The 137,161-nt window shown below is 45.5% G+C and overlaps 2 protein-coding genes, 3 long non-coding RNA genes and 3 pseudogenes across 14 annotated transcripts, besides 15 other annotated features; 6 read left to right on the top strand and 2 right to left on the bottom strand.

Moving 5' to 3' along the window:
* Positions 17,297-17,346: an enhancer, noted in NCBI's record as "active region_8255". NCBI's record gives its function as "activates an Ori minimal core promoter by ATAC-STARR-seq in GM12878 lymphoblastoid cells {active_cell/tissue: GM12878}" and the evidence as "EXISTENCE:reporter gene assay evidence [ECO:0000049][PMID:35858748]".
* Positions 17,517-17,866: a silencer, noted in NCBI's record as "silent region_5666". NCBI's record gives its function as "represses an Ori minimal core promoter by ATAC-STARR-seq in GM12878 lymphoblastoid cells {active_cell/tissue: GM12878}" and the evidence as "EXISTENCE:reporter gene assay evidence [ECO:0000049][PMID:35858748]".
* On the top strand, positions 17,620-86,675 carry SNX6 (sorting nexin 6). Of its 6 annotated transcripts, NM_152233.4 has the most exons (14): positions 17,620-17,657; positions 17,814-17,861; positions 38,026-38,130; positions 39,628-39,738; positions 42,051-42,172; positions 44,297-44,420; positions 50,123-50,218; positions 54,618-54,723; positions 61,463-61,538; positions 66,168-66,207; positions 71,926-72,012; positions 79,755-79,914; positions 79,997-80,082; positions 84,593-86,675. In NM_152233.4, the coding sequence occupies exons 1-14, from the start codon at positions 17,652-17,654 to the stop codon at positions 84,644-84,646; spliced, it is 1,221 nt and encodes a 406-aa protein (NP_689419.3). In that variant the 5' UTR covers positions 17,620-17,651; the 3' UTR covers positions 84,647-86,675. The 6 variants fall into 6 exon arrangements, 4 of the variants coding, with proteins under 4 accessions (NP_689419.3, NP_001353448.1, NP_067072.3 ...); NR_159357.1 differs by lacking the exon at positions 66,168-66,207; NM_001366519.1 differs by lacking the exon at positions 39,628-39,738.
* Positions 23,911-24,205: a silencer, noted in NCBI's record as "tiled region #6350; HepG2 Repressive non-DNase unmatched - State 17:Gen3', and K562 Repressive non-DNase unmatched - State 16:ElonW". NCBI's record gives its function as "represses a minimal TATA promoter and a strong SV40 promoter by Sharpr-MPRA in HepG2 and K562 cells {active_cell/tissue: HepG2 | K562}" and the evidence as "EXISTENCE:reporter gene assay evidence [ECO:0000049][PMID:27701403]".
* On the top strand, positions 78,599-79,151 carry RPS19P3 (ribosomal protein S19 pseudogene 3; annotated as a pseudogene).
* Positions 86,676-90,515: 3,840 nt separating the features above from the next.
* Positions 90,516-103,679, top strand: LOC105370449 (uncharacterized). 3 transcript variants are annotated; one of them, XR_943742.4, is made up of 3 exons: positions 90,516-90,697; positions 92,856-93,069; positions 95,978-96,331. It is a non-coding gene; the product is annotated as an uncharacterized LOC105370449 (long non-coding RNA). The 3 variants fall into 3 exon arrangements; XR_007064114.1 differs by lacking the exon at positions 90,516-90,697 and adding an exon at positions 102,975-103,679 and having other exon boundaries at positions 91,360-93,069; positions 95,978-96,054; XR_001750946.3 differs by lacking the exon at positions 90,516-90,697 and adding an exon at positions 93,361-93,478 and having other exon boundaries at positions 91,360-93,069.
* Positions 91,110-91,667: an enhancer, noted in NCBI's record as "OCT4-NANOG-H3K27ac-H3K4me1 hESC enhancer chr14:35025307-35025864 (GRCh37/hg19 assembly coordinates)". NCBI's record gives its function as "activates a minimal SCP1, AML or CMV promoter by ChIP-STARR-seq in primed H9 embryonic stem cells {active_cell/tissue: H9 hESC(primed)}" and the evidence as "EXISTENCE:reporter gene assay evidence [ECO:0000049][PMID:30033119]".
* Positions 91,193-91,423: an enhancer, noted in NCBI's record as "nonconserved acetylation island sequence 117b". NCBI's record gives its function as "activates a minimal heat-shock promoter by reporter assays in Jurkat T cells {active_cell/tissue: Jurkat}" and the evidence as "EXISTENCE:reporter gene assay evidence [ECO:0000049][PMID:17135569]".
* RNU1-28P (RNA, U1 small nuclear 28, pseudogene) lies at positions 91,379-91,542 on the top strand (annotated as a pseudogene).
* Positions 91,668-92,225: an enhancer, noted in NCBI's record as "OCT4-NANOG-H3K27ac-H3K4me1 hESC enhancer chr14:35024749-35025306 (GRCh37/hg19 assembly coordinates)". NCBI's record gives its function as "activates a minimal SCP1, AML or CMV promoter by ChIP-STARR-seq in primed H9 embryonic stem cells {active_cell/tissue: H9 hESC(primed)}" and the evidence as "EXISTENCE:reporter gene assay evidence [ECO:0000049][PMID:30033119]".
* Positions 94,282-94,458: a silencer, noted in NCBI's record as "fragment chr14:35022516-35022692 (GRCh37/hg19 assembly coordinates)". NCBI's record gives its function as "represses an EF-1alpha promoter that drives an FKBP-Casp9 reporter gene in an ReSE screen in HepG2 liver carcinoma cells {active_cell/tissue: HepG2}" and the evidence as "EXISTENCE:reporter gene assay evidence [ECO:0000049][PMID:32094911]".
* Positions 100,172-100,743: an enhancer, noted in NCBI's record as "OCT4-NANOG-H3K27ac-H3K4me1 hESC enhancer chr14:35016231-35016802 (GRCh37/hg19 assembly coordinates)". NCBI's record gives its function as "activates a minimal SCP1, AML or CMV promoter by ChIP-STARR-seq in primed H9 embryonic stem cells {active_cell/tissue: H9 hESC(primed)}" and the evidence as "EXISTENCE:reporter gene assay evidence [ECO:0000049][PMID:30033119]".
* Positions 100,744-101,315: an enhancer, noted in NCBI's record as "OCT4-NANOG-H3K27ac-H3K4me1 hESC enhancer chr14:35015659-35016230 (GRCh37/hg19 assembly coordinates)". NCBI's record gives its function as "activates a minimal SCP1, AML or CMV promoter by ChIP-STARR-seq in naive and primed H9 embryonic stem cells {active_cell/tissue: H9 hESC(naive and primed)}" and the evidence as "EXISTENCE:reporter gene assay evidence [ECO:0000049][PMID:30033119]".
* On the bottom strand, positions 100,891-101,054 carry RNU1-27P (RNA, U1 small nuclear 27, pseudogene; annotated as a pseudogene).
* Positions 101,010-101,240: an enhancer, noted in NCBI's record as "nonconserved acetylation island sequence 117a". NCBI's record gives its function as "activates a minimal heat-shock promoter by reporter assays in Jurkat T cells {active_cell/tissue: Jurkat}" and the evidence as "EXISTENCE:reporter gene assay evidence [ECO:0000049][PMID:17135569]".
* Positions 103,680-104,313: 634 nt separating the features above from the next.
* LOC112268123 (uncharacterized) lies at positions 104,314-106,534 on the top strand. Of its 2 annotated transcripts, XR_007064113.1 has the most exons (3): positions 104,358-104,397; positions 104,502-104,819; positions 105,779-106,534. It is a non-coding gene; the product is annotated as an uncharacterized LOC112268123 (long non-coding RNA). The 2 variants fall into 2 exon arrangements; XR_002957583.1 differs by having other exon boundaries at positions 104,314-104,819.
* On the bottom strand, positions 106,062-108,019 carry LOC105370447 (uncharacterized). Its single transcript, XR_943739.1, has 2 exons — positions 107,984-108,019; positions 106,062-107,582 (listed from the first exon to the last, which is right to left on the bottom strand). It is a non-coding gene; the product is annotated as an uncharacterized LOC105370447 (long non-coding RNA).
* Positions 107,890-107,989: a silencer, noted in NCBI's record as "silent region_5665". NCBI's record gives its function as "represses an Ori minimal core promoter by ATAC-STARR-seq in GM12878 lymphoblastoid cells {active_cell/tissue: GM12878}" and the evidence as "EXISTENCE:reporter gene assay evidence [ECO:0000049][PMID:35858748]".
* Positions 107,890-108,864: a biological region, named in NCBI's record as "NANOG-H3K27ac-H3K4me1 hESC enhancer GRCh37_chr14:35008110-35009034".
* Positions 107,940-108,864: an enhancer, noted in NCBI's record as "NANOG-H3K27ac-H3K4me1 hESC enhancer chr14:35008110-35009034 (GRCh37/hg19 assembly coordinates)". NCBI's record gives its function as "activates a minimal SCP1, AML or CMV promoter by ChIP-STARR-seq in primed H9 embryonic stem cells {active_cell/tissue: H9 hESC(primed)}" and the evidence as "EXISTENCE:reporter gene assay evidence [ECO:0000049][PMID:30033119]".
* EAPP (E2F associated phosphoprotein) lies at positions 108,067-131,830 on the top strand. 2 transcript variants are annotated; one of them, NM_018453.4, is made up of 6 exons: positions 108,067-108,213; positions 111,493-111,674; positions 114,229-114,324; positions 118,293-118,410; positions 122,961-123,071; positions 131,182-131,830. In NM_018453.4, exons 1-6 carry the CDS (start codon positions 108,140-108,142, stop codon positions 131,456-131,458), a joined length of 858 nt encoding a protein of 285 aa, NP_060923.2. In that variant the 5' UTR covers positions 108,067-108,139; the 3' UTR covers positions 131,459-131,830. The 2 variants fall into 2 exon arrangements, with proteins under 2 accessions (NP_060923.2, NP_001305845.1); NM_001318916.2 differs by lacking the exon at positions 118,293-118,410.
* Positions 108,130-108,289: an enhancer, noted in NCBI's record as "active region_8254". NCBI's record gives its function as "activates an Ori minimal core promoter by ATAC-STARR-seq in GM12878 lymphoblastoid cells {active_cell/tissue: GM12878}" and the evidence as "EXISTENCE:reporter gene assay evidence [ECO:0000049][PMID:35858748]".
* Positions 109,931-110,225: a silencer, noted in NCBI's record as "tiled region #9667; HepG2 Repressive non-DNase unmatched - State 25:Art". NCBI's record gives its function as "represses a minimal TATA promoter and a strong SV40 promoter by Sharpr-MPRA in HepG2 cells {active_cell/tissue: HepG2}" and the evidence as "EXISTENCE:reporter gene assay evidence [ECO:0000049][PMID:27701403]".
* Positions 131,831-137,161: the final 5,331 nt, after the last annotated feature.

Raw genomic sequence — 137,161 nt, 5'->3', positions numbered from 1 at the left:
TTTGTATTTTTTGTAGAGGAAGGGTCTCACCATGTTGCTCAGACTGATCTCAAACTCCTGGGCTCTAGCAATCTACCCACTTCAGTCTCCCAAAGTGCTGGAATTATAGGCATGAGCCACTGTGACTGGCCAATTCCATTTTACTGCAATTCAATTAAAACTATTGTTGGGGTAGGCTGGGCGTGGTGGCTCACACCTATAATCCCAGCATTTTGGGAGGCCGAGGCGGGCGGATCACGAGGTCAGGAGATCGAGGCCATCCTGGCTAACACGGTGAAGCCCCGTCTCTATTAAAAAATAGAAAAAATTAGCTGGGTGTGGTGGTGGGCACCTGTAGTCCCAGCTCCTTGGGAGGCTGAGTCGGGAGAATGGCGTGAACCTGGGAGGCGAGCTTGCAGTGAGCCGAGATCGCGCCACTGCACTCCAGTCTGGGCGACAGAGCAAGACTCCGTCTCAAAAAAAAAAAAAAAAAACTATTGTTGGGGGTGTTGGGGGTCCATTAAGGACTTCTTACTATACTACTGCTATGGTGGAGTTATTCCTGCCCTTAAGGAGATTTAAATTATTTGGGATTTCTGCTGACCCTGATTTCCTGCATTATCCCTACCTTCAACTTTGAACTTCTTTTCTTTGTAAGTGAACGTCCTTGAATCAGCTTAATTTGTCATCTGTTTAAGCCATGATCGATAGAAAGGATCTCCTTGAACTCATGTGGCAGGTGGCAGGTGGCTAGCTGAGGCATGTGCCCCTTCCAGAGTTCAGGGTTATTGCTGCCCAGATCAGGGGTTACAGTTCCCACACCCACTGCCTCAGGATGGGCCACAGGACCTATCTGGGCAGAAGTGATGTTCCTGCTGCCAGGCTTTGGCCCGCAAGACTGTCCGTTTGATCCTGGTGCTCTCTCTGCCCTCACTCAACAGCATCTGCAGCTCTATGGCAAGCATTCTGAATCCTTTTGTGCTGTAGATGCCTGAATCCCTTCTCAGAATAATGCTTGTTTAAAAATAGGCTTTTTAGGGCAGGCACAGTGGCTCACGCTTGTAATACCTGCACTTTGGCAGGCCGAGGCAGGAGGATCACTTGAGGCCAGGAGTTCGAGACCAGCCTGACCAAAATGGTGAAACTCCGTCTCAACTAAAAATACAAAAATCAGCCAGACGTGGTGGCAGGCACCTGTAATCCCAGCTACTCGGGAGGCCAAGGCAGGAGAATCGCTTGAACCCAGGAGGCGGAGGTTACAGTAAGGCGAGATCGTGCCACTGCACTCCAGCCTGGGTGACAGAGTGAGACCCTGTCTCAAAAAAAATAAAATAAATAAAATAAAAATAAGCTTTTTATTTTGCAATAATTTTAGATTTACAAACAAGTTGCAAAGATAGTAAGTACAGTTTCCACATGCTCCTCACTCAGTTTCAGTTTCCCCTAAAGTGGTCATCTTACAATACTGTGGCACATTTCCTGAAAGTAAGAGACTAACATTGGTACATTATTATTAACTAGATGCCAGACTGCCACTAGTTTTTCCACCAATGTCCTTTTTCTGTTCCGGGATCTAATCCAAGAAACCACATTGTATTTAGTTGTCTCCTCTGGTCTGTGGTAGTGTCTCAATCTTCCCTTTTTTTCATGACTTTGACAGTTTTGAGGAGTATTGGTCAGGTATTTTGCAGGATTCCAGAAAAATGATTAAGTGCATAAACTAGGGTTATAAAAGAAGGAAATCATATGAAAATATAGGTATTAAAGTTCTTTCATACCAGCCTAAGCAACATAGTGAGACCCTGTCTCCACAGACAATTTTAAAAGGCCAGGCACAGTGTCTCACGCCTGTAATCCCAACCCTTTGGGAGGCCAAGGAGGGAGGATTTATTGAGCCCAGAAAATAGAGACCAGCCTGAGCAACACAGGGAGAACCATCTCTACAAAAAATTTAAAAATTAGGCCAGGCACGGTGGCTCACACCTGTAATCGCAGCACTTTGGGAGACTGAGGCGGGTGGATCACAAGGTCAAGAGTTCGAGACCAGCCTGGCCAACATGGTGAAACCCCTTCTCTACTAAAAATACAAAAATTAGCCAGGCACGGCGGCACATACTTATAGTTCCAGCTACTTGGGAGGCTGAGGCAGGAGGATTGCTTGAACCTGGGAGGTGGAGGTTGCAGTGAGCCAAGATTGTGCCACTGCACTCCAACCTGGGCGACAAAGTGAGACTCCACCTCAAAACAAACAAACAAACAAACAAAAAGAAAGTGAAACAGCCTTATTGTTGATATAGAGAAAGTTTTAGTGGTCTGGATAGAAGATCAAACCAGCCATAATATTATCTTTAAGCCAAAGCCTAACCCAGAGTAAGGCCCTAACTCTCTTCAATTCAGTGAAGGTTGAGAGGGGATGAGGAAGCTGCAGAAGAAAATTTTGAAGCTAACACAGGTTGGTTCATAAGGTTTAAGGAAAGAAGTCATCTTCGTAACATAACAGTGCAAGGTGAAGCAGCAAGTTATCCAGTAGATCTAACATAACTGATGAAGGTGGCTACACTAAACAGATTTTCAATATAGACAAAATAGACTTCTATTAGAAAACGATGCTATCTAGGACTTTCACAGCTAGAGAGGAAAACTCAATGCCTAGCTTCAAAAGACAAGCTCTCTTCTTGGGGACTAAACCAGCTGGTAACTTTAAATTGAAGCCAGTGCTCATTTACCATTCCAAAATCCCAGGGCCTTTAAGAATTATGCTAAATCGGCCAGGCACAGTGGCTCACGCCTGTAATGCCAGCACTTTGGGAGGCCGAGGCAGGCGGATCACCTGAGGTTAGGAGTTCAACACCAGCCTGGACAACATGGTGAAACCCCATCTCTACAAAAGTACAAAAATTAGCTGGACATGATGGTGGGTGCCTGTAATCCCAGCTACTCAGGAGGCTGAGGCAGAAGAATCACTTGAACCTGGGAGGAGGAGGTTGCAGTGAGCCGAGATCGTGCCATTGCATTCCAGCCTGGGCGAGAGAACGAGACTCTGTCTCAAAAAAAAAAAAAAACAAAAAAAAAGAATTATGCTAAATCTAGCCTACCTATGCTTTATCAATGGAACGAAACGACAAAGCCTGGCTGACAGCACATCTGTTTACAATATGGTTTACTGAATATTATTTTTTAACTTTTAAAAAATTTTAATCTATCTATTTATTTAGAGACTGGGTTATGAGACTGGCTGACTTTTGTATTTTTGGTAGAGATGGGGTTTCACCATGTTACAAAGGCTGATCTTAAACCCCTAGGCTCAAGTGGTCCACCTGCCTCAACCTCCCAAAGTGCCGAGATTGCAGGCATGAGCCACAGCACCTGGCCAGTTTACTGAATTTTTTATTTATTTATTTATTTTTGGACAGAGTCTCACTCTGTCACCGGGCTGGAGTGCAGTGGCGCTGATCTCGGCTTACTGCAGCCTCTGTCTCCCAGGTTCAAGAGATTCTCCTGCCTCAGCCTCCCGAGTAGCTGGGATTACAGGCACCTGCCACTGTGCCCAGCTAATTTTTTGTATTTTTAGTAGAGACGGGGTTTCATCATGTTGCCCAGGCTGGTCTGAAACTCCTGACCTCATGATTCGCCCACCTCGGCCTCCCGAAGTGCTGGGATTACAGGCGTGAGCCACCGCACCCGGACAGTTTACTGAATTTTTAAAGCCCATTATTGAGACTTACTGCTCAGAAAAAGAGATTTCTTTCAAAATATTACTGCTTATTGAAAATGCCCCTAGTCACTCAAGAGCTCCGTTAGAGATGTTCAAGGAGATTAATATTGTTTTCATGCCTTTGAACACGATAGCCATTCTGAAGCCTGTGGATCAAGGAGTAATCTTGAATTTAAAGTCTTATAATTTTAGAAATACATTTCATAAGGCTATAGCTGTCATATATATGATTCCTCTGATGGACCTGGGCAAAGTAAATTGAAAACCTTCTGGAAGGGATTCACCATTTTAGATACCATTAAGAACATTCAGGATTCATAGAGGAGGTCAAAATATCAACATTAAATGAAAGTTTGAAAGAAGTTGATTCCAATCCTCATGGATTTAAAAGCTTCTTTTTCTTAAAAGTAATCAGAATCTTTTAGCAATTCAAGACTTCAGTAGAGGAAGTAACTGCAGATGTGGAAACAGCAAGAGAACTAAAATTAGAAGTGGAGCCTGCATCAGATGCTCACGCCTGTAATCCCAACACTTTGGGAGGTCACGGCGGGATGATCCCTTGAGCCCAGGAGTTCGAGACCAGCCTACGCAACATGGAGAGACTCATCTCTTAACAAATAAAAATAAAAAGTTATAAATTAGCTAGTTGTGTTGGCAGACTCCTGCGGTCCCAGCTACTTGGGAAGCTGAGGCAGGAGGATCATTTGAGCCTGGGAGGTTGAAGGTCAAGATTGCAGTGAACCATGACGATGCCCTGCACTCCAGCCTGGGTGACAAGAGTGACACCCTGTCTCAAACAAACAAGCCACCTACCTCTAAAAGTTAATATGATATGAATTCATTCTTTTTTTTTTTTTTTGAGACAGAGTCTCGTTCTGTCACCCAGGCTAGAGTGCAGTGGCGCCATCTCGGCTCACTGCAACCTCTGCCTCCCAGGTTCAAGCAATTCTCCTGCCTCAGCCTCCAGCATAGCTGGGATTACATTGCGCCCAGCTAATTTTTGTGTTTTTTTGTGTTATTTTTTTTTTTTTTTTAGAGATGGGGTTTCACCATGTTGGTTAGGCATGTCTCGAACTCCTGACCTCCTAATCTGCCTGCCTTGGCCTCCCAAAGTTCTGGGATTACAGGCGTGAGACACCATGCCCGGCAAAAAATTCCATTTTTGACAGTGATCATAAAGATAATTTTTTAAAAATCTAGATTCCAAAATACAGGAAAAAGTGGAAGTGAAAAGGCTTCACACACACACACACACACACACACACTTCACACATACACACATAGAAGGAAAAGGGGAGGAAACAACTCTAGAGAAGCAGTAGATGTTTTATTTGGGGGAAGTGTATTTTTTATTCTGAAGGCAGGAATTCTTTCTTCTTTCTTTTTAGAAACACAGTCTCACTCTGTTGCCCAGACTGGAGAGCAGTAGCATGATCATGGCTCACTGAAGCCTCGAACTTGGGCTCAAGTGATCCTCCTACCTCAGTCTCCCATGTAGCTAGGAGTACAGGTGCATGTCACTACAACCCAGCTAATTAAAAAAAAATTTTTTTAGAGAAATGGAGTCTTGCTAGGCTGCCCCTAGCTGGCCTAGGCTGGCCTCTATCTCCCGGCCTCAAGTTATCCTCCCACCTAAGCCTCCTGAGTTGCTGTGATTACAGGTCTGAGTCACTGTGCCCAGTTGCTATAATTACAGGTGGGAGCCACTGTGCCCAGTCAAAATTCCTTTTTTTTTTCCTTTTTTTTGAGACAGAGTCTTACTCTGTCACCCAGGCTGGAGTGCAGTGGCGCGATCTTGGCTCACTGCAACTTCTGCCTCCCGGGTTCAAGCGATTCTTCTGCCTCAGCCTCTTGTGTAGCTGGGATTACAGGCATGTGCCACCATGCTCGGCTAATTTTTGTATTTTTAGTAGAGACAGGGTTTCACCATGTTGGTCAGGCTGGTCTTGAACTCCTGACCTCGTGATCTGCCCACCTCAGCCTCCCAAAGTGCTGGGATTACATGCGTGAGCCACTGCGCCCAACTATGTGCCCAGCCGAAATTCTTAAAGAGAAATAGTGGATTACTTGCTGCACAGAGTCCAACAATTTTGTAAAATTTTAAAACCTTCTTTTCCTATGATTGAAAAAAACACAACGAAGTCTCGTATTGCACGGTGGGTGTATTCTTAGCAATATGACTAAAAATAGAATTTTGGGAAATGAAATATTTTAGATGCTTTTGTGACTTAAAAAATAGAGTTATTTCTGGGTATAATTCTTCTGAAAGGTAATTGAGGGGCTTTGGGAATCTTCAATTTGAGCCCCACCTCCTCTTTTTTTCTTGAGATGGAGTTCTCACTCTGTTGCCCAGGCTGGAGTGCAGTGGCCCGATCTCAGCTCACTGCAACCTCCGCCTGAGTAGCTGGGACTGCAGGCATGTGCCACCACACCCAGCTAATTTTTGTATTTTCAGTAGAGACAAGGTTTCACCATGTTGGCCAGGCTGGTCTTGAACTCCTGACCTCACGTGATCCACCCACCTTGGCCTCCCAAAGTGCTGGGATTACAGGCGTGAGCTGCCATGCCTGGCCATGAGCCCTTATATTAATTTTGCTGACCACTTACAAGTGTCATGTTTTAGGCTCTTTCTTTCCCACATTTTCTCCAGGTCTTATCTCTTGTGCCTCCACTGCAGCTGTATGATAGAGGAATGAGGTCATAAAATCATCATATTGAAATGTAATTTAGAAATGATTTAATAGAATGTTGCTGTTGTTCTAGGCACGGAGCAAAATTAAACTGTCCTCTGTGTCTCTCCCTTTAGGAACTTCCATTAAAAATAGGCGAAAGTAAGTGTGTTACAGTTCAACAGTCTTTAGCTTCCAGATAGAATCCTTCCAAATATAATTAGAGGTACTGACATTAATCAATAAATCTACATGTGCCCAGAGATTTGGTTTCTGTAGAGATCATGTCACTTCTCCCCTTGGTCTCCAGGCACCAAGATAAGCTGTTTCACCATTGGCGCTGATTCCTAGGTCTGAATCCCAGGGAAGTGGAAGTTGATTGTTTCTCTAAGAGTGATTTACATCTCTGGAACATTAGCTTTTCTACCCTCAATCTGCTGAGACATGATTTTTACTTTTTTGACCTTCCAGATATAGTGCTTCCTTGCTTATTGATTTACTTAAATAAAATGTGGTTTGCTTTTATTTTTTAATGCCTGAATTATGGGGGAGATCAGGAGTGATAAGGTTGACAAAATTATTTTGTTCATCTGATTTGGTCCATTAATTGAAGTCAGTAATGTTCAATCAAAAAGTTATTAGAAGGCTGGGTGTGGTGGCTCATGCCTGTAATCCCAGCACTTTGGGAAGCCGAGGTGGGTGAATCACCTGAGGTCGGGAGTTCGAGACCAGCCTGACCAACATGGTGAAACTCTATCTCTACTAAAAATACAAAATTAGCCGGGCGTGGTGGCGCATGCCTGTAATTCCAGCTACTCGGGAGGCTGAGGCAGGAGAATTGCTTGAACCCAGGAAGCGGAGGTTGCAGTGAGCTGAGATTGTGCCATTGCACTCCAGCCTGGGCAACAAGAGCAAAACTCCATCTCAAAAAGAGAAAAAAAAGTTACTAGCAAAAAAAACAGCAGATAGTTATGTAATTTTAGAGTAGGCAGGGTCTTTTTAGGCATTATCACTAAAATAAGAAATCTAGGGCTGGGTGCAGTGGCTCACGCCTGTAATCCTAGCACTTTGGGAGGCCAAGGCGGGCAGATCATGAGGTTAGGAGATTGAGACCATCCTGGATAACACAGTGAAACCTATCTCTACTAAAAATACAAAAAAATTAGCTGGGTGTAGTGGCATGCACCTGTAATCCCAGCTACTTGGGAGGCTGAGGCAGGAGAATGGCTTGAACCCAGGAGGCGGAGGTTGCAGTGAGCCGAGATTGTGCCACTGCACTCCAGTCTGGGCAACAGAGCAAAGCTCTATCTCAAAAAAGAAAAAAAAAAAAGAGAAATCTAGGCTGGCTGCCATGGCGCACGTCTGTAATCCTAGCACTTTGGGAGGCTGAGGCAGGAGGACCGCTTAAGCCAGGAGATCAGCCCGGGCGACATAGAGAGACCTTGTCTCTACAGAAAAAAAAAAGTTTAAATTAAAAAAAAAAATCCTAAAGGAGATTCATGGATCTAACTACATTAACTTTAAAAACTTGTGTATGTCAAAAACATCTGTGGTTTTGTGATATATACATCACGCACAATTCCTGATTCATAACTCCTATGGTCCTTGTTATAATGTTGGGGTACATTAGGCCTCAGGAAACAGAATCTCTTTCTGACCTTTTCCAGTCCTTCTTTCACCTGCCCAAGGCAGGACTCTAATCTGATTGTGGGTTAAATGCCCTCGTTCCAGAGAGAATCCCGGCCCATACCCTAGAGGAAGGAATGTTACACAGTGAGTCCAAGAAAAATCTGGACAGGCCTTGTTAGGTTTAGATCATGTGCTTTTTGTCCAGTCACATTTCTTTTGTGTTTTTTTTGAGACGGAGTCTCACTCTGTCTCCCAGGCTGGAGTGCAGTGGCACAATCTTGGCTCACCGCAAGCTCCGCCTCCCGGGTTCAGGCCATTCTCCTGCCTCAGCCTCCCGAGTAGCTGGGACTACAGGCGCCCGCCACCACGCCTGGCTAATTTTTTGTATTTTTAGTACAGACGGGGTTTCGCTGTGTTAGCCAGGATGGTCTCGATCTCCTGACCTCGTGATCCGCCTGCCTCGGCCTCCCAAAGTGCTGGGATTACAGGCGTGAGCCACTGCGCCCAGCCTGTCCAGTCACATTTCTACATGGTTGTCAATCATTTTAGATCATGTGCTTTTTGACCAGTCACATTTCTGCATGGTTGTCAATCATCCCTATGTAATGAAGCCTCCATAAAAACCCACAAGGATAGGGTTTGGAGAGCTTTCAGATAGCTGAGCATGTGGTGGTTCCTAGAAGGTGGTACGCCCAGGGAGGGCATGGAAGCTCTTTGCCCCTTTCCCCATACCTCACCCTACACATCTCTTCATCTCTATCTTTGGCAATATCCTTTATAATAAACCAGTAAACGTAAGTAAGTGTTTCCGTAAGTTTTGTGAACCACTCCAGCAAATTAAACAAACTCAAAGAGGGAACTCCAACTTGAAGCCAGTCAGTCAGAAGTTCCAAAGGTGCAACTGGGGCACCTGGTGTCTTGGGGACTGAGCCCTCAACTTGTGGGATCTGACACTATCTCCAAGTAGATAGTGTCATAATTGAATTGGAGAACATCCAGCTGGCGTCCTCTGCTTGGTGTGTGAGGAAAAACTCAAACAACTTTGGTTATAGAAGTCTTCTATGCTGATTATTGTTGTGGTGGTGTGAGAACAGAGGAAAAACATGGTTTAAAAGAGTTTTCCTGAAATAACATCATGATCTAAAATTAAAAGGCAGGCTGGCTGTGGTGACCCATGCCTGTAATCCCAGCACTTTGGAAGGCCAAGGCAGGATGTTCACTTGAGCTCAGGAGTTCGAGACCAGTCTGGCCAACATAGTGGAACCCTGTCTCTACTAAAAAAAATACAAAAATTAGCCAGGCGTGGTGGCATGTGCCTGTAGTCGCAGCAACTCGGGAGGCTGAGGCAGGAGAATCGCTTGAACCCAGGAGGTGGAGGTTGCAGTGAGCTGAGATCGCTCCATGGCCCTCCATCCTGGGCAACAGAGCAAGACTCCATCTCAAAAAATAAATAAACTAATTAATTAAAATAAAATATAACTTTATCATACCTAACAAAGGGTTTCTTTCTTTTTTTTTTTTTTAAACAAAAGACAAGGTCTTGCCCTGTCACCCAGGTTGGAGTGCAGTGGTGGGTTCTTAGCTCACTGCAGCTTTGACCTTCTGGGCTCAAGTGATCCTCCCACCTCAGCCTCCTGAGTAGCTGGGACTGCAGGTGTGCACCACCACGCCCAGCTAATTTTTTGTTTTTTTGTTTTTTGTTTTTTTTTTTAAGAGATGGTGTCTCATTATGTTGCCCAGGCTGGTCTGGAACTCCTGGGTTCAAGCGATCCTCCCACCTCAGCCTCCTAAGTGCTGGGATTACAGGCATGAGCCACCATCCCCAGCACAAAGGGCCTTTATGTTTAATATATAAAGAGATTTCACAAAGTAACAGTAAAATATATAGGCTAAGAACAGAAATAGTTGCCAGGCACGGAGGTTCACGTTTATATTCCCAGCACTTTGAGAGGCCAAGACGGCGGGATCATGAGGTCAGGAGATCGAGACCATCCTGGCTAACACTGTGAAACCCAGTCTCTACTAAAAATACAAAAAATTAGCCAGGCGTGGTGGCGGGCGCCTGTAGTCCCGGCTACTTGGGAGGCTGAGGCAGGAGAATGTCATGAACCTGGGAGGCGGAGCTTGCAGTGAGCCGAGATTGCGCCACTGCACTCCAGCTTGGGTGACAGAGCAAGACTCCGTGTCAAAAAAAAAAAAAAAAAAAGCAGAAATAGTTAATTTATAAAAGAAGAAATAACAAATATGAAATTAACAAACAAAAGTTCAAAGTCACTGGTCTTTCAAGAAATACGTATTTGGCGCGGTGCAGTGGCTCATGCCTGTAATCCCAGCACTTTGGGTGGCCGAGGCGGGCAGATCACCTGAGGTCAGGCATTCAAGACCAGCCTGGCCAACATGGTGAAACCCTGTTTCTACTAAAAAAATACAAAAATTAGCCAGGCATGATGGCGGGTGCCCGTAATCCCAGCTACTTGGTAGGCTGAGTTGGAAGACTCGCATGAACCCAGGAGGCGGAGGCTGCAATGAGCTGAGATTCTGCCACTGCACTCCAGCCTGGGCGACAGAGCAAGACTCCATCTCAAAAACAAAAAGACAAAAAAACAAACAAAAAAAACCTCATGCTGGGCCGGGCGCGGTGGTTCATGCCTGTAATCCCAGCACTTTGGGAGGCCGAGGCGGGCGGATCATGAGGTCAGGAGATTGAGACCATTCCGGCTAACACGGTGAAACCCCGTCTCAACTAAAAATGCAAAAAACTAGCCGGGCCTGGTGGCGGGCGCCTGTAGTCCCAGCTACTTGGGAGGCTGAGGCAGGAGAATCTCTTGAACCTGGGAGGCAGAGCTTGCAGTGAGCCGAGATCGCGCCACTGCACTCCAGCCTGGGCGACAGAGCCAGACTCTGTCTCAAAAACAAACAAACAAAAAACAAAACCTCATGCTGAAGAATAGAAATATACTTAGTAATATATATGTTGATCTTGATTACGCCAGAAAAATACTATCTGAGGCATAGGCACGGGAAACATTTAAGAGGATATTTGCCAAAACATGAAAAGTGATTTTCTCCAACTAGTGGATTATGAATTATTCATTTTATCAGGCCTATCGCATCTAATAAATTTGGACCATGTCAGATAAAACGTCTTTTTTTTTTTTTAGGCAGAGTCTCACTTTGTCACCAGGCTGGAGTGCAATGGCGCGATCTCAGCTCACTGCAACCTCTTCCTCCTGGGTTCAAGTGATTCTCCTGCCTCAGCTTCCCGAGTAGCTGGGACTACAGGTGTGTGCCACCATGCCCAGCTAATTTTTGTATTTTTAGTAGAGACAGGGTTTCACCATGTTGGCTAGGATGGTCTCCATCTCTTGACCTCATGATCTGCCCACCTTGGTCTCCCAAAGTGCTGGGATTACAGGCGTGAACCACTGTGCCTGGCCAATATGTCTTTTTTGATTGCTATTGTACCACGACCTCTTTTTGGCCTTAAAAATGTTTCTTTGGTATTTATAAGAGATATTGGGGTTTTCTACCCCACATTCCTTTCCCCTCCTTTCCTTTCTCACAACTCCAGTTTTATCCAGGTGCTCACATTCTTCTTTCTTTTTGGAGACGGAGTCTCGCTCTGTCCAGTTTTATCCAGGTGCTCACATTCTTTCTTTTTTTTTTGGAGACGGAGTCTGGCTTTGTCACCCAGGGTGGAGTGCAGTGGCATGATCTCAGCTCACTGCAACCTCCGCCTCCCGGGTGCAAACAATTATCCTGCTTCAGCCTCCCAAGTAGCTGGGACTACAGGTGCACACTGCCACGCCCAGCTAATTTTTTGTATTTTAGTAGAGATGGAGTTTCACTGTGCTGCCCAGGCTGTTCTTGAACTCCTGAACTCAGGCAATCCACCCGCCTCGGCCTCCCAAAGTGCTAGGATTACAAGTGTGAGCCACCACGCCTGGCTGACATTCTTCTTTTGGTTTGGGGAGGCTAACCCCAGTCGCAGGCTCAGAGGTAAATCTTTTTTTTTTTTTTTTTTTTTTAAGGGACAGGTCTCACTCTGTCACCCAGGCTGGAGTGCAGTGGCAGGATCATAGCTCACTATAATCTCAAACTCCTGAGCTCAAGGGATCCTCCTGTCTCATCCTCTTGAGTAGCTGAGACTACCGCTCCTGGTTAATTTTTTCTTTCTTTCTTTTTTTTTTTTTTGAGACGAAGTCTTGCTCTGCCGTCCAGTCTGGAGTGCAGTGGCGCGATCTTGGCTCACTGTAACCTCTGCCTCCCGGGTTCAAGCAATTCTTCTGCCTCAGCCTCCCAAGTAGCTGGGGCTAAAGGCACATGCCACCACGCCCGGCTAATTTTTTGTATTTTTAGTAGAGACGGGGTTTCACCGTGTTGCCCAGGCTGGTCGTGAACTACTGAGCTCAGGCAATCTGCCTGCCTTGGCCTCCCAAAGTGCTGGGATTACAGGCGTGAGCCACCACGCCTGGCCAATTTTTTTATTTAAAAATGTTTATTATTACTTATGTATTTATTTTGAAATAAAAAAACATTTAAAACACAAGTAAAACACTTAAAACACATTTATTTATTTTGAAATAAATAAAAATTTAAAACACTATTAAGTAAAACACTTAAAACGCATTGAAAACGCTATTAAAACACACTATTAACTATTTGCAATCACAAGATTTTACTTTCATGTAGCTAAATCTATTACAAGGTCTCACTCTGTCACCCAGGCAGGAGTGCAGTGGTATGATCGAGGTTCACTGCAGCCTCAACCTCCTGGGCTCAGGTGATCCTCCCACCTTAGGCTCCTGAGTAGCTGGGACTACAGGCGCACACCATTATGCTCAGCTAATTTTTTGTAGAGACACGGTTTCACTTTGTTGCCCAGGCTGATCTTGAACTCCTGGGCTCAAGTGATCCTCCTGCCTCAGCCTCCCAAGCAGCTAGGATTACAGGCGTGAGCCACTGCGTCCAGCCATAGGGGTAAATCTTGACTGGGCGAAGTCTTAGACTCTAAGCCAGTCATGGTTATATCAGTCCCCTTGCCAGGGATTGTTTAAGAGTGAGGATGTGATCCATTTCTAGTCCATGAAATATGAGAAGTATATGAGAGGGAGGGGTCGCTTCTGGGTAGGTTTTTTTTGTGGTTTTGTTTTTTTTTTTTTTTTTGAGACGGAGTCTCTCACTCTATCACCCAGGCTGGAGTGCAGTGGCGCTATCTGGGCTCACCACAACCTCCGCCTCCCAGGTTCAAACCATTCTCCTGCCTCAGACTCTCGAGTAGCTGGGATTGCAGGCATGTGCTACCACGCCCCTTAATTTTTAGTAGAGACAGGATTTCACCATGTTGCCTAGGCTGGTCTTGAACTCCTGACCTCGTGATCCACCCGCCTTGGCCTCGGATTACAGGCATGAGCCACCGCGCCCAGCCTGGGCAGGGTTTTTTTTTTTTTTTTTTTTCTGCTTGTGGATGTTGTTATGTCAAGATGTAAAACCTAGAAATACTGAAGTAATCTTGGATCATGAAGAGAACCAGCCTTGGAATGAGGTTGTTACTGAAGGTGGCAGAGTGGAGAGTTGGAAGAAATCTAGGTTCTTGATGACACCATTACCCACTGGTTGTACTATGCCCAGAAACACCTAGTTTCTTGATTTTGTTGTTGTTGTGGTGGTGGTGGTAAAATAATAAGTTTCCTTACTGCTCAAGTTTATTTGAATTGATGTTATCTGTTACTTGCAGCTAAAGGCATCCTGATTGATACAGCACATCTTGGAAATAACAGAGTTCAGCAATCTTCCTATAGAGAATTTTGCTGTAGCATAACTCCTGTGGAGTAGGAGGAAAAAATTAGGATCCACGGGTTATCTAAAACAAAAAGGGATCTTCTAGAATTTGAGGAAGTGAGAAATTGGCAAAAATATGTTTTGGTGAAATCTTCTTTGATCAGAACATAATAAAAGGAAAGGAATTAAACATTTTTCTTCTATAATTAAATAATTGTCATTTTATATTAAAATTTTTTTCTAGAAAAACCTTGATTTTTGACAAAAATGTTGAAAGCAAATACTATTTTTTATTTTTAAAATTTAAAAATAACATTCATTATTCTCTAAAATTTTACTCTTCTCTAAAATCTTTCAATACATTTGTTTTTGAAGCACACTATTAACTATTCACAATCAACATTTTACTTTAGCTAAATCTATTAAGTAATCAGACAGCAATTCAGCATAATTAGTTCATTACATTTGTATAGAAGTAGATAATTTCATAGAAATCTATCAAAACAAAATGAAAAATTGATTATTTGGTTACAAATATTAGAAGAGTGGTTCACCTTTAATATCTTCTTTATTTTATCAGTAGCAGAAAAATCTGTCATGTAAACTTTTCTTAACTTCTTTTCTTCTGAAATTCCTTAATTTCTATAACTTGGCCTTTTGACAGTTGTTAGAATCAGTTACTGACAATTCCTTTTTATCATTCACAAAATATAGCTGGAGACCTTTGCTCAGAAAGGAAAGCGCTGATATTAATTAACAAGTTTATCGTTTCAAGATTGGGTTCTGTACTCATGTGAGTTTTCAGCTATGAATTATGGCTGCAGTAATTACCATGCCTTTGTTGATAATTTTAGTTGAGTTGCTTATATTTTAGATCCTACCTCTTTTTTTCATAACTAATGATTTTAAAGTTTTGGCATTTGGGAATTACAATGTTTCTGGACTTTGTTTAATATTTTTTTCTTTTTTTTTTTAGATAGGGTCTCACTCTGTTGCCCAGGCTGGAGTGCAGTGGTTCGATATGGCTCACTGCAGCCTCAGCCTCCCTGGGATCAAGTGATCCTCTCACCTCAGCCTCCCAAGTAGCAGGGACCACAGGTGTGTGCCACCATACCCGGCTAATTTTTGTATTTTTTGTAGAGATAGGGTTTTGCCATGTTGCCCAGGCTGGTCTTCAACACCTAGGCTCAAGCAGTCTTCCCACCTCAGCCTCCCAATGTGCTAGGATTACAGGGGTGAGTCACCACGCCCAGGCTGGACTTTATTTAAATGCTGAAATTTAAAACTCTTGGTTAATGATAGGAGGCATTTCAGGTGGTTCTCTGTGGCACTTCTCAACCTTTGTCCACAAGGACGCACTTGGCCTTCCTATCAGTTGTATGTAAATCCCTCTCATTTATTGTGGCTCCACTCCTCTCTCTCCACCTAGGAAGAGCTTTGCAGACATTACCTTTAATCTAAAAACAAACCAATAGGAAATAGTGGCACTTTTAGTAGGTAACAAATTACTGGAACATTCCTCCCGACACTTCATCACACTACAATGACACCACATGATGCCTCATGACTCCCAGTGAAAAAGACTACTTTAGTAGTCACCACAATGCGCTGGGAAACAAGAAACAAAAGACAAAAAATAAAGTCCCTTCCCCGCCCCCCATTTCGTAGAGTAACCTTTGTTGGAGCAGTAACTTAACCTCTCTATACTTCAGTTCTCCTTACATACAAAATGAAAGCTACAAGAAGTTCTTATGAAAATATCAGTTAAGTGGTTTTTTTAAATTTTTAATTTTTATTTATTATTTTCTTTTTGAGACGCAGTCTCTGTCACCCAGGCTGGAGTGTGGTGGCATGATCTTGGCTCACTGCAACCTCTGCCTCCCGAGTTCAAGCAATTCTCCTGCCTTGGCCTCCCGAGTAGCTGGGATTACAGGTGCGCACCACCTCACCCAGCTAATTTTTGTATTTTTAGTAGAGATGAGGTTTCACCATGTTGGCCAGGCTCGTCTTGAACTCCTGACCTCAGATGATCTGCCCCCCTTGGCCTCCCAAAGTGCTGGGATTACAGGTGTGAGCCACTGCGTCCGGCCAAAATATCAGTTAAGTTTAATATTGTTTTGAGAGCTTCACTTCAATAAAATAGGATGGAGGGCCTGGCAGAGTAGAGAGGGATTCAAATGTAGAAGGCTTGAAATCGTAGGCTGAGGAATTGAATCGTTATGTAATGGGGGCTTGTAAAGATTACTGAACAGGGTAGTAGCATAATCATCAATATCTGTGTTTTAGGAGGAAAACTGGCAGCAGTGTGTAAAATAGGATAAAGTGATGGAAAATAGTGGAGTCAGGAGAGTATTGCAAAGGTGTAGACGAGAGTTGATGGTAATTGCTGTGAGAACTGGAAAAATTGGACTAATTAAAGAGGTATGGGCTGGGCGCAGTGGCTCACACCTGTAATCCCAGCACTTTGGGAGGTCGAGGCGGGCGGATCATGAGGTCAGGAGATCAAGACCTTCCTGGCTAACATGGTGAAATCCTGTCCTACTAAAAATACAAAAAAATTAGCCGGGTGTGGTGGCACACACCTGTAGTCCCAGCTACTCGGGAGGCTGAGGCAGGAGAATGGCGTGAACCCTGGAGGTGGAGCTTACAGTGAGCCGAGATCGCACCACTGCACTCCAGCCTGGGCGACAGAGCGAGACTCTGTCTCAAAAAAAAAAAAAAAAGAGGTATGAAGGACAATCAATTGTAGAAGCCATAGGATTTGGTTGGATATGAGGAGTAAGGGAGATAAGGATTTATTTCTTTCTTTTTTTGAGACAGAGTCTTGCTCTGTTGCCCAGGCTGGAGTGCAGTGGTGCAATCTCGGCTCACTGCAACCTCTGCCTTCCAGGTTCAAGCGATTCTTTTGCTTCAGCCTCCCAAGTAGCTGAGATTACAGGCACGCGCCACCACGCCCGGCTAATTTTTGTATTTTTAGTAGAGACGGGGTTTCACCATGTTAGCCAGGATGGTCTCAAACTCCTGACCTCAGGTGATCCGCCCGCCTTGGCCTCCCAAAGTGCTGGAATTAGAGACGTGAGCCACAGCGCCCGGCCCCTAGAGTACGGATTTCAATGGGTTAAGGGTTTCTGGTCTGAACATCTGAAGATGCCTTTCCTTAACTGAATGCAAGCTCAGGAACGTGTAGATTCTAGGATTAAGTATGATTTTCTCCCGTTATTTGAAATGCCTGTGGATCCCGTGTGATGCTAACCACCTGGACAGTTAGAGTAGGTGTGGGGAAATTTCTTCTAACAAAGGAAAGGAATATTTTTGTAATGAAAACAGCTCATTTTTATAGTTCGCAACCATTAGTGCCCCAAACTCTGAGGTAGTTATTACCTCGCCAGCGGTAAAAGCTTGATTATAGTCCCTGATTACCGACTGTGTGAAGGTCCTTGTTTCCAGCAACTTCCATAGGCAAAATGATATTAATTGTGATTAATTATCGTGTGGCATAATACAAAGACCAGATGATGTATTATGGCTTCCGGAGGGCGCCTGCATCGTTTTTCGCTGGAGCCCTCGGGGCAGGGGAACTGGAGAGCTCCCTGGGTGGCCTTTGGCCCTTCCCTGGTCAGAGCCCGCCAGCTGCGAGGTGCCCCCAGCCATGAGGTCTGGGTCTTCAGGCTCTCCCGACTTCGGTGCCTTGACCTTGGGCAGAAGGCCCTGTTAACCTTCCTCGCTCACGGACTCGAGCGACCAGCGCCGGGGACGGGGCGGGCCGTCCTTAGGCCCCGCCCCTTCGCCTCCGCCCCGCCCCGCCCCGCTCCTGGCCGCCGGCTCCCTCCGGCAGCAGGGAGATGCGCGCCTGCGCCGGCCCTCGCCTCGGAGCAGCCATGATGGTGGGTGTTCTCCGCGGCGCCGAGTCCCGGGAGCGCGGTGGGGGCAGCGGGCGCGGGGCGGGCGCGGGGACCGCGCCAGCCTGTCACTAATGTCTCCCTTTGTGTCTCCCCCATCTCATCCTTTTCCCCGGCGCGCCGTGCCCGCCGACCCCACAGGAAGGCCTGGACGACGGCCCGGACTTCCTCTCAGAAGAGGACCGCGGAGTAAGTTCTGCCTTCCTTTCGCTCGCGGGACCCTGGACCCTCCTTCCCCATCCTGGGTCCCCGGGTGTGGTACGGGGATGGGTCCCCAGCCGCGCGGCACTCCCTCCCCGTAGTCCTCCTTTCGGTTTCCTCGCTGCACCGCGCCCCACCCTCCCGCAGCCCTTCCTCCCTAGGGGCCGCTCGGCTCCGATTCCCGGGGACCCGCGGCCGCTTTCTTGTCCCCCGCCGCTGTTCGGGCCTTCTGGTGGACCTCCACTCCCACGCGGGGCGGGGTGCAGGTGGCGAAGTGGAAATGGAGGCGGGAGATGGAACGCCCCCACCCTCCCTCGACACTTTGGGGCCATGAAAACCCATTCTCGGACCTTCCCAGCGGCACCCTCAATTTTCACCCGGTGTGGACATCTCGAACTTGCTCCCGCCCACCCTTCTGTCTCTCTCAAATAGTACAGGTGTAGTCTACATTACCATTTTGCAAGGATTTTTATAGTAGCCGAATCAACTCCTGTCCAGTGCCCTACTAGATTATGCAAAGTGCAGGTAGCCCATGGTATCTTTACTTTTTCTAATATCCAACAAATCCTGTCTTTGGCAGGATTTCCTTGGTGTTTTATTCCCCCTTAGCTTCTTTGAGGTATATTGACAAATACTGTTGATAATTGTATATACTTAAGGTATACATTATATTTTAATACACGAATACATTGTGAAATGAGTACCAAAATCAACCTGACATATCCATCACCTCACCTAGTTACCATTTTTTTTTGTGTGAGAACATTTGAGATCTAAGCAAATTTCAAGTATGTACCCTTTGACCAACATCGACGCTCCACCCACTCACCCCCCACATACACACTCCGCCAGGCCTTTGATAACCTCCATTCTGCCCTTGGTGTTCTGAGGTTAGTTGCATTCTACTTCAGAAAGAGCCTTCCGGGCTCTGATTCCTCCCTCCCACCCCACTCTCCACCCCCTTTTTCCTTGGCTGAAGGGTGGTAATCTTTATAGTCCCTTGTACAAGTGAGCACTTGGAAAATGTTGATATATGATAATTACCATTCAGCAAGGTTCCATGGTTCCTTCACATTTCACAGCCTGCACTTCAGTTTTCCCTTTTGCTTTTTCTTATCCGTTTTAATGTGAGAGAGACATCTGTTAGTGCATATTTGGTAGGTGATAAAATATTGTGGGATGTTATTGCTGTTTGTAATAACAGATGAGGTAGTTAGTATGAACTGATGACTTTTATAAAACTTTTATTTATTTATTTGGTTTTATGAGACAGTATCTCCCTTTGTTGCCCAGGCTGGAGTGCAGTGGCATGGTTATAGCTCACTGCAGCCTTGACCTCCTGGGCTTAAGTGATCCTCCCACCTCAGCCTCCCAAGTAGCTGGGACTACTGGCACGGGCCACCATGCCTAGCTGGGTTTTTGTTTGTTGGCTTTTTGAGACGGAGTCTTGCTCTGTCACCCAGACTGGAGTGCAGTAGCGCTATCTTGGCTCACTGCAAGCTCCGCCTCCCGGGTTCACGCCATTCTCCTGCCTCAGCCTCCCGAGTAGCTGGGACTACAGGCGCCCGCCACCACGCCCGGCTAATTTTTTGTATTTTTAGTAGAGACGGGGTTTCATCATGTTAGCCAGGATGGTCTCGATTTCCAGACCTCGTGATCTACCCACCCCGGCCTCCCAAAGTGCTGGGATTATAGGCGTGAGCCACCACGCCCGGCCTGTTTGTTTTTATAGAGACAGGGTCTCACCATGTTGCCCAGGCCAGTGTCAAACTCCTGGGCCTAAGTGATCCTCCTGCGATTATAGGCGTGAGTCACTGTGCCCAGCCGAGCTTTTAAATAGTAAGAAAGATGGAGAAGGTGCTGCATACTTTTATAAATTAATTTCTCAGTGTAAACAAAGGCATTATTTAGAATTTCAGGTTAGAGCAAAAGCATCATATAGAATTACTAGTTGTTGGTAAGATTTTTAGTTTCGGCCAGGCACAATGGCTCACACCTTTAATCCCAGCATTTTGGGAGGCCGAGGCAAGAGGATTGTTTAAGGCAGGAATTCAAGATCAGCCTGGGCAACATAGCAAGACCTCATCTGTACCTAAAAATTTTAAGACCAGGCACGGTGGCTCACGCCTGTAATCCCAGCACTTTGGGAGGCCGAAGTGAGTGGATCACCTGAGGTCAGGAGTTCGAGACCAGCCTGACCAACATGGTGAAACCCTGTCTCTACTAAAAATACAAAAATTAGCTGGGCATGGTGGCGCATGCCTGTAATTCCAGTTACTTCAGAGGCTGAGGCAGGAGAATCACTGGATTCATTCACTGGAACCTGGGAGGTGGAGGTTGCAGTGAGCTGAGATTGCACCATTGCACTCCAGCCTGGGCAACAAGAGCAAAACTCCATCTCAAAAAAAGAAAAAAAAGAAAAAACAATTTTTTTTTTTTTTGAAACGGAGTCTCGCTCTTTCGCCCAGGCCGAAGGCCCGACTGCAGTGGTGCTATCTTGGCTCACTGCAAGCTCCGCCTCCCGGATTCACGCCATTGTCCTGCCTCAGCCTCCTGAGTAGCTGGGACTACAGGCGCCCGCCACCGCACCTGGCTAATTTTTTTGTATTTTTAGTAGAGACGGGGTTTCACCGTGTTAGCCAGGATGGTCTCGATCTCCTGACCTCGTGATCCGCCCGCCTCTGCCTCCCAAAGTGCTGGGATTACAGGCGTGAGCCACCGCGCCTGGCCAACAATTTTTTTTTAAACTTAGGCAAGCTTGGTGGTATATACCTGTAGTCCTAGCTATTTGAGAGGCTGAGAGCTTGAGAACAATGAGCTATGGCTTGAGAGAGCCAGGGTGACAGAGTGAGGTCCTGTCTCTAAAAAAATTTTTAAAATTGTATTTCGGGTTTTAAAATAGCGGAAACTAGCAGAGTTACTTAATGAAGTATGAGGAGTTGATTATAGCACAATTAAACTAATTATTCTAAATATAAAGCATATGACCTTTAGATAACTTTATGTCCTATTTTTGGTGTCTACTAGCACAAGCAAACAGGATTTGCTTTCTTGGAGGATCTTAATAATGTTCAGTAAAAATACTAATTTTTGAGTATGTTGATGTTGTGAAAAGTATTTTTTGGTGAATATTTGTGTTCATGGCTTTATGCCTTCAGAAAGATTTGCTCATGAAACTGGAAGCCCTTAAGTAATTTGTCCAGAAACTTTCTCTTTTTTTTTTTTTGAAATGGAGTCTCGCTCTGTTGCCCAGGCTGGAGTGCAGTGGCGTGATCTCAGCTCGCTGCAAGCTCTGCCTCCTGGGTTCATGCTATGCCATTCTCCTGCCTTAGCCTCCTGAGTAGCTGGGACTACAGGAGTGCGCGACCGTGCCCGGCTAATTTTTTGCATTTTTTTTTTTTTTTAGTAGAGGCGGGGTTTCACCTTGTTAGCCAGGATGGTCTAGATCTCCTGACGTTGTGATCTGCCTGCCTCGGCCTCCCAAAGTGCTGGAATTACAGGCGTGAGCCACCGTGCCTGGCCCCAGAGACTTTTTCATGTATTACAAAATTAAAGGGAGAGGAAGACAAAAGAGCACTCCTGACTGTGATGTTCTTATAGAATCCTGTAGATGAAAATTTTAATATGGAAATGGAAAAAAACCTGAATTAGAATGCTTTTAGAACATCAGGATGGATATATACACTTACCCAGTTCTTCCTTATTTTTGTCCCGTGGAACTGGGTGAATCATAATAATTATAAAATTATAGGTGGGCACAGCATAATCATTGTTTCATTATATTTATATTTCATTATATTTCATCATCCCTCTAAAGCCTTTAGTATCCCCCTTTTTCTAATGAGAAATCCGAACTTCAGAGAAACTAAGTTAGTAGTCTGAGGTCACACAGCAACAAATGGGAGAGCTGGACTTTAAAACACATTTCTGATATCAGAGCCACTGCACAGGTTTCTCAAAGTGGCCTTGAAATACTTGCATTAGAATTACCTGGTGCATTTGAAAATCAAAATGAAAGTTTCTGGGTGTCACCTCCTCACTAAATCAGAATCTCTTAGGGTAGGGAATACACAGTATTGAAAACTGTTGGTCACACTTTGATCTCTTCAGCCCCACCTCTACATATGGGCAGATAACTGCATTTTTTTTTTAAATTTTTTTTGAGACAGGGTCTCGCTCTGTTGCCCACGCTGGGGTGCAGTGGCAATCTTGGCTCACTGCAACCTCCACCTCCCGGGTTAAGGTGATTCTCCTGTCTCAGCCTCCTGAGTAGCTGGGATTATAGGTGCCCGCCACCAGGCCTGGCTAATTTTTTTGTATTTTTAGTAGAGACAGGGTTACACCATGTTGGCCAGGCTGGTCTCAAACTCCTGACCACAGGGGATCTGCCCGCCTCGGCCTCCCAAAGTGCTGGGATTACAGGTGTGAGCCACCGCGCCCGGCCGATAACTGCTTTTTTGACCAGCACCCAAGGAGTTTCTGTTTGTGCACTGAAATTTGATTACTGCTGCAGAAAGTTATCCTGCTATTTCCTCATTTTAGGAATAGAAATATCTGGCCTGTTTAAATTTCCTTACATTGTGTTTGTCCTGATAGAAATAGATTACCATAATTAGAACTTTTAGGCATTGCATTTTTAGTTTAGATCATCTTGTTGAGCCTTTTAAGAAAGGGAGTCTTGGCTGGTCACAGTGGCTCACTCCTATAATCCCAACACTTTGGGAGGCAGAGGTGGGTGGATCACGAGGTCGGGAGTTCGAGACCAGCCTGACCAACATAGTGAAACCCTGTCCCTGCTAAAAATACAGAAAATTAGCTGGGCATGGTGGCGGGCACCTGTAATCCCACCTACTCGGGAGGCTGAGGCGGGAGAATCACTGGAACCCAGGAGGCGGAGGTTGCAGTGAGCTGAGAGCGTGCCATTGCACTCCAGCCTGGGCAACAGTGCGAGACTCTGTCTCGAAAAGAAAGGGGAATTTTGACAGAAAAAGCATGAAGTACATATTGATACAAGTTGCAAAGGGGACAGCACATTCAAAAATAATAACTAGCATTTCATGTAAAGCAGCAAGTAAGCAAAAAAAATTTTTTTTTTTTTCCTAGACGGAGTCTTGCTCTGTCGCTAGGCTGGAGTGCAGTGGTGCGACCTTGACTCACTGCAACCTCTGGCTCCCAAGTTCAAGCTATTCTCCTGCCTCAGCCTCCTGAGTAGCTGGGACTACAGGTGCACGCCACCACGCCCAGCTAATTTTTGTATTTTTAGTAGAGACGAGGTTTCACCATGTTGGCCAGGATGGTCTTGATCTCTTGACTTCATGATCCACCCTCCTCAGCCTCCCAAAGTGCTGGGATTACAGGTGTGAGCCACAGCGTCCAGCTACAAGTAAGCAAAATTAAAGTCAGTGTTTTAAAATAAATCTTTAAGCAGCTGTACATTTTCATCATGATATTTCGATTAGAACAGAATCTTAGTGCCCTAAGAAAACATTGTTTTGGCCAGGCGCAGTGTCTCATGCATGTAATCCCAGCACTTTGCGAGGCCGAGATGGGCAGATCACCTGAGGTCAGGAGTTAAAGACCTGCCTGGCCCACATGGTGAAACCCCATCTCTACTAAAAATACAAAAATTAGCCGGGCGTGATGGCTGGTGCCTGTAATCCCAGCTACTTGGGAGGCTGAGGCAGGAAAATCACTTGAACCCAGGAGGCAGAGGTTGCAGTGAGCCGAGACTGTGCCATTGCACTCCAGCCTGGGCGACAAGAGCGAAACTGTCTCAAAAAAAAAGGAAAATATTGTTTTGTGAGAAATTTAAAAAGCAGGCTTCAAGAATACATAGTGTTGAAAAATATTGGCCACATTTTCATCTCTTTAGCCCTACCTCTATATAATAGGTTTTTCCTCCCCCAAATAAAGGACAGTAACATATTATTTAGTACACAAATGAGCCCTTTGAATTGGACACATTTTTTTTCTGATGTGCTTGTTAAATAAGAACAGTGCATGCCAGAGTGATGGCATGATTCTCTTTGCACTTGATTTCAGTTCTAAATAATATGTTTATTGTTTTCAAGAATTACTTTAGGTGGAGTAACTACTTGTTCTCCTGTACTCGTAGCCTTGCTCCTACCTTTGTATTCCTTATCTTCATTAATAGCATCACTTTCCAGTTGTGCCGGCAAGAAACCTCTGAGTCATATCCTTCATCTTTATATCAGAACAGTCATTGAGGCCAGTTAATTTCACCTTGGAAATGTTGTTTATCCCATCTTTCATGTGCTTGGTTCCATTTAAGCTCCTTGCTTCTTCCTGCTTGGATAGTAGCAGTACCTCTCCTTAGTCTCTGTCTTTAGTCTTTCTACTTTCCAATTCAGTCGTCAAATTACTTATATTACTAAAATGATTAAACCATATAGCACGTTAGTGAAAAGGACTTCCTTGGACCCCTTTTTTTGGGGGGTAAGGTCCAAACTCCTTAGGCTAACATTCAACTCTGTTCATAACCTTTTCTGACTGGCTTCATTTCTCAATATCCCCTCCCCCATATTCTAGTCTACTCCCCATTGCCCAAGTACGTCTACACTTGACTGTCTGTTTTATGCATGCATTTCAGTGTTTTTTTTCCCCCTCACCTTTTCTTTCGCTTCAAATTCAACTTGAATTTGGCCCAGATGCTTGCATTTTGTTTTGCACCTGCACACTTTTTAGCTTAAACACATGCCACATTTATTGATAGTTACTTCACATAAAAATGTGACATATATTATGTTGGCTGAGGATTAAAAAGATCAATAAGACAAAGTTCCTGCCCTGAGACCATCACAGTGTAGTGAAGGAGATAGAGTTATAATCCCTTGCAATGAAGTGTATGGGAGTACAAAGTAAAAGTGTTCAACTTTAGGGGAAGGGGTAGTAGTAAAGACATAATGATAGTTACACACTTACATGCATTCACTGCATGTCAGGGACTTTCCATATAAACTCAATTCTCAAATCCCTATGAAATACACCTACTGTTATTCCTATTTGGGAAAGGAAAACTGAGTTGCAGAGACATTAAATAACTTGCCCAAGGTCATACAGCCGGTAGGAGCTGTGGTCAAATAGGCAATCTAGCTCTAGGGCCTGGCTCTTAACCACTGTGCTATTGGTCTGCTTTCCAACAGGGAGGATGGCATGTGTTGGTAATTTGGTTCCTCCTAGAGCACTTGTTCTTACTGGAGCAGAGGTTGCAAAGGTACATGCAGCTAGTACAGAGTATGTAGTGCATAGTGAAAGACTCCAGGCAGTGGGAAGTACTGAGGAATCTTTTTTTTTTTTTTTTTTTTGCTCTATTGCCCAGGCTGGAGTGCAGTGGCACGATCTCGGCTCACTGCAAGCTCCGCCTCCCGGATTCACGCCATTCTCCTGCCTCAGCGTCCCGAGTAGCTGGGACTACAGGTGCCCGCCACCACGCCCAGCTAATTTCTTTTTGTATTTTTAGTAGAGATGGGGTTTCACGGTGTTAGCCAGGAAGGTCTCGATCTCCTGACCTCGTGATCCACCCACCTCGGCCTCCCAAAGTGCTGGGATTACATGCATGAGCCACCGTGCCCGGCCAGTACTGAGGAATTTTAAGCTAGGAAAGACATGCCCAGGCCGGGTGCAGTGGCTCATGCCTATAATCCCAGCACTATGGGAGGCCGAGGTGGGCGGATCACCTGAGGTAAGGAGTTCAACACCAGCCTGGCCAACGTGACGAAACCCCAACTGTACTAAAAATACAAAAAAAATTAGCCAGGTGTGACGGTAGGTGCCTGTAATCCCAGCTACTAGGGAAACTGAGGCAGGAGAATCGCTTGAACCCAGGAGGCAGAGGTAGCAGTGAGCCAAGATCACGCCACTGCACTCCAGCCTGGGCGACAAGAGTGAAACTCCATCTCAAAAAAAAAAAAAAAAAAAAAAAAGGAAAGACATGCCCAGGTGAAAAAACATTGTAGATTATTCTAATATTGAGGATAGATTGATGCTTCCTTTCAGAAAACAAAGAAACCAGTTAACAGGCTAATGCAGCAGTCCAGATGAGAAATGACAAAGGTAGAACTAAGGCAGTGGAAGAGGGATGAAGGAAGGGATGTAGTAAAGAGATGTTTAGGAGATAGAATAGACAGGACATAGTGACTGAATAAGTAATACATGGGCTGGGCAAGGGAGAAGGAGAAAACATAGAATGTAGGAAGGAAGAACAGGGTTAGAGGTTAGGTCATAAGTCTGGTTCCACGTATGTTGGATTTAAAGTGCCTGTGAGGCATCTAACCTGCCCCCACCAAACTAGAATGTAAGATCTGTAAGGCTGAGGATTGTGTCTCTTCACTGCTGTCTCCCTAACATGTAGGACAGTGCTTGATACATTGAGGGCACTCAGTTGTTTAATAAGTGAATACATCCAGGTGGCTATGTCTAGTTGGTAACTTGAAATTCAAATTGGGAACTTAGAATAAAAAGTCTAAATTGGGGATATAATTAGGAATTATTAGTTGAGAATGGCTGATATTTCCAATATTAGCTAGCACCCAAGGGAAACCAGCATTTAAGGACCAGAGCAAAGATGATTGGTTAATGGGGCTGAGAGGGGTAGGAGGCGAATCAGAGGAGGCTTCAGAAGTTGAGAGAAGCTGACGCAGTGGCTCATGTCTATAATCCTAGCACTCTGAGAGGCTGAGGCAAGAGGATCACTTGAGCCCAGGAGTTTGAGACCAGTCTGGGGTCTGTAGAGAGATCCTCTCTCTACAAAAACTAAAAATTAACAGGGTGTGGTCACACATGCATTTAGTCCTAGCTACTTGGGAGGCTGAGGCAGGAAGATTGCTTGATCACAGGAGTTTGAGGCTGTAATGAGCTATGATTGTACCACTGCATTCCAGCCTGGGTGACAGAGTGAGACGCCCGTCACCATTTTTTATTTTTTATTTTTTTTTTGAGGGAGTCTCACTTTATCACCCAGGTTGGAGTGCAGTGGCACCATCTCAATTCACTGCAACTTCTCCCTCCCGGATTTAAGCAGTTTCTTGTGTCTCAGCTTCCTGAGTAGCTGGGATTACAGGCATGCACCACCACGCCCAACTAATTTTTGTATTTTTAGTAGACACAGGGTTTCGCTATGTTGCCCAGGCTGGTCTCAAACTCCTGGCCTCAAGTGATCCTCCTGCCTCAGCCTCCCAAAGTGCTGAGATTACAGGCGTGAGCCACCATGCCCGGCCCCATGTCCAGTTTTAAAAATAATGATTTTTTTGTTTTAAAGGTTGAGATAGTTTTAAGAAAGGAGTGGTCAGAATGATACCAAGGCAGAATACTGCATAGAGGCCAAGAAGACTGAAAAATATCATTGGTTTGGAAATTAGGTACTCATGTAAAGAATTTTGTTTTTGTTTTTGTTTTTTGACATAGTCTTGCTCTGTTGCCCAGGCTGGCATGTAGTGGCACCATCACAGCTCACTGCAGCCTCGACCTCCTGGGGCTCAAGTGATCCTCCCACCTCAGCTTCCCAAGTAGCTGGGACTACAGGCGTGTGCCACCATGACCAGCTGTGAGGCAAAATTTATTTGTAAAAAGATGTGTTGGTGGGCCTGAGAGAATAAACAGCTGCTGGCATTTATTTCTCTGGGCTGGAGGAGGCAAGTTCACTTGTTGAGGGTGGGGTGTAATGTGGTAGTAAAAGTTGGAATTGTTGCTGCAGGGAATCAAAAGAGGAGCTGAGCAGAGTTGCACAGGACTGGACTGCTGAGTGGTTTTCAAAGAGCATATGCAATTTGGAGACCATTAATTTGAAATGGAACAGTACAAACAATGGTGACTTTTCTCTAGCCATACTCAGCAGCCCAAATGTAAAAGTTGACGATTATATTGATCTTGAGGTCAGGTGGCTCATGCCTGTAATCCCAGCATTTGAGAGGCTAAGGTGGGAGGATCGCTTGAGCCCAGGAGTTCAAGTCTAGCTTGGGCAGCATAGTGAGACCTCATCTCTATAAAAAAATAAATAAATAAAAGATAAGTAGATCCTGAGTATGGGAATTTGTGAGCCAGGTATGGTAAAAGAGCAGTGAGAGTTGAAGGGACCAGCAGGAAAGGTATTGGAATGGCATTCATGGAGTGAAGCAGAGGGAGTGCCGACAGACTGGAAATAAATGGAAAGGTCACAGGACTGGAGGTGTTGATGAGGTTACATTGTACATGTGGTAAAAGTGGTGGGGAGAAAGCAGGAAGCAGTTAATTTTATATTACATAAGATTGATTGTCTTCCTCATTGCAAACAGATTTCTTGAAGGCAGGGCTTTTTGTTCACTTTAAATCTTTCACAATACCTGGGACAGTGTTTGCGTATAAGTGCTGAAAAAAAAGTTTATTAAATAGCCGCATATTACTGTATTGCCTAGTGTTTATATTTATTCTATCTCTCTCTCTCTCTCTCTCTCTAAATATATATATATATATTTTTTTGAGACAGAGTTGTGTTCTGTTACCGAGGCTGGAGTGCAGTGGTGCGATATCAGCTCACTGCAACCTCCACCTCCTGGGTTCAAGTGATCCTTCTGCCTCAGCCTCCCAAGTAGCAGGGACTACAGGCATGCACCACTGCACCCAGCTAATTTTTGTATTTTTAGTAGAGATGGGGTTTCACCATGTTGGCCAGGCTGGTCTCAGACTCCTGACCTTGTGATCTGCCCACCTTGGCCTCCCAAAGTGTTGGGATTACAGGCATAAGCCACTGCGCCTGGCCAATCAAATTTTACTTCTATCATGGGGTTTTTAATTGATCATACTGTAATTACCTGAAAATAGTTTTGTAGCCCAGTTGTGGTTACCACCTTTCTTTCTTTCCTCTTCCCTCCTTTACATTCCACAAATATTTGTCGAGAACTTCCATTGGGAATGTAGCAATGAATAAAACAGACAAAAACCCATGTCTTCATGGAGCTGAATTACAGTCATGAAGAGACATTTTTAAAAAGTAAAGTATATTAGGTTTTGAATAGGCATTATGAAGAAAAATGAGGGAGGAGTAGGGATTTTTGGGCTGGGAGGGGAGGATGGTTTGAGCTGCACTTTTAGATAGGGTGGCTAGGAAAGGCCTTCCTGAGGAAGACTTAAGGACTTGAAGGAAGTGAGCTGTGCAGATACGTATCTGGGGGCAGAGTGTTCCAGGCAGAGGGAACCAGCGGTTGCAAAGACTCCCTGAGACGGCAGCATGTTTGTGTGTTCAAAAAACGAGGGCCAGGTGCAGTGGCTCATGCCTGTAATCCCAGCACTTGAGAGGCCAAGGTGGGTGGATCACCTGAGGTTGGGAGTTCGAGACCAGCCTGGCCAAGATGGTGAAACCTTGTCTCTACTAAAAATACAAAAATTAGCTGGGCATGGTGTCGCACGTCTGTAATTCCAGCTACTAGGGAGGCTGAGGCAGGAGAATTGCTTGAATCAGAAAGGCAGAGGTTGCAGTGAGCTGAGATCACACCACTGTACTCCAGCCTTGGCGACAGAGCAAGACTCCATCCCCCCCTCCCCAAAAAGGAGGCCACATGGCAGGACTATAGTGAGCCAGAGGAGTGGTAAATTAGATGATATCAGATGGAGATTTTATAGTGCCTGGTAGGCCACTGTAAGGTATTCAGCTTTTCTTCAAGTGGAAACTCCTTAGATTTTAAGCAGAGAAATGATTTCTAGTTTAATGATATCATAGTAGTGGCCCTGTAGGGAATAAATTTATGAGGGGCAAGGGCTGAAGTAAGAGATCAGTTGGGAGACTATTGTAAGAGTCAAAGTTATTTTCTTTCTTCCTTCCTCTTTGCCCCATCCCATCCACTCATCCATCTCTCTACATTTGCTTTGCTGTCAAAATATGAACAACTGACGTCTTAGGGATGTTCTAAGCTAGATACTTCATAGTACACTAGTCAGTATAGTAACTAGTAGTGAATGTCTTCCTAAGTCTTTTTTTTTTTTTTGGAGGCAGTCTTGCTCTGTCCCCCAGGCTGGAGTGCAGTGGTGCAATCTTGGCTCACTGCAAGCTCTGCCTCCTGGGTTCAAGTGATTCTGCTGCCTCAGCCTCCCAAGTAGCTGGGACTACAGGTGCCCGCCACCACGCCCGGCTTATTTTTTGTATTTTTAGTAGAGACGGGGTTTCACCGTGTTAGCCAGGATGGTCTTGATCCCCTGACCTCGTGATCCGCCTGCCTCAGCCTCCCAAAGTGCTGGGATTACAGGCGTGAGCCACCGCGCCTGGTCCAAGTCTTTTTTTTTTTTTTTTTTTTTTTTTTGAGACAGGGTCTCACTCTGTCACCCAGGCTGGAATGCAGTGGCACAATCACAGCCCACGGCAGCCTCAGTCCCCTGAGTAGCTGGGACCACAGATGTGCACCATTACACCCAGCTAATTTTTAAATTTTTTGTGGAGACACGATCTCACTATGTTACCCATGCTGGTCTCGAACTCCTGACCACAAGTGATCCTTCTGCCTTGGCCTCCCAACGTACTGGTATTATAGGCATAAGCTACTGTGCCCAGCCTTTTACTAAGTAATTATATGTGGAACAACAGGTCACAGGTCAGAGTCTTTAAATTGTTCTTCTAATGATAGTACATTTATGTTACTTAATCCATATTTTTTTGTCATAATCTTTCTCTTGACCAGCGACACACATGTTTAACCTAGCCTCTGACAAAAGACAGTCCAATCAATGTGTATTGTTCCAGAAAAAGATTAAGCCATTGAATGTAATCTAATTAGAAATTTCTTCAAACTGAACTCACTAGTTACAGAAAGTTGATTAAATTTTTTTAACCCGAGACAGTCTTGCTCTCTTGACCAGGCTGGAGTGCAGTGGTGCGATCTCGGCTCACTGCAGCCTCCGCCTCCTGGATTCAAGCAATTCTCCTGCCTCAGCCTCCTGAGTAGCTGGGATTACAGGCGCCCACACCACGCCCAGCTAATTTTTTTTTTCTTTTTTATATTTTTAGTAGAAACAAGGTTTCACCATGTTGGCCAGGCTGGTCTCAAATTCCTGACTTTGTGATCCTCCCTCTTCGGCCTCCCAAAGTGCTGGGATGCCAGGCATGAGCCACCACACCCAGCCGATTAAATTTTTATGAAACACAAGTTGTTTGCTTGACTCCGGTCCTTAATAAAACCCTCTAAAATGATTGACTTTTTGCTAAACTGAGAAGAAAATCTGCCTGGACAATTTGTGTACATTTTATGTAATGAACACTAAATCTCACACCTGTAATACCAGTGGTTCGGGAAGCCAAACGGGGTCAGGAGGTGGATCACTTGAACCCACGAGCTCAAGACCAGCCTGGGCAACATGGTGAGATCCCATCTCAAAAATTAGCTGGGCATGGTGATGTGTGCCTGTAGTCCCAGCTACCTGGAAGGCTGAGATGGAATGATCGCTTGATCCCAGGAGTTCAAGGTTAAAATGAGCTATGATTGTGCCACCGCATTCCAACCTGGGTAGCAGTGCAAGACTCTGTCTCTTTAAAATTAAAAAATCTACAATATATTTTATCAGATTTAAGGTGCAGTTGATTGAAAGACTTTTATGTACCACTAAGGAAAAAAAAATGTTGCTAGTTAAATTGTAATTTGTCATCAATTGAAAGACATTCCTGGCTGGGCATGGTGGCTCACACCTGTAATCCCAGCACTTTGGGAGGCTGAAGCAGGTGGATCATGAGGTCAGGGGATCAAGACCATCCTGGCCAACATTGTGAAACCCCCTCTCTACTAAAAATACAAAAATTAGCTGGGTGTGGTGGCACATGCCTGTAATCCCAGCTACTCAGGAGGCTGAGGCAAGAGAATCACTTGAACCCTGGAGGTGGAGATTGCAGTGAGCCAAGATCACGCCACTGCACTCCAGCCTGGTGACAGGGCGGGACTCTGCCTCAAAAAAATAAAAATAAAAAAGGACATTCCTATTTCAGATATGTTATAAAAAATATGCATCTAGAATTGATGAACCATGATAGCATGTTAACTTTTCAGTGATATTTTATACTGATGGTGGGGGGTGATTTTATTTTGGGGACTGGCTTTTCCATTATACATCTTGTTTATTAGAAATAGGACTTAGGCCAGTCATAAGTCCTATTACAGGCTCACGCCTGTAATCCTAACACTTTGGGAGGCCGAGGACGGAGGGGATTGCTTAAGCCAGGAGTTTGACAGTAGAGTGAGCAATGATTGCACCGCTGCACTCCAGCCTGGGCAACACAGCGAGACTCTGTCTCAAGGGGAAAAAAAAAGAAAAGGAGAAGACAAATGGTAGATTGAGTTAATAGCTCTTAAGGCAATATATAAATGGATAACATGCTTTAATAAGGTATACAAGAGAGAATTTAGCCAGGTGCGGTGGCTTACGCCTATAATCCCAGCACTTTGGGAGGCCGAGGTGGGAGAATCACTTAAGCCCAGGAGGTCGAGAACAGCCTGAGCAACATAGGGAGACCCTATCTCTTAAAAAATAATAATAATTAGCCAGATGTGGTGGTGTACACCTGTGGTCCCAATTGCTTAGGAGGCTGAGGCAGGAGGATCACATAAGCCTGTGAGTATGGTAGGTGGCCTATATATTTGTTAAAGCTCTTTATACTGAAAATCTGTATTTTATTGTATGTAAATTATGCCAAAATAAGTAGAATTCAAGACCAAAACCGTTAAGTGGATAGTACAGGGATATTTTATATAGATAAAAGTTACCATTTAAGAAACCAAGTGTTGTGCTATCAAAAAAAAAACTAAACAATAAAGGGAAACAGTATATTTAGTATAGAAGGATAAGGAAATGGAAGAGAAAGAACTGTTTTAATAACTTGGAATAATCTTGAATTGGAAGAATAAATAACATCTTCTCAAATGTAGATATCTCTGAAAGGTATGCTTCCAAACTGATAGATCAGTAGTTAAAAAAAAAAATCTGAAAGCAAAAGTGTACATAGAGATAGGAAATCTGGAAGAAAAATTTTTGAAATAGGGTCTTACGAGACTGGAGTGCAGTGGTGCCATCATAGCTCACTGCAACCTCAAACTCTTGATCTTCCTGCCTCAGCTTCCTGAGTAGCAGAGACTACAAATGTGGGCCACCATGCCCAGCTAATTTTTTTATTTTGTAGAGACAGGTCTTGCTATGTTGCCCAGGCTGGTCTCAAACTCCTGGGCTCAAGCGATCCTCCTGCCTTGGCCTCCCAAGGTGCAGGGATTCCACGCGTGAGCCACCTTGGCTGGCCAAAATATTTCATATAAATATTAAGAACAACATATTAACAGCTGAGAGGAAATTTTGACAGAATATAAAGGCAAGGAAAATCCTGAAAATGTCTGCTGGTGTATTCGGTTACAGATTTTAAGGGCCTTTGCCTGACGTTCCTGTTTTGATAGGCCTGGGATTCTGTTTCTGGTTTTGGAGTTTTTTGGTTTTTTTTTTTTGAGACAGGGTCTCACTTTGTCACCCAGGCTGGAGTGCATTGGCAGTTTCTTGGCTCACTGCAGCCTCGACCTCCTGAGTTCAAGCAATCCTCCTGTCTCAGCTAGCTGGGACTACAGGTGTGTCCCACCAGGCTGGGCTAATTTTTGTTTTGGTTATTGTTTTCGGTTTTTTTTTAGAGATGGGGTTTTGCCATGTTGCCTAGATTGGTCTTGAACTCCTGAGCTCAAGTGTTCCAATCGCCTCAGCCTCCCAAAGTGTTAATATTATAGGTGTGAGCTGCTACACCCAGCCAGATTCTGTTTTTTTGTTTTTGTTTTTGTTTTTGTGTTGAGATGGAGTCTCGCTCTGTCTTCCAGGCTGGAGTGCAGTGGCACCATCTCACCTCACTGCAACTTCCGCCTCCCAGGTTCAAGCAGTTTGCTGCCTCAGCCTCCCGAGTAGCTGGGATTACAGGCACCTGCCACCAGGCCCAGCTAATTTTTGTATTTTTAGTAAGAGACGGGGTTTCACCATCTTGGCCACATTGGTCTTGAACTCCTGACCTCGTGATCCACCCACCTCGGGCTCCCAGAGTGCTGGTATTACAGGCGTGAGCCACCACACGCGGCCCCAGATTCTGTTTTTTGTTTTTGTTTTTGTTTTTTTGAGATGGAGTCTCGCTCTTGCCCAGGCTGGAGTGCAGTGGCGCTATCTTGGCTCACTGCAAGCTCTGCCTCCTGGGTTCACGCCATTCTCCTGCCTCAGCCTCCGGAGTAGCTGGGACTTCAGTCACCCGCCACCACGCCCGGCTAATTTTTTTGTATTTTTAGTAGAGACGGGGTTTCACTGTGTTAGCCAGGATGATCTCGATCTCCTGACCTCGTGATTCACCCGCCTCAGCCTCCCAAAGTGCTGGGATTACAGGCGTAAACCACCATGCCCAGCCAGATTCTGTATTTTTAACAAGCAACCAGGTTGATTCTTATTAGGTGTGTTTTGGAAATGCTAGACTAAGCAATGAAAACCTCAGAAGTGGAGAAATGCTAGTCATTATTCCAAAACCTGTATGATAAATGAACTAGTTTCCTGTGGCTGCTGTAACAAGTTACCACAAACTTGATGGCTTAAAACTACATAAATTTATTCTCTCACAGTTCTGAAGGCCAGAAGTCAGAAATCAGTATCACTGAGCTGAAGTCAGAGAAGTCAGGATGTCAACCTGGCAGGGCCAGCTCTCCCTCCGGAGGCTCTAGGGAAGAATTCCCTGCCTCCTCCAGCTTTCAGTGGCTACCAGCAGCAGCAGTCCTTGGTTTGGTTTGTGGCTGCATTACTCTAATCTGCCTCCATGGTCACATGACCTTCTCATTAGTTATTGGAGTGTTTTTTTCCTGTGTCAGTTTTTTTTTTTTTTTTTTGGATAGAGTCTCACTCTGTCACTGGAGTGCAGTGGCGTGATCTCGGCTCACTGCCAGCTCCACCTCCCAGGTTCACACCATTCTCCTGCCTCAGCCTCCCAAGTAGCTGGGATTATAGGCATGCACCACCGCACCCAGCTAATTTTATGTTTTTAGTAGAGACAGGGCTTCTCCACATTGGTCAGGCTGGTCTCGAACTCCTGACCTCAGGTGATCCACTCACTTCGGCCTCCCAAAGTGCTGGGATTACAGGCGTGAGCCACCAGTGGCGCCTGGCCTCTGCCTTTTATATATAAGGATAATGTCCTGGCTCGGCGTGGTGGCTCACGCCTATAATCCCAACACTTTGGGAGGCTGAGGCAGGTGGATCACCTGAGGTCAGGAGTTGAAGACCAGACTGGCTAACGTGGCAAAAGCCCATCTCTACTAAAAATACAAAAATTAGCTGGGCCTGGTTGTGCATGCCTGTAGTCCTAGCTACTCGGGAGGTTGAGGCAGGAGAATCACTTGAACATGGGAGGCGGAGGTTGTAGTGAGCCAAGATGGGGCCACTGCACTCCAACCTCAGGGGACAAAGTGAGACTCCATCTCAAAAAAAGATGATGTGATTGCCTTTAAGGCCCACCTGGATAATCCAGGATAATCTCAAAATCCCCATCTCAAAATCCATAATTGAATGACATCTGCAAAGTCATTTATTGACATATAAGGTAACATTTACAGCTCCTAGGAATTTGGATGTAGATACCTCCTGGGGAGCCATTGTTCAGCCTACCACAATAAACATCTTAAAAGTGGCCTGGCCTGGCTCAGTGGCTCACGTCTGTAATCCCAGCACTTTGGGAGGCCAAGGTGAAAGGATTGCCTGAGCTCGGGAGTTCAAGACCAGCCTGGGTGACATAGCGAGACCCTGTCTCTATTTAAAAAAACAAAAAGCCTGAATGTGATTAAAGAAAAAAAGGAGGCTGGACACGGTGGCTCACGCCTGTAATCCCAGCACTTTGGGAGGCCGAGGCGGGCGTATCACGAGGTCAGGAGATCGAGACCATCCTGGCTAACACGGTGAAACTCCTCTCTACTAAAAAAATACAAAAAATGAGCCAGGCGTGGTGGTGGGTGCCTGTAGTCCCAGCTACTTGGGAGGCTGAGGCAGGAGAATGGCGTGAACCCGGGAGGCGGAGCTTGCAGTGAGCCGAGATTGTGCCACTGCACTCCAGTCTGGGTGACAGAGCGAGACTCAGTCTCCAAAAAAGAAAAAAGGGAACAGATTTCTCTTTTTTTTTTTTTTTTTTTGAGACAGTGTCTTACTGTTTTGTCAGGCTGGAGTGTAGTGGCACAATCTCTGCTCAGCGCAACCTCCGCCTCCCAAGTAGCTGGGACTACAGGTGTGCGCCACTATGCCCAGCTAATTTTGGTATTTTTAGTAGAGATGGGGTTTCACCATGTTGACCAGTATGGTCTCAATCTCTTGACCTCATGATCCACCTGCCTCGGCCTGCCAAAGTGCTGGGATTATAGGTGTGAGCCACCACACCCGGCCTCCCCCCCTTTTTTTTTTTCTTTTTGAGACAGGGTTTGGCTCTATTGCCCAGGCTGGAGTGAAGTGGCATGATTTCAGCTCACTGCAACCTCCACCTCTTGGGCTCAAGCCATTCCCCACACCTCAGCCTCCCAAGTAGCTGGGACTACAGGTGTACAACATGTGCCCGGCTAATTTTTGTATTTTTTGTAGAGATGGGGTTTTGCCGTGTTGGCCAGGCTAGTCTCAGATTCCTGAGCTCAAGCAATTCGAATGCCAAGGTGGGCGGATCACTTGAGGTCAGGAGTTCAAGACCAGCCTGGCCAACATGGCAAAACCCCTTCTCTACCAAAAACTACAAAAATAGCTGGATGTGGGGGCGCACGACTATAATCCCAGCTACTCAGGAGGCTGAGGTGGGAGAATCACTTGAACCTGGGAGGCAGAGGTTGTAGTGAACAGAGCACTGCACTCCAACCTGGTTTTGAGACCCTGTCTCAAAAACAAAAAATAGAATTATATATATATATACACACACACACACGTATATATATTTGAAATCATTGAGTAAACAATTTTGTATTTGCATTCAGCATTTTGTTCATTTACAATATAATTAAAATTTGAGATACTAATGACCAGGTGAGATTCTCTAAGTCCTAGGTTTTACAACTAGAGTACTGTCTTTGAAACAGTCTATTTCATGTCTTTGCAGCTGGCTAAGACTTTGAGTGTTTTGACTCTTTCCTAAGTCTCAAAATTACCCAAACAAGTTATTTATTGTTTAAAGAGTAAGAAAAACAGATGAAGTTTAAAAATTAATAAGTAGAAGAGTCTTCTTATAGATGAGAAAGTAGAAGCACTAAATAGGAAATATATTTATTTCTTCAAATGTAGTTTATGGAGTTACTTATTGAGTACTTACTGTATGTTAGTATTTTTCTTAGCACTTTACATTAATATGTTTAATTATATTTGATAGTTTCATTGTATATTCCTGAATATAGAGAGGCAGGAGTTAAAATTGTTGCTTGATAGTCTTCTTATTATTGTGCTTCAAGGCAGACACATTCCTTAATTTTAGAGCACTTGAACTTAGATGGACCACTTTCTTGGAAAATAGGGTTTTGTTTTTTTTTTTGGAAGAAGTTTTTTTTTTTTTTTTTTTTTGAGACGGTTTTGCTCTGTCATCCAGGCTGGAGTTCAGTGGCACGATTACTGCTTACTGTAGCCTTGACCTAGGCTCAAGCAAGCCTTCTGCCTCAGCCTCCTGTGTACTGAGACCACAGGTGTGCACCACCATATCTGGCTATTTTCTTTTCTTTTTTTTTTTTCAATTTCTGTAGAGACAGGGTCTTGTTATGTTTCCCAGGGTGGTCTTGAATTCCTGGGCTCAGTCAGTCCTCCCGCTTCAGCCTCCTAAAGTGCTGGGATTATAGACATGAGCCATCACATCTGGCTGAAAAGAGTTTTCTTTTTGAAATAAACTGTAACTAAACTATAATAAATCATGATTAACTCAGTGACTTACACAAAGCAGAATATAGTTGAATACTATAAAATGAAAATTCTAGAATTGAATACTATAGAATTAAGGTAATAGCGTTGCCCAAAGCAGCTGCTTCAAAATGTATATAGTATGTATGTTAAATGGACATGAGTACCTCTTTAGACTTAATAATCTTTTGTTATTTTTGTTTTGTTTTTGCATTGTCTTAAGAGAAAAAATGAAATTATATAAAACATGATTTTCATGAAGATACTGGTTTTCTTTTTCTAGCTTAAAGCAATAAATGTAGATCTTCAAAGTGATGCTGCTCTGCAGGTGGACATTTCTGATGCTCTTAGTGAGCGGGATAAAGTAAAATTCACTGTTCACACAAAGGTAAATGTGATTTTGTACTTTCTATTATTTTAGCCATTTATTATACTACATATGTGATATGTTGACCAGACTTGGGTTTTAAACATAATTGGAAAGAAACTATTTTAACAAAAATAGATGTAGGAAAATGTACTTTTTTTTTTTTTTTTTTTTTTTTGAGACGGAGTCTTGCTCTGTCGCCCAGGCTGGAGTGCAGTGGCACGATCTCGGCTCACTGCAAGCTCCTCCTCCTGGGTTCACGCCATTCTCCTGCCTCAGCCTCCAGAGTAGCTGGGACTACAGGCGTCCACCACCATGTCCGGCTAATTTTTTGTATTTTTTTCTTTTTTTAGTAGAGACGGGGTTTCACTGTGTAAGCCAGGATGGTCTCGATCTCCAACCTTGTTATCCGCCCAAAGTGCTGGGATTACAGGCGTGAGCCACCGCGCCCAGCCAAAATGTACTTTTTTTAGATTAATATTCTGAGAATCAGAACCTAGACAGAAGGCAAATTTAATTTTTTTCCAAATTTTTATTAGTATCTTTTACCATTCTTGTTACTTTCAATTTCATTGTTCTTTCTGTTAGTCAAATTACTGTCTTACAAATAATTATTATTACTATTTTTTTTGAGACGGAGTCTCTGTCATCCAGGCTGGAGTGCAGTGGCATGATCCTGGCTCACTCACTGCAACCTCTGCCTCCTGGGTTCAAGCAGTTCTCCTGTCTCAGCCTCCTAAGTAGCTGGGACTACAGGCACAAGCCACCACGCCCGGCTAATTTTTGTATTTTTAGTAGAGATGGGTTTCACCTTATTGATCAGGGTGGTCTCGAACTCCTGACCTCAAGTGATCCAACCCACCTCGGCCTTCCAAAGTGCTAGGATTACAGGCGTGAGCCACCGTGCCCAGCCACAAATTATTATTTTTATTAGATTTCAGTTCTTGAGCACATTTTCAGATTGCAGATTTCTTTCCTTTGTTTGAATAGTTGAGTTTGATATATATTAATGACATAACTTTTAAGTAACTGTAGCAGTACAATATAATAAGCCTGTCAACTTACTTTCCCAACAATCCGAAGATAATCTTGTCCATATAGCTCAGAGTTTTATGGTAGACTTAAAGGACACTAATGGTCTTGAAATAAGATGAATTTTTTTAAATGATAGAAAATATTTATTAAAAACTTTTTAAGGCCAGACACAGTGGCTCATACCTGTAATCCCAACACTTTGGGAGGCCGAGGCAGGATGATCGCTTGAGTCCAAGAGTTCAAGACCAGCCTGGGCATCTTAGTGAGACCTCATCTTTACAAAAAATAAAATTAGCCAGGTGTGGTGTAGTCCCAGCTACTCGGAGGCTGAGGTGGGAGGATTGCTTGAGCCTGGGAGGTTGAGGCTGCAGTGAGCCGAGATTGTTCGACTGCACTCCAGCCTGGTGGCAGAGCAAGACCCAGTTTCAAAAAACTTTTTAGTGTAAATTTGATTTTTATTCAAGAAAATCTCTATCTTTACAGAGTTCATTGCCAAATTTTAAACAAAACGAGTTTTCAGTTGTTCGGCAACATGAGGAATTTATCTGGCTTCATGATTCCTTTGTTGAAAATGAAGACTATGCAGGTTATATCGTAAGTATTGAGACTCCATTTTAATTCCATTTTCTAGGAGGTTTTAGGTACTTCGTTATGTTTTGGAATCTTGTTTAGCATTTTTTGTGAACTGTTTTTTTGTTTTGTTTTGTTTTGTTTTTGAGATGGAGTCTCACTCTGTTGCCCAGGCTGGAGTGTAGTGACGCAGTCTCGGCTCACTGCAACCTCTGCCTCCTGGGTTCAAGCAGTTCTCCTGCCTCAGCCTCCCAAGTAGCTGGGATTACAATAATGCACCAACACACCCAGCTAATTTTTGCATTTTTAGTAGAGACAGGGTTTCACCATGTTGGCCAGGCTGGTCTTGAACTCTTAACCTCAGATGATTCACCCACCTTGGCCTCCCAAAGTGCTGAGATTACAGGCGTGAGCCACCGTGCCCGGCCCTGTTATGTTTTTTAGAGACAGAGTCTCACTTGTGTTGCTCAGGCTGGAATGCAATGGCCTGATCTTTGTTCACTGTAACCTCTGCCTCCTGGATTCAGGCGATTCCCCTGCCTCAGTCACTTGAGTCGCTGGGATTACAGGCACCCACCACCATGCCCGGCTAATTTTTTTTGTTTTTTAAGTAGAGACGGGATTTCGCCATGTTGGCCAGGCTGGTCTCGAACTCCTGACCTCAGGTGATTCCCCCTGCCTCGGCCTCCCAAAGTTCTGGGATTACAGGCATGAGCTGCCACACTCAGCCTGATATGTTTTTTTAAATTGTCAGTTATGAAACGCCGCACTCAGCCTGATATGTTTTTTTAAATTGTCAGTTATGAAACATGTTTCGTTACCACCTTTTATCCTGAAGTGTTTTCTTAGGGGATGTGGGGTATGTTACATTCCCTCATTTAAACTTAATTTCTTACCATTTGTTAGAATTGAAATGGGCTTGTCCTAGGGATTAAGGAGATGTGACAAACCATACTGGTTTTAAAACCATGGTTGGGGCTGGGCACGGTAGCTCATGCCTGTAATCCCAGCACTTTGGGAGGCCGAGGCGGGTGGATCATGAGGTCAGGAGTTCAAGACCAGCCTGGCCAAGATGGTAAAACCTCGTCTCTACTAAAAATATTTTTAAAAATTAGCTGGGCGTTGTGGCTGGTGCCTGTAATCCCAGATACTTGGAAGGCTGAGGCAGAATTGCTTGAACCTGGGAGGCAGAGGTTGCAGTGAGTCAAGGTCCCACCACTGCACTCCAGCCTGTGTGACAGAGCGAGCCTCCATCTCAAAAAAGAAAAAGAAAAAACCATAGTTGGACAGATACTTAAGAGTTGGAAGTCTCGGCCGGCCACGGTGGCTGACGCCTGTGGCTGGGAGGCCGAGGCGGGTGGATCATCTGAGGTCAGGAGTTTGAGACCAACCTGACCAACATGGAGAAACCGCATCTCTACTAAAAATACAAAATTAGCCAGGCATGGTGGCACATGCCTGTAATCCCAGCTACTCGGGAGGCGGAGGCAGGAGAATCACTTGAACCCAGGAGGCAGAGGTTGTGGTGAGCTGAGATTACGCCATTGCAGTCCAGGTTGGGCAACAAGAGCAAAACTCCATCCCCCCAAAAAAAAAAAAAGAAGAGTTGGAAGTGTCTTTAAGAGGTTAACTAGCCCAGGTGCAGTGGCTCATGCCTGTAATCCCAGCACTTTAGGAGCCTGAAGTGGGTGGATCACCTGAGGCCAGGAGTTCAAGACCAGCCTGGCCAACATGGCGAAACCCCGTCTCTACCAAAAATACAAAAATTAGTTGGGCGTGGTGTCGTGCGCTTATAATCCCAGCTACTCCAGCCTGGGAAACAGAGCAAGACACCGTCTCCAAAAAAAAAAAAAAAAAGATTAGATAACTTTTTTTTTTTGGAGACAGGGTCTTCCTCTATCACCCAGGCTGGAGTGCAGCGGTGCGATTTTGGCTCACTGCAACCTCCGACTCCCAGGTTCAAGCGATTCTCATGCCTCAGCCTCCCGAGTCGCTGGGATTACAGGTGCCTGCCACCAGGGCCAGCTAATTTTTGTATTTTTGGTAGAGACGGGATTTTATCATGTTGGCCAGGCTGGTCTTGAACTCCTGACCTCAGGTGATCCGCCCACCTCAGCCTCCCAAAGTGCTGGGATTACAGGCGTGAGCCATTGCGCCTGGCCAAAACTTAATTTCTACAACTAGTCAAGTTCTCCAATCTGAATTTGGGTGTTCCTGGTGTTCAGCTCATTCTGGATCCCCTTAGCTTTCCCAGACACAGTCTTCTATGGTGGCAGTAGTACAATGCTTCAAGAAATGAAAATTTCCTTAAAATTAGTCATTTGGTCCTGTTACAGATTCCACCAGCACCACCAAGACCTGATTTTGATGCTTCAAGGGAAAAACTACAGAAGCTTGGTGAAGGAGAAGGGTCAATGACGAAGGAAGAATTCACAAAGATGAAACAGGAACTGGAAGCGTAAGTGATTTTTTTATTTTTTTGTTTTTTTTTTTTGGTTGTTGTTGCCTTTGTTAATTGTGCTTGCTTTAATGCCTTTTTTGGTGTTTTCTGATATCCCATCATTAAACCCTTTCTGGAAGATGCAGGTTTAAGTCATACAACCAGTATTAATGATCATGATCAGAGCCTACAGGAAAATTATAGAATAATTGTTTCCACTGTAAAGTTATTTAAATTCATATTTGAAATAGACCCTGAAAGTTGAAAATGGAAGATCCAAAAGCTTCTTTTAAAAAGGTAAAAGGTCCAGTCTGTCTTTGGACTTAAGGGGAAAAAGAAATAGAGAACATGACTTTTTAAAGTAGAATAGTCATTGTTTTTTTTTTTCTATTTACAAAGCCTTAGTCACTACCAACCTAGTTCTCTTTTTTCAATGTGGGCATATTGCCATACTTCTCAAAAGAGAATGTACTGAGCAACTGCATATATTCTGTTTTCTTAAAAACTGCGTATGTATGTAGTGTGAATTATCACAGTTTTTTCAAGAAACTAATACATTTCTAGTATATATGAAACTAATAGTCATTTAATGAAAAACAGTTTTTAACTATTCTTTAGTTACTTTGCTTCTGTATTCTTTTCCCTTTGGGCAGAAGCCACAGGCAGAGAAAAGAAGAAAGGGAAATTATGTACAGGTTGAGTATCACTTATGCAGAATCCCTGGGAGTGCATTTTGGATTTTAATTTTTTTTTTTTGGAGTATTTGCATTATACTTACTGGTTGAGCATCCCTAATCTGAAATCTGAAATGTTCTGATGAATATTTCCTTTGAGCATCATGTCTTTATTTAAAAAATTTCAGATTTTGGAGTACTTTGGATTTCAGATTTTCGGGTAGGGATACTCAACCCATATTTCGTTTTTAGTGTATTTGCTGAAAACACAGAATCTTTCCCCTTTTGTTAAACATTTGGAGTAATTTTGGATTTGCTGGATATGTTTCTCTATTTTGAGAGTTGTACAAGGAAATAATTTTCCTTAGTTATCACCTCTGTCACTTTTTCTGGTCATTTCTCCCCTTCATGCATTTCCTCTTCTCTTCTTCCACTAGTTTTAGTTTTTAGTTATATATTCACACTGCTACTATACTTCTCTTCAGGATGCTAAACTCTTGAAAAGATAAATCAGCAAAGCAGGTCTTAGTTGCAAGCAGCGGTCTGATAGCAGACAGATATATATTCAAAGTTTATAAGACTGAAAATTGGAAATGAGCAGAGCACATTAATATCGAAGAATCTGTGATTTTCCAGTGGCCCTGATCATGATTCTTTTGTGGTCTGGTTAGGGGTTGGATAACAGAGAACCTTGGGTTTATTCTACTGCTACCTCCATCCTCTGCATCCTTCTTTTTTGTCTTCACTGAATGACTACCCTCACAGAGATCAAACTTCTCCCATCATTGGTCCTGCTGGTTTGCTGGTATGTAAAACTTATCCTTCTTGCACGTAGTTGAAGCAAGAATATCAAGCCTTTTCCTTGAATGTTTTTTTTTTTTTTTCCCCCAAACTGACATGTATTACTTTGTGGTCTCTGGGATTCACTGCTGGTATTAAAATATTTTAAACACATTTCTTTGGTGTAATGGCAAAAAAAATTAGTTTCTTCATAGTGTGTTTCTTGTGTGTTTGGGTAATTAGATGAAAATAATTATTAACGTTGAAAATATGCTCACCGAGGTTTGGGTTTTAATTTTTTTTGTACTAAGTTGTTTAAAAGCAGTCATTGGATATTGAATCATTAAGATTCTATCAAATAATTTGTAGCACACTTCCTGTAGAGCTGAGAACAAGCAGCCCTATAGTTAACTTTAACATCAACTCGCATAAGTAAGAAAAATTTGTAAAACTTAAAAATATTAACATTTAGATATAAATATTATTAACTGGCATGAAACCTTTTTCAAAGCTGGGTTTTATGTATTTCATTAACAGTTCAACTAAAAACCTTGTTTACATGAATTATATCTTTGTATCTCTGATTTGCATTCGGAATAATCCAAAGAGTATTTTCTGAAAAAAATTGTTGCAGGTGACTTTTTAGTTGATGGAGTTTTTTACCTTTAATTTTGTATATTGTTTCTAGTGAATATTTGGCAATATTCAAGAAGACAGTTGCGATGCATGAAGTGTTCCTGTGTCGTGTGGCAGCACATCCTATTTTGAGAAGAGATTTAAATTTCCATGTCTTCTTGGAATATAATCAAGATGTGAGTATCACATTGATTGGTGGTCAAGTTTTCTTTTTCTTCTTCTTCTTCTTTTTTTTTTTGAGACGGAATCTCGCTCTGTCTTCCAGGCTGGAGTACAGTGGCATAGTGGCATGATCTTGGCTCACTGCAAGCTCCGCCTCCCGGGTTCATGCCATTCTCCTGCCTCAGCCTCCCTAGTAGCTGGGACTACAGGCGCCTGCCACCACGCCCAGCTAATTTTTTCTATTTTGAAGTAAAGATGGTGTTTCACCGTGTTAGCCAGAATGGTCTCGATCTCCTGACCTCATGATCCACCCACCTCGGCCTCCCAAAGTGCTAGGATTACAGGCGTGAGCCATAGCGCCCAGCCCAAGTTTTTTTTTTTTTTTTGAGACGGAGTCTCGCTCTGTCAGCCAGGCTGGAGTGCAGTGGCGTCATCTCAGCTCACTGCAAGCTCCGCCTCCCGGGTTCATGCCATTCTCCTGCCTCAGCCTCCCGAGTAGCTGGGACTACAGGCGCCCGCCACTATGCCCTGCTAATTTTTTGTATTTTTAGTAGAGACGGGGTTTCACTGTGTTAGCCAGGATGGTCTCGATCTCCTGACCTCGTGATCCACCCACCTCAGCCTCCCAAAGTGCTGGGATTACAGGCATAAGCCACCGTGCCCGGCCCCAAGTTCTCTTTTTAAAGAGTCATTGGAAAAGGCAAGAGTAGTTAGAAAAGGCTCAAGGTCTTTTTTTAGAATGTTTGTATTTTTCTTTTTTTTTTTTTTTTTGAGACAGAGTCTTGCTCTGTCGTCCAGGCTGAAGTGCCGTGGCGCAATCTTGGCTCACTGTGACCTCCTCCTCCCAAGTTCAAGTGATTCTCGTGCCTCAGCCTCCCAAGTAGCTGGGACTACAGGCGCATGCCGCCATGCCCAGCTAATTTTTTTTTTTTTTTTAAGACAGTTTCGCTCTTGTTTCCCAAGCTGGAGTGCAACGGTGCGATCTCAGCTCACCCACAACCTCTGCCTCCTTGGTTCAAGCAATTCTTCTGCCTCAGACTCTCAAGTAGCTGGGATTACAGGAATGCGCCACCATGCCAAGATAATTTTTGTATTTTTAGTAGAGACGGGGTTTCTCCATGTTGGTCAGGCTGGTCTCAAACTCCCAGCCTCAGGTGATCCTCCCACCTTAGCCTCCCAAAGTGCTGGGATTACATGCATGAGCCACTGCGCCCGGCCTAATTTTTGTATTTTTAGTAGAGATGGAGTTTCACCATGTTGGCCAGGCTGGTCTCGAACTCCTGACCTCAGGTGATCCACCTGCCTCAGCCTCCCAAAGTGCTGGGATTAGAGGCGTGAGCCGCACCTGGCCTGTTTGTATTTTTCAAGGTAGTTTAAGTGACACTTTTTCAGTAGTAATGCAGTTATTTCAGTAGAACTTGAGTAGATTAATTGACAGAATGATAGTTAAGCATGTTACTAGCCAGGCATGGTGGCTCATGCCTGTAACCTGTAATCCCAGCACTTTGGGAGGCCAAGCCGGGCAGATCACCTGAGGTCAGGAGTTCGAGACGAGCCTGGCCAACATGGTGAAACCCCATCTGTACTAAAAATACAAAAATTATCTGGGCATGGTGGTGGGCGCCTGTAATCCCAGCTACTCGGGAGGCTAAGACAGGAGAATCACTTGAACCTGGGAGGCGGAGGTTGCAGAGAGCCAAGATGGTGCCATTGCACTCCAGCCTGGGGGACAAGACTGAAATTCCCATCTCAAAAAATAAAAATAAAAAATAAATCATGTTACTACAAGGGACACTGATTTTTTTTGTAATCCTTAATTGCAAACCTCTTAAGAAGTAGGAGCCAGGCACGGTGGCTCAGCCTATAATCCAGCACTTTGGGAGGCCGAGGTGGGCGGATCACGAGGTCAGGAGTTTGAGACCAGCCTGGCCAATATGGTGAAACCCCGTCTCTACTTAAAATACAAAAATTAGCTGGGCTTGGTGGCGCATGCCTGTAGTCCCAGCTACTCGGGAGACTGAGGCAAGAGAATCGCTTGACCCCGGGAGGCGGAGGTTGCAGTGAGCCAAGGTTGCGCCACTGCATTCCAGCCTGGGTGACAAAGCGAGACTCCGTCTCAAAAAAAAAAAAAAAAAAAAAAAAGAAATAGGGTTATCACATTGACTAATGTTTCTTAAATTTGAGTTTGGAGTCTTCCGAAGCCTTGTGGAGAATTCCAAGGAGGTGATTGAGCTAAAGAATTCCAGATTCGGGTAAATTATTGACTCTGGATCTGTTTAACTGACCATTGGTGCTGATCACTCCTTATTTTTTCCTTCCCTGCCTAAAAACTCTCTTTTTTTTTTTTTGAGGCAGAGTCTCTGTCGCCCAGGCTGGAGTGCAATGGCACTGTATCGACTCAGTACAACCTCTGCTTCCCAGGTTCAAGCGACTCCTCTGCCTCCACCTCCCGAGTAGCCACCATACCTGGCTAATTCTTATATTTTAATAGAGACAGGGTTTCACCATATTGGTCAGGCTGGTCTCGAACTCCTGACCTCAGGTGATCTGCCTGCGTCGGCCTCCCAAGGTGCTGGGATTACAGGTGTGAGCCACCATGCCTGGCCGAGGTGATTGCACTTTAAAGATTTCTTCGTTCATAGTGCTGGCAAAAAATTTTTTACTGAATGACTGATACAAATCTTGGAACCTGTGTTTGGATGACAAGATTAATTCATAATTTTTGCAGAAAATAAATATAGCATAGTGCTCATGTACAGGTTAACCTCAAGATCAAAGAATTTGGGCCAGTTGTAGTAAGTCACACCTTTAATCCCAGTACTTTGGGAGCCTGAGGCAGGAGGATTGCTTGAGCCAAGGAGTTCGAGACCAGCCTGGGCAACATAGTGAGACCTGTCTCTTTTTAAAAAAAAAAAAAAGAAGAAGAAGAAAGAAAAATGCCGGGTGCGGTGGCTCATTCCTGTAATCCCAACACTTGGGAGGCCAAGGCAAGGTATTCACTTGAGGCCAGTAGTTCAAGACCAGCCTGGGCAACATGGTGAAACCCCTGTCTCTACTAAAAACGCAAACATAAGCTGGACGTGGTGGCGCTTGCCTGTAATCCCAGCTACTTGGGAGGCTGAGACATGAGAATCACTTGAATGTGGGAGGCGGAGGCTGCAGTGAGCTGAGATTGTGCCACAGCATGGGTGACAGAGTGATATTCTGTCTCAAAAGAGAAAAAAGAGAAAAGAAACTAAAATTTTTGAGTAAGAATGAGATGCTCAAAATTTGATTTTAGAAAGCTGTCCCAGGCAACAGAATGGATTGGAATAAGATAAGAATTATTAACTAATACTTCAGTCTAGGAAAGAGATGATGAAGACTTTTACTGGAGAGTAGGAGTGGAAAGGGACAGTTTTAAGTCATTTGCTGTTAGAATTTGAGCTATGAAGAAAGGAAGAAGTTATAAAAATTTCAAGATTTTAATGAGAACTATGGAATTTTAGGGAACATGTCGGAGTCAGAAAGACTGTTTGGATGAAGGGGCCACAGATCAAAAGAGGGAAGACAGAAATTTTGGAGATCAGATTTTTTTTTTTTTTTTTTGAGACAGAGTCTTGCTCTGTTGCCCGGGCTGGAGTACAGTGGTGTGATCTCCGCTCAGTGCAACCTCTGCCTCCCAGGTGCAAGCGATTCTCCAGCCTCAGCCTCCCGAGTAGCTGGGATTACAGGCACATTTCACCATGCCCGGCTAATTTTTTTTTTTTTTTTTTAGACAGAGTTTCGCTCTTGTTGTCCAGGCTGGAATGCAATGGCGTGATATTGGCTCATGGCAACCTCTGCCTCCTGGGTTCAAAAGATTCTCTTGCCTCAGTCTCCCTAGTAGCTGGGATTATAGGCGGATGCCACGACGCCCAGCTAGTTTTAGTATTTTTAGTAGAGACAGGATTTCACCATGTTCTTCAAGGCTAGTTTTGAACTCCTGACCTCAGGTGATTCACCCGCCTTGGCCTCACAAAGTGCTGGGATTACAGGCGTGAGCCACCGTGCCCAGCCCAGAGATTAGATTATAATGAGCACTGTGTTAGACTCATCTAATGTGAGGTTACAGTTACAGTCTCTGTGTAAGGAAATGATGTGGGCAATTGGATATAACATATAAAGTTAAGGAAAGAGCTTATGGGTAGTATTCTAGTCTGTTTGGCTGCTATAACAAAATACCTTAGACTGGGTAATTTATAAACAACAGAATTTATCATTTACAGTTCTGGAGAATGGGAAGCCCAAGATCAGGGTGCTAGCAGATTGCGTGTCTGGTGAGGGCCCTCTGCTTCATAGGTGGCCCTTTTTGTTGTGTCCTCACATAGCAGAAGGAAGGGGCAAGAGGGTAACATTCCCTCAGCCTCTTTTATAAGGACTAATCCCATTTATGAAGGCTCTACCCTCATGACCTAATCACTTCTCAAAAGCCCCACCTATTTTTAAGAGACAGAGTCTTGCTGTATTGCCCAGGCTGAAATGCAGTGGCTATTCACAGGTGCAGTTGTAGCACATTGCAGCCTCAAACTCCTGGCGTCAAATGATCCTCCCACCTCAGCCTCCCAAGTAGCTGGGACTCCAAGCAGGAGCCACTGTGCCTGGCTCAGGCCCACCTCTTCTTAATTATGATTACCTTGGGGGTTAAGCTTCAAGATATGGGCCAGTCGTGATGGCTCATGCCTGTAATCCCAGCACTTTGGGAGGCCAAGGTGGTTGGATCACCTGAGGTCAGGAGTTCAAGACCACTCTGACCAACACAGTGAAATCCCATCTCTATTAAAAATAGTTGGGCATGATGGTACATGCCTGTGGTCCCAGCTACTCGGGAGGCTGAGGCAGGAAAATTACTTGAACCCAGAAGGCAGATGTTGCAGTGAGCCAAGATCACGCCACTGCACTTCAGCCTTGGATGACAGAGGGAGACAGTGTCTCAAAAAAAATTTTTTTCATCCTGTGAACTTTAGGGGGACACATACATTCAGACCATAGCAGGTAGTGATAGAGATCTGTGAGTCATTTACATAAAGGTGAGCATTGAAGCAATGGAAGTACATGGGAATTAGATGAATTGCTCCTTTATGGGGCACCCTGATACAGCAAGTGCTAGGAGTCAAAGAGTTAGCTGCTGCTTGTTGGTTTTGCCCTTGGATAACCATTCATTTGTTCAAAGTCATCTTTTTTGTGTCCCTTGTGCTATTAATTGCTGACCCCAAAAGCCAGATGAGATACTTGGATGAGTTCAGAGTTCCAAATGTATAGGATATATATTCAGAGTTATTGCGGAATCATACAGTGGTATATTGTGCCCCAATAAATTTCACATGTTTAAAGGAACTCCCGAGCTAAAATTTTAATTGTCTGTTAAAATTTTATATAGCAGTGTTTGACAAAATATGGTGAGAGGGCTGCTTGCAACAGAATTATCAGATATGCTCATAAAATGTGAAATATCTAGGCCTTCTTGTAGACCAGCTGAACCTGAATCTTTGAGAGTGAGTCCTGAATATCTATATTATTACCAAACTCCTTTTTTATGCCCTAAAATTTGAAAATCATTGATGTGCATGATGAAATTTCCACTTTATTAAGATTAAAAACTAGGATCCTTTTGAGATTGCCATTTAAATATCAAAGAATAAAGGAGGCACTGCTTTCCATTTGTAACCTTAAAAATGTTAAATTACCTTTCTTTCAGTTGAGTGTGCGAGGAAAAAATAAAAAAGAGAAACTTGAAGACTTCTTTAAAAACATGGTTAAATCAGCAGATGGAGTAATCGTTTCAGGAGTAAAGGTAAGATTTTATTTGATTAACTGTGGTATTAGTTGAGACTTCTTTTAAAAGGGAGATAGATTGAGATTTCAAATGTGCAGAATTAGAGTAAAAGACATTTGGACGGTTAGAATCTTCAGTCCTAGGAACAGGAGGAATCCTCCTGACCTAGATTCCTCTCTTTAGAGCGTTCCCTTCTGCAACGGATGAGAAGTCTTAAGCCAAGGGAATTTGCCCAACTGAAGCCCACACCCCTTCCCTTCACATCAGACCAGGTTCCAGGTTTCTAGAATCCGCTGTCTCCCTACCCAAATCCCAAGCCTTGCAGTTCCTATATGGGCAACTTCCTGAGTTCATGCCATTCACGTGTATTCCATGAGTGGTTAAGGGGTTACCATGGGGCAGGTGGGTGGAGGGGAGGGACAGTGTGCAATGTGGAATGTCCACCCACATGCACATGAAGTCCTCCTAGATGCAGGACAGACAGAGCTGCAGAGTTTACCAAGAGGTACTGCTTCTGTTTTTACATTTAACATTTAGCCTTGGAAATGTTAGGGGCAGACCTAGGTTCAGCTTTGGAGTTAGAAGATCTCAGTTGAGGCCGGGCAAGGTGGCCCATGCCTGTAATCCCAGCACTTTGGGAGGCCAAGGTGGGTGGATCATTTGAGGTCAGGAGTTTTCGAGACCAACCTGGTCAACATGGTGAAACCCCGTCTCTACTAAAAATGCAAAAATTAGCTGGGTGGTAGTCCTGCGTGCCTGTAATCCCAGCTACTCGGGAGGCTGAGGAACCTAGGAGGCGGAGGTTGCCGTGAGCTGAGATTTTGCCACTGCACTCCAGCCTGGGCGACAGTGAGAACCTGTCTCTGTTGTCCTTGGGAAAAGTTACTTTCTTTTCTTTTTCTGGATCTCAGCTTTTCCATTTTCTCTCTCTCTCTTTTTTTTTTTTCCTGAGATAGAGTCTTGCTTTGTTGCCCAGGCTGGAGTGCAGTGGCATAATCTCGGCTCACTGCAACCTCCGCCTCCCAGGTTCAAGCAATTCTCCTGCCTCAGCCTCCTGAGTAGCTGGGATTACAGGCACATGCCACCACGCCTGGCTAATTTTTGTATTTTTAGTAGAAACGGGGTTTCACCATGTTGGCCAGGCTGGTCTCGAACTCTTGACCTCGTGATCTGTCTGCCTCGGCCTCCCAAAGTGCTGGGATTACAGGTGTGAACCACTGCGCCCAGCCAGATTTTCCATTTTCAAAATAGGGTTAATAATACCACCCACCTTACTTACTTATTAAAAAGATTGAATGAGATAATATGTGTGGAAAACACCTATATTTTTCTTTTTTCTTTTTTTTTTTTGGAGACAGAATCTCACTCTTTCGCCCAGGCTGGAGTGCGGTGGCGCGATCTTGGGCTACTGCAAACTCCGCCTCCTGGGTTCACACCATTCTGCCTCAGCCTCCGGAGTAGCTGGGACTACAGGTGCCCGCCATCACGCCCAGCTAATTTTTTTGTATTTTTAGTACAGATGGGGTTTCACCATGTTAGCCAAGATGGTCTCCATCTCCTGACCTCGTGATCCGCCCACCTTGGCCTCCCAAAGTGCTGGGATTACAGGCGTGAGCCACCGCGCCCGGCCGAAAACACCTATACTTTTCTTAATGATGTTCTAAAAATGGTATAAGAGTTGATTTATCTGAAGATTCTTACCATTAAAATATGAGAAAAATGTTTATATTATCAAGCAAATACTAGGAAAAAAAAGAATGCTGCTTTGTCATCATTGCCTGTTTTTATAGACACATCCATAATAAAATCGGTGTGTAGAGTACTATTTGATTTATACTCTGATTTTTCAGAGACAGGTCAGTGGATACTTGACAGTGCATGTGCTGTGGCTGCTTTCCAAGAAGCACTCAGCTTACTTCCATTTGATGCTGCTTATGCATTAATATCAACCATTTTTCTTAGCCATTAAATGTAAACCACTATGTTGATTATAATTTTGATAATTTTATTAATAGAATAATAACATTTTTGAACACTTATAATGTGTTGATTGGTAGCCCACATTTTCTTGTGTGATCTTAATAACCCTGCCAGTTAGTTTTATCCATATTTTTACAATTAAGAAAACTGTGGCCGGGCACAGTGGCTCACGCCTATAATCCTAGCACTTTGGGAGGCCAAGGCAGGCAGATCACCTGAGGTCAAGAGTTTGAGACCAGCCTGACCAACATGGAGAAACCCTGTCTCTACTAAAAATACAAAATTAGCCAGGCATGGTGGCACGTGGCTGTAATCCCAGCTACTCGGGAGGCTTTTGAGGCAGGAGAATTGCCTGAACCCCGGAGGCAGAGGTTGCAGTGAGCCAAGATTGTGCCATTGCACTCCAGCTTGGGCGAAAGAGAGAGAGGGAACTGTTACATATTATGAATTATGAATTTTATTTTAATATTTATTTTTTATTTTATTTTGCATTTTGAGACAGGGTCTTGCTCTGTTGCCTTAGGCTGCTGTGCAGTGCCCCAATCTCGGCTCACTGCAACCTCTGCCTCCCAGGCTCAGGCGATCCTCCCACTTCAACCTCCCAAGTAGCTGGAACTATAGGTACGTGCCATCACACCCAGCTAATTTTTGTATTTTTTGTAGAGACAGAGTTTTGCCATGTTGCCCAGGCTGAACTCCTGGGCTCAAGTGATCTGCCCACCTCGGCCTCCCCAAAGTGCTGGGATTACAGGTGTGAGCCACTGTATCCAGCTGAATTACAGATTTCAGTCACATTTTGTCAGTACTGACTCTTGCTGCTTGTGTTCTGTTGATATGGGTCTCCAATTATATCCTGTCAGCAGATGCTTTTTCATTTAATGATTGGTAATGTAGAAGGGGGTAAAATACTATTAATTTTATTTTTGTGCCAGGTGCAGTGGCTCACTCCTGTAATCCTAACACTTTGGGAGGCTGAGGCAGGTGGGTCACTTGAACTCAGGAGTTTAAGACCAGCCTGGGCAACATGACAACATGACAAAACCCTGTCTCTATAAAAAATACAAAAATTAGCTTGGCGTTGTGGCATGCGCCTGTAGTCCCAGCTACTTGGGATGCTGAATCAGGAGGATTGCTTGAGCCAGGGAGGTTGAGGCTGCAGTGAGCCATGTTTGCACCACTGCAGTCCAGCCTGGATTACAAAGCAAGACTCTGTCTGAAGATAATAATAATAATTTTTATTTTTAATGTATATCTAGCTTTGTTTCAAAAAAAAAAAAAAGGTTGAAGACAGTGGTTAATCACATTGTTGCTCTCAGATAGTTTGGTCAGGTTCCTCAGTGCAGTCAGAAAGGGCCTTAATGACTAAGGCTAGGCAGCCTTCAGGAATGGCCAGTAGAATGTATAACAGGCCAAGAAAAATAGATTTTCACTTCTGTCCACCAGAACTGTTTTCTTTTTCCTTAAAAGGAATTGATCACTTCTGCTGGCAATAATATGTTTATTGAAGAGCAAAATTGTAGAGGCAGATCACAAATAAGAACATGTTTCAGAGTACAATATGTGAGGCCAAGTGCGGTGGCTCATGCCTGTAATCCCAGCACTTTAGCACGTTGGGAGGCCGAGGCGCGCGGATCACTTGAGGTCAGAAACTTGAGACCAGCCTGGCCAACATGGCGAAACCCTGTCTCTACTAAAAAAATACAAAAATTAGGCTGGGCGTGGTGGGTCACATCTGTAATTCCAGCACTTTGGGAGGCCGAGGTGGGCGGATCATGAGGTGAGGAGTTCGAGACCAGCATGACCAATGTGGTGAAACCCTGTCTCTACTAAAAATACAAAAAAAAAAAAATTAGCTGGGCGTGGTGGCGCTTGCCTGTAGTCTCAGCTACTCAGGAGGCTGAGGCAGGAGAATCACTTGAACCCAGGAGGCTGAGGTTGCAGTGAGCCAAGATCGCGCCACTGCACTCCAGCCTGGTGACAGAGCGAGACTTTGCCTAAAAAAAAAAAAAAAAAGAAAAGAAATTAGCTGGGTGTGGTGGTGTGCACCTGTAGTCCCAGCTATTGGGACGCTGAGGCAGGAGAATCGCTTGAACCCGGGAGGCAGAGGTTGCAGTGAACCAAGATCACGCCACTGCACTCCAGCCTAGGTGACAGAGTGAGACTCCATCTCAAAAAAAAAAAAAGAGTACAGCACGTGAACTTGGACCTATATGGGGAGCACTAAGCCTTCAGTTGCAAAGTCATAGAAGATTTCTTACTTGATAGATAGAAATGCATGTCTATTAAAGTCTTGTTGGTGAAATTAGTATAATAACATCTGACTGAGGATAGGTATGCTATTTTACTGATGATCTTTTATATTTATAATGATAGTTATTTACATATAAAACTAAAGCAAATAAGTGAAAAAAGTTTATATTTTCTTTTGATCTTATAGGATGTAGATGATTTCTTTGAGCACGAACGAACATTTCTTTTGGAGTATCATAACCGAGTTAAGGATGCATCTGCTAAATCTGATAGAATGACAAGATCCCACAAAAGTAAGATTTTTCTGTGGCTAAAGCTTATATCTTTTAATGGAATAATTATAAAGTTCATATTATAGTTTGAAAAAGTCTTAATATAGAGCAGTAGTTCTCAAACTGGTCTGTTGGAGCCTAGGCTCCATGGCCCTTTTATAGTGAGCCTGTGAGGTCAAAACTATTTTCAGCTGGGCACAGTGGCTCACGCCTGTGATCACGACACTTTTGGAGGCTGAAGCGGGAATATCACTTGAGCCCAGGAATTCAAGACCAGCCTGAGCAACAGAGTAAGATCCTGTTTGTATTGCACCAGCCTGATATAAAAAATAAAATTAGCCAGACGTGGTGCCGCATGGCTGTGGTCCCAGCTACTAGGAAAGCTAAGGTGGGAGGATGCCTTGGGCCTGGGAGGTTGAGGCTGCAGTGAGCTGTGATGGATCGTACCACCATACTTCAGTCTGGGTGACAGAGTGAGACTGTCTAGACAGCAACAAAACAACAACTATTTTTATAATGATACTGTGATAGTTTTTGCCTTTTTCACCATGTTGACATTTACACCGATGATGGATAAAGTTGCTGCTGCGTAATTACATACAAATCAAGTCAGTGGCAACAAACTGGACGAGTAGTCTCTATATTCTTTCCGGCCATGCACTTGCTCTTTTTTTTTTCTTTGAGACAGAGTCTCTATCGCCCAGGCTGGAGTGCAGCGGTGCAATCTCAGCTCACTGCAACAACCTCAGCCGCCCAAGTTCAAGCAGTTCTCCTGCCTCAGCCTCCCAAGTAGCTGGGATTACAGGCACCTGCCACCGCGCCTGGCTAATTTTTGTATTTTTAGTAGAGATGGGGTTTCACAGTCTTGGCCAGGATGGTCTTGAACTCCTGACCTCATGATCCACCCGCCTTGGCCTTCCAAAGTGCAGGGATTACAGGCGTGAGCCACCGCACCTGGCCACTTGCAATTTTTAAGACATGTGACTTTCACTTAAGAATGCCCTTGATGAAACAGTAAAAATTGATTGTAATCTCTACCCTTGGGTATACATTTTTAAATATTCTGAGTGATGAAATAGGAGGTATGCATAAAGCACTTTGGCTACATACTCAAGTATGATGGTTCTCTAGAAAAGCATTTTAGTGATAGAGTTGTGATTGAACTAGCTAATTTTTTCGTAGAACACTACTTTTACTTTAGAGAATGACTGATAAACTGTTTATGAATATTTGGCAAATGTTTTCTCAAAAATCAACTAATTATTTAAATTAGAGGAACCTGGCCAAAAATCCATCAGTTATTTCAAGGAAAACAAAGGTAGTATTTGTTGCCAATGATAAGTCAAGCTTCAAGCAATAATTCGAATTTTGGAAAACTTTATCTCTCTGACCATGAGCTTACTTCCCAATAGATACTGGACTGGTAGTCTGTATGTTCTTTCCTGCCATGCACTTGCAATTTTTTTTTTTGAGGCGGAGTCTCTGTTGCCCAGGCTGGAGTGCAATGGTACGATCTCGTCTCACTGCAGCCTCTGCCACTGCCATTGCCAGGTTCAAGCAATTCTCCTGCCTCAGCCTCCCAAGTAGCTGGGATTACAGGCGCCTGCCACCGTGCCCGGCTAGATAGACCAATAAAGACCCATATAGAGATTGATGATGATACTAGTGAATGTGATTTTTTAAAAAATTGTACATTGAATTGTGTCACCACTTAGAACATCTGCATAATTCATTGGACCAATGTTTTCTAAACGGCCAAGTGCATAATGCTACAAAATCATATATGTAAAAGAACCACTCAAAGTGCAAAATAGACCAGTGAGGGTTTTTTTTTTAACAGCTTTGTTGAGTGTAATTGATATCAGTAAGCTGCAGTAATCAAAGTGTACAATTTGGTAAGTTTTGGCATGTGTGAAATCCTTACCACAATCAAAATAATGAACACACACATCACCCCCAAAGTTTTCTTGTGGCCCTTTGAAATCTCTCCCTCCTGCCCTATCCCCAGGCAGCCACTGATCTGCTTTCTGTCACTATAGATTAGTTTGTATTTTTTAGTATTTTATATAAATTGAATCATACAGTATGTATTCTTTATTGTCTGGCTTTGAAACTCAAAAAACTATTTTGAGATTCATCCAAGTTGTTGTGTATATCGATAGTTCATTTCTTTTTGTTGCTAAGTAGTGTTCCATTGAATGGATATACAACAATTATTTATTTCTAGCTTTGGCTATTACAGATACAATTTATGTGAGCCATTTCTATATAACTTTTTGTACGGACATGCTTTCTTTCTCTTGGGTAATACCTAGAAGTAGAATGCCTGAGTCATGTGGTAAATGAATATTTAACTTTTTAAGAAACTACCAATTTTTTTTTCCACAATGGTTGTACCATTTTGCATTCCCACGAGCAGGGCATGAGAGTTCCAGTTGCTCCACATCTTTGCCAACAAGGATAGTCAGTCTTTTTTTTTTCCCCAGTGGAATTTGAAGTCTTTTTAACTTTATTCAAGTAGGTCAGTGGTGGTAACTCAGTGTGGTTTAGATTTGTATTGTCCTAATGACTGTTGAGGTTCAACATCTTTTCTTGTGTCCTTCTTCCTTCAGCTTTATTCTTTTTTTTTTTTTTTGAGACGAAGTCTTGCTCTGTCGCCCAGGCTGCTGGAGTGCAGTGGCGGAATCTTGGCTCACTGCAAGCTCCACCTCCTGGGTTTACGCCATTCTCCTGCCTCAGCCTCCCGAGAACCTGGGACTACAGGTGCCCGCCACCACGCCCGGCTAATTTTTTGTATTTTTAGTAGTGACAGGGTTTCACTGTGTTAGCCAGGATGGTTTCAATCTCCTCACCTCGTAATCTGCCCACCTCAGCCTCCCAAAGTGCTGGGATTACAGGCATGAGCCACTGCTCCTGGCCCCAGCTTTATTCTTGTTGTTGTTGTTTTTTGTTGTTGTTGTTGAGACAGGGTCTCGCTCTGTCACCCAGGATGAGTGTATTGGTGCAAACATGGCTCACTGCATCCTCAATCGATCCTTCCACTTCAGCCTGCCAAGTAGCTGGGACCACAGGCATGCGCCACCATGCGTGGCTAATTTTTGTTGTTGCTGCTGAGGGGGTAGAGACAGGGTCTTGCTATGTTGCTTGGGTTGGTCTTGAACTCCTGGACTCAAGCAGTCCTCTCACCTTGGCCTCCCAAAGGGCTGACATGAGCCACCAGACTCCATTTTTTTTTTTCCCTAGACAGAGTCTCTCTCTGTCTATCCAGGCTGGAGGGCAGTGGCACAATCTTGGCTCACTGCCCCACCCCCGTCTCGTGGGTTCAAGTGATTCTCATGCCTCGACCTTCCCCATAGGATTACAGGTGTGTGTCACCATGCCTGGCTATCTTTTGTATTTTTTTTTAGAGATGGGGTTTTGCCATATTGCCCAGGCTGGTCTCGAACTCCAGGTTTGAAGTGATCCGCCCACCTCAGCCTCCCAAAGTGCTGGGATTACAGGCGTGAGCCACTGTGCCCAATCCCAACTTTATTATTTATCACAGTTGTTTTTGACCCTTCTTAGAATCTTTATGTTTTCTTTGTTTTTTGTTTTGTTTTGTGTTTTTGTTTTTGTGAGACAGAGTCTCATTCTGTTGCCCAGGCTGGAGTGAGTGGCGTGATCTCAGCTCACTGCAACCTGCACCTGCTGGGTTCAAGCAGTTCTGCCTCAGCCTCATGAGTAGCTGGGATTACAGGCACATACCACCAAGCCTGGCTAATTTTTGTATTTTTAGTAGAGATGGGGTTTCACCATGTTGGCCAGGCTGGTCTCAAACTCCTGACCTCAGGTGATCTGCCCACCTCGGCCCCCAAAGTGCTGGGATTACAGGCGTGAGCCACCGCCCTCAGCCCTAGAATCTTTATATTTTCTTTTTCCTTTTATTGATACAGAATCTCACTCTGTCACCAAGACTGGAGGCTGGAGTGCAGTGACGTGATCTTGGCTCACTGCAACCTCCGCCTCACAGGTTCAGGCAATCCTCGTGCCTCAGCCTCCCGAGCAGCTGGGACTACAGATGCATGCTACCACACCTGGCTAATTTTTGCATTTTTAGTAGAGACAGAGTTTTGCCATGTTGGCCAGGCTGGTCTTGAACTCTTGACCTCATGTGATCGACCTGCCTCAGCCTCCCAAAGGAGGGAGCGATTACAGGTGTGAACCACTGCCCTCAGCCCTAAAATCTTTATATTTTCATATGAATTTTAGAATCAGCTGTCTTTTTCAACACAAGGGCCTGCTGGGATTTTGATTGGGATTGTGTAGATTCTATAGATTAATTTGGAGAGAACTGGCATCTTAACAATATTGATCCTTCTGATACATTAATATAGCATATTTCCACTGACTCAGGTCTTCGTTAATTTATCTCAGCAGTGTTTTGTAGTTTTCATTGTATAGATCTTATACATCTTTAGTCAGATTGGTTCCTGATTATTTGGTTTTTTATGCTATTATAAGTTTTATGTTTTATTAGGCTGGAGACAGTGACTCAAACCTGTAATTCCAGCACTTTAGGAGGCTGAGGTGGGTGGATCGCTTGAGCTCAGGAGTTCGAGACCAGCCTGGGCAACATGGTGAAACCCAATCTTTGCAAAAAATAGGCCGGGTATGTTGGCTCATGCCTGTAATCCCAGCATTTTGGGATGCTGAGGCAAGGGGATCACATTAAGTCAGGAGTTCGAGGTCAGCCTCGCCCACATGATGAAACCACATCTCTGGCTGGGCGCAGTGACTCACACCTGTAATCCCAGCACTTTGGGAAGCTAAGGCGGGCCGATCACAAGGTCAAGAGATCGATACCATCCTGGCTAGCACGGTGAAACCCTGTCTCTACTAAAAATACAAAAAATTAGCTGGGCGTGGTGGCGGGCGCCTGTAATCCCAGCTACTCAAGAGGCTGAGGCAGGAGAATGATGTGAACCTGGGATGCAGAGCTTGCAGTGAGCTGAGATTGTGCCACTGCACTCCAGCCTGGGTGACAGAGTGAGACTCTGTCTCAAAAAGAAAAAAAAAAAAGAAACCCCATCTCTACTAAAAATACAAAAATTAGCTGGGCATGGTGGCATGCCCCTGTAGTCCCAGCTACTTGAGAGGCTGAGGCACGAGAATCACTTGAACCCGGGTGGTGGAGGTTGCAGTGAGCCAAGACCCCACCACTGCACTCCAGCCTGGGTGGCAGAGTCAGGCCTTATCCCTCCCCCGCCAAAAAAAAAAAAAAAAAAAAATTAGCCAACCGTGGTGGCATGTGCCTGTGGTCCCAGCTACTTGGGAGGCTGAGGTGGGAGAATCACTTGAGCCCAGGAGCTTGAGACTGCAGTGAGCCGTGATCATGCCACCGTGCTCATGCCTGAGCAACAGAGTGAGACCCTGTCTCCAAATAAATAAATTTTGTTTGTTTGTTTGTTTTGAGATGGAGTCTAGCTCTATCGCCCAGGATTTTTGTCTCCAAAATCTTAGATGCCCTTTTTTTTTTTTTTTTTTTTTTTTTTTTGAGATGGAGTCTTGCTCTGTCGCCCAGGCTGGAGTGCAGTGGCACGATCTTGGCTCACTGCAACCTCCACCTCCCGGGTTCACGCCATTCTCCTGCCACAGCTTCCCGAGTAGCTAGGACTACAGGTGCCTGCCACCACACTCGGCTAATTCTTTTGTATTTTTAGTAGAGATGGGGTTTCACCGTGTTAGCCAGGATGGTCTCAATCTCCTAACCTCATGATCTGCCCGCCTTGGCCTCCCAAAGTGCTGGGATTACAGGCATGAGCCACCGTGCCCGGCCATGTTATGTTTTTTAAAATTTCAATTTCAAATTGTTCTTTGCTAATACATAGAAACACAGCATATTTTTTTCAATATTGATCTTATATCCTGCAACCTTGCTAAATAAACTCACTTATTAGTTCTAGTAATTATTTTGTAGATTCCTTAGGATTTTTACATAGATGATCATGTCACGTCTATTAATGAAGAAAGTTATACTTCTTATTTTCCAGTTGTTTTTTTTTTTTTTTTTTTTTTTTTGAGACAGAGTCTTGCTCTGTTGCCCAGGCTGGAGTGCAGTGGTGTGATCTCGGCTCACTGCAACCTCCGCCTCCCGGGTTCACGCCATTCTCCTGCCTCAGCCTTTCCAGTAGCTGGGACTACAGGTGCCCACTACCATGCCCGGCTAATATTTTGTATTTTTAGTAGAGACGGGGTTTTACCGTGTTAGCCAGGATGATCCTAATCTCCTGACCTCATGATCCACCTGCCACGGCCTCCCAAAGTGCTGGGATTACAGGCATGAGCTACTGCGCCCGACCTCCAATTTGTTTTTTTGTTTGAGACGGAGTCTTGCTCTGTCACCCAGGCTGGAGTGCGGTGGCGTGATCTTGGCTCACTGCAACCTCTGTGTCCTGGGTTCAGATGATTCTCCTGCCTCAGCCTCCCGAGTAGCTGGGATTACAGGCATGTGCAACCACACCTGGCTGATTTTTTTATTTTTGATAGAGATGGGATTTCACCATGTTGGCCCAGCTGGTCTCAAAACTCCTGACCTCAGGTGATCTGCCTGCCCCAGCCTCCCAAAGTGTTGGGATTACAGGCATGAGCCACCATGCCTGTTGCTTGCGTTATTTTCTTTACTAGAGTGTCTCATATTACACATTGTTTGAGAGGTAATTGCTCAGTAAGTATTTTTAAATCTATGAATAGGTATACTAAATTCTTAAAACTTTCTCCATAGGTGCTGCAGATGATTACAATAGAATTGGTTCTTCATTATATGCTTTAGGAACTCAGGATTCTACAGATATATGCAAGTAAGTGTTCTAATTTAAAACGTGAAATAGGCTGGGCGCGGTGGCTCACGCCTGTAATCCCAGCACTTTGGGAGGCGAAGGTGGGTGGATTAAGAGGTCAGGAGTTCAAGACCAGCCTGACCAACACGGTGAAACCCCGTCTCTACTAAAAATACAAAAATTAGCCAGGCGGGGTGACACACACCTGTAATCCCAGCTACTCAGGAGGCTGAGGCAGGGATTGTTTGAACCTGGGAGGCAGAGGTTGCAGTGAGCTGAGATTCCACCTTTGCACTCCAGCCTGGGCAACAGAGTGAGACTCCATCTCAAAAAAAATAAATAAATAAAACATGAAATATAGCTGGGCACAGTGGCTCATGCCTGTAATCCCAGCACTTTGGGAGGTGGAAAACCTGAGGTCCGGAGTTCAAGACCAACCTGGCCAACATTGCTAAACCCTATCTCTACCAAAAAATACAAAAATTACCCAGGTGTCGGTGGTGTGTGCCTGTAATCCCAGCTAGCTACTCGGGAGGCTGAGGCACAAGAATCACTTGAACCCGGGAGGCGGAGGTTGCAGTGAGCCAAGATCATGCTGCTGCACTCCAGCCTGGTGACAGAGCAAGACTATCTCAAAAAATATATATGAAATATAAATAAAGCAGAGAAAATTTTCTATTGGCAGCCTGGATGCACACAATACTTTTGGTTTTTGTTTTAGTTTTTGTTTTGAAACAGGGTCTTATTCTGTCACCCAGGCTGGAGTGCAGTGGCACGATCATGGCTCTCTGCAACATTCTCCTTCCACGTTCAAGCAGTTCTCCCACCTCAGCTTCCAAAGTAGCTGGGATTACAGGTGCCTGCCACCATGCCTGGCTAATTCTTGTATTTTTAGTAGAGATGGGGTTTCACCATATTGGCCAGGCTGGTCTCAAGCCCTTGACTTCAAGTGGCCTGCCCGACTCAGCCTCCCAAAGTGCTGGGATTACAGCCTGTGAGCCACTTCTCCCGGCCAACAATACTTCTAATACAAAACTTTTGGAATATTTTTGTCAAAACACATTGATAATAAGGACCTCCTTTAAAAACTTGGGTTGAGGGCTGGGCATGGTGGCTCACGCCAGTAATCTCAGCACTTTGAGAGGCCGAGGCGGGCAGAACACCTCAGGTCGGGAGTTTGAGACCAGCCTGACCAACATGGAGAAACCCTGTCTCCACTAAAAATACAAAATTAGCCAAGTGTGGTGGCAGGTGTCTGTAATCCCAGCTACTTGGGAGGCTGAGGCAGGAGAATCGCTTAAACCCAGGAGACGAAGGTTGCGTTGAGCCGAGATCACAGCATTGCACTCCAGCCTGGGCAACAAGAGCAAAATTCCATCTCAGAAAAAAAAAGAAAAAAGAAAAAACTTGGGTTGATATTTTTTCTTCTCCCTTTCTGTCCTATTTTTTAAATCTGAGAAATAAAAATCGACTTTACTCTCTCTCTCTATATATATTTTTTTTTCTTCCTCCCCAACTGTGTTTTATTTATGAAAATGGGCTGATTTGTGTGTAAGAGAGTGGAAGAACCGAATTTATGTTAGAGTGTTCTTAAGTTTTGATAAAGCTTATAAATAAGAACTGCCATTTGGGAATTAGAATATATATATATGTATGTATGTATGTATATGTGTTTATGTATTTCATTGAAGGTGAAATTGATTCTGCCACCCGCCCCCCGGAAGACGGTGTCTTGCTCTGTCACCCAGGCTGGAGTGCAGTGGCGTGTTCTCTAAAAACACAAAAATTAGACATGGTGGTGTACACCTGTAATCCCTGCTACTTGAGAGGCTGAGGCGTGAGAATCACTTGAACCTGGGAGGCAGAGATTGCAGTGAGCCAAGATCACACCACTGCACCCCAGCCTGGGCGACAGAGCAAGACTTGGTTTCAAAAAAACTAAAAATTAAACATATTTTTAAGCAGGAAAACTATTTTCATAGTCTATGCCTTTCTCTAAACCACATCCTTGACCTTTTCTCTAGTGTATTCTGTCTCAGATATTTAAAAGTCACGCTTTTTGGCAAAGCAAGGTATGATAGCTTACACTAATTAAAATGCCACCAGCCGGGCACAGTGGCTCACACCTGTAATCCCAGCACTTTGGGAGGCCAAGGCAGGTGAATCACCTGAGGTCAGGAGTTGGAGACCAGCCTGACCAACATGGAGAAACCCCATCTCTACTAAAAACACAAAATTAGCCTGGCGTGGTGGCGCATGCCTGTAATCCCAGCTACTCAGGAGGCTGAGGCAGGAGAATCGCTTGAACCTGGGAGGCAGAGGTTGCAGTGAGCCGAGATTGCGCCATTGTACTCTAGCCTTGGCAACAAGAGAGAAACTCCGTCTTAAAAAAAAAAAAAAGCCACCTTCCCAAAGAGTTAATTCTTCTTATCAGGAAGAAGGAAAAAAGTCAACCTTGCCATCTGTTCTCTAACGTAAATCTGTCAAAGCAAGTTCTTTTGAGTGAAAGCAAAGTTCGTAAAATTGTTTTTGCTTTGAGTAGTATTTGCCCTAATTCATTTATGATGTCATTTTAATTACATATTTTACAGAATACTTGAACCTGTGCCCTTTTTTGTTTTTTGAGAGTGGATCTTGCTGTGTGGCTCAGGCTGGCATACAGTAGCTATTCGCAGGTGCAGTCATAGAGCACTGCAGCCTTGAACTCCTGTGCTCAAGCAATCCTCTTGCTTCAGCCTCCTGGGTAGCTGGGACCATAGGTTTGTGCCAGAACGGGGTGACAGAATGATAGCCCATCTCAAAAAAAAAAAAAAGAAAAAAATGAATAACCAATTTCTACTTAAGAATTTATTTTCACTTTTAACTAAATAGTTTATCTGTCAAATGCTGATACCAACTAAAAAATATCCCAGCACCAGACTATTTTTTTTGTAGTTGTTCTTGAGACGGAGTCTCGCTCTGTTGCCCAGGCTGGAGTGCAGTGGCTCAGTCTTGGCTCACTGCAAGCTCCACCTCCCGGGTTCACACCATTCTCCTGCCTCAGCCTCCCAAGTAGCTGGGACTACAGGCGCGTGCCACCACGCCAGGCTAATTTTGTTTTGTATTTTTAGTAGAGACAGTGTTTCACCATGTTACCCAGGATGGTCTCGATCTCCTGACCTCATGATCCTCCCACCTCGGCCTCCCAAAGTGCTGGGATTACAGGCATGAGCCACCGCACCCAGCCAAACACCAGACTATTAAAGGGTAGTTTAATTACAGGATTGCACCATCGTGCCCCACTAATTTTTTGTATTTTTAGTAGAGATAGGGTTTCACTGTGTTGCCCAGACTAGTCTCAAACTCCTGGCCTCAAGTGAGCTGCTTGCCTCAGCCTATTTGCTACAATGAATCTAGATAAATTTTGTTGGCTGGGCACAGTGACTCATGCCTGTAATCCCAGCACTTTGGGAGGCCAAGGTGGGCAGATCACTTGAGGCCAGGAGTTTGAGACCAGCCTGGCCAACATGGCGAAACCCCATTTCTACTAAAAATACAAAAATTAGCCAGGCTTGGTGAGCACCTGTAATGCCAGCTACTTAGGAGGCTGAAGCAGGAGAATCGTTTGAACCCAGGAGGTGGAGGTTGCAGTGAGATGGCGCTACTGCACTGCGGCTGGGGCAAGAAAGCGAGATTCAGTCTCAATAACAACAACAACAACAAAAACACGTTTAATGTATGGCTTAGGCTGTCATCTTGAAATGGGGCCCAGCACTCTGGCTCACACCTGTAATCTCAGCAGTTTGGGAGGCCACTGCGGGCAGATCACTTGAGATCAGGAGTCCAAGACGAGCCTGGGCTCAAGCCATCCTTTCACCTTAGCCTCCCGAATAGCTGGGACTACAGGTGTGCACCACCACACCTGGCTAATTTTTAACCAGGTGAAAACTTGTTTCTACTAAAAATACAAAAGTTAGCCAGGCATGGGGGCAGCTGCCTGTAATCCCAGCTACTCAGGAGGCTGAGGCAGGAGACTCACTTGAACCCAGGAGGCAGAGGTTGCAGTGAGCTGAGGTTGCACCGCTGCACTCTGGCCTGTGCAACAGAGCCAGACTCTGACTCAAAAAAAAAAAAAAAAAAATCAGGGCCGGGCGTGGTGGCTCACACCTGTAATCCCAGCACTTTGGGAGGCCGAGGCGGGCGGATCACGAGGTCAAGAGATCAAGACCATCCTGGCCAACATGGTAAAACCCCGACTCTACTAAAAATACAAAAATTAGCTAGGCGTGGTGGCGGGCGCCTGTAGTCCCAGCTATTCGGGAGGCTGAGGCTGGAGAATCGCTTGAACTCGGGAGGCAGAGGTTACAGTGAGCTGAGATTGCGCAGTTGCACTCCGTTCTGCGCAACAAGCGTGAAACTCCATCGCAAAAAAAAACAAAAATCAAATGAACAGATAGTCTATCTGTAAACAGATTTCAAGTAATCAGTTTTATTGGTAGAAGTACAGGGAGATTTTTGTCAAACTAAATGAAGTCTGCAGTTAATAAGGCTATTGAATATAACTGCAATGAGACAAGGTGTTATTAATATGGTTTGGGAGCATATTCTCATACATTTGAAATGGAAAATTACTTTGAATGTAGAATATGATGAAAATATTTTCCTTTCCAGGTTTTTTCTCAAAGTTTCAGAACTGTTCGATAAAACAAGAGTAAGTACTAAATTATAGAGATATACTGCATAATATTGTGCCCAGAGAGAGCTCATGTTAAAGGTTTTTACCACAATTCAGAAAATTTTTTTAAAAGAGTGATCACTATTGGCCAGGCACGTGGCTCGTGCCTGTAATCCCAACACTTTGGGAGGCCAAGTGGGGCGGATCACGAGGTCACGAGATCAAGACCATCCTGGCCAACATAGTGAAACCCTGTCTCTACTAAAAATACAAAAATTAGTTGGGCGTGGTGACGCATGCCTATAGTCCCAGCTACTTGGGAGGCTGAGGCACAAGAATCGCTTGAACCCGGGAGGCCAACGTTGTAGTGAGCCAAGATTGCACCACTGCACTCCAGCCTGGCGAGAGAGCAAGACTCTGTCTCAAAGAAAAATAAAAAGAGTAATCACTGTTAACCGTTTGGCGATTTAAATCTCTGCATGTGGTAATATTTAACTTGCTATGGTTCTGTTTAACTCTATTGAGGAAGATGAGTGTACTTCAGAAGGATGATGAAACAGATTTGGATTCCATTGGGAGTTTTTCAGGAAATTCCATTTTTTGTTATTGCCTTTAAGTATTTGTATGAAAGTTCATATTCTTCTGTGTGCAGTGACTTAACGCTTGTAATCCCAGCACTTTGGGAGGCTGAGGCAGGAGGATCTCTTGAGTCCAGGAATTTGAGATCAGCCTGGGAAAACATAGCAAGACGCTGCCTCTACAAAACGTTTAAAAATTAGCTAGGTGTGGTGGTGCAAACCTGTAGTCCTACTTGGGAGGCTGAGGCAGGAGGATGCTTGAGCTCAGGAGTTTGAGGCTGCAGTGAGCTGTGACCGTGCATCTGCACTCCATCCTGGGTGACAGAGTGAGACCCTGTCTCTAAAAAAAAAAAAAAATGGAATCCCTCCTGGAACAGATAAACAAATTAATTAAATACTATATACCAATAAGAATAAAGGAACCAGGCCAGGTGGGTCACGCCCATAATGCCATACATTGAAGGGTGAGGTGGGAGGATCAGTAGAGGCCAGGAGTTCGACCAGCTTGGGCAATGTAGCAAGACTCCCTCTCTACAAAAGTTACCAAAAATTAGCCAGGCGTGGTGGCGCACAACTGTAGTCCTAACTACTTGGGAGGCTGAGGCAGGAAGATTCTTGAGCCCAGGAGGTCAAGGTTATAGTGAGTTATGATTGTGCCAGTGTACTCCAGCCTGGGTGACAGAGACCCTGTATCAAAGAAAGAAAGAAAATGAATAGAAAATTACCAGCAACCCAGATGCCCTGTCTCCTCCTCATCTCCTCAGCTGCCTTTCAAGGCACTGCCAGTGAGATTTGGGTTTTTTGTTTTGTTTTTTGTTTGTTTGTTTGTTTTTGAGACGGAGTCTTGCTCTTTCACCCAGGCCGGAGGCTGGAGTGCAGTGGCACGATCTCGGCTCATTGCATCCTTCGCCTCCCAGGTTCAAGCGATTCTCTTGCCTCCTGAGTAGCTGAGATTACAGGCATGTGCCACCACGCCAGGCTAATTTTTGTATTTTTAGTAGAGATGGGGTTTCACCATGTTGGCTAGGCTAGTCTCAAAGTCCTGATGTCAAGTGATCTGCCTGCCTCGGCCTCCCAAAGTGCTGGAATTACAGGCATGAGCCACTGTGCTCGGCCCAGCCCCTTTTTTATTTTTATATATAATATAAATGCATGTGCAACATGTATTATTTTTCTTTCTTTTTTTTTTTTTTGGTAGAGACAGGGTCTTGCTATGTTGCCCAGGCTGGTCTGAAACTCCTGGCCTCAGGCAGTCATTCTGCCTCAGCCTCGCAAAGTGCTGGAATTATAGGTGTGAGCCACTGAGCCCGGCTTATATTCTTTTATGTCTGTTTCTTGTACTCAACATTATATTCATAGGATTAAACCATGTTGTTGCACATAGATGTAGTTCCTTTATTCTTTTTGTTTTAGAGACGGGGTCTCACTCTGTCGGCCAGGCGGGAGTGCAGTTGCATGATCATAACTCATTGTAGCCTCAAACTCTTGAGCTCAAGCATCCTCTTGCCTCAGCCTCCCAAGTAGTTAGGACTACAGATGTGTGTTACCATGCCTGGCTAATTTTTGTAGAGAGGGAGTCTCACTACATTGCTCAGGCTGGTCTTGAACTCCTGGCCTCTTTTGATATTCCTGCCTCACCCTTCAAAGCATTGGGATTACAGGCATGAGCCACCTGGCTTGGTTCCTTTATTCTTCTTGCGGTATAGTATTTTATTAATTTGTTTATCTGTTCTGCTGTTGATAGGCATTTGGATAGTTTCTAGTTTGGGCTTCTTTATAACAATACTGCTAAGATTATTGTTTATCTTCTGAACACAAGTATACAATTCTGTTGGGTATATATAACTAGGAGGGGAATTGATGGATCATATGATAACCACGTGAAAAGCTTCAGCAGAAACTGCAAAACTTTCCCATAATGATTGTACCAATTTGCATGCCCACAAGAATGAGTATGAGCATTTAGGTTGTTCTACAAGCTTGTTAAAACTTAGTATTTTACCTTTATAATTTTTGTCATTCTGGTAGGTGTATAGTTGTTTTAGTTTAACCTTTTTTTTTTTTTTTTTTTTTTTTTTTTTGAGATGAAGTCTCGCTCTGTCGCCAGGCTGGAGTGCAGTGGCGCGATCTTGGCTCACTGAAACCTCCGCCTCCCAGGTTCAAGCAATTCGCCTGCCTCAGCCTCCCGAGTAGCTGGGACTACAGGTGCACGCCTCCATGCCCAGCTAATTTTTGTATTTTTAGTAGAGATGGGGTTTCACCATGTTGGCCAGGGCGGTCTTGATCTCTTGACCTCGTGATCCGCTCACCTTGGCCTCCCAAAGTGCTGGGATTACAGGCATGAGCCACCGCACCTGGCCCCTTAACTTTTTTTTTTTTTTTTTCTTTTTGAGACAGATCTCACTCTGTCACCCAGGCTGGAATGCAGTGGCATCATCTTGATTCACTGCAACCTCCACATCCCGGGTTCAAGTGATTCTCCTGCCTCAGCCTCCCAAGTAGCTGGGATTACAGGCACACATCACCATGCCCAACTAATTTTTGTACTTTAGTAGAGATGGGTTTCACCATGTTGGCCAGGCTGGCCTCGAACTCCTGACCTCAAGTATTCCACCCACCTCAGCCTCCCAAAATGCTAGGATTACAGGCATGAGCCTTATTAAGGTGCCAGCCTTACTTTAATTTTTTATTTTGGCGGTAATTTCAGACTTACAGAAAAGTTGCAGAAAATAGTACAAGAATCCCTGTAATGCATCATCCAGGTTTCTGAATATTAACATTTTCCCTTTTGTATTTTTGTTTGTTTGTTTGTTTTGAGACAGAGTCTTGCTCTGTCACCCAAGCTGGAGTGCAGTGGAACGATCTTGGCTCACTGCAACCTTTGCCTCCTGGGCTCAAGTGAGTCTCATGCCTCAGCCTCCCAAGTACCTGGGATTACAGGCATTGCTGCCACTCCTAGCTAATTTTTATGTAGAGACGGGGGGGTGGGGTTTCACCATGTTGGCCAGGCTGGTCTCGAACTCCTGACCTCAAATGATCCACCTGCCTTGTCCTCCCGTAGTGCTGGGATTACAGATGTGAGCCACTGCACCTGGCCAATATTAACATTTTCTACATTGCTTAAAGTTCTTACATTCCAAAAAGTCTGTCTTCATTCTGTGTCCTTTATGCATACCTATCTCTTTTTTTAGTATAAGAATTATTTTTAATATAGTCAATACTGTTACTAATGATTCTCCCTTAATGTCATCAAATATCCAGTATGTACATTTTCCCAATTGTCTCATAAATGGCTTTTTATTATAGTATAGCTTGTTTGAGTCAGGATACAAACAAGGTCCCATATATTGCATTTGGTTGATATAATAAATTTCTTTTCATCCTCTGTCCCGTCATACTGAAGAGCTATCTTTTTAGTCTGACCTGGCTACTTCCCCTTCCATCTCACCTCAAACATACCACTTCTGGTTATTACTCTGTGGTGTCTTCAGGCACATTTTACTAAAGCTTTGACTGCATTTTCTAGCTGTCTTCAGCAGGAGGATTAGATTGAATTACCTAGTCTACCATTGCAAGCCTTCATTCCTTTAAAATTGTGTGTACATATCAATTACAATTGAAATGAATAGAGGCTGGGCACAGCGGCTCACATCTGTAATCCCAGCACTTTGGGAGGCTGAGGTGGGTGGGTCACCTGAGGTCAGGAGTTCGAGACCAGCCTGGCTAACAAGACAAAACCCCGTCTCTACTAAAAAAAAATACAAAAAAATTAGCCAAGCTTGGTGACGTGCACCTGTAATCCCAGCTACTAGGGAGGCTGAGGCAGGAGAATCGCTTGAACCCAGGAGGCCGAGGTTGTAGGGAGCTGAGATCATGCCACTGTACTCCAGCCTGGCAACAGAGCAAGACTTCGTCTGGAAAAGAAAGAAATACCTAGAAAGTTTTTTTTTGTTTTGTTTTTTGTTTTTTGAGACAGTCTCTCGCTCTGTCACCCAGGCTGGAATGTAGTGGCTCAATCTTGGCTCACTGCAACCTCAGCCTTCTGAGTAGCTGGGATTACAGGCATGCACCACCATGCCTGGCTAATTTTTGTATTTTTAGTAGAGACGGGGTTTCACCATGTTGGTCAGGCTGGTCTCGAACTCCCGACCTCATGATCCGCCCGCCTCGGCCTCCCAAAGTGCCAGGAATACAGGCATGAGCCACCATACCCAGCCTGAGAAAATATTAATGAAGGTAAAAGATCATATTGAAACTCATTATAGAGTCTGACTGGGCATGGTGGTTCACACCTGTAATCCCAGCACTTTGGAAGGCTGAGGCAGGAGGATCATTTGAGGTCAGGAGTTTGAGACCAGCCTGGCCAACATAGTGAAACCCCACCTCTACTAAAAATACAAAAGTTAGCCAGGCGTGGCAGTGCATGCCTGTAATTCCAGCTACTCGGGAGGCTGCGGCAGGAGAATTGCTTGAACCTGGGAAGCAGAGGTTGCAGTGAGCCGAGATTGCGCCACTGCATTCCAGCCTGGGTGACAGAGTAAGACTCTGTCTCAAAAAAAAAAAAAATATATATATATATATATGGTGTCCTTCCATAAACTCACGAGTCTCATTTGATCTTTTTTCTGTTCATTTTATGTGAGAGTTGCAAAGAAAAGTAACAGGCTGGTAGAAGCAAAAAGGGAAGGAAAGCTCAATAAAATAGGAATGGATACTATAGTTAAAACTTCAATTTTTTAAACTATAATAATAGTTAAAATTAAGTAGGAAATTAAGTAATTAAGAAGGAAACGAGGCCGGGCGCGGTGGCTCACGCCTGTAATCCCAACACTTTGAGAGGCTGAGGCGGGCAGATCACGAGGTCAGGAGATTGAGACCATCCTGGCTAACATGGTGAAACCCCGTCTCTACTAAAAAATACAAAAAAAATAGCCGGGCGTGGTGGCGGGCGCCTGTAGTCCCAGCTGCTCGGGAGGCTGAGGCAGGAGAATGGCGTGAACCCAGGAGGCGGAGCTTGCAGTGAGCCAAGATAGCGCCACTGCACTCCAGCCTGGGTGACAGAGCAAGACTCCGTCTCAAAAAAAAAAACAAAAAAACAACAACAACAAAAAGAAGGAAACCACTGAGAGGAGAATGTAGTTGTTGATTAAATATTCAATTTTTTCCTTCTTTTCAGAAAATAGAAGCACGAGTGTCTGCTGATGAAGACCTCAAACTTTCTGATCTTTTAAAATATTACTTAAGAGAATCTCAAGCTGCTAAGGTAATTTTAATCTTTTTTTAAATGAGCCATTTTACAAACAGCCATTTCTTGAGTTTGTTAGACTTCAGATTGTTAATGATGATTTATCTCCTTTATATGATTTTAAATTATATTTTCAAATATGAATTCTATTTCTCCTTTTAGAAATTGTATATATGTGTATAATTGTACATATTTCATGTGGGAAACCCTACATAAAAGTTTCCTCTTTATTATACTTCTGATATAATCTAGAACTTTAAAAAAATGAATTTGTGGTCAGGTGTGGTGGCTCACGCCTGTAATCCCAACACTTGGGGAGGCCGAGGCCAGAGGATCACCTGACGTCAGGAGTTCAAGACCAGCCTGGCTAGCATGATGAAACCCTGTCTCTACTAAAAATACAAAAATTAGCTGGCATGGTGGCGGGTGCCTGTAATCCCAGCTACTTGGGAGGCTGAGGTGGGAGAATCACTTGAACCCGGGAGGCAGAGGTTGCAGTGAGCTGAGATCGCGTGCCATTGCACTCCAGCCTGGGCAACAGGAGCGAAACTCTGTCTCAAAAAAAAAAAAAAAAAAATTGAGGCCAGGGGTGGTGGCTCATGCCTCTAATTAATCAGCACTTTGGGAGGCTGAGGTGGTGGATCACCTGAGATCAGGAGTTCGAGACCACCCTGGCCAACATGGTGAAACCCCATCTCTACTAAAAATACAAAAATTAGCCGGGCATGGTGGTGGGCGCCTGTAGTCCCAGCTACTTGGGAGGCTGAGGCAGGAGAATTGCTTGAACGCAGGAGGTGGAGGTTGCAGTGAGCAGATATCACGCCATTGCACTGCAGCCTGGGCAACAAGAGTGAAACTCTGTCTCAAAAAATAATAATAATAAATAAAAACAAAGAAAAAGAAAAAAGCAGGAGCTGGCCGGGCGCAGTGGCTTACGCCTGTAATCCCAGCACTTTGGGAGGCCGAGGCGGGTGGATCACCTGAGTTTGGGAGTTCGAGACCAGCCTGATCAACATGGAGAAACCCCAACTCCGTCTTAAAAAAAAAATGAATTTGGTATATTTCTTCAGGTAAAATGTCTTGGAAAACAAAACCCTGGAATAACAGTTGTATTGCTAAAGGATTTCTTTCTTTTTTTTTTTTTTTTTTTTTTTGAGATGGAGTCTCACTCTGTCACCCAACTGTAACCTCTTCCTTCTGGGTTCAAGCGGTTTTCCTGCCTCAGCCTCCTGAGTAGCTGGGATTACAGGCTTGTGCCACCACACCCAGCTAGTTTTCGTATTTTTAGTAGAGGCGGGATTTCCCTATGTTGGCCAGGCTGGTCTCGAACTCCTGACCTCAGGTGATCTGCATGCCTTGGCCTCCCAAAGTGCTGGAATTAACAGGCATGAGCCACATACTGCGAAAGGATTTCTTTTTTTCTCTTTTTTTTTTTTTTGAGGTGGACTCTAGCTCTGTTACCCAAGCTGGAGTGCAGTGGCATGATTGCAGCTCACTGCAACCTCCGCCTCCCGGCTTCAAGTGATTCTCCTGCCTCAGCCTCCCAAGTAGCTGGGATTACAGGTGCCCGCCACCGCGCCTGGCTAATTTTTGTATTTTTAGTAGAGATGGAGTTTCACCATATTGGCCAGGCTGGTCTCGAACTCCTGACCCCGTGATCCCCCCACCTCGGCCTCCCAAAGTGCTGGGATTACAGGCATGAGCTACCACACCCGGCCGCAAAAGGATTTCTATTTGGTCTATGCAAGTCCTCCATTGAGCATGAGAGTGCCATAAAACAAAAATACGCTTTTTTATAAGGCAACTCATGTTTCCTTTTAAAAGGCCATGTGCTCCTGGGCGCAGTGGCTCATGCCTGTAATCCCAGCACTTTGAGAGGCTGAGGAGGGTGGATCACAAGGTCAGCAGTTCGAGAGCAGCCTGGCCAACATAGTGAAACCCCGTCTCTACTAAAAATACAAAAATTAGCCAGGCATGGTAGCAGGCACCTGTAATCACAGCTACTCCAGAGGCTGAGGCAGGAGAATTGTTTGAACCCAGGAGAGGGAGGTAGGTAGCAGTGAGCCGAGACCGCGCCATTGCATTCCAGCCTGGGCGACAAAGCGAGACTCCGTCTCGAAAAAAATAAATTAATTAATTAAAAAAAAAAAGCTGTGTGCAAGACTAAAACACTAACCAAAAACAATTTGTTTTTTTTTTAAGGCAGAGTCTCGCCCTGTTGCCCAGGCTGGAGTGCAGTGGCATGATCTTGGGTTATGGCAACCTCTGCCTGCTGGGTTCAAGCCATTCTCCTGCCTCCGCGTCCTGAGTAGCTGGGACTACAGGCACTTGCCACCATGCCTGGATAATTTTTGTATTTTTAGTAGATACGGGGTTTCACCATGTTGGCCAAGCTGGTCTCGAACTCCTTACCTTAAGTGATCCACCAGCCTCAGCCTCCCAATGTGCTAGGATTACAGGCGTGAACCATCCCGCCTGGCCTCAAAAAGTTTTTTTGGCTGGGTACTGTGACTTATGCCTGTGATCCCAACACTTAGGGAGGCCAGTGTGGGAAAATCACATGAGGCCAGGAGTTCAAGACCAGCCTAGGCAACAAAATGACATTCTATGTCTACAAAATATTTTGAAAATTAGCTAGGCCATGGTGGTGTGTTCCCGTAGTCCCAGGGGAGGCTGACACAGGAGGATTGCTTGAGCCCAGGAGTTCAAAGCTGCAGTGAGCCGTGATTGCCACTGTATACTGTTGCCTGGACAACAGAGTAAGACCTTGTCTTTTAAAAAAGTTAACACGAGGCCAGGTGCGGTGGCTCACACCTGTAATCCCAGCACTTTGGGAGGCTTAGGCGGGTGGATCACGAGGTCAGGAGATCAAGACCATCCTGGCTAACACAGTGAAACCCCGTCTCTACTAAAAAAATACAAAAAATTAGCCGGGCATGCTGGTGGGTGCCTGTAGTCCCAGCTAGTCGGGAGGCTGAGGCAGGAGAATGGCATGAACCCAGGAGGCGGAGCTTGCAGTGAGCCGAGATCGCGCCACGGCACTCCGGCCTGGGGGACAGAGCGAGACTCCATCTCAAAAAAAACAAAAAAAAACAAAAAAAACACAAATAACTGAAAAGCACTGAAAACTTAGTGGATCAGATAATGCAAATTCAATGTTAATTTGTGAATTGAGATATTGTACACAAAATTCCCACCTGATCACTGATGCTGATAATTTTTATTAAATTATCTATAACCCTTTAACTTTGAATTCTTAGGTACTTATAAATACACTGTTCATATCAAATTATATCTTATAAACTATTTACATTGGATGGGCAGTGCTAAAATACTCACTTTTGAAGACTTTAAATTATCAAATGTGGTTGTTTTTTGTTTTAATTTTTTGCAGAGACAAGTGTCTCACTATGTTGCAAACTCCTGGGCTCAAGTTATCCACCCGCCTCGGCCTCCCAAGGTGTTGGGATTATAGTTGTGAGCCACTGTTCCCAGCCAAATGTGGTCGTTAATAGATAACAATTTCTTAGTAACTTTAAGAAATAATTAAAATTTAGTTGTCAGAATTAAAACTACAACAAGGTATCACTGTACACCTTAATTAGAATGGCTAAAATGAGAAAAATTCTGGCAAAGATACATACCAACTTAAACCATCATATACTGTTAATATAAGGAATGTGGTGCACTTCCTTGGAAAACTTCATAGTTTCTTAAAAGGCGAAATATACTATCCAGTGATCCAGTCAGTTCACTTCTAGGTATTTACCCAAGAGAAATGAAAGCAGGGCTGGGCGTGGTGGCTCACCCCTGTTATCCTTTGGGAGGCCAAGCCAGAAGGATTTCTGGAGGCCAGGAATTCAAGACCAGCCTGGCAACATAGCCCAATCCTATCTCTATTGAAAAGAAGGAAAGAAAGAAATGAAAGCATATGTCCATACAGGTGTTCACAGCAGCTTTATTTGTAACAGCTGAAAATTGACAACGCAAATATTCAATGGATGATGAGATAAACACATTGTTATATAGCCATACAATGGAATAGTACTCAGTAATAAAAAGAAATGTGCTGTGGATGCATGATATGTGCCCACCATTATAATATTATACACAGTATTTTTGTTGTCCTAAAAATCCTCTGTGCTCTCTCCCTTCATCCTCCTTTCTCCCAATCCCTGGCAGCCACTGATCTTTTTACTGTCTCCATAGTTTTACTTTTTCTAGAATGTTATATAGTTGGAATCATGTAGTATATAGTGTTTTCAGGTGGGCTTCTTGCATTTAGTTACATGCGCTTAAGTTTCTTCTGTGTCTTTCCGTTTTTTGTTGTTGTTTTTTTTTGAGACGGAGTCTCACTCTGTCACCCAGGCTGGAGTGCCGTGGCATGATCTCGGCTCACTGTAATCTCCATTTCCCATGTTCACGCCATTCTCCTGCCTCAGCCTCCCAAGTAGCTGGCACTGCAGGCGCCCACCACCACGCCCGGCTAATTTTTTGTATTTTTAGTACAGACGGGGTTTCACCGTTTTAGCCAGGATGGTCTTGATCTCCTGACCTCGTGATCCACCTGCCTCAGCCTCCCAAAGTGCTGGGATTACAGACGTGAGCCACTGCACCTGGCCTCTTCTATGTCTTTTCATGGCTTGATAGCTCATTTCTTCTTAGTGCTGAATAATATTCCATTGTCTGGATGTAACACAATTTATATTCTCAGAATATATGAAGAACTCTTAATAAAAAGAGAAGGCTGGGGCCAGGTGCGGTGGCTGACGTCTGTAATCCCAGTACTTTGGGAAGCCAAGGGGGCCGGATCACGAGGTCAGGAGATCGAGACCATTCTGGCTAACACAGTGAAACCCCATCTCTACTAAAATACAAAAAAATTAGCCGGGCGTGGTGGTGGGCGCCTGTAGTCCCAGCTACTCGGGAGGCTGAGGCAGGAGAATGGCATGAACCCGGGAGGCAGAACTTGCAGTGAACCAAGATTGCACCACTGCACTCCAGCCTGGGCGACACAGTGAGACTCCATCTCAAAAAAAAAAAAAAAAGAGAAGGCCAGGTGCGGTGGCTCACACCCGTAATCCCAGCATTTTGGGAGGCTGAGGCAGGTGGATCACGAGGTTGAGAGTTCAAGACCAGCCTGGCCAACATGGTGAAACCCTGTCTCTACTAACAATACAAAAAAATTAGCCAGGTATGGTGGCAGGCACCTGTAATCCCAGCTACTTGGGAGGCTGAGGTGGAGAATTGCTTGAATCTGGGAAGCAGAGGTTGCCCTGAGCCGAGATCGCACCACTGCACTCCAGCCTGGATGACAGAGCACGACTCAGTCTCAGGAAAAAAAAAATGTGAGATATCACTTTATACCCACAAGGTGGCCTTCATTTAAAAAAAAAAAAAGCTGGTAAGACCAGGCACAGTGGCTCACACCTGTAATCCCAGCACTTTGGGAGGCAGAGGTGGGCAGATTACTTGAGGTCGGGAGTTCAAGACCAGCATGACCATGGAGAAACCCTGTCTCTACTAAAAATACAAAATTAGCCAGGCGTGGTGGCACATGCCTGTAATCTCAAGGTACTCTGGAGGCTGAGGCAGGAGAATTGCTTGAACCCAGGAGGCAGAGGTTGCGGTGAGCTGAGATCGCGCCATTGCACTCCAGCCTGGGCAAAAACAGCGAAACTCCATCTCCAAAAATGAAACAAAAAAAAAAACCCCAAAAAAACAAAATAAGTGTTGGCAAGGATGTGAGTGACAAAATTTGAACTCTCATATGGTGTTGGTAGGAATGTAAAATGTTCAGCCACTATGGAAAACCATATGGCAGTTACTCAAAGGTTTGATGTAGAGTTACCATATGACTCAGTGATTTCATTCCTTAATAGTGAGAAATGAAACCATGTCCACATAAACACTTGTATGCAAATGTTCACAGCAGCATTATTAATTATATCCAAAAAGTGGTAATAAACCAAATGCCTATCAACTGATGAATTAATGTGATATAACCATACAGTGAAATACTACTCAGCAGTAGAAAGGAGTGAAATATTGATTTGTGCTACAACATAGATGAACTTGAAACATGCTAAGTGGCAGAAGCTAGGCACAAAAATCACACTATTCCATTTTTATGAAATGTCCAGAATAGGTGAATCCCCATCTCTACTAAAAGTACAAAAATTAGCCAGGCTTGGTGGCACACGCCTGTAGTCCCAGCTACTCAGGAGGCTGAGGCAGGAGAATCACTTGAACCGGGAGGTGGAGGTTGTAGTGAGCCGAGTTCACACCACCGCACTCCAGCCTAAGCAACAGAGTGAGACTCCATCTCAAAACAAAAAACAAAAAAAAAAAACATGTCCAGAATAGGCAAATCTGTAGTAGGCAGCAAATTAGCAGTCGTCTAGGGATATGGGCACACATGGGGAAATGGCAAGTGGCTGTTAATGGGCATGGGGTTTCTTTTTGGGTGATGAAAGTGTTCTAAAATCGATTATGGTGATCCTCAGTTCTGTGAGCTTGCTAAAAACCATTGAATTACATATTTTAAATTGTGAGTTATGTGGTACATGGACTATCAAGCTGTTACTTAAAAAAACGGACTGAGCCCTTTCCCCTGGCTGGCAGTGCACAGGCCGGGCCGCATGATGCCTGGAGTTACTGTAAAAGATGTGAACCAGCAGGAGTTCATCAGAGCTCTGGCAGCCTTCCTCAGAAAGTCTGGGAAGCTGAAAGTCCCCGAATGGGTGGACACCGTCAAGCTGCTGGCCAAGCACAAAGAGCTTGCTCCCTACGATGAGAACTGGTTGTACACGCGAGCTGCTTCCACAGCGTGGCACCTGTACCTCTGGGGTGGCGCTGGGGTTGGCTCCATGACCAAGATCTATGGGGGATGTCAGAGAAGTGGCGGCATGCCTGGCCACTTTAGCCGAGGCTCCAAGAATGTGGCCCACCGGGTCCTCCAAGCCCTGGAGGGGCTAAAAATGGTGGAAAAGGACCAAGATGGGGGCCGCAAACTGACACGTCAGGGACAGAGAGATCTGGACAGAATCGCTGGACAGGTGGCAGTTGCCAACAAGAAGCATTAGAACAAACCATGCTGGGTTAATAAATTGCCTCATTCGTTAAAAAAAAAAAAAAAACAGGCTGAGTGCAGTGGCTCACGCTTGTAATCCACTTTAGCAGGCTGAAATAGGGGGATCACTTTGAGGCCAGGAGTTTGAGACCTGCCTGGGCAACATAGTGAGGCCCCGTCTCTACAAAAATCTTTAAATATTAGAATAACTTTGGGAGGCCGAGGCGGGTGGATCACGAGGTCAAGAGATCGAGACCATCCTGGCTAACGTGGTGAAACCCCATCTCTACTAAAACTACAAAAATTAGCCAGGCGTGGTGGCGTGCACCTGTAGTCTCAGCTACTCGGGAGACTGAGGCAGGAGAATTGCTTGAATCTGCGAGGTGGAGGTTGCAGTGAGCTGAGATCGCGCCACTGCACTCCAGCCTGGTGACAGAGCGAGAATCCGTCTTAAAAAAAAAAAAAAAATTCAGAGGTTGCGGTGAGCCAAGATCACGCCATTGCATTCCAGCCTGGGCCACAAGAGCAAAACTCCACCTCAAAAAAAAAAAAAAAAATTGGAGTAACTGGCATGTAGTATTCACTATGTGTTAGCTCTGATGGTTGTGGTGGTGGTGACAGTGGTGGCTGGGTGTGACTACTGGAAACATGCAGTATATATACTATTGTGAAGCATTCTGTTTTATAGGATCTCCTGTATCGAAGGTCTAGGTCACTAGTGGATTATGAAAATGCTAATAAAGCACTGGATAAAGCAAGAGCAAAAAATAAAGATGTTCTACAGGCCGAAACTTCCCAACAATTATGTTGTCAGAAATTTGAAAAAATATCTGAGTCTGCAAAACAAGGTACTGTTACGTTAACCTTTAATCACAAGATATGCTTTATGACTATTATGTAAATTAAATAATCCTAATTTCTTTTTCACAGAACTTATAGATTTTAAGACAAGAAGAGTTGCTGCATTCAGAAAAAATTTAGTGGAACTGGCAGAGTTAGAACTGAAGCATGCAAAGGTAGTGTTGTAATAAAGATTTAATAATTTAAGTTACATGTAATATAGAAATGAATCAGTTATGACATTGATAATTCTTTAATGTCAGTTCTCATAGGGATACTGTGACAACTATTCCTGAACTGGAATTACATTTTCCAAGATTATTTCACTGCTTCAAAATAGTTGGTCTGGGTTTTTTGTTTTGTTTTGTTTTTTTGAGACAGAGTCTGGCGCTATTGCCCAGGCTGGAGTGCAGTGGCAATGATCTCAGTTCACTGCAACCTCTGCTTCCCGGGTTCAAGCGATTCTCACGCCTCAGCCTCCTTAGTAGCTGGGATTACAGGTATGTGCCACCACACCTGGGTAATTTTTGTATTTTTAGTAGAGACAGGGTTTCACCATGTTGGTCAGGCTTATCTCGAAATCCCGTCCTCAAATGATCCTCCTGCCTCAGCCTCCCAAAGTGCTGAGATTACAGACACGAGCCACCGTACCCGGCTAGTCTGGGGCTTTTTTGTTTTGTTTTGTTTTGAGACCTCCGCAACCTCTGCTTCCCAGGTTCAAGCAACTCTTCTGCCTCAGCCTCCCGAGTAGCTAGGACTACAGGTGCGTGCCACCACACCCAGCTAATTTTTGTATTTTTAGTAGAGACAGGGTTTTCACCATGTTAGCCAGACTGGTCTCGAACTCCTGACATGAGGTGATACACCTGCCTCGGCCTCCCGTAGTGCTGAGATTACAGGCATCAGCCACCATGCCCGGCCAGGTTTTTTGAAAATGTATTTATTTAATTATGTTTTAGAGCTGGAGTCTTGCTGTGTTGTCCAGGATAGCATCAAACTCCTGGGCTCAGTTAATCCTCCTGCCTCAGCCTCCCGAGTAGCTGGGATTACAGGTGTATGCCACCATGCCTGGCCCTCTGGTCTTTTTTCACGTTAGTTGTTTACTTTGAATTAAGCCTCTTCTTGTAGTTAATAGAAAGTTTGGCCTAAACCTTATAGTAATTTTAAGAATAGAGAATCTTAGAATTGAGAGGGATTTTAAAGATTATTTAATTAAAGTAAAAATAATATCTATAACGTCTCCAATGGTCAGCTCTGAAAGAATCTAATACCTAATATGGAAACCAGTATCATTTTTTGACTAGTTGTTTTTTAAAAAGTCTTTCTTAATAAAAACATTTAAAAATTAGGCTGGGTGCGGTGGCTCACGCCTGTAATCCCAACACTTTGGGAGGCCAAGACCGGGTGGATTATCTGAGGTCAGGTGTTCAAGACCAGCCTGGCCAACATGGTGAAACCTCATCTCTACTAAAAATATAAAAATTAGCTGGGCGTGGTGGTGGGCGCCTGTAATCCCAGCTACTTGGGAGGCTGAGGCAGGACAGTTGCTTAAACCCAGGAGGCAGAGGCTGCGTGAGCCAAGATTGTGCCACTGCAGTGCAGCCTGGATGCCAAAAAGAAAAATTTATTTAACATTTGCTGTTTTTGTTTTTTGATTTCTTGGTCTAATAACCCTGTCAAAATGTTTTGATAAGTTTGACATTATTACTCTTACTGAGCCTGAGCTGGTTTCTAATGTTCATTGTTTTTCTTTTTTTTTAAAGAGAGGCTGGGCACAGTGGCTCATGCCTTTAATCCCAGCCCTTGAGGTCAGGAGTTCGAGACCGCAAGCCAACATGGTGAAACCCTGTCCTCTACTAAAAATACAAAAATCAGCCAGGCGTGGTGGCTCACGCCTGTAATCCCAGCACTTTGGGAGGCCGAGGCGGGTGGATCACGAGGTCAGGAGATCGAGGCCATCCTGGCTAACACGGTGGAACCCCATCTCTACTAAAAATACAAAAAATTAACCAGGCATGGTGGCGGGCGCCTGTGGTCCCAGCTACTCAGGAGGCTGAGGCAGGAGAATGGCATGAACCCGGGAGGCGGAGCTTGCAGTGAGCCAAGATTGCGTCACTGCACTCCAGCCTGGGAGACAGAGTGAGACTCCGTCTCAAAATAAAAAAGAAAAAAAAAAAATCAGCCAGGCATAGTGGTGCACGCCTGTAATCCCAGCTTCTCCGGAGGCTGAGGCGAGACGATCGCTCGAACCCGGGAGGCGGAGGTTGCCGTGAGCCAAGATTGCGCCACTGCACTCCAGCTTGGGCGACAGAGTGAGATTCTGTGTCTAAAAATAAAAACAAAGAGGTCATGAACTACCAAAAGTTTTGCTGTAGATCAGGGGTTGGTAAACTACAGCCCACCTGCTTTTGTAGTCTGTGAGGAGGGAATGGTGTTCCCATTTTTAAATGGTTGGGTTTTTTTTTTCTTTAAGGTAGAATATGTCAGCCGGGCGCGGTGGCTCACGCCTGTAATCCCAGCACTTTGGGAGGCCAAGGCGGGCAGATCACGAGGTCAGGAGATCGAGACCATCCTGGCTACCACGGTGAAACCCCGTCTCTACTAAAAATACAAAAAATTAGCCGGGCGTGGTGGCGGGCGCCTGTAGTCCCAGCTACTCGGGAAGCTGAGGCAGGAGAATGGCGTGAACCCGGGAGACAGAGCTTGCAGCGAGCTGAGATCATGCCACTGCAGTCCAGCCTGGGTGACAGAGCAAGACTCCTTCTCCAAAAAAAAAAAAAAAAAGTCATGACATGTATTAAATGTATTAATTATGAAATTCAGATTTAAGTATCCGTAAGTAAAATTTTATTGGAACGCAGCCAAGTTCATTCATTTATGCTTGTGGCTGCTTTTATGTAGTAGCATAATGGAGTTGTTGAAACAGCCTAAAATACTTATTATTTAGCCTTTTACACAAAAAGTTTGCTGAGTCCTTCTAGAGATTGATGTCAGTGTCCAGTTTCCAGATTCTATACTTTTTTTTTTTTTTTTGATACTTAGTTTCACTCTTTTTGCCCCAGGCTGGAGTGCAGTGGCGTGATCTCAGCTCACTGCAACCTCTGCCTCCCGGGTTCAAGCAATTCTCCTGCCTCAGCCTCTCGAATAGCTGGGACACAGGTGCACACCACCACGCCCAGCTAATTTTTGTATTTTTAGTAGAGATAGGGTTTCACCATGTTGGCCAGGCGGGTCTCAAACTGCTGACCTCAGGTGATCCGCCTACCTCGGCTTCCCAGAGTGCTGGGATTGCAGGCGTGAACCACCGCGCCTGGCCAGATTCTATACTTTTTCAAGTTCTTTCTGACCTGAGTTCTCTGTATTTAGATTTCTGATAACTGTTCTATTAACAGTAGTACTCAACCAGAGGTGATTCTGCCCCCCAGAGGACATTTTGCAATATCTGGAGACATTTGTGGTTATCACAACTGGGTGTTCTATGGTTACTACCAGTACATGGTGGGCCAAGGATGCTGTTAAATATCCTACAGTGAAGGCTGGGTGCCATGGCTCACCCCTGTAATCCCAGCACTTTGGGAGGCCAAGGCGGGCAGATCACCTGAGGTCAGGGGTTCAAGACCAGCCTGGCCAACATAGTGTAACCCCGTCTCTACTAAAAATACAAAAAATTAGCCAGCGTGGTGGCACGCGCCTGTAATCTCAGCTACTCAGCAGGCTGAGCCAGAAGGATCGCTTGAACCCGGGAGGCAGAGGTTGCACTGAGCCAAGATCATGCCACTGCACTTTAGTCTGGGTGACAAAGCAAGACTCTGTCTCAAAACAAAGGCCAGCGCAGTGGCTCACGCCTGTAATCACAGCACTTTGGGAGGCTGAGGTAGGCGGATCACCTGAGATCAGGAGTTCAAAACCAGCCTGGCCAACATGGCAAAACCCCGTCTCTACTAAAAATACAAAAATTAGCTGAGCATGGTGGCAGACACCTGTAATCCCAGCTACTGGGGAGGCTGACGCAGGAGAATTACTTGAACCCAGGAGGCGGAGGTTACAGTGACCTGAGATGGTGCCATTGCACTCCAGTCTGGGCAACAGAGTGATACTCCATCTCAGAAAAAAAAAAAGAAAAAAAATTTACTGAAGAATCTGGTATGTAGAAAGTATTATTGTATGTGAAACAAATCATGTAATTTTATGTATTTAAACCTTTATGTGTATATAATGAATGGCTGTTTTAAAATTTCTAATATATCGATAAAGTCATATGACTTCTAACACTATATTTTTTTTTTCTTATTTTTTTTTTTTTGAGACGCAGTCTCACTCTTTCGCCCAGGGTGGAGTGCAGTGGCGCGATCTCTGCTCACTGCAAGCTCCGCTTCCCGGGTTCATGCCATTCTCTTGCCTCAGCATACCGAGTAGCTGGGACTACAGGTGCCAACCACCACGCCCGGCTAATTTTTTGTATTTTTTAGTAGAGATGGGGTTTCACTGTGTTAGCCAGGATGGTCTCGATCTCCTGACCTCGTGATCCACCCGCCTCGGCCTCCCAGAGTGCTGGGATTACAGGCATGAGCCACCGCGCCCGGCTTCTAACACTATATTTTATGTCGTTTCTAACTGTATTTTCAGTAGGAGTCTTCTGAATTGTTTGAAATAAAATTTGTAATTTATTTTTTCTTCCTTTTTTAGGGTAATCTACAGTTGCTGCAGAACTGCCTGGCAGTGTTAAATGGAGACACATAAGCCACACTCCGCCTTCCTGTTAAAAAGGGCTGCCTTCCTTCAAATTTTATTTTTGTTTTCTTAATGATGTTAAGCATTTATGCTCACTGGAAACAAACAAAAAGCAGCTGAAAAAGTGCATCAACTCCTCTTTTTCTGAGAAACATGGAGCAGCGCACGCCCAGGCGATGCCAGTCTGTGTGCCGTGATGCCGCACTGTGTTCCCCATGACAGTGGTCCATCATCGTGCACTCGTCATACTCAGAAGTCCAAAGTTCATTCTTCTTTAAAGTAGCCTCTATAACTCTGTTTATTTTATAAATAGTATTCCTTATGGCTGCCACTCTTATTTACCTTTAAATAATTTCTGAAATTTAACCTTTTCAGAATGCATTGTTGAAACAAGATAAAGATTGCCTTTTTTGAATTTTTTAAATTTTGTTTTTAAAAGCATATACCACCTTAGTTCATTCATGTATCCTGGTAAAGCATCTTAATCAGACTTATTTTTAATTACTGAATATTTCTTAGACGTTTTGGGACAGATTTTATGTAATCTTTATAAGTATGATTTCTGAAGAAAAGCAAATGCATTAGTATGTTTGCCTTAAACTTGTAGACTAAACCAAGTATTGTAAAATAAACAGCGATAACAGTGATAGTTTTTAACTCTATGGTCATTGTATCACTCTGGAAAATGTGGAGTAGCTGTAATAAATCTACTCCTGTATTATGCTTTACAGTGCAGGTCTTAGTTTTTCTTTTTTCTCATTTCTTTTGAAATGGCATCTCGAACAAAGTCCACCAATCCCTTTACAAAAGAATGAACTGCTCCTCTGTGTGTACTTCATAGAAGGTGGAATCGGACAGAGGCAGGTTAGTGACAGTTATTCCTGAAATACAGGAGCAGAGTACAGTCTGTTGTGGTTTCCCGGATTCCGCGCCTAGCTCAGCCAATTAAGCATGAGACATAGGCCATTGAGCCACTTAGTAGTTATGCGAGTGGATAGATTGGTATGTAGAGGGAAAGAGGTCTGCTGTAAAGAACAACACTTGTTTGTCTGTGGGGAAAGAAAAGCAGAATACTTGAGATGAAAGTTGGCATACAAATAGGATACTATCGCCAGTAGTTATATTACAAACATTATCGGCCTTTCTAGTGTGAATGAACATTAGACACATTATTGTCATTCCTAGTTTAAAGTTAAGGTTGCGTGGTTGGATTTTTCCACTATCTTTTTCTAATTTTTCTACCATTTGGAGACCGTAGGCATTTGGGCCTGTCACCCCTTGGATGGGTTCCTAGTTTGTTTACATTTTCCTGAACCCTCCTGAGCGCCCGTTCTTGGTCTAATCCCCAGTCGTGATGATTCCACACTTCCTCAGCCGCATGTTGTCTTGCCTCATTCATGAGCTGGTCAGCGTTTCGTCTCTTTAACTGACATGTTCCCCAGTGCTGTTTGAACTGTTGAGTTTCCGTTGCTGGCTGAGTGCGTTTTGTCCTTCACGTAACCTTCGCTGGTAAAAATAAGCCCATGTGATGTCCACCAGTGGATGAATGCTGGACCGAGAGCCCTAGCTTCTGGATCCAGGTCTAGGCCCTTCATCTGCTGCTCTGTGGCCCAGGGCAGGTTTGCTTGACCTCTGCCTCAGTTCTCGACTCTAAAGGACATACTGACCTACCTCACAGGGGTGTTGTGAGGATTAATAAATGTTGGTACTCTGCTTTGGAAATGTGAAAATGCTGTGTAAATGTTAAGAAATACTAAGTATAGGGCCAGAAGCTATACAGTGTTTCACTTAACCGTTTGCCATTCTGTATTTACCAAGGTGGTCTTTTCTGGGGAAGGAAGTAGAGTGGAAGGTGCATCCCTTGGCCCCTGGTTTACATTATTAGGGTGCTTATTGTAGGAATGCACTCTAAAAAGTGGGCGTAGAATGAAAGCAGCCGTCCAGTGGTCCTCCCTTTTCTGTAGTTTCACTTTTCTTGCTTCAAGTTACAGCAGTCACCTGAAATCTGAAAATACTAAATGAAAAACTCCAGAAACAATTTATGTCTTAAATGTTGTGCTGTTCTGAGTAGCGTGATGAAATCTGTTGCCGTCCTACCTGGAACATTGAGTCATGCCTCTGTCCAGTGTGTCCATGCTGTATACACTGTCCACCCATCAACCAACCACTAAGTAGCTGTCTTGGTTGTCAACATAACAGATCACAAGAAGATTGAGGTTGGGTGTGGTGGCTTACCCCTGTAATCCCAGCACTGTGGGGGTCCAAAGTGGGAAGATTGCTTGAGCCCAGGAGTTCAAGACCAGCCTGGGCAACTAAGCGAGATCCTATCTCTCGAAAAAATTTTAAAACAACTTTTTGGCTGGGCGTGGTGGCTCACGCCTGTGATCCCAGCACCTTGGGAGGCCAAGGCGGGCGGATCACGAGGTCAGGAGATCAAGACCGTCCTGGCTAACACGGTGAAACCCCGTCTCTACTAAAAATACAAAAAATTAGCCAGGCGCAGTGGCGGGCACCTGTAGTCCCAGCTACTCGGGAGGCTGAGGCAGGAGGATGGCGTGAACCCGGGAGGTGGAGCTTGCAGTGAGCTGAGATTGCGCCACTGCACTCCAACCTGGACGACAGAGCGAGACTCCGGCTCAAAAAAAAAAAAAGAATTAGCTGGGCGTGGTGGCGGGTGCGTGTAATCCCAGCTACTCGGGAGGCTGAGGCAGGAGAATCACTTGAACCTGGGAGGCAGAGGCTGTAGTGAGCCAAGATCGCGCCATTGCATTCCAGGCTGGGCAACAAGAGCGAAACTCTGTCTCTAAATAAATAAAATAAAATAAAATAAAATAAAATAAAATAAAATAAAAAATGGCATGTAATATAAAAATGAGGGGAGAACCCTTTTAGGCAGGATTTAACTTTGGCTACAGGTAACTAAAACAATGAGCAGCTTAGACAGGACTTATTTTTCTCACCTACCCAGAATTTAAGGGGTAGCAGTTTGGGGCTGTTGGCCAGGCTATTCACCAGGCGGCCCCTCCTCCGTCTGCTCTACCATGCCAGGTGTAAGGTCTCCCGGCCATGATTGTTGCTTCCAGGTACCAAGGCGGCCGCTACACTCCAGGCCTGAGTCTGACTTCCAGGTAGAAAAAGGGGGTAGGGACAAAGACTTTCTTCAAAAAGTGGCTTGGCCTTTTTATTCTCCTGGAGATGCCCTTTCCGGGGACGTGTGTCTAACTGGCCAGAACTGTGTTGTGTGATGAGGAAGTTGAGCTGTTTTAGCTGGGTGTGTTGATCCTGTGGACAAAATCAGGGTCTGTTAGTAAGACAGGAGTGGCCACTGCAGGATACCCTGCCAACAGCACAGAACGAGTCTGGACCTGAGAAACAGTAAAACTGACCTGTGATTAGAGGTTTCGTTTGTTGTTGTTGTTGTTTGTTTTTTATGTGTTTTTTTTGGTTCTTGTTTTGTTTTTTGTTTTTTGTGACGGAGTCTCACTCTGTCGTCCAGGCTGGAGTGCAATGTCGCGATCTCGGCTCATTACAACCTCCGCCTCCTGGGTTCAAGTTTTTCTCCCGCCTCAGCCTCCGGAGTAGCTGGGATTACAGGAACCCGCCATCATGCCCAGCTAATTTTTGTATTTTTTAGTAGAGACGGGGTTTCACCATGTTGGCCAGGCTGGTCTTGAGCTCCTGACCTCAGGTTATCCGCCCGCCTTGGCCTCCCAAAGTGCTGGGATTACAGGCGTCAGCCACCGCGCCCGGCCCAGAATTTTTTTTTTTTTAATTATTTTACATGAGAGGCCGGGTGCGGTGGCTCACACCTGTAATCCCAGCACTTTGGGAGGCCGAGGAGGGCAAATCACGAGGTCAGGAGATGGAGACCATCCTGGCCAATATGGTGAAACCCCCGTCTCTACTGAAAACACAAAAATTAGCCAGGCGTGGTGGCGAGCACCTGTAGTCCCAGCTACTTGGGAGGCTGAGGCGGGAGAATCACTTGAACCCGGGAGACGGAGGTTGCAGTGAGCCGAGATTGCGCCACCGCTCTCCAGCCTGCTGACAGAGTGAGACGCCGTCTCAAAAAAAAAAAATACATATATATATGTGTGTGTGTGTGTGTGTGTGTGTGTGTGTGTGTGTGTGTGTGTGTGTATAAAACATTAGAAGAAAATCAAATGAGTCCAGAGAGTTTGTTGTGGCCCTAGGACTTGTAACAGGACACGTAAATTCTGGGGCTGAGGCTGCCATTGTGGGGTGGCCTTTGGGGGTTCTATGCGCTATGCGCTGATGCTGAGCAAGCAAAGAGAAGCAAGAGTTTGGAGCAAACAGAGAGAAGCAGGGAGGCTTTCCGTGACCCCCTTGTCTAATATGTTAAGCCCTCAACCCCAGCCTTTTCTCTCCATGCCCTCTTCTCTATCCCTTGGTCCACGTTTTTCCCCCTTCTGCTTCGTATTATTGCTTGTCTGCTCACTGTCCGTCTCCCCGTTCCGTTTCTCTATTGCTTCACGAAAAGACCACCCTCAAAACGTAAGGGCTTTGCAACAACAGTGATCATTCATTTGTATCCCAAGTCCGCAGTTTTGATGTTCTGCTCCCTGATGCCTAGGGTCTCGGCTGGGGACTGAAACCGTTTCCATGCATTTCTCTCCACAAAGCCTCGGGCTTCCTCACGACACGGCAGCCTGCGTAGTCAGCCTTCTTCCATGGCGGCGCAAACCTCCAAGACGATTCCGGTAGACCCAGATGGGAGCTGTAAGGATGCCTCCGACCCAGCCTCGGGAGACCCTGGACATCACTTCTGCCACATGCCGTTGTGCAAGGTAGTCACTAAGGCCAAACCAGATCCAAGGAGAGGGGAATTGGACTCTACTTCTCGATGGGAGAAGTAGTAAAGATAAGAAACTTCTCAGGCTACTGTCCAAAAAAATCGGCTGGGCGCGGTTGCTCTCACGCCTGTAACCCTAGCACTTTGGGAGGCCGAGGCGGGCGGATCACCTGAGGTCAGAAGTTCAAGACCAGCCTGGTCCACTAAAATACAAAAATTAGCCGGGCATGATGGCGGATGCCTGTAATCCCAGCTACTCGGGAGGCTGAGACGGGAGAATCGCTTGAACCCGGGAGACGGTGGTTGCAGTGAGCCGAGATCACGCCACTGCACTCCAGCCTGGGCGGCTGAGCGAGATTCCGTCTCAGAAAAAAAAAAAAAATCGAGGACGACTCACCATCTAAGCATAAAACGAAGGTTGAACAGATTACATAGAATATCTCAGATCGTGTGAGTTGACTATAAAACATAACAGTGGCTGGACGTGGTGCTTCACGCCTGTAATCCCAACACTTTGAGAGGCTGAGGTGGGCAGATCACCTGAGGTCGGGAGTTCGAGACCAGCCTGACCAACATGGAGAAATCCCGTGTCTACTAAAAATACAAAATTAGCCGGGCGTGGTGGCGCATGCCCGTAATCCCAGCTACTCGGGAGGCTGAGGCAAGAGAATCGCTTGAACCCGGGAGGCGGAGGTTGCGGTGAGCCGAGATCGCGCCATTGCACTCCAGCCTGGACAACAAGAGCGAAACTCCGTCTCACATAAGAAGAAGAAGAAGAAGAAGAAGAAGAAGAAGAAGAAGAAGAAGAAGAAGAAGAAGAATACAATAATAATAATAGTGTATTTACAGATTTTCCCAAGTGTTCAAAAATGGTTTGTTGTCCAGCGTTATACACTTAACTCGACCGGTGCACGGTTTGCATAGTGGACAACTTTGTACTTTGTCCTGATTTTTTTTTCCCTCAAAGTAAGAGGCTTGATTCCCCCCCGACTCCACCCGGCCCCCCTCCTTTAGGTTTTCCTAGGTTTCGTCGCCGCCTATGTTAGTTACAGCCGTTTCTGACAGGCCTACCAGGGAAGATGCTCAAGGAAAACGATGTTCTGTCAAGCTGCTTGGGGAAATCTTAGTGCTTAATGTTTAACCGGGGGGAGGAGGCGAACCTCATAATAGTTGTGCCCTGTGGGGAAGACTTCTGTTGGGCTGGCGAGAAGAGAAGGGGCCGAAACTTGCTTTTTGCTGAAAGGAAGGTGAGCCCAAACCCGAGCCCTGCCCGGCCCAGACGCTAGATCCCTTGGGGACTGGGCGGTGGGGCCGCAAACTCTCTTTCGCTCGCTCGCTCGCTCGCTCGCTCTCTCTCCCCCTCTTTTCTTCCTTCTCTCTCTCTCTATCTTCCCTCTGTCACTGTCTCTCTCTCTCTCTCTCTCTCTCTGTCTTCTCTCTCCCCTCTCTCCTGTCTCTCTCTCTCTCTTCTCTCTGTCACTGTCTTTCTGTCTCTCTCTTCTCTCTGTCACTGTCTCTCTCTCTCTCTCTGGCACTCTCTCGTCCTCTCAGGCCTCCCTTTCAGGTCCCAGACTCCCGGCCGCGCGCCCACTTGCGCCCAACCAGCCCCGGAGACACCCAGGCCTGTCCCACGCCGTCGGTAGGTCCCCGGTCCGGGAGCGGGAGAGACCGGAGCGCCGGGGACGACCCCGGCAAGGGCGTGGCGTATGCAGATGAGCACGGCGCGCGGAGGCTGCCGGTCACGCTCGGCCTGGGACCCCATGTCCCGCGCGCGATATCCGAGTGCTGTCGGGGTGTCTTCCCCTAGCGGCAACGGTGGAGCGAGGGGGCTGGAGAGGGTGAGGGGGCTGGGGCCGCACGAGAGAAGTGACCGTGTGTTGAGAGTGTGGTGGGCGCGAGGGTATGAGAGGAAGCCGCACGGCCAGTCCATACTTACCTGGCAGGGGAGATACCATGATCACGAAGGTGGTTTTCCCAGGGCGAGGCTTATCCATTGCACTCCGGATGTGCTGACCCCTGCGATTTCCCCAAATGTGGGAAACTCGACTGCATAATTTGTGGTAGTGGGGGACTGCGTTCGCGCTTTCCCCTGCCTTACTGGAAGTTGAAAGGTAGCTGTTATTATGATCGGCGCTGGGTCTGGATGTGTGGTGTTCAAAACACGGGCTGCTGGGCAGTTCGCTTTCGTTTTCACGTTTTTGTGGGGGTAGGGCGATTGCTGCTTTTTTCTCACCCCGCGGGGGATCCTTTAGTAACGCGCCAATTATACTGTGGGTTTATGTTCTCCAGGGTATTGTCGTGAAAACGTCACGATCTCGTGCTTTCTCCAGGCCAAAGCCGCGTTTTTCCTGCAAGTTTGGGGTGTGTAGAGGAAAAAGCCAGAACTGCTTTCTCTTCCCTGGGGAAAATATCCCAGGGTCTTGGTAACCGCTGGCAGAAACGACAGAATACGTACGGGGCGGGCAATTAATCCTGGTCCAGGGAAGTATCCGGCTTAGAGGTTTAGGAAGGACCTGTCGGGGTTGAGTTCCCCACCCAGGGGGAGATCGAGTCCGCGGGAGCTGCTGATCCCACCCAGGCAGCTGCTGGGCTTGTTGGCAGCAGCGTCTTCTGGAAGGACTAGAACGGAGTCATCCCACTCCCAGAGAAGCAGGCGTGTCATGCATGACAGTGAAGGCCGGACTACAAGGCCCTCAAGAACAGGAGACTTTGGGTCCTCGCTAACGGCCTTGGGAGACCACGCAAGACTGGTCAGAAAAGCCAGGTAGAAAGGCTTTTCATGGGCCGCGCGCGGTGGCTCACGCCTGTAATCCCAGCACTTTGAGAGGGCGAGGCGAGCGGATCACTTGAGGTCAGGAAGTTCGAGACCAACCTGGGCAACATGGTGAAACCCCCGTCTCTACTAAAAATACAAAAATTAGCCAGGCGGCGTGGCGCGTGCCTGTAATTCCACCTGCTCCAGAGGCTGAGCCATGAGAATTGCTTGAACCCGGGAGGCGGAGGTTGCGGTGAGCCGAGATCGCGCCATTGCACTCCAGCCTGGGCAACAGAGCAAGACTCCGTCTCAAAAATAAATAAATAAATAAATTAATTAATTAAAGAGTGCAGACTCTTAGGCCCCACCTTTGCTGTATCTGCTGAGTCCGAATGTGCATTCTGTCCACAGTGAAGTTTAAGAAGCACTGATCGAACGTGCTGTATGTTTTAGTTTTCTATCTAACGTCACCCACTTGGAATGTAAGCTCCAGGTCAGCGATTCTTGCCTATTTTGTTGACTGCTTCCATCCACAGGTGACTAGAAAGCTGCCTGGCTTTCAATATATTTGTTGGATTAATCTATTGACATCAGGTGCCCAGGTTCTAGCTCTGAGCCCAGGGGAGATTAATACTGTGTCTTTCCTACAGAGAAATCACAGAGTTGCAAATCCTCCCTGCTCAGCTTCATCAGCACTTAATACCATTTGCTCGAGCTCCTGGGTGAGAGCTACAAAACTAGTCCCTGAGCCCAGTGGGAGGATCCACTAGTCCACACCCTCGACCTCTGTCAGCCTCTTCAGCCCCTTCTCGCTTGAGGAGAATGTGATCGTTGTTACAGGCATCAGAAAAAGGCAAGTTGGGGGTAAGCACCTTATTTTTCTCACACCCCTGCCCCTTGTATTTACCCAGTGGTTTAACCTGGTTTGAGCCAACATCATCTTGCCTGGATTGGCAAGTCTCCTGATTGGTCTCCCTGCTTTTCACTTCATTTCATTTTTTTATCAGAACATGCCACACCTCTGCTCAAAACCTGGTTCACCCAGATTTAAAGCTTTACTGTGGTGTCTACAAGACCCTCATGATCTTACCCCCACCCAGTCACCTCTGTGACTGACATTTCATACAACTCTCTTTAATTTTGCTCCCGACACAGGGCCTCCTTGCTGTTCGCCAAACCCAGTCCTACCTGGGCCTTTGCTGTAGCTGATGTTTGTGCTGGGGATGCCCCGTGACCAACTCCCTTCACCTGCTTCAAGTCCTTTGCTCATACGGTACCTTCTCATAGCAGCTTCTTCCAACCACTCGATTTAACACAGCCACCTGCCCCTTGCCGCAACTCCTTATCTCACTTTCCCTGTGTTTGTTTGCTTTTTCAAAGCACTTAGCACCTAACCTACGAATTTACCTATGCAGCCCGGTGTAGATTTTCTCTCTCCCACCCCCGCCCCCCACCTCCCCGCGCTTCTCGTTGTCTAACTAGAATACGGGCACCGAGGCCTTTTTGCTCCCAGAGGCCTGGAACAGTGTCTGGGCACAGGCTATGCGCTCAGTGAACGGTTGTTGAATGGACGAATTCTTCTTTATTGTTATTAAGTATTTATTTATTTATTATTTATTTGAGACGGAGTCTCGCTCTGTCGCCCAGGCTGAAGTGCAGTGGCGCGATCTCGGCTCACTGCAAGCTCCGCCTCCCGGGTTCACGCCATTCTCCTGCCTCAGCCTCCCGAGTAGCTGGGACTACAGGCGCCTGCCACCACGCCCGGCTAATTTTTTTGTGTTCTTAGGAGACACAGGGTTTCACCGTGTCATCCAGGATGGTCTCGATCTCCTGACCTCGTGATCTGCCCGCCTCAGCCTCCCAAAGTGCTGGGATTACAGGCGTGAGCCACCGCGCCCGGCCTTATTTATTTATTTATTTATTTATTTTTATTGAAACTAAGTCTCGCTGTCACCCAAGCTGGAGTGCGGTGGCGCGATCTCGGCTCACTGCAACCTCCGCCTCCCGGGTTCAAGGGATTCTCCTGCCTCAGCCTCCCGAGTAGCTGGGACAACAGGCGTGCGCGCCACCACGCCCGGCTAATTTTTTGTATTTTTAGTAGACACGGGGTTTCGCCATGTTGGCCAGGCTGGTCTCGAACTCCTGACCTCAAGTGATCCAACCGACTCGGCCTCCCAAAGTGCTGGGATTACAGGCGTGAGCCACCGCGCCCGGTCTGAATGGACTAATTCTTAATGTCATCCAAGAGGAAATCAGAATATTTAGAAAGGAGCCAGGAGCCAGGGTTCACCCAGGGCGCGGTGCAGGGTTATCTTTTTTTGTTGTTGCTTTTTGACTCGCTCTGTCGCCCAGGCTGGAATGCGGCGCCGCCATCTCGGCTCACTGCAACCTCCGCCTCCGGGGTTCAAGCGATCCTCCCGCCTCAGCCTCCCGAGTAGCTGGAACAACAGGGGCGCGCGCCACCAACGCCCGGCTAATTTTTGTATTTTTTGTAGAGAAGGGGTCTCGCCATGTTGGCCAGGCTGGTCTGGAACTCCTGGGCTCAAGCGATCCGCCCACCTTGGCCTTCCAAAGTGCTGGGATGACAGGCGTGAGCCACCGCCCCCTATCGGGTTATCCTCTTTGATCACAAAACGGGCAATTTCTTGAGTCCAAGTCAGAAATGACCAGAGGGTACTTTGTGGGGCCACCCTGTGTGCGGGGGCGGGGAGGGGAAGCTCCAGTGCCGCGGGGAGAAGGCTGAACGGCGTCTGATCCCTACTCTGGGGCTCCCGGGAGGGGCGCCGCGTGGCTGCCACTGAAGAGGACCCGGCTTCCTTTCTTCAAACTCAAGACTCTTGAGTTTTCCTTCCAGCGTCACTACATTCGGCTACTAGATAGATATTCTGAGGTGGTTCATGTCACTTTTACTCAGGAAGACACGACAAACAAAAGTTACCACGATTTCTTACTGAGGTGGTTTCGCACTTAACGTCAGTGGGCGAAAACTCGCAGCCTCAGTTTTCTTTTCTTTTCTTTTCTTTTTCTTCTTTTTTTTCTTTTTGAGACGGAGTTTTTACTCTGTCGCCCAGGCTGGAGTGCAGTGGCGCGATCTCGGCTCACTGCGGCCTCCGCCTCCCCGATTGAAGCGATTCTCCTGCCTCAGCCTCCCGAGTAGCTGGGATTACAGGCACGCGGCACCATGCCCAGCTAATTTTTGTATTTTTAGTAGAGATGGGGTTTCACCGTGTTGGACAGGCTGGTCTCGAACTCCTGACCTCAAGTGATCCACCTGTCTCGGCCTCCCAAAGTGCTGGGATTACAGGCATGAGCCAGCACCCCCGGCCTTAATTTTTCTTTCTCCTCTTCTTCGATTACTATTATTTTTTTTAAAATAGAGACAGGTTTCCCTATGTTGCCCAGGCTAATCTCAAACTCCTGGTTTCAAGTGGTCCTCCTGCCTCAGCCTCCCAAAGTTGCTGGGATTACAGGCTTGAGCCACCGCACCCGGCCACAAGTGCCCTTTTTAAATAAGCTCCTATTTTTTTGTTGTTGGTTTTGTTGTTTAATTGTTGTATAACCGGTTTTATTCCATCAAATTGAGTTCTCTACAAAGGATATCATTTTATACCTGACCATGGTTTATCCTTTTGGTGAGTTATTGGTTCTCTCTCTCCAAATAGCATCATTATTCCCTAAGGTCCAACGTCATACATGTGCCAATTTGTTTCAGCCCGGATGCTTTTCCAGTCCACTGTGAAACTCACTCTCTGCCATACCCCTTTTCTTTCAGAAGGCATACAAGTACCAACTAGGTGTCTCTTTCTCCAAGGAGCTCCACAAAATATTCCATCCAGAGTGCAGATGATGGTAGGTAGTCTTTAATTTACACAGGTGTCTTCCCAGTAGGTTTACGGGAGAATCAAGAGAATGAAAGAACACATGTTCCTCAGTCAGAGGGCCTATCTGTATGGGAACTGCCAGCGAAAAGTAACAAGTAGAAAGTTTACCCGGAAAATCAACAACCTGCATTGATCTATCACCAGATGAAAATTGGGAAATTTCAGAGGAACTTGAAGCATAAGTAGCACCAAAGGGCCGGGGGCAGTGGCTCACGCCTATAATCCCAACACTTGGGGAGGTGGAGGCGGGCGGATCACTTGAGGTCAGGAGTTTGAGACCAGCCTGGCCAACATGGTGAAACCCCGTCTCTACTAAAATTACAAAAATCAGCCAGGCCTGGTCGTGGGCGCCTGTAATCCCAGCTACTCGGGAGGCTGAGGCAGGAGAATCGCCTGAACCCGAGAGGCGGAGGGTGCAGTGAGCCGAGATCATGCCACTGCACTGTAGCCTGGGTGACAGAGCAAGACTCTGTCTCGGAGGGGGAGGCGGGGGGAAGTAGCACCAGTATCTATCAGAGAAGGTAAGGCTATTTTTTGGGCTGAAGAAGTTATTGACACATTGGGTTGGTTCTCCTGTTTCCCCTGCCGAGACTCCCCCAATCTGTCAATTTTGCGATATTTAACAATTATTTTTCAGCTGAGAGTTTTGTCCTTCTGGGCTCTCCTGATTCCCTGGTCCCTGCAACTTCTGCATTCTCTGGTGCCTCTTTCCTTTTTTTTTTTTTTTCTTTCTTTCTTTTTTTTTTTTTTTTTTTTTTTTTTTTTTGTGACGGAGTCTCAGTCTGTTGCCCAGGCTGGAGTGCAGTGGTGTGATCTCGGCTCACTGCAGGGAGATCTCCGCCTCTCGGGTTCATGCCATTCTCCTGCCTCAGCCTCCCGAGTAGCTGGGACTACCGGCGCATGCCACTGCGCCCAGCTAATGTTTGTATTTTTAGTAGAGGTGGGGTTTCACTATGTTGGCCAGGATGGTCTCGATCTCCTGACCTCATGATCCGCCCGCCTCAGCCTCCCAAAGTGCTGGGATTACAGGTGTGAGCCACCGCGCCCAGCCCTCTGGAATCTCTTTCTACAATCCCCCTTCTGCCCTCCTGGCCCTTGCAATAATGACTTAAAAGGTTTTCCCGTTTCCTTTGCTCCTTTCATAGGGGGTCCAGAGTAGGAACTGATTCCCCTTAGTTGTGAGCAGCTAGCACAGCAGTTTAGCCTTTCCTCATTTCTTCTTTCTCTAGACTGTCCCCAAATCTTAGTAGAGTCTCGCTGTATTGCTCAGGCTGGAGTGCAGTGGTGCGATCTCGGCTCACTGCAGGGAGATCTCCACCTCCTGGGTTCAAGCGATTCTCGCGCCTCAGCCTCCCAAATAGCTGGGATTACAGGCACACACCACCATGCCCAGCTAATTTTTGTATTTTTAGTAGAGACGGGGTTTCGCCACGTTGGCCAGGCTGGTCTCAAACTCCTGACTTCAGGTGATCTGCCCGCCTTGGCCTCCCAAAGTGCTGGGATTACAGGCGTGAGCCACCGGGCCCGGCCTACCCTACCACTTTTTGCCTAACTTGAGTTTGGATAGTCAGTAAGAGAGCCCAGACAAAGATGGGCTAACACCTGGGCAGAATTTTGGTCTGCTCCTGGATCTATGCCAGTAAATTCTGAGAAAGCCTCAACAAACTGCTGAGGAAATCAATGGGAGACTCTGGGACTTCTGGGTACACAACTTCAATTTTTCTTTTTTTCTTCTTTTTTAAGTAGACAGGAAGTCTCCATATGTTGCCCAGATTGGCCTCAAACTCCCGGGCTCAAGTGACCCCCCCGCCTTGGCTTCCCAAAGGGATGGGATTGAAGGTGTGAGCCACCGCGCCCGGCCGACAGTTCCGTTTATAGCCCCAAGAAAGGTCACCCCTTTACATAGGTAGGCAGATGCAAGCCCTAAAATACATGTTGTCAAGGATTTGTCCTCAAGAAAGAAACCTAGCACTGTTTGCTACACACAGTTCATCCTCAGTTCAACTGGTAATTGCAGCGGTCAGCTGTGTTATTAATTGCCTTTACCCAAAGGGAAAATAAAGCCTCTGATACCTCCATGACAAGGAGGTAGTGATAACTTGGAGCCAGCCACCTAGGCTAAATTCCCAGAGATAGAGGCCGGGCGCAGTGGCTCACGCCTGTAATCCCAACACTCTGGGAGGCCGAGGCGGGCGGATTACCAAGAGTTTGAGACCAGCCTGGCCAACATGGTGAAACCTCGTCTGTACTAAAAATACAAAAATTAGCTGGATGTGGTGGCACGCGCCTGTAATCCCAGCTACTTGAGAGGCTGAGGCAGGAGAATCGCTTGAACCCTGGAGGTGGAGGTTGCAGTGAGCCGAGACTGCACCACTGCACTCCAGCCTGGGCAATAGAGCAAGACTGTCTCAAAAAAGAAAAACAAAAAAGTAAATAAATATAAATCAATCAATACATAAGTAAATTCCCAGAGACAGAAAGGAGACAGGGGGACACTATCTTCCTTGATATTTACCTTTTGAGTTGGTGGCTTCAAGGCCCTCAAGGGAAAACCTTCCTAGGTTGTAAAACTGGCAAGAGGCTTATTTAGCTGTTAATATGACTCACGTAGGCCAGGCGTGGTGGCTGACACCCGTAATTTCAGCATTTTGGGGGGCCGAGGCAGAAGGATCGCTTGAGCCCAGGAGTTCAAGCCCAGCCTGGGCAACATAGGAAGACACCGTCTCTACAAAAAAAAAAAAATAAATAAAATAAAATTAGCCAGTTAGCCATGTGTGGTAACGCAAACCTGTGGTTCCAGCTAAGGAGGAAGGCTGAGGCCGGAGGACCGCTTGAACCCAGGAGTTCGAGGCTGCAGTGAGTAAGCTAGGATAACGCCACTGCACCCCAGCCTGGGTGACAGAGAGAGACCCTGTCTCAAAAAGCAGAGACTCACGCCTCAAAGGAAGGGGAAAGTCTCTTTTCCTTATGGCACCAGGGGCACATGTTTTTGTTTTTTCTTTTTTGAGGCAGGCTCTTGTCACTCGGGTGGGAGTGCAGTGGCGCCATCACCGCTCACTGCAGCCTCCTCCTGCCTTCTGTTTTGTTTTGGTTTGTTTTGTTTTAATTTAGAGACGAGGTCTCTTGCTGTGTTGCCCAAGCTGGTCTCCAACTCCTGGGCTCAAGTGATCCTCTCGCCTCAGCCTCCCAAAGCGCTAGGATTACAGGCGTGAGCCACCGTGCCTGGCCAACATTTTTCTTTCCTTCTACCAGTTTTGTATTATTTACTTTTTTTTTTTTTTTTTGAGACAGAGTCTCGCTCTGTTGCCCAGGCTGGCTGGAGTGGTACAAGTGGCATGATCTCAGCTCACTGCAACCTCTCCGCCTCCTGGGTTCAAGCGATTCTCCTGCCTCAGCCTCCCGAGTAGCTGGGATTACAGACACACACCACCATGCCCGGCTAATTTTTGTATTTTTAGTAGAGACAGGATTTCGCCACGTTGGTCAAGCTGGTCTCAAACTCCTGACCTCAGGTGATCCGCCCACCTCGGCCTCCCAAGGCGCTGGGATTACAGGCGTGAGCCACCGCGCCTGGCGTGTATTTACCCTTCTATTACACATATCCCGGGGGTGCTGAGGTCTGGGAAGGCTTGGACATAAGGGTCTTAAGACAGCAAAATGGCAACATTATAACTGGAGGAAAGGTCCATGTCAGGATGGTGGCCCTGAACATCAGAGTCTCTTGTTTCCTCCTGGGGACATGTACAGAGGCTGTCACGAGACTCTCCTAAAAGCATTCATGAAAAGCCTTTTTCTTTCCTTCTTTCTTTCTTTCTTTTTTTTTTTTTTTTGAGACGGAGTCTTGCTCTGTTGCCCAGGCTGGAGTGCAATGGCGCGATCTCGGCTCACCGCAACCTCCGCCTCCCGGGTTCAAGCAATTCTCATGGCTCAGCCTCTGGAGCAGGTGGAATTACAGGCACGCGCCACGCCGCCTGGCTAATTTTTGTATTTTTAGTAGAGACGGGGGTTTCACCATGTTGCCCAGGTTGGTCTCGAACTTCCTGACCTCAAGTGATCCGCTCGCCTCGCCCTCTCAAAGTGCTGGGATTACAGGCGTGAGCCACCGCGCGCGGCCCATGAAAAGCCTTTCTACCTGGCTTTTCTGACCAGTCTTGCGTGGTCTCCCAAGGCCGTTAGCGAGGACCCAAAGTCTCCTGTTCTTGAGGGCCTTGTAGTCCGGCCTTCACTGTCATGCATGACACGCCTGCTTCTCTGGGAGTGGGATGACTCCGTTCTAGTCCTTCCAGAAGACGCTGCTGCCAACAAGCCCAGCAGCTGCCTGGGTGGGATCAGCAGCTCCCGCGGACTCGATCTCCCCCTGGGTGGGGAACTCAACCCCGACAGGTCCTTCCTAAACCTCTAAGCCGGATACTTCCCTGGACCAGGATTAATTGCCCGCCCCGTACGTATTCTGTCGTTTCTGCCAGCGGTTACCAAGACCCTGGGATATTTTCCCCAGGGAAGAGAAAGCAGTTCTGGCTTTTTCCTCTACACACCCCAAACTTGCAGGAAAAACGCGGCTTTGGCCTGGAGAAAGCACGAGATCGTGACGTTTTCACGACAATACCCTGGAGAACATAAACCCACAGTATAATTGGCGCGTTACTAAAGGATCCCCCGCGGGGTGAGAAAAAAGCAGCAATCGCCCTACCCCCACAAAAACGTGAAAACGAAAGCGAACTGCCCAGCAGCCCGTGTTTTGAACACCACACATCCAGACCCAGCGCCGATCATAATAACAGCTACCTTTCAACTTCCAGTAAGGCAGGGGAAAGCGCGAACGCAGTCCCCCACTACCACAAATTATGCAGTCGAGTTTCCCACATTTGGGGAAATCGCAGGGGTCAGCACATCCGGAGTGCAATGGATAAGCCTCGCCCTGGGAAAACCACCTTCGTGATCATGGTATCTCCCCTGCCAGGTAAGTATGGACTGGCCGTGCGGCTTCCTCTCATACCCTCGCGCCCACCACACTCTCAACACACGGTCACTTCTCTCGTGCGGCCCCAGCCCCCTCACCCTCTCCAGCCCCCTCGCTCCACCGTTGCCGCTAGGGGAAGACACCCCGACAGCACTCGGATATCGCGCGCGGGACATGGGGTCCCAGGCCGAGCGTGACCGGCAGCCTCCGCGCGCCGTGCTCATCTGCATACGCCACGCCCTTGCCGGGGTCGTCCCCGGCGCTCCGGTCTCTCCCGCTCCCGGACCGGGGACCTACCGACGGCGTGGGACAGGCCTGGGTGTCTCCGGGGCTGGTTGGGCGCAAGTGGGCGCGCGGCCGGGAGTCTGGGACCTGAAAGGGAGGCCTGAGAGGACGAGAGAGTGCCAGAGAGAGAGAGAGAGACAGTGACAGAGAGAAGAGAGAGACAGAAAGACAGTGACAGAGAGAAGAGAGAGAGAGAGACAGGAGAGAGGGGAGAGAGAAGACAGAGAGAGAGAGAGAGAGAGAGAGACAGTGACAGAGGGAAGATAGAGAGAGAGAGAAGGAAGAAAAGAGGGGGAGAGAGAGCGAGCGAGCGAGCGAGCGAGCGAAAGAGAGTTTGCGGCCCCACCGCCCAGTCCCCAAGGGATCTAGCGTCTGGGCCGGGCAGGGCTCGGGTTTGGGCTCACCTTCCTTTCAGCAAAAAGCAAGTTTCGGCCCCTTCTCTTCTCGCCAGCCCAACAGAAGTCTTCCCCACAGGGCACAACTATTATGAGGTTCGCCTCCTCCCCCCGGTTAAACATTAAGCACTAAGATTTCCCCAAGCAGCTTGACAGAACATCGTTTTCCTTGAGCATCTTCCCTGGTAGGCCTGTCAGAAACGGCTGTAACTAACATAGGCGGCGACGAAACCTAGGAAAACCTAAAGGAGGGGGGCCGGGTGGAGTCGGGGGGGAATCAAGCCTCTTACTTTGAGGGAAAAAAAAATCAGGACAAAGTACAAAGTTGTCCACTATGCAAACCGTGCACCGGTCGAGTTAAGTGTATAACGCTGGACAACAAACCATTTTTGAACACTTGGGAAAATCTGTAAATACACTATTATTATTATTGTATTCTTCTTCTTCTTCTTCTTCTTCTTCTTCTTCTTCTTCTTCTTCTTCTTCTTATGTGAGACGGAGTTTCGCTCTTGTTGTCCAGGCTGGAGTGCAATGGCGCGATCTCGGCTCACCGCAACCTCCGCCTCCCGGGTTCAAGCGATTCTCTTGCCTCAGCCTCCCGAGTAGCTGGGATTACGGGCATGCGCCACCACGCCCGGCTAATTTTGTATTTTTAGTAGACACGGGATTTCTCCATGTTGGTCAGGCTGGTCTCGAACTCCCGACCTCAGGTGATCTGCCCACCTCAGCCTCTCAAAGTGTTGGGATTACAGGCGTGAAGCACCACGTCCAGCCACTGTTATGTTTTATAGTCAACTCACACGATCTGAGATATTCTATGTAATCTGTTCAACCTTCGTTTTATGCTTAGATGGTGAGTCGTCCTCGATTTTTTTTTTTTTTCTGAGACGGAATCTCGCTCAGCCGCCCAGGCTGGAGTGCAGTGGCGTGATCTCGGCTCACTGCAACCACCGTCTCCCGGGTTCAAGCGATTCTCCCGTCTCAGCCTCCCGAGTAGCTGGGATTACAGGCATCCGCCATCATGCCCGGCTAATTTTTGTATTTTAGTGGACCAGGCTGGTCTTGAACTTCTGACCTCAGGTGATCCGCCCGCCTCGGCCTCCCAAAGTGCTAGGGTTACAGGCGTGAGAGCAACCGCGCCCAGCCGATTTTTTTGGACAGTAGCCTGAGAAGTTTCTTATCTTTACTACTTCTCCCATCGAGAAGTAGAGTCCAATTCCCCTCTCCTTGGATCTGGTTTGGCCTTAGTGACTACCTTGCACAACGGCATGTGGCAGAAGTGATGTCCAGGGTCTCCCGAGGCTGGGTCGGAGGCATCCTTACAGCTCCCATCTGGGTCTACCGGAATCGTCTTGGAGGTTTGCGCCGCCATGGAAGAAGGCTGACTACGCAGGCTGCCGTGTCGTGAGGAAGCCCGAGGCTTTGTGGAGAGAAATGCATGGAAACGGTTTCAGTCCCCAGCCGAGACCCTAGGCATCAGGGAGCAGAACATCAAAACTGCGGACTTGGGATACAAATGAATGATCACTGTTGTTGCAAAGCCCTTACGTTTTGAGGGTGGTCTTTTCGTGAAGCAATAGAGAAACGGAACGGGGAGACGGACAGTGAGCAGACAAGCAATAATACGAAGCAGAAGGGGGAAAAACGTGGACCAAGGGATAGAGAAGAGGGCATGGAGAGAAAAGGCTGGGGTTGAGGGCTTAACATATTAGACAAGGGGGTCACGGAAAGCCTCCCTGCTTCTCTCTGTTTGCTCCAAACTCTTGCTTCTCTTTGCTTGCTCAGCATCAGCGCATAGCGCATAGAACCCCCAAAGGCCACCCCACAATGGCAGCCTCAGCCCCAGAATTTACGTGTCCTGTTACAAGTCCTAGGGCCACAACAAACTCTCTGGACTCATTTGATTTTCTTCTAATGTTTTATACACACACACACACACACACACACACACACACACACACACACATATATATATGTATTTTTTTTTTTTGAGACGGCGTCTCACTCTGTCAGCAGGCTGGAGAGCGGTGGCGCAATCTCGGCTCACTGCAACCTCCGTCTCCCGGGTTCAAGTGATTCTCCCGCCTCAGCCTCCCAAGTAGCTGGGACTACAGGTGCTCGCCACCACGCCTGGCTAATTTTTGTGTTTTCAGTAGAGACGGGGGTTTCACCATATTGGCCAGGATGGTCTCCATCTCCTGACCTCGTGATTTGCCCTCCTCGGCCTCCCAAAGTGCTGGGATTACAGGTGTGAGCCACCGCACCCGGCCTCTCATGTAAAATAATTAAAAAAAAAAAAATTCTGGGCCGGGCGCGGTGGCTGACGCCTGTAATCCCAGCACTTTGGGAGGCCAAGGCGGGCGGATAACCTGAGGTCAGGAGCTCAAGACCAGCCTGGCCAACATGGTGAAACCCCGTCTCTACTAAAAAATACAAAAATTAGCTGGGCATGATGGCGGGTTCCTGTAATCCCAGCTACTCCGGAGGCTGAGGCGGGAGAAAAACTTGAACCCAGGAGGCGGAGGTTGTAATGAGCCGAGATCGCGACATTGCACTCCAGCCTGGACGACAGAGTGAGACTCCGTCACAAAAAACAAAAAACAAAACAAGAACCAAAAAAAACACATAAAAAACAAACAACAACAACAACAAACGAAACCTCTAATCACAGGTCAGTTTTACTGTTTCTCAGGTCCAGACTCGTTCTGTGCTGTTGGCAGGGTATCCTGCAGTGGCCACTCCTGTCTTACTAACAGACCCTGATTTTGTCCACAGGATCAACACACCCAGCTAAAACAGCTCAACTTCCTCATCACACAACACAGTTCTGGCCAGTTAGACACACGTCCCCGGAAAGGGCATCTCCAGGAGAATAAAAAGGCCAAGCCACTTTTTGAAGAAAGTCTTTGTCCCTACCCCCTTTTTCTACCTGGAAGTCAGACTCAGGCCTGGAGTGTAGCGGCCGCCTTGGTACCTGGAAGCAACAATCATGGCCGGGAGACCTTACACCTGGCATGGTAGAGCAGACGGAGGAGGGGCCGCCTGGTGAATAGCCTGGCCAACAGCCCCAAACTGCTACCCCTTAAATTCTGGGTAGGTGAGAAAAATAAGTCCTGTCTAAGCTGCTCATTGTTTTAGTTACCTGTAGCCAAAGTTAAATCCTGCCTAAAAGGGTTCTCCCCTCATTTTTATATTACATGCCATTTTTTATTTTATTTTATTTTATTTTATTTTATTTTATTTTATTTATTTAGAGACAGAGTTTCGCTCTTGTTGCCCAGCCTGGAATGCAATGGCGCGATCTTGGCTCACTACAGCCTCTGCCTCCCAGGTTCAAGTGATTCTCCTGCCTCAGCCTCCCGAGTAGCTGGGATTACACGCACCCGCCACCACGCCCAGCTAATTCTTTTTTTTTTTTTGAGCCGGAGTCTCGCTCTGTCGTCCAGGTTGGAGTGCAGTGGCGCAATCTCAGCTCACTGCAAGCTCCACCTCCCGGGTTCACGCCATCCTCCTGCCTCAGCCTCCCGAGTAGCTGGGACTACAGGTGCCCGCCACTGCGCCTGGCTAATTTTTTGTATTTTTAGTAGAGACGGGGTTTCACCGTGTTAGCCAGGACGGTCTTGATCTCCTGACCTCGTGATCCGCCCGCCTTGGCCTCCCAAGGTGCTGGGATCACAGGCGTGAGCCACCACGCCCAGCCAAAAAGTTGTTTTAAAATTTTTTCGAGAGATAGGATCTCGCTTAGTTGCCCAGGCTGGTCTTGAACTCCTGGGCTCAAGCAATCTTCCCACTTTGGACCCCCACAGTGCTGGGATTACAGGGGTAAGCCACCACACCCAACCTCAATCTTCTTGTGATCTGTTATGTTGACAACCAAGACAGCTACTTAGTGGTTGGTTGATGGGTGGACAGTGTATACAGCATGGACACACTGGACAGAGGCATGACTCAATGTTCCAGGTAGGACGGCAACAGATTTCATCACGCTACTCAGAACAGCACAACATTTAAGACATAAATTGTTTCTGGAGTTTTTCATTTAGTATTTTCAGATTTCAGGTGACTGCTGTAACTTGAAGCAAGAAAAGTGAAACTACAGAAAAGGGAGGACCACTGGACGGCTGCTTTCATTCTACGCCCACTTTTTAGAGTGCATTCCTACAATAAGCACCCTAATAATGTAAACCAGGGGCCAAGGGATGCACCTTCCACTCTACTTCCTTCCCCAGAAAAGACCACCTTGGTAAATACAGAATGGCAAACGGTTAAGTGAAACACTGTATAGCTTCTGGCCCTATACTTAGTATTTCTTAACATTTACACAGCATTTTCACATTTCCAAAGCAGAGTACCAACATTTATTAATCCTCACAACACCCCTGTGAGGTAGGTCAGTATGTCCTTTAGAGTCGAGAACTGAGGCAGAGGTCAAGCAAACCTGCCCTGGGCCACAGAGCAGCAGATGAAGGGCCTAGACCTGGATCCAGAAGCTAGGGCTCTCGGTCCAGCATTCATCCACTGGTGGACATCACATGGGCTTATTTTTACCAGCGAAGGTTACGTGAAGGACAAAACGCACTCAGCCAGCAACGGAAACTCAACAGTTCAAACAGCACTGGGGAACATGTCAGTTAAAGAGACGAAACGCTGACCAGCTCATGAATGAGGCAAGACAACATGCGGCTGAGGAAGTGTGGAATCATCACGACTGGGGATTAGACCAAGAACGGGCGCTCAGGAGGGTTCAGGAAAATGTAAACAAACTAGGAACCCATCCAAGGGGTGACAGGCCCAAATGCCTACGGTCTCCAAATGGTAGAAAAATTAGAAAAAGATAGTGGAAAAATCCAACCACGCAACCTTAACTTTAAACTAGGAATGACAATAATGTGTCTAATGTTCATTCACACTAGAAAGGCCGATAATGTTTGTAATATAACTACTGGCGATAGTATCCTATTTGTATGCCAACTTTCATCTCAAGTATTCTGCTTTTCTTTCCCCACAGACAAACAAGTGTTGTTCTTTACAGCAGACCTCTTTCCCTCTACATACCAATCTATCCACTCGCATAACTACTAAGTGGCTCAATGGCCTATGTCTCATGCTTAATTGGCTGAGCTAGGCGCGGAATCCGGGAAACCACAACAGACTGTACTCTGCTCCTGTATTTCAGGAATAACTGTCACTAACCTGCTTCTGTCCGATTCCACCTTCTATGAAGTACACACAGAGGAGCAGTTCATTCTTTTGTAAAGGGATTGGTGGACTTTGTTCGAGATGCCATTTCAAAAGAAATGAGAAAAAAGAAAAACTAAGACCTGCACTGTAAAGCATAATACAGGAGTAGATTTATTACAGCTACTCCACATTTTAGAGAGTGCCACAGTGTCTCGGTAGGAGGCAGGAACCCGAGTTCCTGGTTCAGAAACAGGGTTAGAAACAGTCTCCCGATGGAGCTCAAGTGGCTGTCATCTGCCTGTTCTCCTCAGGTATCGAGTGGGATCAGTTGAGGGCTGAGCAAAAGTGGGGACTGGGAAGATGACGAGAAAAGATAACTTTTCGTAGATTGTTGAGGCCGCAGTCAGACTGAGGAGTGAACAGTGTGAAGGAGAGGTTGAGAGCCTCATGGTGTGGAAGGCATAAGGGTTAGAGGCGAGGTTGGAGGGATGTGGGTGCTGGTGTCTGAGGACTTATTGGATTTCGGGCTGTGTGTCCCTCAGCGTCTAGATTCCTGCTTCGTAGGTGATGAGACGCTGCATGTAGCATGTTCACCTCAGAGACTGTCACTTATGAGGGTGCCCATCATTATTATTTTTGGTGACAAGGTAGCTGCTATTTTCCTGTAAGCAGAAGCTGCGGAAGAAAATGGTGGGATTGGCCGGGAGCGGTGGCTCACGCCTGTAATCCCAGCATTTTGGAAGGTCGAGGTGGGCGGATCACCTGAGGTCCGGAGTTCGAGACCAGCCTCAACATGGAGAAACCCCCGTCTCTACTAAAAATACAAAATTAGCCGGGCGTGGTGGTGTATGCCTGTAATCCCAGCTACTCGGGAGGCTGCGGTAGGAGAATTGCTTGAACCTGGGAGGCGGAGGTTGCGGTGAGCCGAGATCGCGCCATTGCACTCCAGCCTGGGCAACAAGAGCGAAACTCCGTCTCCAAAAAACAAAACAAAACAAAAATGGTGGGATTAAGACCCGCCCCCGTCCCGTCCCCGCCCCTTTTCGCTCCTGCTCCGCCCCTTCCCCGCCTTCTACCTGCCTCCCTCGGTGCTGTCGGTCTGCGCGGGCGCGCAAGGGGGACTGGGACGTTCAGGCGGAAGTGGCGTCAGGGGCGCTTTAGGGACTGGACTTGCAGTGTAAACAGAGACGCTGCAAATTGCTTGTGGACGGTGTAGGCCGCTGCAGGCCACCATGAACCGGCTTCCGGATGACTACGACCCCTACGCGGTTGAAGAGCCTAGCGACGAGGAGCCGGCTTTGAGCAGGTGGGCTCCCGCCCCACCCTGGCCCCCGAGGATTTGGGTCGAGGCCTGGCTTTGGTCGCCTCCATTCGTTGCGCCTGCCGAGCCTACGCAGACCCTAGCGGCTCGGGAGCCTGTCGTGCCTGTTACTTGTGCGAAGCCAAAGGGCTTTCCTGATGGGGTCGCGCAGTCCCGGGGGGAGGCGGTGCCGATGTCGCCTGTAGGAAGAGGGATATTCCGGAATCACGGGGGACCGCGTGTAAATCTTCAAAAGCAATGAGATCGAAACCTGTCTCTACACCTTAGTAGCAGAGTGACGGAAGGCAAGTCAGTTATCCTCGATTACTCACCTGTAAAATTGAACTATAATAACATAATTGTATAACCTATATAACATAGTATAACACACTATGTTTGTTGTGAGGCTCACAGGACTTAATGTGAAGTGTCCATCTTGAAGACTAAACTGCCATAAACAGAAATAAGGGAATATTGAACAGCCTTTTTTATTTTTATTTTTTGACAGGGACTGTTGTATGCTCGCTCTGAGCTACAGAGATAAATCATAAGGTCCTTGTCTTCCAGAGGCTTATAGTATAATAAGGGTAATAAGATAAAGTATATATTTCTTGGCAGAGCATTGTAGAGAATATTGACCTGAGATAGGCACAGAAGAAGGTTCGTGGGATTTCCAGAAGGGTGGGCTTTATTCTACCAGGGAAACTTGAAGCTGTTTTGCCGAGATATTTCCACACAAATTTAGTTATTTCTTAAGCTGTCAGCAGATCCTATTCTTAAACTTTAAAACATTCATTCTGCCTAAAGAAGCTTTCTGTAAAGCCATGCTTTCATTAACAACTTTGGCTGGGTGTGGTGGCCCATGCCTGTAATCCCAGGACTTTGGGAGTCTGAGGCGAGAGAATCTCTTAAGCCTGGTAGTAAAGGAACAGCCTGGGCAACATAGTGAGACCTCATTTCTTAAAAAAAAAAAAAATCAAAAGAACAATGTTTCCTCATATTGTCATGGGGAGACATTGGATGCATGGGAAATCAGACTGCTGTTAAGATTTCTTTTGTTGGGAGTGAGGATAGATACCAGGATTCCCTGTGAAAAAGAGTTTCAGTTAATGGGTCCTGTCTGTGAAAGGAGGTATGTATATATGTATGTCTCAATTATTTATTTATTTATTTATTTATTTTGAGACAGAGTCTCACTCTGTCAGCCAGGCTGGAGTGCACTGGTGCAATCTTGGCTCACTGTAGCCTCCACCTCCTGGGTTCCAGCAATTCTCCTGCCTCAGCCTCCTGGGTAGCTGGGATTACAGGCATGCGCTACCACACCTGGCTTATTTTTTGTATTTTTCGTAGAGATGGGTTTTCACCACGTTGGCCAGGCTGGTCTTGAACTCCTGACCTTAGGCAATCTGCCTGCGTCGGGCTCCCAAAGTGCTAGGATTACAGGCCTGAGCCACGGAGCCAGGACTGTTGTATCATTTTTTTAAGGAAGCTTTATAATTCTGTGACAGTTGCCACTGGTAAGGTAACTGTAAAGATAAATATTATAAAAACAAAACAATGTTATCAGACAGTATTGCCTGTTGTAGGCTCTGAGCCAAATGGTTATTATTTTAAAAAGGGAGATTAGTGTTAGAGAGGTGTCTGTCAGTATTTAATTTTACACTGTTTATAAACTAATACATTGTAGCCTGTTAACTGTTTCACGGTAGCTGACCGAAGACATGAGACTCCTGGGTCAAAGATAAGACTACACATAGCACAGCAAGCAGCATGAGCATCATGTTTGTGTGGCTTGCTCTTGCTTGTCAACCCTACAGGTATTACGCTGAGGGTCCTAGAAGAATGCTGCACATTCAGTGGGTTGGCATCGTGGCTAAAGACTACTTGAGCTTGGAGAATCCACCTCTTTCATAGAAGACAGTAAATACATCTGCTCTTTGTCCTGGAAGGAGACATTATCTCATTCCTCAAGGTTGTTGTTCGCTGCAAACACAATCCTGAGAAATGGCTGGAGTGAACAGTGGTCAGAACCTTGCATTCTTGGCATACTTAACTTGCATATCTAGGGTCCATGATGTATGACTGCCTTTCTCAGCAGTGCTGAAAACTGAGACTTTGGTTGAGATAATGACAAGGATTGAAGAAAATTTGTAGAAAAAATAGCTCTCACTTTGTGATTCAGTTTTTAAAAATTAAACATTTTATTTTGAAGTTTTCGTAGATTCACATTCAGTTATAAGAAATAATACAGGTCTGGTGCAGTGGCTCACATCTGTAATCCCAGCACTTTGGAAGGCCAAGGCAGGAGAATCACTTGAGCTCAAGAGTTCAAGACCAGCCTGAGCAACATGATGAAATCATGTCTTTACTGAAAATACAAAAAATTAGCTGGTATGGTGGTGCATATCTGTGGTCCCAGCTACTCAGGAGGGTGAGGCGGTTGGTTGGCTTGAGCCTGGGAGGCGGAAGTTTCAGTGAGCCAAGATGGCACCATTGCACTCCAGCCTGGGCAACACAGGGAGACCCCCATCTCAAAAAATAAAAAATAATAAAAAAAAAAGAAATAATACAGAGAGATCCTGTGTACTCTTTCCCCAGTTTCCTCCAGTGTTAACATACTACAAAACTATAGTGCAGTATCACAACCAGGATATCTATCTATCTATATATCTATCTATGTATTTTTTGAGACGGATTCTGAATCCTGTAATCCCAGCTACTTGGGAGACTGAGGCAGGAGAATCGCTTGAGCCCAGGAGGTGGAGGTTGCGGTGAGCAGAAATCATGCCACTGTACTACAGCCTGGGCGACAAGAGCGAGACTCTGTTTCAAAAGAAACAAACAAACAAACAAACAAAAAAACCATCCTGGGCAACATGGCGAAACCCCATTTCGACAAAAATTAAACAAAACAAAACAAAACAAAAAAACAGCTGGGAATGGTGGTATGTGCCTGTAGTTCCAGCTACTGGGGAACCCGAGGTGGGAGGATTGCTTGAACTGGGGAGGTGGAGGTTGCAGTGAGCTGAGATCATGCCACTGCACTCCAGGTTGGGTCACAGACTGAGATGCCATCTCAAAAAAAAAAAAAAAAAAAAAAAATTAAAGAAGATTGGAAATATGCAGAACTGGCTTATTAAGTGAGAATAGCTATATGTAATGTATAAGTACATCAAATGTAACCATGTAATACTTAAAATTGTTGTTGGACAGTGAGATGCTGGGAGTTTAAAATTATTTTAATTTTTAAATATTCATATTCTTTTTGATTTAAATGTATGCTAGCTCTGAGGATGAAGTGGATGTGCTTTTACATGGAACTCCTGACCAAAAACGAAAACTCATCAGAGAATGTCTTACCGGAGAAAGTGAATCATCTAGTGAAGATGAATTTGAAAAGGAGATGGAAGCTGAATTAAATTCTACCATGAAAACAATGGAGGACAAGTTATCCTCTCTGGGAACTGGTAAACTTTTGGTTCAATTTTATATATATTTTTGTAAGCTCTGTAAGGGCAGGAACCTTATTTGTGCTCTTCTATGTTCCCAGCACTTTCAGTAGGTGCTCAATAAATATTTATTGAATGAAGGAGTGAATGTATTTGGCAGTCTGAGCTAGAGTCTTCCTTTTCTCATTTAAAAAAGTTATTTATTTATTACTTTAGATTCAATGTCTCATTCTGTTACCCAGGCTGGAGTGCAGTGGCATGATCATAGCTCACTGTAGCCTAAAACTCCTGGGCTCAAATGATCTTCCCACCTCCGTTTCTTGAATAACTGAGATTACAGGCATGTACCACTGTGCCCAGATAATTAAAAAAAAAATTTGGGCCGGGCACGGTGGCTCACGACTGTAATCCTAGCACTTTGGGAGGCCGAGGCGGGCGGATCACGAGGTCAGGAGATTGAGACCATCCTGGCTAACACGGTGAAACCCTGTGTCTACTAAAAATACAAAAAATTAGCCGGGCGTGGTGGCAGGCGCCTGTAGTCCCAGCTACTCGGGAGGCTGAGGCAGGAGAATGGCATGAACCCAGGAGACGGAGCTTGCAGTGAGCTGAGATCACGCCACTGCACTCCAGCCTGAGCGACAGAGCGAGACTCCATCTAAAAAAAAAAAAAATCTGTAGCGACCGGGTGCAGTGGCTCACACCTGTAATCCTAGCACTTTGGGAGGCCGAGGTGGGTGGATCACCTGAGGTCAGGAGTTCGAGACCAGTCTGGCCACCATGGCGAAACCCCGTCTCTACTAAAAATACAAAAATTAGTTGGGTGTGGTGGCACGTGCCTGCAGTCCCAGCTACTTGGGAGGCCGAGGCAGGAGAATTGCTTGAACCCGGAAGGCGGAGGTTGCAGTGAGCTGAGATCGCGGCACTGCACCCCAGCCAGGGCAACAGAGTGAGACTCCGTCTCAAAAAAAAAAAAGGCCAGGCGTGGTGGCTCATGCTTGTAATCCCAGCACTTTGGGAGGCCGAGGCAGTGGATCACGAGGTCAGGAGTTTGAGACCAGCCTGGCCAATACAGTGAAACCCCATCTCTACTAAAAATACAAAAATTAGCTGGGCTTGGTGGCACGTGCCTGCAGTCCGAGCTACTCAGGAGGCCAGGCAGGAGAATCGCTTAAACCCGGGAGGCAGAGGTTGCAGTGAGCCGAGATTGTGCCATTGCACTCCAGCCTGGGTGACAGAGCTAGACTCCGTCTCAAAAAAAAAAAAAAAAATTTGTGGAGACAGGGTCTCACTATGTTGCCCAGGCTGGTCTTAAACTCCTGGCTCAAGTGATCTTCCTGCATTGGCCTCCCAAAGTGCTGGGATTATAGGTATAAACTATTGTGCCTGGCTTGGAGTTTGTTTGATGACTGTCTTGTGTTCTTGGAAAGAGATTAGTTAATACTGTTTACTTGCATAATTTTATTTTGCAGTTTTTACTCGAGTTAAAAAAAAAAGACACACAAACTTACAAAAGTATTTTTAGGGTTAGATGGCACTAAAATGTGGCAGATTTAATTATGTATCATCACAAATTTCTGTTTCACTTTAGTGAGTAATGAAACATAGTTCATTTTGATACTTGGTCTTTATGTAAAATGTACCTGACCTGAAAACTGGTTTGTGAAAGTAGGACTCTTCTGCCGGGTGCAGTGGCTCACGCCTGTAATCCCAGCACTTTGGGAGGCTGAGGTGGGTGGATCATGAGGTCAGGAGCTCAAGACCAGCCTGGCCAACATGGTGAAACCCTGTCTCTACTAAAAACACAAAAAATTAGCTGGGAGTGACGGCAGTTGCCTATAATTCCAGCTACTCGGGAAGGTCAGGCAGGGGAATCACCTGAACCCAGGTGGCAGAGGTTGCAGTGAGCCGAGATTGTGCTATTGCACTCCAGCCTGGGCAACAGAGTGAGACTCAGTCTCAAAAAAAAAAAAAAAGGAAGTAGGACTCTTCAGCATTGATTTCCACCCTGATATGCTATGTATTAGCTGGAAAAATCTGAAAGCATATAAAAATATAATAAAAACTAAAGCAGATGCTAACTAAGAGGAATTAGGGATATGGGCATATGATGACATAAGTATAGGTAATGTCATGGTCCTGGGCACAACTGAGGAGAAGAATGTGTCCTTGACTCATTCCTCCTGCCTTCCTATAGGGTTCTTACCCTTTTTCTCCTAATGTTTCTTAGAACAAAATGTTTGTTCTATGTTCTGCATGGTATACTGTATGACTGAAAGGTAGAGATATGTGTGCTGGCAACCTGAAAATATCGCTATTTTATTTAATGAGATTTGTGGGAAGGGAGAGAGAAGAATTTTCTCAAGATTTGGAACATTTTAAGGAGGGCCAGTTCTCTGTAACTGTATAGGGCATAGACATCGAGTAATTCACTGATGTGAAAATATTTCACCATCAAATGAGTTTGTGAATGAGTTGATATTGTTTTGAGGTGATGGAAGAATATATGGAGTTTTTTGCCTTGTGAATTATGTATGATTTAGTCTGTAAACTTTACTTCTGGTTTGAATAGGATCTTCCTCAGGAAATGGAAAAGTTGCAACAGCTCCGACAAGGTACTACGATGATATATATTTTGATTCTGATTCCGAGGATGAAGACAGAGCAGGTAAGTAACCTATTTACCAGGTTTAGCAGTTATATTTTATAAAAAAGGTTTACCTAACAATTATTAGATGTTAGGATTTCCCTCTGAGTTTGGTCTTTTAAGAAATTACAGCTAGGCATGGTGGCTCACACCTGTAATGGCAGCACTTTGGGAGGCTGATGCAGGCAGATCACCTGAGGTTGGGAGTTTAAGACCAGCCTGACCAACTTGGTGAAACCCCATCTGTACTAAAAATACAAAAATAAGCCGGGCATGGTGGTGCACGCCTGTAGTCCCAGCTACTTGGGAGGCTGAGGCAAGAGAATCAGTTGAACCCAGGAGGCGGAGGTTGCAGTGAGCTGAGATTGCACCATTGCACTCCAGCCTGGGCGACAGAGTGAGACTGTCTCAAATAAATAAATAAATAAATAAAGTGGATGCCATTGATGTGAAAACAAAAGCAGGATTGATTAATAAGAAAAACTGGGGGCTGGGCATGGTGGCTCACGCTTGTAATCCCAGCACTTTGGGAGGCAGAGGTGGGCAGATTGCCTGAGGTCAGGAGTTCTAGACCAGTCTTGCCAACATGGTGAAACCCCATGTCTATTAAAAATACAAAAAAATTAGCCAGGCTTGGTGCCATGCACCTGTAATCCCGGCTACTCAGGAGGATGAGACAGGGAAGTTGCTTGAACCAGGGAGGTAGAGGTTGCAGTGAGCTGAGATCGCATCATTGCACTCCAGCCTGGGCAACAGAGTGAGACTCCGTCTCAAAAAAAAAAAAAAAAAAGCTGGGGACACAGGCATGTGAGGACATGGCACCAACAGTGGTGCTGCTTGGATGTACCTAGGGAGTGAGAGAGAGTGTGTCCCAACTCAATACCTCCCCTCCTCAGGGCTTTTCCCCCCTCTTCCTTTAGGTTTCCTATAGTAGCAATATTTGTTTTCATGCCTGAAAATAGTTTCTATGTTTTAATCCTCCTGCAGAATTTTTTTTTTTTTGAGATGGAGTTTCGCTCTTGTTGCCCAAGCTGGAGTGCGATGGCACCACCATCTTGGTTCACTGCAACCTGTGCCTCCCGGGTTCAAGCAATTTTCCTGCCTCAGCCTCTTGAGTAGCTGGGTTTACAGACGCCTGTCGCCATGCCTGGCTAATTTTTTGTTTTTTTAGGAGAAACGGGGTTTCACCATGTTAGCCAGGCTGGTCTTGAACTCCTGACCTCAGGTGATCCACCCGCCTCAGCCTCCCAAAGTGCCGGGATTACTGGTGTGAGCCACCGCGGCCTGGCCTCCTCCTGCAGAATTTTTCTTAATGCGTTGATTTTTAATCAGCCTCTATGTTCAAAATTGAATTTTTCTTTCTTTCTTTCTTTCTTTTTTTTTTTTTTTGAGACGGAGTCTCGCTCTGTCACCCAGGCTGGAGTGCAGTGGCGCAATCTCAGCTCACTGCAAGCTCTGCCTCCTGGGTTCACGCCATCCTCCTGCCTCAGCCTCCCGAGTAGCTGGGACTACAGGCGCCCGCCACCACACCCGGCTAATTTTTTGTATTTTTAGTAGAGAAGGGGTTTCACTGTGTTAGCCAGGATGGTCTTGATCTCCTGACCTTGTGATCCACCCACCTCGGCCTCCCAAAGTGTTGGGATTACAGGCGTGAGCTACTGTGCCCGGCCTGAAAATTGAATTTTTATAAAATTTGAGCAAAGTTGAACATAACAAGAGCTAAAACTAATTATTTCAGTAATTACAATGAAATATTCAAATAGCAAATTTCTGTGGTAAAGAACAATATTATACTTTTATGCATTGTTACTTAAATATTGACCTGTTAGAATGTATGTGTTTGTTTATTTATTTATTTATTTTGAGACAAAGTCTCGCTCTATCGCCCAGGCTGGAGTGCAGTGGCGTCATCTCAGCTCACTGCAAGCTCTGCCTCCTGGGTTCACACCATTCTCCTGCCTCAGCCTGCTGAGTAGCTGGGACTACAGGTGCCCGTCACCACGCCCGGCTAAATTTTTGCATTCTTAGTAGAGATGGGGTTTCACTGTGTTAGCCAGGATGGTCTCGATCTCCTGACCTCGTGATCCGCCCGCCTCAGGCTTCCAAAATGCTGGGATTACAGGCATGAGCCACCGCGCCCAGCCTTGTTTATTTATTTTTTAGGCAGAGTCCCACTCTGTCACCCAGGCTGGAGTGCGGTGACACAGTCTTGGCTCACTGTAGCCTCTGCCTCCTGGGTTCAAGCGATTCTGGTGCCTCAGCCTTCCTGGTAGTTGGGACTACAGGCACAAGCTACCATACCCGGTTACTTTTTGTATTTTTAGAAGAGACAGGATTTCGCCATGTTGGTCATGCTGGTTTGAAACTCCTGATCTCAGGTTGTCTGCCCACTTTGGCCTCCCAAAGTTCTGGGATTACAGGCATGAGCCACCACTCCCTGCCTGCTAGAATACATTCAAAAAGTCTAGTGTATGTAGATGGCCATAGTTTTTTTTTTTCTCTTTTTTTTTGTTTTTTTCCTCTTCCTTTCTTTCTTTCTTTTTTTTTTTTTTTTTTTTTTGGTAAAGATTGGGTCTTGCTTTGTTGCTTAGGCTGGTGTCAAATTCCTGGCTTCAAGCAATCCTCCCAAAGTGCTGGTATTACAGATGTGAGCCACTGTATCTGACCTCATACTGTTTTTTTTAATTCACTTTTGAAATATTTTTGTTCTAATTTTAGTAGCATTTTATATATATATTCATACATCATAAATAATTTCTATTCTTGGCTTGTTTTGAGTGGCTCTTTTGAGTCTCTGAATTCTCATTGTTTGAACTTAGTCCTTGAGATACCAGTTTTGGGTAAATAAACAATTTTTGCCTCCTCTGTCATTTTAATGCCTTATTAGTTGGAGAAGAACTTTATTTTTTAAATTTTTGTTAAATTTTTTACTTTTTTAGAGATAGGTCTCACTCTTACCCAGTCTCCAGCAGTGCAGTGGTGCAATTATAGCTCACTACATCCTCAGACTCCTAGGCTCAAGCCATCCTCCCAGCTCAGCTTCCCTAGTAGCTAGGACTACAGGTGTGCCTGGCTAATTTTTAATTTTTATTTTTGTAGAGATGGGGTCTCATTATGCTGGCCAGGCTGGTCTTGAACTCCTGGCCTCAAGCGATCCTCTTGTCTCAGCCCCTCAAAGCTCTAGGATTATAGGTTGTGAGCTACCGCACCCTACCTGGACAAGCACTTGTTTAGATGAAGGGTTTTTTTTAACTTTTTTTTTTTGAGACGGAGTTTTGCTCTTGTTGCCCAGGCTGGAGTGCAATGGCGTGATCTCGGCTCACCACACCCTCCACCGCCTGGGTTCAAGTGATTCTCCTGCCTCAGCCTCCCAGGTAGCTGGGATTGTAGGTGCCTGCCACCACGCCTGGCTAATTTTGTATTTTATTTTATTATTTTCTTTTTCTTTGAAACGGAGTCTCGCTCTCATCACCCAGGCTGGAGTGCAGTGGCACGATTTCGGCTCACTGCAACCTCTGCCTCCTGGGTTCAAGCAGTTTTTCTGCCTCAGGCCCCCAAGTAGCTGGGATTACAGGTGCCTACTACCATGCCCAGCTAATTTTTATATTTTTAGTAGAGAGGCGGTTTCACCATGTTGGCCAGGCTGGTCTCGAACTCCTGACCTCAGGTGATCTGCCCACCTTGGTCTCCCAAAGTGCTGGGATTACAGGCGTGAGCCACCGCACCTGGCCCTAATTTTGTATTTTTAGTAGAGACGGGGTTTCGCCATGTTGTCCAGGCTGGTCTCGATCTCCTGACGTCAGGTGATCCACCCACCTTGGCCTCCCAAAGTGCTAGGATTACAGGTGTGAGCCACTGCGCCCGTCCCTTTTTTAACTTTTTAGGGAAAATATAAATAAATGTGTAGCTTGGGAAATGAGACTCTTCATTTAAAGAAGTGTGAACTTGACACATGATTCTTAGCCATATCCTAATATTTTCAAAATTAGTACAGGTGACCAAGAAAAAAAAGAAGAAACAACACAAGATTCCAACAAATGACGAATTACTGTATGATCCTGAAAAAGATAACAGAGATCAGGCCTGGGTTGATGCACAGAGAAGGGGGTAAGAACTTAAAGTTAATATTTAGAATCTTTAGAAAAAAAGATTGAAAGATGATTTTTACTACATTCACATTTTGAATATATGTGTATATGTTTACACAAACACACACACACAAACAAAAAAGTTAGAGGAAAAAACTGCTCAGTAGTTTATTTTGAAAATAACCAGCAAATTTTAGTGAGACTTTTTTTTAAAATTTTTTAAATTTTTATTATTATTTTTGAGACAGAGTCTTGCACTGTCGCCTGGGCTGGAGTGCAGTGGCGCGATCTTGGCTCACTGCAACCTCCGCCTCCTGCGTTCAAGAGATTCTCCTGCCTCAGCTTCCCGAGTAGTTGGGATTACAGGCGCCTGCCACCACACACAGCTAATTTTTTGTATTTTTAGTAGAGACCGGGTTTCACCATGTTGGCCAGGCTGGTCTCGAACCCCTGACCTCGTGATTCACCTGTCTCGGCCTCCCAAAGTGCTGGGATTACAGGCTTGAGCCACTGCATCCAGCCCGACAATTGTTTTTTTGTTTTTTTTTAAACTTGTTGAATTTAGGCTGCGTTAGTCAATCTCTCCCTCAAGAAAAACTGACTTTTTTTTTCAGATGCTGTTTTAAATTACTTTGAGATTAAGAGTTTATGTGGATGGGCCAGGGTGGTGGCTTATACCTGTAATCCCAGCAACTTTGGGAGGCCGAGGCAGGTGGATCACCTGAGGTCGGGAGTTTGAGACCAGCCTGGCGAACATAGTGAAACTCTGTCTCTACTAATACAAAAATTAGTGGGGCCATAGTGGCGCACACCTGTAATTCCAGCTACTCAGGAGGCTGAGGCGGGAGAATTGCCCAAACCTGGGAGGTGGAGGTTGCAGTGAGCTGAGATCACGCCACTCCACTCCAGCCTGGACGACAGAATGAGACCCTATCTCAAAAAAAAAAAAAAAAAAAAAAAAGGGTTTTGTGGATGAAGAGTGGATTTAGCAAATTGTTCTTTTTAACTACTTACAAATTTGATTTTTAAAAATTGAGATGAGGCTGGGCATGATGGCTCACACCTGTAATCCCAGCACTTTGGGAGGCCAAGGCGGGCGGATCACTTGAAGTCAGGAGTTCAAGACCAGCCTGGCCAACATGGCGAAACCCCATCTCTACTAAAAATACAAAAATTACCTTGGCATGGTGGTGTGTGCCTGTAATCACAGCTACTCTGGAGGCACAAGAATCGCTTGATCCCAGGAGGTGGAGGTTGCAGTGAGCTGATATTGTACCACTGTACTCCAGCCTGGTCGACTGAATGAGACTGTCTCAAAAAAAAAAAAAAAATTGAGATGAGGCTACTCTAGGTACACTGCTTATGGAGTAGCCCTGCTCTGCAAGGAGCAGTTAAAAATTTTTTTTGAGATAAAATTCACATAACAAAAGTACCCACTTTAAAAGTGAACAATTTAGTGGCATTTAATACCATTCACAATGTTGCACAGCCACCACTTTTATGTAGTTTCAACCATTTTCATCATCCCAAAAGGAAACGCTGTACTGTTAGGTAGTTTCCCTACCCTTCCCCTCAGCCCCTTGGCAGCCACTGATCTGTGCACTGTCTCTGTGGATTTGCTTATTTTAGATATTTCTTATGAATGGGATATTATACAGTATGTGACCTTTTATATCTGGCTTCTTTCACTGGGCATAGTGCTTTTGAAGTTCATCTACATTTTAGCACATGTCAGTACTTCTCTACTTTTTATGACTGAATAGTATCCCATTGTATGTGTATACCACAATTTGTTTATCCTTTCATCCACTGAGGGATGGATGTTTGTGTTGTTTCCACACCCTCTGCCCCCACCTTTTTTTAAGAGATGCCTGGGCTGGAGTGCAGTGGTGCAGTTATAGCTCACAGTATCCTCAAACTTCTGGGCTCAAGCACTCCTCCTGGTTCAGCTTCCTGAGTAGCTGTGACTGTAGGCACACACCGCCTCCCGGGTTCAAGCACTCCTCCCACCTCAGCCTTCTGAGTAGCTGGGACTATAGGCACACACCACCTGGCTAATTAAAAAAATTTTTTTAATAGAGAGGTCTAGCTGTGTTGCCCAAGGTGATCTTGAACTCCTGGCCCCAGGTGATCCTCCTGTCTTCACCTCCTGTGCTGGCATTACAGGTGTGAGCCATTGTGCCAGGCCATTTTTTTTTTTTTTTTTTTGAGACGGAGTTTTGCTCTTGTTGCCCAGGCTGGAGTGCAAATGTGATCTTGGCTCACCGCAACCTCCTCCTCCCAGGTTCAAGCGATTCTTCTGTCTCAGCCTCCTGAGTAGCTGGGATTACAGGCATGTGCCACTGCACCTGGCTAATTTTGTATTTTTAGTAGAGATGGGGTTTCTCCATGTTGGTCAGGCTGGTCTCGAACTCCTGACCTCAGATGATCCACCTGCCTCGGCCTCCCAAAGTGTTGGGGTTACAGGCATGAGCCACCGCACCCGGTCATTTTTTTTTTAATTTAAAGACAGGGTCTTGCTGTGTTGCCCAGACTGTAGTGCACTGATGCTATCATACCTCAATGTAGCCCTGAACTCCTGGGCTCAAATGATCCCCCTGCCTCAGCCTCCTGAGTCCATGCTTGTTTTTTTTGTTTCTAATTTAATTTTTAATAGACACAAGGTCTTGCTATGTTGCCCAGGCTGATCTTAAACTCCTGGGCTCAAGCAATCCCCTCCTACCTTGGCCTCCTTAAGTGCTGGGATTAAAGGTGTGAGCCACCATGCCCGGTTTATGCTTGTTTATTTTTATTTTCATTTTTTTTTTTATTTTCTTATAGAGACAGGGTTTCACCATGTTGCCCAGGCTGGTCTCAAACTCCTAGGCTCAAGTGATCTGCCCACCTTGGCCTGGGATTACAGGTGTAATTCCAGCCTGGCTCTATGCTTGTTTTTGTTTTTGTTTTTTTGGGACAGAGTCTCGCTCTGTTGCCCAGGCTGGAGTGCAGTATCGCAATTTCGGCTCACTGTGACCTCCACCTCCTGGGTTCAAGCAGTTCTCTGCCTCAGCCTCCCAAGTAGCTGAGATTATAGGTACCCGCCACCATGCCTAGCTAATTTTTGTATTTTTAGTAGAGACGGGGTTTCACCATGTTAGCCAGGCTGGTCTTGAACTCCTGACCTTGTGATCCACCCACCTCAGCCTCCCAAAGTGCTGGGATTACAGGCGTGAGCCACCATGCCCAGCCTGTGTGCTTGTTTTTTAATGTAGCTTTACTGTTTTTAAAAAATTCATGGACTTTTATTTTTGGTACACTTGTCACAATTAATGGACTAATATTGATACATTATTATTTTTTTTATTTTTTATTTTTTTGGAGACAGAGTCTCGCTCTGTCGCCCAGGCTGGAGTGCAGTGGCGTGATCTCGGCTCACTGCAAGCTCCGTCTCCTGGGTTCAACCGATTCTCCTGCCTCAACCTCCTGAGTAGCTGGGACTACAGGCATGTGCCACCACGCCCAGCTAATTTTTGTATTTTTTTAGTAGAGATGGGGTTTCACCATGTTGGCCAGGATGGTCTTGATCTCTTGACTTCGTGATCCGCCCGCCTCGGCCTCCCAAAGTGCTGGGATTACAGGCGTGAGCCACCGAGCCCGGCCTTGATACATTATTATTAATCAAAGTCCATAATTTTAAAACATTTCCTTAGTTTTTATGTACTGTTCTTTTTCTGTTTGAGGACCCCGTGTAGGATAGTACATCACTTTTAGTTGTCATGTCTCCCTGGGCTCTTCTTGACTCTGTCAGTTTCTTAGACTTTCCTTGTTTTCAGTGCCCTTAATTACTTTGAGGAGCACTAATCAGGTCTATGTAGGAGGCCCCTCTGTTGGAATTTGTCTGTTGTTTTTTCTCATAATTAGGATGGGATTATGGATTTTTATAAGTAAGAACATAGAAGTAGAGAGCCATTTTCCTCACATTATATCAAGAGTACATACTACCAACCTGAGTTTTGTGTGTTGGTATTGACCTCGATCACCTTGCTGACCAGTGTTAACTTTCTCTACTGTAAAGTTAGTCTTTTACCCCGCCTTACCATACCGTACTCTTTGGAAGGAAGTCACTGTGTCCAACCCAGACTTAAGGACTAGGGAGTTATACTCCACCACTGTGAGGGAAGAGCATCTTTATAGATTATTTAGAATTCTGTGTGGGGATTTGTCTGTTCTCCTCCATTTATTTATTTATTCAGTACATTTATATTAGCGTGGATTCGTGGGTATTTATACTTTGGGTTGTAATCCAGTCCTACTTTATTTTGTTGCTCAGTTTCAGCTTTGGCAGTTGGTGACTTGTTCAGTTGGCTCCTGTTTCCCTTTGTCATAACCACCTCACTGTTTTGTTTTTGTTTTCTTGATTACTTCCTTCTTTTCTGGCACTAAAAGATGCTCCAGGTTCATCTTGTGTTCCTTATTCCTAGAATTAGCCATTTCTCTGAATAGTACTGGTTCTTTTTATTGGAAAATGACACTAGAAACCAAGATCTGGTTTTAATATGTTTTTCTCCCCACTTTCTTCTTCTGTTCTAGTTACCATGGTTTGGGACCACAGAGATCACGTCAACAACAGCCTGTTCCAAATAGTGATGCTGTCTTGAATTGTCCTGCCTGCATGACCACACTTTGCCTTGATTGCCAAAGGTAATGGATGAAGGACACACACACACACACACACACACATACATATTTTGTTTAAATTAGAAACAGACTTTTTTTTTTTTGAAGTCAGAGTCTTACTCTGTTGCCCAGGCTGGAGTGCAGTGGCACAATCTCGCCTCACTGCAACCTCCGCCCCGTGGGTTCAAGCGAGTCTCCTGCCTCAGCCTCCCAGGTAGCTGGGATTACAAGCGGCCACCACCATGCCTGGCTAGTTTTTGTGTGTATCTAGATCTAGATCTAGATCTAGATAGATAGATAGATAGATAGATATAGTTTTGTTTTGTTTTGTTGAGATGAAGTCTCACTCTGTCGTACAAGCTGGAGTATAGTGGTGCAATCTTGGCTCGCTGCAACCTCTGCTGCCCAGGTTCAAGTGATTCTTCTGCCTCAGCCTCCAAGTGGCTGGGATTACAGGTGCCTGCCACCACACCCGGCTAATTTTTGTAGTTTTAGTACAGACAGGGTTTCACCATCTTGGCCAGGCTGATCTTGAACTCCTGACCTTGTGATCCACTTGCGTTGGCCTCCCAAAGTGCTGGGATTACAGCTGTGAGCTACCACGCCCGGCCTTATTTTTATATTTTTAGTAGAGACAGGGTCACACCATGTTGGCCAGGTTGGTCTTGAACTCCTGACCTCAAGTGATCTGCCCACCTCGGCCTCCCAAAGTGCTGGGATTACATGCGTGAGCCACTGTGCCCAGCCCAGAAACAGACTTTTGAGGTACTCAGGAATTCTGATAAAGTTCTGTACTTAGATTCTTGGTGCTGTGTGACTAATCTTTATACAATTAATTTTGATTATATATAGTTATATTAAATGTAGCTTTTATACTTTTAAAGTTGGGCACAGTGACTCATGCCTGTAATCCCAGTGCTATGGGAGGCTAAGGCGATCACTTGAGCCTAGGAGTTTGAGACCAGCCTAGGCAACATAGTGATACCTCATCTCTACAAAAAATAAAAAAATAAAAAATTAGCTGAGTATAGTGATGTATGCGTGTAGACCCAGCTACTCGATAGGCTGAGGTGAGAGGATGGCTTGAGCTCAAGAATTCAAGACTGCAGTGGGCTGTGACCACCACTGCACTCCAGCCTGGGCAACAAAACAAAGGTGAGATCCCCATCTCTCTCTCCAAAAAAAAAAAAAAAACGGGCTGGGCGTGGTGGCTCACGCCTGTAATCCCAGCACTTTGGGAGACCGAGGTGGGCGGATCACGAGGTCAGGAGATCGAGACCACGGTGAAACCCTGTCTCTATTAAAAATACAAAAAATTAGCCGGGCATGGTGGCGGGCGCCTGTAGTCCCAGCTACTCCGGAGGCTGAGGCAGGAGAATGGCGTGAACCCAGGAGGCGGAGCTTACAGTGAGCCGAGGTCACGCCGCTGCACTCCAGCCTGGGCAACAGAGCGAGACTCCGTCTCAAAAAAAAAAAAAAAAGGTATCTTTTCTAGTGCAAAATAGCAGCATAGAAGCAAACTGGCTCTCCTTCCCCCTGCAGAATACCAAAACCAAATATACAGCACTGAAGCTATCACCACCAGTATCCCAGATCTCAATATAAGGAGGAGACAGTTTCTAGGGCCACAGAGAAGTAAAAAAAACTTAAAGCAGACAGTAAGAGAATTGTTCTTCCATATCTGCTTATCCTTCTCCACAATCTGCCTGGCACCAAGTGAGCAGAAAAATTCCCCTGAGCTCATGATTTTTACATTAGAAAAAGTAAGATGGAAGTGTACAACCAGCTTCTTTACCTTTTTGAGTTCTCTGGTAAGAGATCTGTCCCTGCCTCAACTCATAGGAAGCACTGAGAGTGCCTGAAGGAAAAAATATCCCTGAGGATAGCCAGAGACAAAGAAGGATAGCCAGAGACAAAGCCAGGTCCCAAGTGTGAACCCCTAGCCAGCATTCCCATCCTACTGGGATATCCCTATCCTCTTTGGGACCCACCCCCCACTTCATTTGGAACAGGCAGCACGCTCAGTGTTTACTAGAACTGAGGCTTAAAGTGCCATCTGGTGCCAAAAAGGAAGCAATGACGTAGTGGGAAGAAAGGAAAAAGAAAGAATATCAACATGCAAATTGCAAATTACAAAGAATCTCTAGGCAAACATATCTAATAACCAAAAAAAAGCAAAGCAGAGAAGACTGGAACAAATAACTAATCCTTCAATACAAAGATGTACATTTACATCCACAAGACACAGTAGCAAATGGAACCATGACCTCTTCAAATGGACAAAACAAGGAATCAAGTGAACCCTTATCACATATCACATATCACAATACTGTGATATGTGAACTCTCTGACCAAGAATTCAAAATAGCAGTTTTAAGAAAACTGAGTGATCTCCAAGACAGCCCAGGCAATTCAGAAATTTATCAGATAAATTTAACAGAGATCGAAATAATTAAAAAAATTATGGGCACAGTGGCTCATACCTGTAATCCCACTACTTTGGGAGGCCAAGCTGGGAGGATGGCTTGAGGCCAGGAGTTTGAGACCAGTCTGGGCAACATAGTAAGACTCTGTCTCTACAGAAAACGAAAAAAACTTAGTTGGTGTCTTGGCATACGCTTATAGACCCAGCTACTTTGGAGGCTGAGGTGGGAAGATCACTTGAGCCCTGGAAGTCGAGGCTGCAGTGAGCCATGATTGTGCCACTGTACTCCAGAATGGGTGGCAGAGTCAGACTCTGTCTCTAAAAGAAGAACAAAATAAAATAAAACAGAAATCTGGGAACTCAGCCGGGCACAGTGGCTCACGCCTGTAATCCCAGCACTTTGGGAGACTGAGGAGGGCTGATCACGAGGTCAGGAGATCGAGACCATCCTGGCTAACATGGTGAAACCCCGTCTCTACTAAAAATACAAAAAATTAGCTGGGCGTGGTGGCATGTGCCTATAGTCCCAGCTACTCGGGAGGCTGAGGCAGGAGAATCGCTTGAACCCAGGAGGCAGAGGTTGCAGTGAGCCGAGATCATGCCACTGCATTCCAGCCTGCGCAATGGAGCGAGACTCCATCTAAAAAAAAAAAAAAAAAAGAAATCTGGGAACTCTGAGAAATATATTTGCTGAACTAAAAAATTCATTAGAGGCTCTCAACAGCAGAAGGGATCAGCAAAAGAAAGAATCAGTGAGCTTAAAGATAGACTGTTTGAAAATGCACAATCAGAGGAGAAAGAAAAGGTATGAAGGTCTACAAGATATAAAATATTATCTCAAAAGATTAAATCTAAGAATTGGTACTCAGGAGGGAGTAGAGCAAAAGCAAGGAGTAGAAAGCTTATTCAAAAAATTAATAGCAGTAGCTGGGGATGGTGGCTGACACTTGTAATCCCAGCACTCTGGGAGGCGGAGGTGGGTGGATCACCTGAGGTCAGCAGTTCGAGACCAGCCTGGCCAACATGGTGAAACCCTGTCTCTACTAAAAATGTAATCAAATTAGCTGGGCGTGGTGGTGCATGCCTGTAATCCAAGCTACTCGGGAGGCTGAGGCAGGAGAATCGCTTGTACCCAGGAGGCGGAGGTTGCAGTGAGCTGAGATCACACCATTGCACTACAGCCTGGGCAACAAGAGCAAAACTTGGTCTCAAAAATAATAATTATAATAATAGCAGAAAATGTTCCAAAACTTGAGAAGGAGATATTTATGGCCAGAGAACACCAAACACATTTGACTCAAATAAAACCACCCCCAGGCATATAACAATAAAACAGTAAAACTGTCCAAAGGTTATGGACAAAGAGAGGATCTTGAAAGGAGCAAGATAAATGAAGCAAATAGCATATAAAGTAGCTACAGTTCATCTGGCAACAGATTTCTCAGTGGAAAGCATACAGATCAGGAGGGAGTGGAATGAAAAAAAAAAATGCCAGGCTGGGTGTGGTGGTTTATCCTGTAATCCCAGCACTTTGGGAGGCGGAAGCGGGTGGATCACTTGAGGCAGGGAGTTTGAGACAAGCCTGGCCAACACGGTGAAACCCCTCTGTACTAAAAATATTAAAAAATTAGCTGAGCATGGTGGCATTTGCCTATAATCCCAGTTTTTTGGGAGGCTGAGGCACGAGAATTGTTTGGACCTGGGAGGCACAGGTTGCAGTGAGCTGAGATTGCACCACTGCATTCCAGCCTGGGGGACAGAGTGAGACTCTGTCTCAGAAATAAAGGGCTAGGTGTGGTGGCTCATGCCTGTAATCCTAGCACTTTGGGAGGCAGGGGAGGGTGGATCACCTGAGGTCAGGAGTTCAAGGCCAGCCTGGCCAACATGGTGAAACTCTGTCTCTATTAAAAATACAAAAATTAGCTGGGCGTGTTGGCGCGTGCCTGTAATCCCAGCTACTGGGGAGGCTGAGGCAGGAGAATTGCTTGAACCAAGGAGGTGGAGGTTGCAGTGAGCCAAGATCACACCACTTCACTCCAGCCTGAGTGACAGAGTGAGACTCTGTCTCAAAAAAAGAAGAAAAAAATAAAGAGAGAAAAGAAAGAACTGGGCCAGGCATGGTGGCTCATGCCTGTAATCCTAGCACTTTGGGAGGCTGAGGCAGGTGGATCACCTGTGGTCAGGAGTTCGAGACCAGCCTGGCCAACATGGTGAAACCCCATCTCTACTAAAAATATAAAAAATTAGCCGGAAGTCGTGGCGGACACCTGTAATCCAAGCTTACTCAGCAGCCTGAGGCAGGAGAATCACTTGAACCAGGGAGGTGGAGGTTGCAGTGAGCCAAGATTGCGCCACTGCACTTCAGCCTGGGCAACAAGGGCGAAACTCTGTTTCAAAAAAAAAAAAAAAAGAAAAGAAAGAACCTTGTTATAACTGTAAGTTTTTTTTTTGTGATTTCATGATAACCATAATGCAAAAACCTATAATAGATTCACCAAAATCAAAAAGCAATGGATTAAAACATACTACCAGAGAAAATCACTTAATCACGAAGGAAGACAGTAAGGAAGGGAAGAGTTACAAAACAACCAGAAAAAAAGCAGCAAAATGCCAGTAGTTGTATTAGTCTGCTCTTGCACTGCTATAAGGAAATACCCGAGACTGGATAATTTATAAAGAAAGAAGTTTAATTGGCTCATAATTCCACAGGCTGTATAGGAAGCATGGCTGGGGAGGTCTCAGGAAACTTTTTTTTTTTTTTTGAGAGGGAGTCTTGCTTGTCACCCAGGCTGGAGTGCAGTGGCACGATCTTGGCTCACTGCAACCTCCACCACCCAGGTTCACGCAATTCTCCTGTCTCAGTCTCCCAAGTAGCTGGGACTACAGGCACACACCACCACTCCTGGCTAATTTTTGTATTTTTAGTAGAGGTGGGGTTTCACCATATCGGTCAGGCTGGTCTTGAACTCCTGACCTCAGGTGATCCACCCGCCTTGACCTCCCAAAGTGCTGGGATTACAGGCTTGAGCCAGTGCACCTGGCCAGGAAACTTTTAATGATGGCAGAAGGCAAAGGGGAAGCAGGCACATCTTACATGGCCAGAGCAAGAGGAAGAGAGAGAGGGGAGGTGCCACATACTTTTAAACAATCAAATCTTGTGAGTACTCACTATCACAAGAGCAGCACGAGGGGGAAGTCTGCCCCCAAGATCTAGTCACCTCCCACCAGGTCCCACCTCCAACATTGGAGATTACAATTTGACATGAGATTGGGGCAGGGACACAGACCCAAGCCACATCAGTAGCAAATCCTTACTTATCAGTACTAACACAATGTAAATGGACTCACTTCTCCAATTTAAAGGCAGACAGTGGCTGAATGGATCAACAAACAAGACTCAACTATATGCTGCCTAGAAGAAACTTGCTTCACTTGTAAGGACACATGGACTGAACATGAATGGGAAAAGATATTTCATGCAGCTGGAAACCAGTATAGGAATAGCTGTCCTTAAAACAGACTACAATCAAGGACTGTAAAAAGGAAACAAAGAAGTTTACTATATAAAGGGGTCAATTCAGCAAGAGGAATTTATATAACAGTATAAATATCTATGCAGCCAACATTGGAACTCCCAGGTATATAAACATTAATAGATCCAAAGGGGCTGGGCGCAGTGGCTCACGCCTGTAATCCCAACACTTCAGGAGGCCGAGGTTGGTGGATCACAACGTCAGGAGATTGAGACCAGCCTGGCCAACATGGTGAAACCCCATCTCCACAAAAATACCAAAATTAGCTGGGCATGATGGCGGGTGCCTGTAATCTAGCTACTCAGGAGGCTGAGGTGGGAGAATCACTTGAAGCTGGGAGGTGAAGGTTGCAGTGAGCCAAGATCGTGCTATTGCACTGCAGCCTGGGTGACAGAGTGAGACTCCATCTCAAAAAAAAAAAAAAAAAAAAAAAAAAATCTAAAGGGAGAGATACAATACAGTATTAGTATTGCAATACAATAATAGTAGGGGACTTCAACACTCCACTCTCAGTAATGGACAGATCATCCAGATAGAAAACCATAAAGAAACATCAGAGTTAAACTACACAGTAGACCAAAGAAGCCTAACTGACATTTACAGAACATTTCACCCAAATAATCTAATGATACACCTCAAGGAACTAGAAAAGCAAGGACAGACCAAATCCAACATTAATAGAAGGAAAGAGGCTGGGCATGGTGGCTCACACCTGTAATCCCAGCACTTTGGGAGGCTAAAGCAGGCAGATCACGAGGTCAGGAGTTTGAGACCAGCCTGACCAACCTGGTGAAACCCTGTCTCTACTAAAAATACAAAAATGAGCCAAGTGTGGTGGCGTACACCTTTAATCCCAGCTACTCAGGAGGCTGAGGCAGGAGAATCGCTTGAACCCGGGAGGCAGAGGTTGCAGTGAGCCGAGATCACACCATTGCACTCCAGCCTGGGTGACAGAGCGAGACTCCATCTCAAAAAAAAAATTAATTTATTAAATAAAATAAAAGGAAAGAAATAATAAAGATCAAGGCAGGAATGAATGAAATTGAGACCCCAAAAAACCCAAACAAACAAGCCAGAAGATTAATGAAATTAAAAGTTGATAATTTTAAAAGATACAATTGACAAACCTCTTAGAAAAAAAGAGAGAAGGCCCAAATAAATTAGAAATAGAAAAGAAGGCATAACAACTGAGACCACAGAAATACAAGGAATCAGGCTAGGCACGGTGGCTCATGCCTGTAATCCCAGCACTTTAGGAGGCCGAGGTGGACAGATTACCTGAGGTCAGGAGTTCAAGATGAAACTGACCAACATAGTGAAACCCTGTCTCTACTAAAAAATACAAAATTAGCCAGGTGTGGTGGTGCATTCCTGTAATCCCAGCTACTTGGGAGGCTGAGGCAGGAGAATCACTTGAACCCGGGGGGCAGAGGTTGTGGTGAGCTGAGATCACGCCATTGCACTCCAGCCTGGACAACAAGAGTGAAACCCCATCTCAAAAAAAAAAAAAAAAAGAAATAGAATCGTCTGGGTGCGGTGGCTCACGCCTGAAATCCCAGCACTTTGGGAGGCCGAGGCGGGCAGATCACAAGGTCAGAAGATCGAGACCATCCTGGCTAACACAATGAAACCCCATCTCTACTAAAAATACAAAAAAATTAGCCAGGCATGGTGGCGGGCGCCTGTAGTCCCAGCTACTCGGGAGGCTGAGGCAGGAGAATGGCGTGAACCCAGGAGACGGAGCTTGCAGTGAGCCGAGATCGCGCCACTGCACTCCAGCCTGGGCGACAGAGCGAGACTCCATCTCAAAAAAAAAAAAAAAGTTACTTTCAAAAAGCAGAAGGAAAGAGGATACATTTCTTCCTTACACTGTTACATACTAAAATGTTTCTTCTGCCTGGTGCAGTGGCTTGTGCCTGTAATCCCAGCTACCAGGGAGGCTGAGGCAGGAGGATCACTTGAGGCTAAGAGTTCAAGGCTGCAGTGAGCTGTGTTCACAAGTTTTAATTATTCTTAAAACAACTGTTTAAAATTTCTTTAAACTTGCTGTTTTGTTCCTGTGTCTTGTCTTTGGTTGGTATTTCAGTAAGTTTTTGGTATTCTCAAATTTTATCTAAATGGATAAACTATTAACATAGAACATAAACCCCAATTCTCCATTTCATTTTTCTCTTAGGCATGAATCATACAAAACTCAATATAGAGCAATGTTTGTAATGAATTGTTCTATTAACAAAGAGGAGGTTCTAAGATATAAAGCCTCAGAGAACAGGAAGAAAAGGCGGGTCCATAAGAAGATGAGGTCTAACCGGGAAGATGCTGCCGAGAAGGCAGAGACAGATGTGGAAGAAATCTATCACCCAGTCATGTGCACTGAATGTTCCACTGAAGTGGCAGTCTACGACAAGGATGAAGTCTTTCATTTTTTCAATGTTTTAGCAAGCCATTCCTAAACAGCCCAACTGGCATTTAATTACCCAATACTGTATATAAGGCAAATATGGACAGTTACTTTCCTCTTGCCTGTTCATATCCTTCAGTGACATTGAGGAAGCAGTGTTTCTCTTTTTAAAGGAGAATAGTTGTCAACCTTCATTCATCTCTTACATCTCTCACCCTCTCCTTTTTTTTTTCTTTGATTTTCCCCCTTATTGATGGGACTGATATTCATTCTGTTTTTGATGAACATTTGGAAACTGTCGGGCTTTTTATTAAAGCTCTGTAGAATTAAAATGTTCTGGAATTATAAGCAATCTTTGTTTCTGAGTGTTATTTTTATTTTGGATATAGCTTTGATGTAATTAAACTGGAAACTCTTTCCTGAATTGTCTGTATTGTTTTTGCTAAGATGTATCTTTATTCACCCCCACCCCACATGATGAATGACAGTATTTAGTAACTGTTACAATTGCGTGGAATAGGCTGGTAGCTTTGGCTCCTGCCTGTAATCCCAGCACTTTGGGAGGTCAAGGCGGGTGGATCAGGAGTTCAGGAGTTTAGGAGTTTGAGACCAGCCTGACCAACATGGTGAAACGCTGTCTGTCTCTACTAAAAATAGAAAAATCAACTGGGCGTGGTGGTGTGCACCTGTAATTCCAGCTACTCGGGAGGCTGAGGCAGGAGAATTGCTTGAACCTGGGAGGCTGAGGTTGCAGTGAGCTGAGATCATATCACTGTACTCCAGCCTGGGTGAGAGTAAGACTTTGTCTCAAAACAAACAACAAAGAAACAAACAATTGCATGGAGTAGGTACTGTCAGATGCTTTAAGTAATAAAGGTCCTTTTCTGAAAAGGAGTACACTTACCAGTATTCTAAACTTAATGAATGCACATTTTAAAATATAAATTTATGGTGAGGGAAAGCAACCTCCCCTTCTGACTAGACTTAAAAATTCTGGCCGGGTGTGGTGGCTCACCCCTGTAATTCCAGCACTTTGGGAGACCTAGCTGGGCTGATCACTTGAGGTCAGGAGTTCCAGGGCAGCCTGGCTAACATGGTGAAACCCCATTTCTACTAAATATACAAAAATTAGCCAGGCCTGGTGGTGGGCGCCTGTAATCCTAGCTACTTAGGAAGCTGAGGCAGGAGAATCACTTGAACCTGGGAGGTGGAGGTTGCAGTGAGCCGAGATCTTGCCACTCCACTCCCACCTGGGTGACAGAGCAAGACCCTGTCTCAAAGAAAAAAGAAAAAAAAAAATTCTGCTGCCACCTCTTGTGCCTGCTATTTATTACTTCTGTTGCAAACAACCAAGATATAATTTTTTGGGGTATTAATATAAAAACCAGTGGCAGCTTGAGGGGAAATTGCATTGTAGGCATCTGTGTATTTTCAGTCTTTAAAAGAATGATATGGCTGAATGCAGTGGCTCATGACTATAATTCCAGCACTTTGGGAGGCTGAGGAGGGAGGATCGCTTGAGACCAGGAGTTCAAGACCAGCCTGGGCAACATAGCAAGGCCCTGTCTCTACAAAAAAAAAAAAAAAAAAATTAAAAATTAGCTGAACGTGGTGGTGTGTGCCTATAGTCCCAGCTACTTGGGAGGCTGAGGTGGGAGGATCACTTGAGCTTGGCAGACCAAGGCTGAACTGAGCTTTGATCATGCCACTGCATTCTAGCCTGGGTAACAGATTGAGGCCCTCTCTTAAAAATGAAAGAATGATATGATTTGGGTTGTTTCTCCCAACCTCAGGTGATCCGCCCGCCTTGGCGTCCCAAAGTGCTGGGATTATAGGCATGAGCCACCGCGCCCAGCCAGAAAATGTGTTTTAACTCAGGCTCTGCTATGCTAATCTTGGACAAGTCTGTTCCTTTGAGGCCCAGTTTTCTCATCTATAAAATGAAAATACTAGACAAGAGCAGTAGTCTCCTACAGAGATCAGGTGTCAACAAAGCTTGAGGGGGACCTCTGCATATTCCATAAGAGAAAAGATGCTTTCCTCACCTCCTACCCTTCTATGTTTTCTACAAGCTATGTGTAAAGAGAGCTGGAACCAGTTACGGAGTGTTTGTATGAATGAGGTGGGGACAGAAAACTGATAATTTCTAAGGAATCTCCAATGTCTTATACCTATTATACTTCTGCCAGGCATGGTGGCTCATGCCTGTAATCCCAGCACTTTGGGAGGCCGAAGTTGGTGGATCACCTGAGGTCAGGAGTTCGAGACCAGCCTGGCCAACATGGTGAAACCCCGTCTCTGCTAAATATACAAAAATTAGCTGGGTTTGGTGGCACGTGCCTGTAATCCCAGCTACTTGGGAGGCTGAGGCAGGAGAATTGCTTGAACCCAGGAGGCGGAGCTTGCAGTGAGCTTAGATTGCGCCACTACACTCCAGCCTGGACGACAGAGCGAGTCTCTGTCTCAGAAAAAAAAAAATGGCTATTGTACTTCATAATTTTTATAATATACTGATATCTATTTGATTGGAAGCAATATATATACTTTATTTTTTCATTTTTATTTTTTATTTTATTTAATTAATTTTTTTTTTGAGATGGAGTCTCGCTCTGTTGCCAGGCTGGAGTGCAGTGGCATGATCTCGGCTCACTGCAACCTCTGCCTCCCAGGTTCAAGTGATTCTCCTGCCTCAGCCTCCCAAACAGCTGGTACTACAGGCATGTGCCACCACATCCAGCTAATTTTTGTATTTTTAGTAGAGATGGGGTTTCACCGTGTTAGCCAGGATAGTCTCGATCTCCTGACCTCGTGATCTGCCCGCCTCGGCCTCCCAAAGTGCTGGGATTACAGGCATGAGCCACTGCACCTGGCCCTTTTCTTTTTCTTTTTTTGACAGAATCTTGATCTGTCGCCCAGGCTGGAGTGCAGTGGCGTGATCTCAGCTCTCAGCTCACTGCAACCTCCACCTCCTGGGTAGCTGGGACACCTGGCTAATTTTTGTATTTTTAGTAGAGATGGGGTTTCACCATGTTGGCCAGGCTGGTCTTGAACTCCTGGCCCCAAGTGATCCACCTGCCTCGGCCTCCCAAAGTGCTGAGATTACAGGCGTGACGGCACCCGGCTTCTATTTTTATTTTTTTACTTTATTTTTTATTTATCTATATTTTTTGAGACAGAGTTTTGCTCTTGTGGCCCAGGCTGGAGTGCAATGGCATGATTTCGGCTCACTGCAACCTCCGCCTCCTGGATTCAAGCGATTCTCCTGCCTCAGCCTCTCAAGTAGCTGAGATTACAGGCATGCACTACCTCACCGAGCTAATTTTGTATTTTTAGTAGAGATGGGGTTTCACCATGTTGGCCAGGCTGGTCTGCAACTTCTGACCTCAGGTGATTCACCTGCCTTGGCCTCCAAAAATGCTGGGATTACAGGCATGAGCCACCTTGTCCGGCCCATTTTTATTTTTTATACATTCTTTAAATGTTTCCATTTATAGCCAGGTAATACACTGCAGAATAGCACTACCAGTCTATTACTTGTAATCTGTGTTTGCCATGTCGTACTTTGCAAGATCTTCTGTATTACTGTCATTGCAAACCTTACTTCCTTTCCAGGTCCCCCCCAACCAACAACCACTCCTCCATCGGACCCTCATCCCACTTCTACTGGAAAGTTCTCAGTGATTTTACCCATAAACATCACTTTGGACCAGCACAGTGGCTCATGCCTATAATCGTAGCACTTTGGGAGGCTGAGGCAGGAGGACCCCTTGAGCCCAGGAGTTTGAGGCCAGCCTGGGCAACAGGGAGACCCTATCTCTATATAATACAAACACAAATAAAAAATCACCTGGGCCGGGCATGGTGGCTCACGCCTGTAATCCCAGCACTTTGGGAGGCTGAGGCGGGCAGATCACGAGGTCAGGAGATAGAGACCATCCTGGCTAATACGGTGAAACCCAGTCTTTACTAAAAATACAAAAATTTAGCCAGGCATGGTAGTGGGTGCCTGTAGTCCCAGCTGCTCAGGAGGCTGAGGCAGGAGAATGGCGTGAACCTGGGAGGCAGAGCGTGCAGTGAGCCAAGATTGCTCCACTGCACTCCAGCCTGGGCGACAGAGCGAGACTCCGTCTCAAAAAAAAAAAAAAAAAAAATCACCTGGAGCAGACCACGTGCAGTGGCTCACTCCTGTAATCCCAGCACTTTGGAAGGCCAAGGCAGGTGGATTACCTGAGGTCAGGAGTTCGAGACCAGCCTGACCAACATGGGGAAACCTTATCTCTACTAAAATACAAAAATTAGCTGGCCATAGTGGCACGTGCCTATAATCCCAGCTACTCAGGAGGCTGAGGCAGGAGAATCACTTGAACCCGGGAGGTGGAGGTTGCAGTGAGCTGAGATCATACCACTACACTCCAGCCTGGGCAGCAGAGGAAGCCTCCATCTCAGAAAAACAACAACAACAACAAAACTTAGTCGGGCGTGTTGGCAGGTGCCTGTAGTCCCAGCTACTCAGGGAGGCTGAGGCAGGAGAATCGCTTGAACCCGGGAGGTAGAGGTTGCCATGAGCTGAGATCATACCACTGCACTCCAGCCTGGGCAACAGAGCCCATCTCAAAAAAAAAAAAAAAAAAAAAAAGGCAGCAAATCACAGTGTATAAAGATATAATTTGTGATCATCACAACATAAAGGAGAGGGAGATAGCTATATAGGAACAGGGTTTTATATGCTATTTAAGCTCAGTTGATTTTTTTTTTTTTTGAGACGGAGTTTCACTCTTGTTGCTCGGGCTGGTGTGCAATGGCGCGATCTCAGCTCACCACAACCTCCCCCTCCCCGGCTCAAGTGATTCTCCTGCCTCAGCCTCTCGAGTAGCTGGGATTACAGGCATGTGCCACCACCCCAGCTAATTTTGTATTTTTAGTAGAGACGGGGTTTCTCCATGTCAGTCAGGCTGGTCTTGAACTCCCGACCTAAGGCAATCCATCCGCCTCGGCCTCCCAAAGTACTGGTATTACAGGCGTGAGCCACTTCTCCCAGCCTAAGCTCAGTTTTTATTGATTGAAGATAGTTTGTTATAAATTTAATATGATGACCAGGCACGGTGGCTCACACCTGTAATCCCAGCACTTTGGGAGGTCGAGGCGGGCAGATCACTTGAGGTCAGGAGTTCGGGACCAGCCTGACCAACATGGTGAAACCCTGTCTCTATGAGAAAATTTAAAAAATAAAATGAAAATAAAAATAAACAAGCATACACCAAGCATGATGGCTCACACCTGTAATCCCAGCACTTTAGGAAGCCAAGGCAGGAGGGAATTGCTTGAGGTAGGAGAATCGCTTGAACCCAGGAGGCAGAAATTGCACTGAGCTGCGATTGGGCCACTGCACTCCAGCTTGGGTGACAGAGCGAGAGCTGTCTCAAAAAAAAAAAAAAAAAAAAGATTTTCTTTCTGAATTCATTTTGATAAATGACCATTTATCAGGATGATTTATCAGGATTTTATGTAATTAATTAATTAATTTTTTTGAGACAGAGTCTCATTCTGTTGCCCCGGCTGGAGTGCAGTGGCAACGTCTCGGCTCACTGTAACCTCTGCTTCCCAGGTTCAAACGATTCTCCTGCCTCAGCCTCCCGAGGAGCTGGGACCACAGGCATGTGCCACCATGCCCGGCTATTTTTTTGTGTTTTTTGGTAGAGACAGGGTTTCATCATGTTGGCCAGGCTGGTCTCGAACTCCTGACCTCAAGTGATCT

This window comes from Homo sapiens, chromosome 14 (assembly GCF_000001405.40).
Source record: "Homo sapiens chromosome 14, GRCh38.p14 Primary Assembly".
NCBI lineage: Eukaryota > Metazoa > Chordata > Mammalia > Primates > Hominidae > Homo > Homo sapiens.
This window is presented reverse-complemented; position numbering and strand designations above follow the sequence as displayed.

Excerpts from the sequence above, each read along its gene's own strand:
- SNX6 (NM_152233.4), top strand. Across the intron at positions 17,862-38,025 it reads TCTCAGAAGAGGACCGCGGA|CTTAAAGCAATAAATGTAGA; the intron begins GTAAGTTCTGCC and ends TTCTTTTTCTAG. Across the intron at positions 39,739-42,050 it reads AAGACTATGCAGGTTATATC|ATTCCACCAGCACCACCAAG; the intron begins GTAAGTATTGAG and ends GTCCTGTTACAG.
- EAPP (NM_018453.4), top strand. The coding sequence starts at position 108,140 with ATGAACCGGCTTCCGGATGACTACGACCCCTACGCGGTTGAAGAGCCT. Across the intron at positions 108,214-111,492 it reads GAGGAGCCGGCTTTGAGCAG|CTCTGAGGATGAAGTGGATG; the intron begins GTGGGCTCCCGC and ends AATGTATGCTAG. Across the intron at positions 111,675-114,228 it reads GTTATCCTCTCTGGGAACTG|GATCTTCCTCAGGAAATGGA; the intron begins GTAAACTTTTGG and ends TGGTTTGAATAG.